This window comes from Protopterus annectens, chromosome 10.part0 (assembly GCF_019279795.1).
Source record: "Protopterus annectens isolate FY-2018-M chromosome 10.part0, PAN1.0, whole genome shotgun sequence".
In the NCBI taxonomy this organism is placed as follows: Eukaryota; Metazoa; Chordata; order Ceratodontiformes; family Protopteridae; genus Protopterus; species Protopterus annectens.
The window spans coordinates 1,344,610,354-1,344,754,532 of NC_056744.1; positions in this window are offsets into that span (position 1 = coordinate 1,344,610,354).

The window sequence follows — 144,179 nt, forward strand, 5'->3', positions numbered from 1 at the left end:
CTTAAAAGTACGCTATGTTGCAAGGATTCTCGCTCTCCTTCAAAATTGGTTTTAGATAGACTTATATGTTCTGTATCCTATTTTGGTACTTATCCATGTCATCACTGCTCCTGTTGTTCTGACTTGGTCAATGGTTTGGAATCTACTAAATATGTACATTTGAAAACACATTATATATATAATTTTTATGTAAAAGCCACCTGCACTACTACCAAAGTGGTGTACATGGCATCATGTGTTGCATGCCCTGCATACTACGTTGGTAAGACTACACGTAGACTTAAGGACAGGATTATTGAACATAAGTCAAAAATCAGGAGGCAGTGTTCTCAGAATGCTCTATTTAAACATATTGAGACTCATGGTGACTTACATACATTTAGATTTAGGGTGATAGATTTGGTTGTTCCCTCGAGTAGATGTGGTGATATTAACAATTATCTTGAGACTAAAGAATACCAATGGATAGTACACCTAGGAGCTGACAGCTCTCCTGGCATTAACAGTACTGTTAGTATTAAACCTATCCTTGTTGGCCTGCAATGCAATTTGAAATGAATACTGTATTATTTCTGTATTATTGATTTTTTTATGTATTTTTTATGTACTATTGCACATACTTGAAAGGGAGATGTATTATATATTTTTTTGGAAAAATATATATTTTTTAAAAAAATATTTTTTAAAAAAAGTTTTTTAAAAGCTATATTTTCTTGAAATGAATTTTCTTGAAATATATTTTTAAATTATGTCATGTGGCTTTGGCTGCAGTCACCTGACTCTCTGGCTTGTATAAAAGCAGTTGCTTATTGTATGTTTGTATTCAGTATTGAGAAAGGGTTATACCCGAAAGCTTTGCGTTTTATAAAGTTTTGTTCTCAGCATTCCTTGTGTGATTTTTTGGATTACTTGCAGTTCGTTTTCTCTCCTAGGCTTATAAATGCCCTTGGGGAGATAGCCTAGTACCTACCTATGATCCTATGAACCTATAAGAAATATCCTTCTTGGATATACTTATAAAGAAGGCTACAGGAAGAACAATCACTACTACTATACACTGTAAGCCATGCTATAGGAATAAATTATTACATAGAGATAGCATGCACCCATCTCATGTTTTCTCTAACATAATCAAGGGTCAGAGTGTAAGAGCATCTAGACTCAATGACACAGAAAGAGGATTTCAGGTTGAAGTTGAGCATTTGCAGGCTAGTTTTGCTAAAAGAGGATATGATAAGGAACTGGTCATTCGGGTATGTGCTGATGTTAGAGCTAATAGGAATGATGAGATGAGACCTTATTTCTCATACAGACAAGTAGAGCAAGAAAAATCTAGGTATATAAACAATAAGCAGAGATATACATTGTATTATACCAATGATGTCAAGTATATTAAGGAAGCTATTTCCAAGCATTGGGGCATCCTGACCACAGATAAAAAACTAAAAAATGTAATAGGAGAAAAATCTACATTTAGATGCAAGAATAAAAATAACATCAAAAGAATGTTATGTGGCCACAAGGAAATGGACCAGATGGTTCATACCCAGATCATGGAATTACTCCCCCTTGTGGCAACTGTAATTATTGCCAATATTTGGATCAGAGTGGTGAATTTGTCCACCCCACTGATGGAAGAAATATTTTTTTCATGTAACAGTGAATTGTAATAGTGTTAATGTTATGTATTTGGCGTACTGCTTAGTATGTATGAATTTCTATATAGGAAAAACAAAGCACCGTTTACATGATCGGATTAGGGAGCATCTTTAGAATGTCAGGATCATGAACACGAATAATGCACTAGCCAAACACATTAAGAACAATGGCAGTGACCATAAGTTTAAGTTCATGGCTATAGCTTAGGTGAGGTAAACTCACAGGAAAGGGGATTTGAGAAATCACACAGAAGTAATAGAAACAAAATGAATAACAGGATTTGGACCGAATGGCCTTGTGCCTATTAAACCAGTTTTAAAAGCTAGACTGTTAGTAAAATGACTGATGAATACATTAGAGGTGAGTTCCTTTGTAGTCTGACCATATTCATATAAGACATAGGTCACACATACTCAGTTCTGGTGTCCCCCCCCCACCCCTTTTATTTTAATATTGTCATCTTGAATCAATCAGGAACTCTATTGTCAGTAACTATATATATATATATATATATATATATATATATATATATATATATATATATATATATATATATATATGTATATCTATATATATATATATATATATATATATATATATACACACACACACACACACACACACACACACACACACACACATATATATATATATATATATATATATATATATACAGACATACACACACACACACACACACACACATATATATATATATATATATATATATATATATATATATATATATATAGGGGTCTACTGCTCTACATCGAAAGAACACTTCTTTGAACTAGAGCATGAGACCCACACTTCAGCGAAAGTTCACTTCAATGAAAGTGCACTTTCACTGAAGTCTAGTTCCCCGGGTGACCCAAAAAAAAACCCCACTAAAACATCTTTTTGCAGGGGGGGCAAGCCCCCCTGCACCCCCACACCCCCCTACTTAAATATACTAACTCCAGATCACACTACAGCAGGGAAAAGGGAATATTCCCATTCCACCCTGTAGTGTGACTGATGAAGTCAATCTTCGAAGTTTCACTACTTCGAACAAGTGGACTCGGTGAAGTAGGTTCGAAGAAGTGAAACTTTGAACATCTGCATGGATCCCAAATACATATATATATATATATATATATATATATATATATATATATATATATATATATATAAACACATAAATATCAGATGCATGACATTTCATTTCAGTTTCAGTGTTCTTGTTCCATTGTTATTTTAAATGAGCATGCAGAAATGAACCTTTTATTATCTTTTAATTTTGCTGAGAAACTATATAAATACATGCATTTTTAACAAAATCTATATTTTATTTTTTTATTTTTGCATGTATATCGTATAATTTTAGTAGAGCAAGCTTGTTTAGAATAGGAATGTAGCTGCTATAGAGCTGGTCTATACACAAGGAAACAATGTTACTTAAAACTTAATGTCATGTAACTAATTGTGTTCTTGATTTTTAAATACAATGTTGCTTTAAGGAGTTTTGCAGCAAGTGTAAGTAGCATGATGTCATCCGTTTTCTTCATGGGATTGGAGGCTTGTTTTTTTAAATAGAAGGCACAATTGTCTGTATTTTTTGTATTTATTACCATTTATAATAAAACTGAATTTTTTTAAATTAACCTGGCTGTGTTTTGGATTATACTCATACTTGGAAGAAAATAACATTAACTAACCCATTAACACTAATTTAACAAACAAAAACAAATACAATTACATGGCAATTAGTCTCAATAACATGTTATTAGATGTAAAAATATCACTGAACATCTTGTGTTTTAAAGTAAAATAGTTGTATTTCATGTATATTAGAACCTACTGTATACTGGCAATGAAAAGAAAGTGAAAAAGATGTATTTAAAAACTATTTTAGTTGTTATACTTTACTTGCATTACTTTTTACTTAAACAGCAGTTATCTAATACACTTGTGTGACATTTGGGGGATGGGAAAACTGTTACAAGTATTCAAATACTTTTAACTCATTTAAAATCTTCTAAAAGCCTAACTTACCTGATTTTTGGCTTCCTGCCAAGATTATGAGCTGGGAGACTTGTTTTCTGGTCCCTTGAGTGGAATACATTCATTTGCCATCATCAAACTTCATCCTCCACCCATGTAAAGTCAGTACCCCTCCTCCTAACATCCTTCACTCCTCCGAAAATATTGCTACCTCATTCAACACACACTTCACACTAACCATACTATCACTAGCTAAACAACACAACCCCCCTCCCCTCCAACCCACACCTTCAACTAGTAATCTCCCCACTGCCTTCTCTTTTTCTCCTGTACCTACCTCCAACATAAAAATATCTTAACTAACCTTAAGCCCACCAAAATAGCAGCAGACAACCTCCCAAGTGAATACCTACAAATCGCAGCTGATGCTCTGGCCTACATAGTATCCATCTTGATTAACCAATCTCTGTCAGAAAGTTACGATCCCACACTATGGAAAGTATCACATATAATTTCTCTCCACAAAGACGGCCCCTCCACAGAACTAACCAGTTACCACCCCATAGCTATTCTCTCTCCACTCTCTAAAATACTAGAGAGAAGCATTCACTCTCAGGTCTCAGACTATCTCCTTTCTAACAACCTCCTTTCCAATACTCAGCATGGTTTCTGACCAAACCATAGCACCACCACTGCCTTACTCTCCTTTACTAACACTATCCTTCAGCATAAAAACAATGACTATCTCTCCTCTGTTACTTTCCTAGACCTATCTAAAGTATTTGACATGGTCCCACACAAACAACTCATCTCTGTCCTCAATAACCTATCCTTCTCTCAATCAGTCACCAACTAGTTTCAGAGTTACCTGTCTGACCGCCAACAATCCATTGTATGGCATAATGACATATCTCCCCAACTACCTGTCTCTATAGGGGTTCCCCAAGGATCCATCCTTGGACCCCTACTCTTCTCTATTTTCACCAATAATCTAGCCTCTGCCACCAAACATGGCACACTCATACAATACGCAGATGACTCAATCATCATCTGCTCAGCCCAGTCCATACCCAAACTGCAAAAGGTCACACAGGAAGCCTTTTCCTCTGTTGAAACTTGGTTATCCGATGCCCAATTAATACTCAACCCAAACAAAACTAAACTACTCATCTTCCAACCCACCAAACATACTCAAAACAACTCTCACTTTAACATCACAGCAAAAGACAACACCACTATACACCCAACAGAACACACCAAATTGCTAGGAGTGGAAATAGACAATAAACTAAAATTTGACATTCACACATCCATGACCATAAACAAAGGCCACAAAATACTAGGAGCGTTATACAGAAATAAGCAACTTCTCACCAAAGCAGCAAAGATTTTAGTAGCAAATTCCCACCTTATCTCCACCCTACTTAATGCCTCTCCAATATATACCAATCTAAGGCAATGTGATCTAAACAAGCTAGAGACCTGCTACAACAAAATCACCAAATTCACCACATGGGCATCCTACCATAGTCACCACTATCTCTCACTTGCTGAACTGGGCTGGCTTGAACTCCCTCACCTCCTTTAATGGTATCAACTCTCACTCATCCACAAACTAGTAAACCATCCACTAAATGTCCCATCCCTCCAGAATCTACTCCAACCCTATCACACCACCAGACCACTAAGATCCAGCAACAAAAATCACTTGCAGATCACTAAAGCCAATAACTCTGCTGGTGAAGCACTATTCTCTTGCACCATAGCCAAATTATGGAACTCCCTCCCACCCACATATACCTCCATACCATCATGCACCCACTTCAAAACTTTACTAAAATCACACCTAAAAACATGCTGGCTATGCTCTTGCAACTCCCACTCTAATATCACCCACCCCATCCAACCACTACCTTTCTTTCCACTCCACTAACTACCTTGATTATAGCAAGCTCGGATGCCCATAAGCCTACTACTTATTATACAGCAGGAACTTCTTATTGTAACAATTATTAATGTCTGTTATGTACTTCGCAGATAAAGATTCTAGTTGTCCACTGATGTACTATGTTCTTCATCTGTAAATATGTTTGTAATTAATTGCTATGTTAATCAAATTGTTAATCACTATGTAAATCCAGTGTAACTACTGTCTGTATATTTTAACTATGGAGCTTTTCTCCCTGGGCCTCTGCTGAAAATGGACCTATGTCCAGTCGGACACTCCCAGTCAACAAATGTAAATAAATAAATAAATCATTAGAAAGCCTTTATTGCAAATGTGTGAATGGTTCAAAACAAAAGTAAATAATCTAGACATGATGTAAGCACTTGGGTCAAAGGTATAGCTGAGCCATCTAAGCATTCAAGGCATTTAAAGTGACAGGCACACCATTTTACCCATAAATTAAAAGCATTGAAGTCATTTTAAATTAATGTGGAAAATACATTGATATATTGAATGTAAATAATTTAATAAAGCCTCTGCATGATTTTGATGGCTTAACTAACTTGATATTAAATGTATATTAAAATAACAGTGGTGCACAAGTTCATGTCACAGTGCCGCAAGTAAAGAAATAATAAATATCTATACTATGATCATTTATTATAATATTTCCCTGATACCAGTAACTTACAGTGGATATAAAAAGTGCACACACCTCTGTTAAAATGCCAAGTTTCTGTGATATAAAAAAATGAGACCAAAATAAATTATTTCAAAACTTTTCTCACCTTTAATGTGACCTATAACATGTACAATTCAATTGAAAAACAAACAAATCTGCTAGGGGAAAAATATAAAAAATAAAAAAGTACAATAAGCTGGTTGCAGAATTGTGCACACCCTTAAACTAATTCTTTGTTGAAGCACCTTTTGATTTAATTACAGCATTCAGTCTTCTTGGGTTGGAGTCTATCAGCATGGCACATCTTGACTTGGCAATATTTGCCCACTCTTCCTTGCAAAAGCACTCAAAACTCTTAAAAGCAAAGCATTGATATACTGGTGCCAAGTGGTGGACTACAGGAAAGTACTGACAATAGATCAAGTTAAAAGGAAATTTAATTTGGCTAGTAGTTTACAGTTACTGATATAGGACTTAAGACAATTTATACTGAACAAACAAGAGACAATGCAAATAACTAACTCACAAAGAGGATTACTTGACTCAAACAAATGCCCTACACTGACCACCTCAAAAAACTCCAGCTTTACTCCATAGCATATCGCCTACTCAGAGGTGATCTCTGCCTAACATATAAAGCTATGTCAAACCCAGAGCTGTTGGACATGCTATACCTAAAGAAATCCCAATCCCTCTGAGCTACACGCTCTAGAGACCTAAACCTTGTCAACACAATGAACAGGACATGCTGGAGGGATAGATTCCTATCCCAGAGACTTCCCATACTCTGGAACAGGCTACCCATCTATGTCCAGCAAAGTTCTTCATTAGCACTCTTCAAGAAAAACTCTTGATAAGTGGATGGGAAATAGGAAATACACCCTGGGGATCACTTCTGTGTCTCTGTTCGACAGTGGCACAGGAAAATAACTTTCTTGGGTGGCGTAAGCCAGGGAACCTTGTTGGCTAGGCTTACGTAGGCCCTTGGGCCAATAGCCTAGTACCTACCTATGAACCTATGAACAACTAGACTGGAAGTATCTAATATTAACAATAACCCAACCTATAACTGGAAAAGGATACTTATCATCTATCTATATAATAAAGAAAAAAATAAAAATCTATCATAAAGAAAACTTACGGAATTACTAGGGAACAATCAATGGTCAGTTACAAGATGATAAAGATAAAAAACGTATTCTTCTCTCCATAAAACAAGCATCTCTTTTACTACACTGGAAACTTTTTACATGGCAGTTTATGCACAGATCCTATTTAACACCACACACATTGGAGCTAATGTTAAAAAAAAAAACAATGGTTGTTGGAGATGCAAATTAAATATAAAATCAGACTGGCTGCATATGTTTTATGAATGCCAATTACTTAAACCATATTGGGACAAAATTAATTACTTTTTACAAGCAGTATTCAATGACAAATTTCAGTTATAAAAATCTTGGATTTTGTTTAATGGGGCTGTGCCTGACTGTGTTCCAAGAACAAAATATACAATTTTATGGACTCTCCTAGCTATTGCAAGAAAAACCATAACAATGAACTGGAAGTCTGAGTCTTTTCCTACCTTCAAGCAATACAGGAAAATGATATTAATAGTATTGCAGTTGGAAATAAGCACCATCAAAGGAAGAACCAAAAGAACGACATCACTATATATTGCATGGCAAAAAGTTACTGAAATATTCGAGAGTAATGACTGTAGCAAATTCTGATCTGAACGTTTACAAATACAGAATGAGAATGATATGCTAACTATAGACACCACAGTAAATAGTTTGTTTCTTTTATTATTTATGTTAGATAGTTTTATTTGGTATTTACCTGTTTAAAGAATATGTACATATTTCAATGTCATAACATGGGTATATTATTGTTTTTATTTGAAAATGAATAAAATATATTAGAAAAAATAAAAGCAACACCTTTTAAAGTTCTATGGCAAATTGAAAGCTACTGCATTAAAGACTATATCAGATTGATTAAGATCATAACAGAACTAAAAATGAAAGTCAGGAAAATCAAAGATAATCATGAAATAAAACTAGCATTGAACACCAAGGATAACTACAGGGCCTTCTGTATTAAATTAGAATATTAAAAATAATGTGTCTATATATATCTTTGAGCACATAATAATCAATACATATACAGCGAACACTATAAACCACAAACAGCCACATCCACAAATTTGTTTCCTCGGGGAAAAAATTCACTTGGCCATAAAATAAAAAACAAACTTTAACCCCCCAACTAAATATACCAACTCCAAGATCACTCTACATTGAAGAAAAGAGCAATTCCCGATAACGGCCAACTGACCTTTTTCCCCAAGGAAAACATTTTCGGACAAGGCCATTCACGGTTTACAGCATTAGCTGTATATGTGTCAATTATTATGTGTTTGAAGAGTAGACTCTTCAATCACATAATATAGACCCAAAATAATACTTAGCAATTGTCAGAACAAACCTAAATGATGTCTCCCATCCTGACTTACTTTTACACAGATTAAGTGCCAACTTTACCACAGAAACAGTCATATAATCAAGGAGCAGACCCTGACTGCATTATCAAAAACTACACCTCATCCATGGGCCCAGACAAGTTATCTGAATGCCCAATAAATTGCACCAGCTATATCCTCACTACACTTCTTTGACTTAATCCTAGCTAAAGAATATGTCCCTGAGGTATGGAAAAAAAACTGTTGCATTGCCCTTTCAGAAAGGGGGCACCACCACAGAACCTGGGAACTACAGATCCAGTATCCCAACTATCTTAATTTGTAAGTCCAAGGAACTTACTACGTTTGCCACCACAAGCTGTATTCAACACTTCATTCAACTGGGCCTGCAACACTTTGGTTTTATCAGTTGTGGGTCATATGTACTTACTTTCATAAATTTCTTAGAAAAGATCAAAGCAGCAGTGCATAGGGGTCATTCAGTACAAATGACATATTTGGATCAGGCCTAGGCCTTTGACACTTTACTCCACACAAGCATTGAAAAACACTTCGGCTAAAAAAAATTATTCTCCAACTCAGTGTCTATGTTCAGTCAAAATGCAATAATGTAAAAGTCTCTTTTCACTTTGATTATATCTCCAAGCTTTGGAATGCCATCCCACCCTAGCTAAAACACATAGACAAACTGAACATCTTTAAAGCAGAACTTAAGCAATACCTAAACAGCATCTGGCTATGTGAATGCTCAACACCATGACAATTTTATTTCATGACACTACTTAAATCAATAGACTCACACTAACTTTATACTTAAAGTATGCCAGATAGACACAAATTTCTTCAGTTCTTATTACCATTCACAATTTTTCCATTTTTTCTTATTATAACTTACAATATTTTCTTGCTCTCCACATTTTAATAATGTTCCATTTATTCTTTTTTTTAGATATTGTATATATGTTAATATATATATATATATATATATATATATATATATATATATATATATATATATATATGTATATATACATATAGACACACACACACACACACACACGTATCTATCTATCTATCTATCTATCTATCTATCTATCTATCTATCTATCTATCTATCTATCTATCAATCTATATATGTATGGGTGCATTTAGAAGCTCAACTCTTCAGAAAGTTGAACCTCATATGGTCAAGACCATACGTTCAACTTTTTGGAAAGTCAAAGCTGTTAAATGGAAATCACGGTACAGAGGGGATCTGGGAATTTACCCTTTTTTCCACTGTAGTGCAAGCTCAGATTTGGTATGTATAATATGCAGGTGGGTTGGGAATGCAGGGGGGCTTGCCTCCCTGCAAAAACATAGATTTTTGTTGTTTTCTGAAATTTAAATTAATGAAAAGTCATTCATATGGTCTTTATACTAGATCCTTATTTACAGACTTGGTCCTTTTTGCATTCAGTATTACAGATTACATAAAGCATTAGGTTTTGATGACTTTTTACAATTCATGATGAAATATCATATTTCAAATGCTGACTATATTACCTTCAACATGTTTTTCTATATTCTCCAAAATCTTGTCACTTCTTTCACCATCCATAGCTGTCTTCTACCTGGAGAACTAGTAAATCACAAAGTAAAACAAAAGAATGCAATTACATAATGAAGCACTAAGATCACCACTCTCCTTCTTCCCCAGGATACAGTCTGTGTCCAATCATTTATGTTCTTCAAGTTGCATCTTGCCCTTCTTCCTCCTAGACAACATAATTTGCTGATATTTTGTTTGACAGTTAGGAGAGAGAGAAAAAATGAGTAGTAAGAGCAAATAAGATTGGAAGAAGATGACTTGTCTGGTGCGCTATGTAAATCTCCAGACTAGCACTCCCTCAACTTAAAGTTAAGCATCCAAAAAAAAAAAAAAGAAACAAAAAAGAGATCAGGTTCTACCAGTTGTAGCAATGTGCTTGTTTGCTGTGTCAAACAGTAACACAGTGTATTTGCTTGGTCTAGCTTTCGCACTCTAGACACTGTCAGTCTTCACAAGCCTTTACCTGGCAATGTCACCTTAACCCTTCATCCTCACTACTTCAGACATTCAAGCCATGCACTTTTCCTCCCCCTTTGGAATTTCAAACTTTTCCCTAGCTTGTCTCCGTTTCCTAGTAAACCTTCTGCTTTAATCTGAACCCAAACTCCACTGTCTTTCTACTCTAGATTGCTCCTAGTCACTCTAATTGGAGCTTCTATCTTATTTAGCTGTCTTCATCTTGGTATCTCTGTAGCATACCAACTCATATAAAGTATCTCAGTACTGCCTCTGCTTTGTTACATCCTTCTGCTCATTGACATTTATAGCTTTCATTACAAAAGCACTTCGCCCTTTAATACCCTTTCACTCAAGCCTTGTACTTGTTTTTCTTACCTGCATCTTTTCATTACTAAACTGTTGAATCTACTAAGATTGTTAATTTTCAACATATTTTTATTTTATTTTATTCAATTAGTTTACCATGGTAGAGTTCTGACCAATTTCACTTTAAGAAACGAACCAAAAAACACAAACTGGTAAATCCACAAAACGAAAAAGGCGAGAAGGCTCCCAAAACGTAACTCCTTTATTCACAAGTAAATGGTAAGCGCTTTCACCAGCTACTAAACACTTTTTCTAGTAAAAAAACTTTATCTACTAAAAATTCATCTATTAAGGGCTTTCTTTTTAAGAAGGCACTTAATAGATACTTAATAGATATTTGTTCTTAAAAAAAAAATAAAAAGAAAGCCCTTAATAGATGAATTTTTAGTAGATAAAGTTTTTTAACTAGAAAAAGTGTTTAGTAGTAAAAGCTATGCAAATGGTTAATGGTAGGAAGGTGTTTTTAAGGGTTATACAGGAAAATTGACATTATTCATTATTGTTATTAGGTTATATTAGGTTATATTAATGATTTTATATACATAATTACTATTTTTTACAGTATTTTGTATTTTTAAGTTTGGATATCTTGGGTGCAGTGCAATATGATATAAGTTGAGTTGCACCTTGTATTCTGCTTATATAATAAGTACCCAATGTTAAAAATTCGGCTTAGTAGTTTGTGCGTTTATATAATGTGTTTTTAAGAAAAGTTTTAATTGAATAAGTTTCATGCTTGTTAATTAATTAGTACATCTATCAAGTACTTAACTGTGTATATATATAACAACTGGGGATTGTTTGAATTTGTTTGAGTTTGGTCTGAAGAAGCTGGCGCATTTTGGCCAGTGAAAGCGCTTACCATTTACTTGTGAATAAAGGAGTTTCGTTTTGGGAGCCTTCTCGCCTTTTTCAATTTCACTTTAAGGCCAGGAATGAAATACAAAAGGCATTATTTAAATGAAACAGAGACATAGTTATACGCAAGTAGTAATACCCAAATTAGATATCCAGACAGTCACAGCATCAACATCAACCCACTTTTTCCCATTTTATACATGGGGTTGGATTGTCACATCAGCAGTGACCATCACCTAGAGAAAATGTTCACAAGATGTCCCAAAAAAGTAGAAGAATTTGTACCCATAAAGAGATACAGAGGACATCAAGTGCATATAAAACAACTTAGAGATAAACAAGTCATCTAATGCTTGAAAATGCTGGGATAGTAATGGGTTTACTGTGCTCCAAGTCAAAGCAGTGATACTGGGAACTAGAGATATTTGAGAAAAAGGAGCTGAGGTGGCAAGGAATATAGGTGTAGGTTATATGACCTGATAGGTTTCAGGTACATTTAGCTTGTATTTTAAAAAAAATATTTTAGCAAACTTCAGGATGAGAATTACAATGTGCGCCTTTAAACTTGGGTGGTAGAGGGATTCCCAAAGTTTGAAGACCAATACTGGGAAAGTGTAGAGTTTAGATTTTGCAATTTGCAGAAGAGAGGCTTGGTGATTAACTTTTTTGATATGGTATGAGGACTCTTGACGTATTGACTTGAAAATTGGAGGGGGTGGGTTAAAGATTTCTCATGAAACAGCCTGCCAACTGGCACCTTTTGTCTAACCTGTAGCCAAATGGCTTTTTCACAATTTATGAAATAATGTTCATTCCTAGATGAGTGATTAATAATTCTACATATTTTATTAGAAAAGGACTGAATTTCTGACAATTTTTTATAGAGGCTGCTGAAGCAAGTGGGAGTCCATCAACAAACTGGCAAATTTACACTGCCAGAAGGAGGTATACCCAATACTTTCTTGATATTATAAATGCTCATTCTGTTTTACAAATAGTTAACTACTGAACTAGGGGCCAAAAATATCACTGACCTAGTCCTCAAAAAAATGAGCACTTCTTGCACATCTCAGTATGTCTCATTCCTCTTTGATGAATCAGACCATCTATTAGTGACTCCTTCCTTTAAAACTGCTCCAATCTCCATGTACATAAGGATGTTTAAAAACAAACCGTCTTCATTTACTCAATGACTTAAATACATTTTTCAGTAGCCGTCCTCCTATGGATCATACTGTTAATGCTGCTGCATATGTCAGTGACTTATAATGCCACTTAAATTGCTATAATGATAAAAGAGACCCTGTCCATACCAAATACAAAAAACAAGTCCATATGGCAGAATACCCGTATAAATAAATTATATAACAACAGAAAGAAATTGTTTATAAGTGGTCTCATTATATTTACTTAAAGAGCATACTTAAGGAAACTGGTACAGATCATAAAGGAACTATTAGGAAGCTCAAGGCTGCATATGAAGTTAAAATAACAACTGAAAACAAATACAACTTCAAATCTTTTTTTTTTTTTAATGATTGTATCAGGAAGTTAAGAACTAATATCCAACAATGTTTGTAGTTAACAAAGAATAACATTGCATGCACTGACCCAATGGAAATAGCTAATATCCTAGCTGACAAGTATTTTGCAAACCTTACTCCACTCATGGTTATAGCTATTCCACAGATTCTGCAACCTCAGCAAATCCCTTTTGGAGCAAGTTCTTTCTGTTCTCTCAAAATCTCTGAACAACTCATCCATGCTCCCTGATAATATATCAGGATAACCGATTATCAGTGCCAGATATGGCCTATCCAAACCCTTACTCAACCCATTTATTCTAAGCCTCTGCACTTTTTACACTCTTGAAACCTGCCAAACAGTCATCGTAATGTCATTATACAATGGTGGCCCAGCACCAAACCCTTTTAACTATAGACTTATAAGTCTCAGTCCTCATATTTAAAGCTTTGAAGTATATTATCTCAGTTTTCATTCATCTGAACTTTGAAAATGTCTTAACCCTGGAACCACATCAATTCAGCTTTGTCAAAGGAATGTCTTCCCTCTAATATACCGTTAAATCCTTTGAAAGAGTAACCAAAGCAGTGGATGGAAATTGTGCAGTACATACAGCTTATCTGGACCTGGTAAAGTCCTTTGACATTATTCCCCATGCAGACATTATTGACAAGCTTTTAAACTGGACTATAAATCCTAATGTTGTGCAGTGGATAGCTAGTGATAGAATCCATGTGTTTAGAGTTTCAGGTGCCACTTGTGAAAGAAAAAAAAAATATCTGTGGTGAACCACAGGGATCAGTGTTGGGACTTCCCCTAGATGACATCTATTTCTCAAAACTTTAGGCTGAAACTCCTGGTCTATGGTTATTTAAGTTTTCAGATGACTATAAAGATGATGTTATTTGATATTGCACTCATTCACAGCTGTTTTTGCATCAGTTAGATCATCTTAACAATCATTACAAGGAACATTATCTCAAATGAAATATATAAAAATGTAGCATAGTTCACATCAGTAAAAATAAATAAATAAAACATTTTCACATATCATATAGGTGACTTACTCCACCAATCAGACACTGTTGTAAGGGATCTTGGCACTCTAGTTAAAAATCATTTATTGCTGGGTCATCATGTTTCTGTAGTAGCTCAGAAATCCTTCAGTATGGCTCATCTAATTTCCAAAGGCTTCTCTACTACATCTTGTATTGGATATCCCAACAAATTAACCATGAAGCTGTAATACTTGGAGACTTAAATATAGACTCTCAACTCATAAATTCCACTCCCTTCACTGAATCAGAGCATCATAGGATCATAAGAAGTTACTAGGCTATTAGCCCTGAGGCTCTTACAAGCCTACCCAAGAATTTAGCCCATGTTCCAACAAGTCAGCACCCTATGGCACTGTCCAGCAGTGACACAGGCGGAATCCCAGGGGTGTATTTTCTGTTCCCCATCCAGTTATCCAGGTTGCACTTAAAAAAGGTTTAATAAGGTACTCTGCTTTACATGTGGAAGGAGTCTATTCCACAAAAAGGGGAATCTCTGGGACACAAATATGTCCCACCAACAAGTCCTATTGATGTCACAGACTAAGTTAAGGTCACACGTGCAGGTTACTTGAGTAGAGCTTGACTTGTGCATATGCAGCAGGCCCATTGGGGTGGGGTCTGAGATTGCTTTGTATGCCAGACAGAGGTCGCCTCTGAGGAGTCTGTAAGAGACTGAGTAGAGGGACAGGGCTTTTAGCCTATCTGTGTAGGGTAGCTGCTTGAGGCCCTGGATTTTCCAGGTGAGGAACCTCTGTGGTATCTCCAACTGCTGCATGTGCTTTGTGAGGTGCATGCCGAAAAGGACATTGTACTTAATAATGGGAATTATAAGGGAAGAATACAGGGATGTTATGGCCACATTGTTCCTGGATGAAATACCCTTACTAATGAAGTGGGCCATTTAGAAAGCTTTTCATATAACGGAGGCAATATGCTGGTCAAAAGTCAGTTTGCTATCAACCTGGGTACCAAAGTCCCTCATGACTGATTGCATGCTTAGTACCTTATTATCAGTGTGATAATTTGTGGTTATGTCACTCTCTCCAAAAGGGATAATGATGCATTTTTGGCATTCAATTTGAGGCCATGTTTCTGGCACCAGTCATTTGTTTGAGTGAGACCCTCTTGGAGGATGTCCACATCACTAAGGGAATTGATGACAGCATCCAGTTTGCAGACATCTGCAAACTTGGTCAACCATAGCCCACTAGATTTGGCCTGCACCTCTGAGAAGTATATCCCAAACAGCAGAGGCCCCGAGACTGATCCCTGGGGTACACTGCTTGTTACAGGTCTACTACTTGAGGTGGCTTCCCCTATTTTGACTAGGTGGGTTCTATCAGTGGGACAGTTTCTTACCCATCTGGTAACATATGGATTGATGCCTAGGTGAGAGAGTTTATCTATTATATCTGAGTCGGGAATAGTATCAAAGGCTTTGGCCAGGTCAAGGTAGGCAGTGTGCACTGTCTTCCCCTTGTCTATGGCTTTGGTGATTTTTTCAAAGAAGTCAACCAAATTTAACAGGCATGACCTCCCCCTGACAAAACCAAACTGTGTGGTCTCAAGTGTCTAGAAGTTGCCAATGTCCTTCTTAATGAGGTCCATGATAATTCCCTCCATGGCCTTGCAGATCAGGCTAGTTAGACTGATGGGTCTATAATTTCCTGGATCAGATAAAGCTCCACCTTTGTGCAAAGGGATGACAGTAGCTGTCCTCGACTTGGCTTGGATGAAGCTGGTATTCATGCTTTGGTTAAATAGGATGCCTAATGGTGCTGCAAGTTCCTGCCTGAGTTTATGTAGGATGCAGCCTGGGATGTTATCAGGTCCCATGTAGGTTGTATTTTTTTTGCCTTTGAGAGGGCAGTGATGACTTGCTTCCTAGAGATAATGGTAGAGGGGCAGGTACAGGGGATGCCCATTTTTACTGATGGGGATGGACAGAGGAGTGAAGTTTTCACCAAACCTGTCTGCCAGCAGGTTGGCTATATCTACAGAGTTTGTGTATGCTGTGGCCTTGACCACCATTTGTGAGCAGATCTGGGTGCTTCCCTTGAGATTGCAGACATATGTGAAGAAGGCCTTATGATTGTCTTTAGTAGATGCGGCCAGTTTAGACTCGAAGTTTGCTTTGAAGGATTTCAGTAGTGGTCTTATTTGCTTGTCCAGGCTAAGGAGAGATTGCTTCTAATTGGGCACCTCCTCCTTCTTGGTCCTGGACAGCAAATTTTTTCCTTTTATTATAGAGTTTATTTATTGCAGATGTCCACCAGACAGGTTTACTCTTCCTTGAGGAGGATGATTTCATCCTGTCTGGTATTCCTAATTCCATGCAGCTATATAAATGGTCATATAGTAGTTTGGTGTAGGTTTGGACATATGTGCCAGTTCCTATGGAGAGGAAGGGTGCTGTGAAGCTGTTTATACCTTCCCTCAGGAGGTTGTAATCAGCTTCGGAGACGTTTTATTGTTTGACCCTATTTAGGTGAGGTCAGGGGAGATGGTGACACCATAAATCTGTATAACTTCAGAAGTTAATAACCATACCTACTAGAAAAAATAAAACTTCAAGGAAACACTCAATATTAGACTAGATTCTTACAAACAAATTAGACAAACTGACAAAAGTAGGCTGCCGCACAGATAGCATAAGCTCAATTCAGTTCAATTCAATTCCATTTATTCACACTCATAGGTAAATTCTTTTTGCAGTCACAAGATTAAGTGCTGGTCTAGACATAACACTAATCATTCACATAAATACAATAATGAAAAAAACAACAGAACAATAAACATAACAACAAACAACAAACATTTAACATTTAACACCATTCAAAAAAAAGAAAAGAAAAATCGATTTCCAATATACATTGCACACATTCTTCAACAATCTACTATTTTTCAACTCAGACAGTATTGCACTCAGTTTAAACCAAAAAGTCAAAGTGCTAAGGTGCTGAAATAAAGTCTGTATTAAGATTTTAAAACATCTCTTAAGATACAATATTCTTATTATTCATACATGTAATTGCTGCTGCTGGAACAAAGCTATTCTTATATCATTTGTTTTACATCTTGGAAATATATATTGCTTTCCTAATGGAAGTAACTGAAATCCACAACATAATTAATGTGACGCATCTTTTACAATTGAATTAGTTATTCTTTCTAACTGTTTTAAATATAAAGATATAGGACACATTTGTTGTTTGCCGGTCAGTTTATTAGACCACTTTACAATCTGATTCAAAGAATTCCTATTTTTCATAGATAAATATCCATACCAAGCTACTAGAGAAAAAGGCAAAATCAATTCAATGAAATTTAGGATAAAACAAAACCATAATACTTTTGTCTGTATGTAACTGTGACAGTTTTCAGAAATAGAACAGTTGTTGATGTCCTTTCTTACATATTATTATGCGATTTTCAACAAAATTGAACCCTGAATCAATAATAATTCCTAAATACTTATAAGATTGCACACATTGTTGCATCAAAGCCATGAACATGTTTCCTAAAATCTATTACCATATTTTTGGTCTTTGAAATAATTATCTGAATATAAGAATCTTCACACACTCTACACAAGTGACCACATAACTACATATGCCATTAGAACTCATCATAACCTAAACATATTATATATAATCAAATACTAAATATAACCAATTTCAGCAAACATATTTTTAATGAAACACTAAAACAATATAACTGGAATGTACTTAGAACAATGCCACCAGATACTGGTGTATTACACTTTAATAACATATTCTTACAGACCTTAAATAATCTAGCACCAGTATGTAATAAAAGAGTAAAGCCCAAACCCACACCATGGAAACAAAAAAAAATCATGATAAAAAGGCATAAATCCTGGAAAATTTTGTTTAAAAATAGAACTCAAAATGCCTTCCAGACATCTTAGACACCTTGCAAAACTCCATATAAAACAGGATAAGCAAACATACTATACCAAACTACAAGATCAATGTAAAAACAACCCAAACATTTTTTGGTCATCACTAAATAAACTATTCCACCCTGACAAGACCACAACTCCCTCTCAAAATTCAAATAATATGACAGACTCTTTCCCCACACAGTTTAATTCCTACTTTATATAATCAATATTATTTCTCTTAGACACTAATACATCTATCCCCCTCTGTCCAATCAAAACCACCCCAAATGTTTAATTTTAGTCCAATACATCCCTCGCTCATAAGGATTCCATAAACTAAAAGCTACTTTCATAGCTGTAGACCAATTACCATGCAGCTGATGCAATATCTAACCTCAAATAACCTTCTCTTGTAAACACAGGATGGCTTTAGGCCCCAGCACAGCACCAATACTGTTCTACATTTTTATTAATATAATATGCTAACATAGAAACAATGGTCTGCTTGTGACCACCATGTTCTTAGACCTGTCAAAGGCATTAGATACTGTCTTGCATCAGCAACTGCTCGCTCAACTCTGTTCAATAGTAATTTCACAATACTAGTAGTGGTATCTTAGTTACCTGTCTGGAAGGCAACAAGCCGTTAAATGGCAACGAACCTACTCATCTTGTCAACCAGTTACTACAAGCATCCTTAGGACTCTATCCTGGGCCCTCTCCTATTTAATATATTTATTAATGACCTTCACACCTCCACTCACCATGCTAGTTTAGTTTAGTAAGCAGATGACTCAACATTAATATGTGCGGTCTCAACAATAAATAAGCTCCAAGTCATTATCCAAAAATCCTTCTCCTCTGTAGAAACCTAGCTCAAAGAATCAAACCTCCTACTCAACCCCAAGAAAACTAAATGAATGCTTTTTACCTCAGAAAGTTGTCAAAATCAAATGCAATCTTTTGCCATAAAGTCAACTAATACTACCGTAATTGAAACTGTAACTCACAGTAAACTTCTGTTATAATAGATGAAAATCTCAAATATGACCAGCATATACTGCACACCATTAAATCTACATATAAGAAACTAGGCTTCCTTTATCCTTACAGATTCTGCAAAAAGAAAAAAAAAAAAAAATGTCTAGCCACTACCTTCTTATTGCCGAATTTCTTATATGGTGCAACTATCCTAACAAACTCAAACAATACTCAGAGAGAAACTTGCCTCGTGCTACAATACAATAGCTAAATTTGCTACCAGTCTCCCTCATAGGACCCACCATTGTCATAGCTTAAAGCAATTAAACTGGGTTGAACAGCACAACTACCTAACATATTCACAACTAACTACAGCACACAAACTCATTCATCATCCAGAAACATGCCCTGCACTACAAAACTTATTACTGCCCTACTGCCCAGCAAGGGAGCTCTGTTCTAGTAAGAAATTCTTATTACTTACAAATAAGTCAAATAATGCTGCAGGAGACTCGCTCTACTCTCAATACATTGCTAAACTCTGGAACAGTATCCTCACATAAATAAAACTCAGATAAAGTCAATAGTTTTAAACCACTGCTAAAACAACATCTTAACCAATCCTGGTCATGCATGTGATCATCAGAAGATCAAGACTTTGTGCTCACCATATGATACTCTCCAAATACTCTCCTTAAATAGAATACACTCAACCTCTCACTGATATGACAAGACATTTTTTACATATAACTGCTGCCTGTATAATCCACAGAGTTGCATGGGATCTTTCTCTTTAGTAACTTCCACCTCTGTAAAATCTTATAATGTATAAATGTAACTACTGTTTATGTATAAATGTAAATAGAAATGTAACTACTATGTATTTAACTGGAGCTTAGTATAATATAATGTAAGCAAATGGAGCTGTCTCCCTGGGCCTCTGCTGACAATAGGTATTACGCAGTCGGACTTTTCCTGTAAACAAAGTCAAATAAATAACTAAAGATGTCTAAATGCTCATTTATTCATATCACATTGAGCCGATTATGGAATATAATTCAGCTCTTGACTTGTATTTGTGTAAACATATTGCTCAATATGAAAAACTTCATAGATTCATAACTAAAAAAGATAGTGGCTTCAAAACTCCTAGCTATCAGTACACACTGTACTCAGTCTGTTATAGACTTCTCCATGGAGATCTGTGTCTAGCTTTTCAAGCCATGAAAGATCTGAATCTCTTTGACCCCCCTCTTCCTTCAGAGAACAGATGGTGTTTCAACTACCTGGATAAAGTAACTAAAACTTCATTACCAGATAAATAAGCCACACTGACATAATAGATTCACATCACAATATATCCTCACCTCTGGAACAAACTTCTGTATGTTAAACAGAGTAGCAACCTTGCCACATTCAAGACAATCCTAGATAATTGGATGGCCAGCCTCAAATTTTTCCCTGGTCTATCTTGCTTTGTCCTTCCTTGCTTGAGGACAAAGGGATCTTTTGAATAGGAGTTTTTGGCTAGGCATGTAATGGCCTACATTATTCTTACCTGTAAACATATGAAGATGGCACAGGCAAGTTTGTTAGTGTATATAGTGAACAGCAGTTGGGCAAGAATGAAGCCTAAGCCTATCAGGTCCTCTGAAATTACTATTAAATTGTAGTCTCCAAACAGCTTTCATGCCTCATAAATGGAGAAAGGTAACAATTATCCCTCTGCACAAAAGTGGGCCATCTACAGACCCTGGAAACCACAGACCCATAAGTGTCATTACCCTTTTATGTTACATCATGGAAAGAATTATCATGGAGATAATCAACAGAGATATAGTAACCCTCCAGACACTGGACCCAACCCAGTTTGGCTTCATCAAGGGCAGATCATGCCTTCTCAACCTGGTGGACTTCTTTGAGAAGGTCATCAGAGAAATGAATGAGTGCAAAATGTTTCACACTGCCTACCTTGACCTGGCCAAGGCATTTGACACAATACCCTACTCAGGCATTGCTGACAAACTCAAGAGGTTAGATACAAACCCATCACCTGGTGGATAACCAACTGGCCCACAGACAAGACCCAGGAAGCTAGAACTGGGGAGTCCACCTCTACAAAGAGGCCACTCACAAGTGGAGTCTCTCAGGGATCAGTCCTTGGACTGCTCCTTTTTGCCATTTACATCTCAGAAGTTAAGGCCAATGTCAGTGGTCTCTGTCTGACCAAATTTGCAGATGATCACAAATTAGGAACTGTCATTGAATCTCACACTGGCACAAATGTTCTCCAGGAGGGGCTGACTCAGACAAACAGCTGGTGTCAGAGCCATGGACTAAAACTAAATGCCAAGAAATGCATAATAGTATCCTTTAGGAAGTCATCCATCCCTGGTAACTATCATATTGGCAACAGACCCCTTACAGCTGACACAGTAGTCAGGGACTTAGGGACACACATAGATAGTAATCTAGTCCTTGACCATCATGTGTCTACAGGGATGGGGAAATCATTCTGTGTTGCACAACCTATAAACAAAGGTATGACATGTACAGTAAGTCCAAGGACATCATTGTTCCACTGTATTTGGCATTCATCAGACCTATCATTGAGTACAATGCCCCTTTGATATGTACCTAAGTAGGCATATCCAACAACTGGAATGTCCACAGAGGTTTCTCACTAAATGAATACAGAGCGTAAGTAAAATATCATATGCAAACTGCCTCAAGGTCCTATCCCTGTATTCTGTCTCCTACAGGTTTTTGAGGGGAGACCTGTGCCTGGCATACAAGGCATTGTCAGATCTCATTCTGATGGACCTCCTGCATATCCACAAAACAAACAGTACCAGAATTATCCATTTTAAATACTTAAACCTAAACCTTGCTTGTGATATAAATAGGACCTGCTGGAGTGATAGGTATGTATCCCACAGATTACCACATCTGTGGAACAGGATCCCCATCCATGTGAAGTAGAGTTCCTGCCTAACCCAATTCAAGTGCAACTTGGACAATTGGATAGGAAACCAGAAATTCATCCCTGATTTGTCATCTATGTCTCTAATGGACACAGGTAACCTGTAAATGGTTCATCTCCCAGGCCCATGCTTACACTTATCAAGGGTAACAAAACTTGTCAGAGATTTGGGATGCATGGCTAGGCTTAAAAAGGCCCTTGTGGTCATTAGCTTAGTAAACAAGCACCTATGAACCTATAAGGAACTCCTTTAAGGAGAGAGGATATTTATGAAGTGATTAATTTTAGCAGTAAAGTGGTGATTCGAGAGGTAGCTATGGACAAGGGAATGACATGATTACTGATGCAAAGTTTAGAGTGCGGGAGAACAAGGTGGAGTGGTTTATCAAATCAAATGATTTTGTCTCACCAATGGCGATAGCTCCTGAACAATATGCCTTTCTCCATTGCCATCAAAATGTCATCTGTGAGAGACTAGAGGGCAGTGGTGGTGTTCCTCCAAGACAGGAAGCCATGCTGTTTATGCAAAACTAGGTGGTATTTGTTGATATGGTCTGCAAGTTGGAGGTAAATTTTTTTTTCAAATATTTTGAAAAAAGTGGATAGGATGAAATGGATCAGAAGTGGATAGGGAATGCTGCATTGTTTTATTTAAGAAGAGACTTAACTATGGCAGTATTCCATATAAAGGGCATAGCGGTATTTGTAAGGCAGAGGTTATATATGTGTTGTAGAGATTTCATGATGAAGTTGCAGCAGTAAAAATGCATCATATGAGGAGACTGTCTGCTCTAACAGGAGAATCAAACTTAATTTGGTCAAGCAGTGGGATGCTGATTTTAAAAGGATGTCTCTGATGTAGGATAGTGGGATATATTCAGGAAGAGAGTTGGTGGGCAAAATATGTGGGTTTGGCAGATAGGTTAGGGTGGTCACTAGTGTTTGAGAAATTCTTCTGTTGAGAGGTACATTGAGGTAGGCTGTGAGTTTTAAGTATTTTCCATCCAGTAAAGCTATTAACGTAATTCCAGAATTTTGCCACAAATTGTAACTGAAATTTAGCTAATGCATTCTATTATACAGTGACCTCTCTGATGTCATGTGCCATTATTTGTTCTTTTTTTCTCACACAGGTTTTTTTAATTATTTCATTCTATCTCTTGGTAGATTTTTATTGTCATACTTAAGTCTTATTGAACTATGATACACCATGTTATATATGAGTATGGAAAATAATGTCTGAACGTTTGATGCAGCAGTTACAGTTTTTATGACATGCACACATTTTCTTTATATTTTTAAGACTAGATTACATGAGAGTGGAACCTTTTCTGCTCAAACTTCTGACATAATAAATATTCAAATAGAAGTGTATTTTGACATTAATTACCTTTGGGTTAATAATTAAGTGTACATGAGTAGATTATGATTCTAACAATTTGTAGTTGTACAAACAGAACATCGTGGTCAGATATTATCAAATAATGTTAGAGATTAAGAAAAAAAATATTTAAAAGTAATGGTAACAGGTCATATGGTAGTTCACAACAATTCTGATATGAGTTGGTTTCTTTTTAACAGAAAAAGAAAGAGAAGTTAAAGTATGGCTAGAAAGAGTATGCAGGACTGTCACAGCAAGAGTGATAGCAGAGAGAGATGAGAAGAGAAGAAATGGCATGTGAAGCATAACAGACCCAGACCAACCACCTAAACAAGAGTTCTAGAGTCAGAGTAGTTCAATGGCTGAATGAAAATGGCAGGGGCACATAAAGGGGTCACTTCACTCAGTATCAAGGACACTGCTTTAGTTTAGTTAATAAAAATATGTCATTATTAAGGATACAACTCTGGTTTTGATTGGGATCCTCCTTTCACATGGAATGATGCCTAGATGAGATGACTGACAATCTGACTTGTTTTTCAAAAGATGGATTGCACCTGTCATTCAATGCTTCTTCATTCTGCTCAAAGCCTTTGCTGCTCCCATCATGCTTACTTCAGGCAGAGTTCACCTAATGTGAACGTGGCAATCTAACTAACGAATCAAATCATAAAATGGACAGCATCAAGGTACCCATCAGTGGCAGGAATCTTAGCAATAGACTAACAGATTTGGAGGCATTTCTAGATTATGAATACATCCACGTTTCTGTAGTCACCAAAGCATGGTACAAGTGTAACGAGAGCATTCCCTCTGTACTAGGGTTACTATGTCTGTCACACCTTAATGCCCAGTTGTAATGGTAGCATTGCCTCAGTGATCATCAGGGATGTTATCCCTTCCAAAGTGATACCCCCTCTGAGTTCACCAGACTTTAGCTCATACTAGTTAAGTCAGAATTTCAATTTAGAGCTTGCTACTGAATCCCATCTATGGTCCCATAGGATCATGAAAACTTTCTACCATTCCTTGAAAATATCCCTGTAAGAGATAGTTCTTTAACCCTCAGTGATATCAACTACCCCCACCATAGGCTGAGGTACTTAAACAACTTACTGTGGGTATGCAGAACATTTCTTCAGATTCAGTTAACATGAATTCCCTGGATAATACTGTACAAAAATGCTACCAAAGATGATAACATCCTGAATGTAGTTCTTACAAACGTGGCTATGGTTGCTTCATGCCTTTGTTTGGATGTGTATTAGTTATGCCAGACTACAATCTGGTTAGCTTTTCTCATCAAACATCTACTCCCCTGTTAAAACTACTCTTTTAAGGGACTTCAAATAAGGAAACCTTTTACAGCTGCAGTAGCTAACCTAGCAGCTAACCTGGCATATTTGACACTTGTTGCAGACTTTAACACCCACCCACCCCATGGAAATTTTTTCTAACACCCCCTCCTTTATGATAATTGCTTTTAATAATAATATTGAAATGAAACAAAATAATGTCAAGCAAGGAGCAAGCCAGGAACAGTGATCATATCCCGAAAAGATTCAGCCATCTTACAAAAAGGCTTGTCCCAAACAAATAACAGGTGCCAGAATCATTGACTAAAGCTAAATGTCAAAAATGCATTATCATCTCCTTTGAAAAGTTGAGTATGACACTGAAAGCACAACCCTAAGAGCTGACCCAGAAGTTCATTATTTCGTAAGTTATGTGGACAGTTGACCACAAATTCTGTGAGGAATAGATCAATATGAAGCAAACCCTTGGGAAATTTTGCAAAACCAGGAACAGTTCTAACTTGGTTATACAAATACAGCACCCAGAGCAGAGGGAGAGATAGGAAGAGTGTGAAGACTGCAGCATATTTCATGCAAATGCACACTAGTCATGTAAAGCCAGTCTATATGCTAAGCAAACAATATGAGATTAACTTGCAGACCAAGCATAGTAGGCAAATACAAGAACATTCCTAAAATGGGGGAAGTTTCAAATGCTTTTCATATGATATTCCAATTTATTTCACACAAATGCACAGTAACCATTAATGCCCAAGTTTAAACTGAGCATAGGTTAGCTCACACAGCTAGCCACCCCTTCCCAAGGAAAAAAAAAAAAAAGCATAAACATTCCAAATTACTTTGCACACGTGCACTGGCCAGCCCTTAATACCAGACTTTAGGTTAAGCAAATCCATCCATGCTCAACCCCTTTTACCCATTTTTGCATGTGGGGTGTAGAGGATAAATTCCCATAGCACAGCTAGCTACCCCCCACTTAAAAGAGTTCAATTTCACACAAATACACATCAGCCAGTCTTTAAAATAATATGAAAATAACACAGTTACAGCCACCCCCCAAAAGAGTATAGATATTCAGATTTATTCACACAAATGCACCTTAGGGGTCTAATTTAAACTGATCAAGTGAAAAGGACAAGTTACATTCATCCTCAGCACAGCTGGCTAACCCTCCACCAAAAATAAGGATACAAATATACCATTTTATTAACACAAATATTCACTTGCCACCCTTAATGGAATAATTTAAGCTGAACAAGTTAAGGGGTAAGTTACTTTTATACATATCCCAGCTGGCTACCCTGCATCCCACCAAAACAAAAAGAGGGCTGAAGAGTACAATAGAAAAAAAAACATAAATATCCAGTTCCAAAATATTTAAAAAAATGCACACACACACACACACACACACACACACACACACACACACACACACACACACATACACACACACACACACACACACACACACACACACACACACACACACACACACACACACACACACACACACACCTAGCCACCATTCCTCCTTCCCCCTCGCCTCACCAGATTCAGTTAAACAAAAACTATATAGTACAAACACTGACAGACATTTGCTAAAAAAAAAAAAACACAGTCAGACAATGAAACAGACAGTATTAACAGTAAACTTCTCTGCCCTTGAAACAACATTGAAACCCATATTCAAAGAAAATTAATCTAACCAGAGGCAGATAAAGTTTACATTATATACATTTTGAGCCTCAAGAGCAGGAGCACACTCAAGCAAATCTGCAGTCTGCGGCTACCACTCCACCTATACAGTATAAGAAGGAATCAATACTGCAAACTAAACAAGGATATACATGTTGAGCCTCAAGAGCAGGAGCACACTCAAGCAAATCTGCAGTCTGCGCCTACCACTCCACCCATACAGTATAAGAAGGAATCATTACTGCAAACTAAGTAAGGATATACATTTTGAGCCTCAAGAGCAGGAGCACACACAAGCAACTCTGCAGTCTGTGGCTACCACCCCACCCATACAGTATAAGAAGGAATCAGTACTGCAAACTAAACAAGTATATACATTTTGAGCCTCAAGAGCAGTAGCACACCCAAGCAAATCTGCAGTCTGTGGCTACCACTCCACCCATACAGTATAAGAAGGAATCAGTACTGCAAACTAAACAAGGATATACATTTTGAGCCTCAAGAGCAGGGTCAGTCCACCTAGGAATTCTACTTGCATGTTTTATGAGAGTGAAGCTATTACATTAACAGTATTTCTTAGTAGTTCTCATCTTGCTAATAAACCTGACTGTTGTAGCCTTGTGTCCTCCCCCCAGCTAGTACAATAATCCTAATTGTCCAATAGACAGTATACATTTAATTCAGATCCCTGTAACTAAATCAACCATCATGCAGCCCTCTCAGTGCTTTCTGCCTTAGTTTGTATCACTTGGAGGCCCACCTGTTTATTTGCATCTCTATACATTCCCCTTCATTGCTAATGTATCTCCCTACTCTAATCTGTGCACATAATGGTTACTAATCAGCAAGTCAATGTGAAGACACACTCCCAACCTTAATAAACTTTGCTGTCTCTTCTCTCCTTCACTTTACAGGTAGTTTGAATTATTACTTACCCCCTCTGAGGCCTTCACTGATTTCCACTGATTGCCTCTCTGGTTTCTTTGCATTCCACTTCTACTCTCTCTCTTCCCCAATAATAAGTCTATATTAGAATCCTGCTGAGCATGGAGCCATCTTTAAATTTCTAGTCTCCCACCAGGACACAAGTGTTCTTCAGCAATTACATTCTGCTTGCTGGTAAGCCGTTAGACCTCAGGAATTTGTTTAAAGTGTTCAGATTTGTAAAGTAATACTTACTTTTTTCTCTTGTCTTGGTGGCCTCTGCCCCGCTCCGTTCTCCCTCACTAACGCTTGGGCTCTCTCCACTCCCCTGCCTTGCCCCCTATTTCCTCACACCCCCACTACCTCTACATTTATAGTAATCACAGCTACACCCACAGCTCACCATCGCATCACCTCCACCAATCACAGCTCCTCAAGTCATATCACATTATACCACACCAACTTGCTCCACACAAAATACTCCCAATCACTCTCATTCCCATTAGGCATTTTTTACATACCCACACTGCTTCCCCATCCAAATATAGTGCAACCCTATAATTCCTATTCAGACCCCCCACCTAGAACCAACTTAAACTTAATAACCATGACTATCACACAACTAAGTCTAGTCTGTCTTTTCATAATTCTTTACAACACCACAAGTTATCACTCTAGCAATATCCCTAAACATAGTAACACAACACTACATTATGCACTCTCATATACAGACACCACACATTATAATAATATCTGCCCACAATTGTTCAAGAAATACATAATGGACCAATTCAGAACTAAACACATATGTTCGCATTTCTACTCCAAAAAACACAATACTTCCTCACACTCCTCACCAAACTCCAACATCTGTATCACCATTTTAACACCAGGCTCACCATAAGTGGGGATATCCACCCCAACCAAGGCCCAAATCCATCCTGTCCAACACAAACTGCTCCAACACAAATGTCAGAACATAACACCCCCACTTTCTTCATCCCTGGGCAAATCAACAACAGCAGCAAAACCAACCATCTTTTAAGGCTAAATATTAATATTAGAAGTATCAAAAATAAAATACCTGAACTCCAGTCCACAATAGCACACTACTCATCAGACATAGTTGCTTTAACAGAAACCTGGCTAAATAAAAACATAGCTAACTCAGAAGTTCTCCCTACTGGATACAATATCATTAGACAAGACAGACCACTTTGTAAAGGGGTGGAACTGCCTTACTGTACAAGTCCAGCTTAACTGTCCATCAGTTACCAAACTCCGACCCCTCCCCCAATAATTGGAACATATTAATCTCACAACTTCAACTTCACCCTAAAAAGATCATCACCACAATTGTGATCTATATTCCAGCTAGTAATACACCTGTTAGCCTTGAAGACTTCTTATCCTGGTGTTCTTCCACATACTCACAAGAAACCCTTATTGTGGGGGACTTCAACCTAGATTGGTTCACCTCATTATCAGAACAACCAAGTAATCTAATAAATCTCCATGGCTACCAGCAGCTAGTCCAAATTCCAACTAGATGTGATAAAAAAATCTAAAAGGGAATTCATTCTTGACTGGGTCCTAACAACCCCACATTGTACCCTCACGCAGGCAGCCTCCCAGACATCTTAAGTGGCTACAACATAATATAATTTATACGTAGTAGAACAAGCATATGCAAAACCACTAACTATATATTCACTAGAAACACAAAAATATTCTCTCCTGAGGTCCTCAACACTTTACTCTGCAACTGTGACTGGACCTCCCCCTAAAAACCCTCCCACTTGACCAGGCTGTAGCATATTTCAACAAAACATTTCTACAACACCTAGACACTGTCGCTCCATTGTGCAAAATCAAGGTTAGAACCTCTACAAACCCCTGGCTCAGTAAAGAAACCAAACAAATCCTCAAGTCCAGAGACACTGCCAGGCTTTTCTATAAAAAAAACAAAGAAACACAAAGCCTAACTAAGTACCAAGAACTGCGCAACAGTGGAAAAAAATGCATTAGGCTGGACAAAAAATCCTACTACACAACATTACAAACTAAATACCAACACAACCCCCCAAAATTTTGGAAAAATGTAAACCAGCTACTAAAATCCACCCAAAAGGCAACCCCCAAACCAACCACCCCTGACACTAAAGTTCCCATCGAAACACAATTCAACTCCCACTTTGTGAACTCAATTCTATACTTAGTATCACAGGACAGTTCCTTCCTCACTATCCCCCCCAACACAAATAACACTAACACAAGCTTTACCCTCAAAACAGTCTCCACCACTTCAATCAAAAGCATGCTCTCCAAACTAAAAACCTCATCAACAGCAGCCAACCTACTCCCCAGCTATTTCTTGAAACTCACAGCAGATGCTATTGCTATCCCAGTCTCCACTCTCATAAACAGATCAATTGTTGAAAACTATGTGCCCAAACTCTGGAAAATATCCTGTTACACCCATACATAAAGCAGGACCTCCACTGAACTTAATAACTACAGACCTATTGCTTTACTCCCCCCCCCAGCCAAAATCCTAAAAAAATGCATCCATACCCAGATGATAAACTATCTCCTAGACAGCAACATCCTGTCACCTACTCAGCATGGTTTCAGACCTGCCCATAGTACCACTACAGCCCTCTTCTGCTTCGCAGACACAGTAAACCGTCTCAAAAATGAAGGCCTACAGGTGTCAACTCTTTTTTGGATATGTCCAAAGCATTTGACACAGTCTCACACCAAATTCTGCTAAACAAACTAAACCAATATCACCTATCAAATTCCACTCTTACCTGGTTCCAAAGCTACTTAACTGACAAGTACCAAGCTGTGAAATGGGAAAATTCTCTCTCTCCTCAGCTGCCCATAACTATAGGAGTCTCACAGGGTTCTATCTTAGGACTACTACTATTCACAGTCTTCACAAATGACCTCCATACCTCCACACAGCATGCATCTATCATTCAGTATGCAGATGACACTACCTTAATCTCTGCTGCACAAAACATTCCCACCCACCTGCAAACAACTCAACTAGCATTCTCTGACATTGAAAACTACCTTACCAAAGCCCAACTTATTCTCAATCCAAAGAAAACTCAGCTTATGATTATAACCAGTTCTAACAAAAACACTGATAACAGTCCATTCACTATCTACTCCACAAATGCTACTCCAATCGCTCCAGTGGCACAGGCTAAGCTATTGGGAATAACCATAGACCCCCACCTAAAATTTGATAGTCATCTCAACTTAACTATTAAAAAAGTACATGCCAAACTGGGATCACTCTACCGTATCAAACCATTTCTTATCAACAACACAAGATCAGCAATTGCTTGCTCCCAACTTCTATCCACCCTACTCTATGCATCTCCCATTCTGACTAATCTCAAAAAAACTGAACTAAGCAAAATGGAGGCCTGCTATAACAGAATTGTCCGCTTTGCTGAAAATTGCTCATACAGAACTCATCACTGTACTACTTTGAGACAGCTCCACTGGCTTGAACTGCCCAACCTCCTAACCTATAATCAGCTCTGCCTCTGTCATTCTATCTATTACCTCACCAATGTGTCCTGCCCTCAAAAACCTAGTACAACATCGCCCAGCCAAAAGGCCTCTTAGATCATCAAGCAAACTACTACTAGAAGTCACCAACAGTTGCAATAGCTTTGGAGATGCGCTATATAGTAGTTCAGCTAAAAAATGGAACTCTGTCCCCACAAGCATTCAAAACACATCATCCAAAGCCTCCTTTAAATACCTCGTCAGGCAACATCTCAAGCAAAGTTGTCAGTGCCATGATTGCTCCCCAGGCTAGTGAAAGCGGATAAGGTATACATACTAAATCTAGAGTACTTGATAATAGTTTTCAATCTTACTCACAAACACTGGCTAATCTACAATGTATGTACTGTACCTGTGTACTATGTATGTATTCTACCTATGTTCGAAATTTCAGCTGTACACCACAAATCTATTAATTACCTTTATTTTTAAATTAATATTTTTTTGTTTGTTCTCTTCACTGTAACTGTTGATGTGCCGCATACCACTGTAAAAACATGTCTTTTGTAATTTGTTTGTATACTGATCATGTCTAAATAACTAAATGTATCTGTAATTTTTCTTTGTGGAGCTTTTCTCCCCGGGCCTCTGCTGAAAAAGGGCTCAGCCAGACACCCCCGGTTAACAAATGTAAAATAATAATAAATAATTTAGGCTGTTTTCAATTCATAAGCCCCACACATTTTTGGGACAGAGCATGCATGCTTGTATTCTTTGATTACCTTCCTGATTGTATTCAATTATATTCATTGTATAATACAGCACCACTTGTTAGAGTGTGTTTTAAATTTTCTTACTGGAAAAATGTTTAGAATGACAATGAAACAAAATGTATTGTCCAATAATGACAAATCTGCTCATTTCAGAATATTTCAACTATAGAAGGCCACTCAAACGTCTGTCACTACAGCTCACCAATATCAGTCAATATGCACAGTCTCTGCAGAAATAAAAGTCATCCGAATAATTCCACAGTGAAGATCTGTAACTAATGAAAAGGTTGCTAGAAAGAAGTTTATATTTCAGCATTTAATTTACAAATTCAATGCCTGCTGTCCTTGAAGAATAAATTTCCTATGTTAGATTAAAAAAATTGTTAAACTGGTAATATTACAACAGGGAATAGCTGCCAAACCGACAACAGGTTCATACTAGTCATCTCATCCAAAGGAGGGCAAACTCAGGACTGCACCACCCCAACCCCATCCCCCGTAAAATAGAAGACAGTATCAGTAATCCATCTATATGCTGTGGGAACAGAACCCACAACCTTTTGCATCAAGTATACTACCAGCTGTGCTATGACTATTTGCTATACAAAGCAGTTACACACTAAAAACAGGCAGACTAAGAGCAGCAGTAAACTACTCTTCCGTTTAAGCTTATAATTCCTTAAAATGCATTGAAACTTACAATTCCTTGTAAAGGTTTCAAAACTCAGTTTGGTATTTGGTGCAGAGGATTCAGGCTCTTGCTTCCTGTAACCAAGGTGCAAGGTTTGAGCCTGAGGAAATTAACAAACCTGCCATCCCTACTAGGGCATTTTACTTACACACACACACACACACACACACACACACACACACACACACACACACACACACACACACACACACACACACACACACACCTGAGAAAGGCTGGCACAGGTTTACTAGCTATGGCCCCTTCTGCCAAGACTATAAGGTAGTTATCATTGCCACCAGAAACTGTTATTAGCTACTTTAAGGCCCTTAACAAAGAGTGTCCAATCCTACTGTGTAATGTTACTATTAATCCAAATGATAGTCTGACCAAGAGCAAGGCTATTATGAATGACCTGCATAGTGGTACTAAATAAATATGCAAGTACTCCCAGAGCATAAATATGTCTCACAAATATCAGCCACAAATATATTTAATGATAAATAATAAAAGAACAAGAAAATACTCAGTAAATCATCACAGTAACTTCAGAGTTCAAACTCACAGGAAATATTTAAAAAATATCACAGGACAGTCTCAAATAAATGCAGAAAACATCTAAACTAATCTTTACTATATCCCTATCTATATCTAAAAGAATTTGCTGTACCCTAGCAAACTTACTTACAGAAAGGCAAGACAGATGTGGTGAGTGGATGTTTCCAGCATTTGCTTCTAGGTCAAAAGACAAAATACAAAATGCTCAGTCACTCTCTCTCAGACAGTTCTTAAATTAATATCATATTACTGCTGGGATACTTGCAGCATGCCATCACTTTTTCTCACCTGACGTCCATTCCCAGGCTCAACAACCATTGGTAGAAACAGCTAGCATTTAGCAGCTCCCTGTGAAAATACATAGCCTTCAGATGATTGCAACTGATGGAAGACAGAAAACAATAAAACACTTACAAAACAATGTAGAAGGCTCCTTAGTTTTAGGCATCCTGTGTCCTTGCTGCATTGAAACCATGTCTTTTATTACATGGTTATAAAACAATTTAATTTCCACTATTTTCCTGAAGTTTTGCAAGGTAACCTTTTATGTTCCAGTTTCTACTGTTAAAACATATACATTTACACAATTCCAAAAGTTTATATACATTTCTGTTCTTTTCCAGCAGGGTACACTGTGGATACATCTCTAAGCTCAGTACTGTACAAACCCTTTTCACACACACATTTCTGTACCAGCAGTTTGATATATACATAACACACAGTTCCAGTACATTTATAATGCCAGCGTATGAATCATGTTGACATTCACAACTGACATATAATTATTTACAAAATTCCAGAAAGCTGGGCTGGCAGTGTAGCCTTCTGTCACACATCTATATAAATCATATTAATATTCACAAATGCCATATAATTATTTACAAAATTCCAGCGAGCTGGACTGGCAACATTTCCTTTTGTGACATATGGTTCCCAACAATATACAGGATTGTCTAATGCATAGTGTCAAGCAGGCTGTTGCTGATCCCTTATTTAAATTGTTCAACCTATGCTTTGGCACAAGATATGTTCCTGTGTCATGTTGCACTGCAGTGGTTTTGCTCCTACCACTGACTCGGGCAACTACAGAATTTTTTGCCTCACTAGTCTTCTCTGTAATGCCATGAGCACATCATCACAGCCCTCAGTAACCAGGACATTAAACATTTGATCATACTTATCCTGCAAGAATTTTGATTTCTTATGGACATTTTGGCATGTATCAGACCACACAGAAAAAAAAGTTAAAAAAAGATACACAGAGGTTCCTAATAAAAATAAAAAAAAGATTGCAGGCCTCAAAATTTTAATTATCAGAAAATACTGGAATCACTGTCTCTGTACTCTGTGTTGTATAGGATCTTGAGGGAAGACCTGTGCCTTGCTTCCCTTGTCCACAGGGACCATATAATCTGAGATCTCACCTTTCTTGATACATCAAATAATGTAGCCAGCACAATAACAACATATCAAAATTTATATCAGGTAATAAACAAAACTGAATGGAGAGAACATGTTTATTAACAATCATGCTCTTATGACACCATGCCAGCCTTTAAACAATCTTGCTCATTATGACACCATGCCAGCCTTTAAACATAGCTTAGATAAATGGATGAGTGCAATAAAAATACCCCAGGGCTTGCAGGCCAAAGAGTGGTTATTGGGAAGGCACACATGACCCCTGGTCAAATATCCTTGTATTTCCTATGATTCCAGTCTTTGCACTGGCAGGTGACTGTCTTCACATGCAAAAGGTTATTTTATAATAGATCTTTTACAGCTACTGCTCTATATAAAATTGTTGTGCTCTGCCTCTTTGAATCAATGAAAGCTGAAGGATACTGATGACTTTTATTGCTTACTGCTTTTACAACATATTAGCACTTCTCTAGATCATGGCATTGGTATAAATAAATGACTTTGTAGAAAAAAACTGCTGAATAAAATTGCTGGCTTAAGGACAGAACCCACAGGGTTAGAGTTGCTGGTGCTAAGTCAGACTCCAAGCCGGTCACAAGTGGTGTCCCACAGGGCTCGGTCCTTGGCCCCCTATTGTTCGGCATCTACTTCTCAGAAGTACAGGCCAACATGGGAGGACTTTGGCTGACAAAGTTTGCAGACGACTGCAAACTGGGCACCATAGTGGAAAGTGCATCGGACACGGATATCCTTCAGAAGGGACTCATGGAAACAGATAGCTGGTGCCAGAGCCATGGCCTGAAGTTAAACGCCAAAAAATGTATAGTCATACCCTTCGGGAAAAACAAGGTAACCCCAAGCTACCATATAGGTGGCAATCCACTAAGCACAGAAGAGGTTATCAGGGACCTGGGGACCCAGGTTGACAGTGGCCTTTCTTTTGACACTCACATTGCTAAAGTGGTTAGAAAGACCTTCTACATTGCCCACCTGATCATGAAGGGATTCACATCCAGATCTAGTGAGGTCATTGTTCCACTGTACTCTTCACTTATCAGACCAATGATCGAGTACAATGCCCCATTCGGGATGTATCTCACCCGACATCTGCAGCAATTGGAGAGACCCCAAAAGTTCCTCACCAAAAGGATAAAGGGACTCCAAAATCTGTCATATGCTGCCAGATTGAAGAAACTCCAGCTCTATTCAGTCGCATACTGTCTGCTCAGAGGTGACATGTGCCTGACATATAAGGCCATGTCCAACCCGGAATTAATGGACATGCTCCACCTCAAAAAATCCAAATCCACCAAAACCACTAGAGCAAGTGACTTAAACCTTAGCACGGACATAAATAGGATGTGCTGGAGGGATAGATTTATCACTCAGAGACTCCCTATGCTGTGGAATAAAATCCCGGTCCATGTGAGACAGAGCACCTCGCTGGCTCTGTTCAAGAGAAATCTTGACCTGTGGATGGGAGATCGTAGGTTTACCCTGGGAATCATCTCTGTGTCACTGCTGGACAGAGGCACAACAAACTAATGGGCACAGCATTTTTTCATATAAGGGGTGGCGTAAGCCACAAAACTTTGGGCTAGGCTTATAAATGCCTTAGGGCAGATAGCCTAGTATAAACCTATGAACCTATGAACCTATGAATGTGGCCAAACCTGCAAGAGTGGTTGATCCATCCTGATACATTAAGGATAGTGTAGTGGTGAAGGGAGAAAAGGAAATGTAAGCGAGTGTTTTCTACCACAAACTTTAATATTCTACTGAGCTGTCAAAGGTACTGTGGAGCAGTTTGTGTAGTGGAGCAACCTATGTAAATGTTTCTCCCTGCTTTAACAGTCAAAATATGTTTGATTCCATGCAGTGTTCCATCTTTAACTGGTCATATTTTATACATGGTCTAGGTGTAAATAATACATAAAATGTTGATTTTCTCACACTAACAGCATAATTTATTTATTTATCCTTTGTTGACTAGGGCAGTCCCACTATGCAAACATCCAAATGCATGCAACCACAGCAACTGGGCAAGGCCAGCACTGAAGAAGACTTGTGCAGAAACTGGCCTGCTAGGTTTTGGGGGGTGGGGGGTTTGCATTATTTATTTAAATAAATAATTTATTCACTGATTTTTATTCTGGCCATTTTTTCATTACTCCCACTATGCTAATGATCACTTTTCATGGTAAACCCATGGTGGTATTTAAACTACTGAGGGAAATTTGGCCAGGGATTCAGGGAACTTTCCCTACTATTATGGCACTCAGTGCATATGGCTAATGAGTGCCAGCATCTGTTGCATTCGTACCATGAATATGGCATGGAGAATGGCATGCAAAGACAGTCACAGAGAATAAAATGCTTTTCGAGTTATCAAAAAAGGAGATTGGATGGAAGATTCTGAGGAAATCTTCCAAAAGGAGCTGTTGGAAGTGTTTGAGAACAAGAGATAAATTATAATTACAACTCTCCAGTCCAGAGGGTTGTGGGTAATATACTGGAGAATTTATTGGAGCAGAGTGAACCAGGAGACAGGAAAGCTTCATGGGGTGAAATAATAGAGAAGTTAAGCAGCAGAAAAGAAGAAGAGGAAGTCATTCACAGAAATAATAGGGACACAAAAAGTATAAAATGAAAATAAGAAAATGGAAAAAGTAGAGAAAAAGAAGTATGTTAAGAGAATTCAATGTAAATAAGAAATCAAGTTGGACAGGGATAAGATAAGCATGAAGGCACAGGAGGTAAAAACATTTATTCTAATAAAGAAACAGACATATTGTGACATTTTCTTTGAGACTGTTGAAATTTTAGAAGTTTTTAAAAAGTATTGAGAGAAAAAAAGACATTTATTCATGGGACAATTATGTAGTTAAGACATTTTTTCAAGAAATGCGAAACAAAAAAAAATCAACAGACAGTTTCAAACAGAGAACAAAAGAGAGACTGTTAAAAATATTTACTTAAGAACTTTTGTAATAAAGTAAAATATATTTCAAAAGATTCTGAGAACAGAGGACTTTGGACAGGTACTTGGGACTATAATATGATTTTTAAAATGGAGAACGGTAAAATTGTACATATTCCAAGTATAATTAAAAGTCTTGGGGACAACAAAAGACATGTTTTTTTTTGTGGGAAAGAGGAACATTTTGTGAATAACTATGATAACAAATACATTGTTTATGTGGACAATTTGGTCATAATGCAAAAAATTGTAATGAAATGTGATATAAATGTAAGCAAACACGACATGTATGGATGGATTGTGAAAAGGAATGGATGTTAGAATGTGAAACTGAACAACAAAATAGAAATGAAAATGCATCATTTCAATTAGAGGAACAACAAATAGAGGAATGATTAAGTAATGAGGCACACAGAGAATAAAGTTTAGATAATATGCAAAAAGGGGAAGGAGAAGGGGAAAGTGGTACAGAGATCAGTGATGAAGAAGATATAAACTGGAAAGTAGTTAAGAAGAAAAATAGAATTGGGAAAAGAGTTAAAGATAGGAGAAGATAATTTCAGGAGTTGGAAATAAAAGCTAAAAAGAAAGGAAGTTGATAATTATAATAATTTCTGGCAGAGTAGAAAGAAGAGCAGCAAATAATCTTAGAATACTATTGGTTAATGTTAATAGTATTACAAATATACTTAGGAGAATTGGAATAATAGAATAGTGTAATAAATTTGATGTGGATATAATAGTACTAGAAGATATTAGGATTTTAAATAAAGAAGAAAGTGTTATAATATGGAGTTTGGGACATGAAAGTTGTTCAGGAATTGTTGTACTATATAGAAAAGGGATACAAATTCTGGATTATACTTTAAATTAGGTAGGTTGATGGTAGTAGATTTTAGATGAGAAAAGAAAGTGTATAGAATAATACCAAAATATGCATATGTGTTATATAAAGAAAGGGAAAAACTATTTTCTGATAAATTATGTTATAAGGAATGTGGACATCATAGTAGCAAGAGATTTTAATTATAACTTAAGAAATAAAAAGTAGAAATATAGAACTAATAAGAAAGTACTGGAAGAGATTATAAAATGGGAGAATTTAAAATTATGGAATTTAAGTAAAAACACATATTGGAGAGGAATATTTCAGACAGAGACAGATCATTTTATGTTTCTCAAAAACTATAAGAGTTATAATAGAACAGGTAGTAGAGACAGCTTTTTGGATCATTTAGTAATATCCATTAGGATAAATGAAAAGAAAGTATAGGGAAGAGTATTAAGAGCATTAATGAAAAAGAGTGGAACAAGTCAGGAAGACATAATAAAATTGTGGTAGGATCATTTAACAGTGAGATTTTCTTATAAGAACTGGATAGAATGGTGAATAACATTGAAACAAAATATAAAAAGATGCATTTACATGGGAGAATGAAAAAAGATGAAAAGATAATAAGGAATTTGGGCAAATTCAAAACGGTGCTCTAAGTCGATTAGGTAGGGATGAAAGGAGTTATTTTAGGAAATACCGCTATTGACATAACTAACAGAGGTGTTTCAACTAAACCTTCTAAAGTAACTGTTACTGACAATGGCAACAATATTCCTGGTAACTGTGTGGATGATGAATTAGATAATGTCACTGACGGTACCAGTTTAGCGGTTAACAACTTAGCGGAGAAAGCATTTTACGATTGTGTCAATAGGACAAAGGTTATTACTGGTGCAGTTAATTCCTTAATGGACTCTTCCACTACCACTTCTTCTTCTTTTTTAGTGAAGAAGAATCCACCAGTAACCAAAAAGACAGTGTTCACCAGGAGTCGGACATTTTTAGCGTCCAACTCCTCAGGGGACGAAATGTGAAACACTTGACTACAATTTCCAACAACAATCAATTTGACATTATTAACTTGACTGATACTGTATTTACTGAAACTGAATTAGATATTTTAAGATTGGGTTTGAATTTTGTACCATCTGTTAAGGCTGATTTCAGCAAAACAGTGGTAGATATTAAGAAATATGTTAGAAAATTGAACTTGTCTTATTTGATGCATAATGTACCAGAAGTGAACAAAGTTTTAAAGAAGCCATCTACTTATAATCCTCAGTTGATGTATACTTTGAAAGTTTTTGAAGAAGTATGTGTGAAAGAGCTTGATACTGTTTTATCACGTAAAAATTATTATAAACATAATTTAAATTTTGAAGAAAGGAAGGCCTTTAAGCAATTACGTGATAAAAATCAACTGTTGAGATTTATGAAGAGTGATAAAGGAGGAAATATTGTAATTATGGAACAGGAACTATATAAACAAAAGATGTTAGAAATTTTAAATAACGAGGATGAATATGAAGTTATTCCTCTTTTTGAAATTAAGAAAAAACACCGTTTGATTCAGTATCACTTATACGAAGCATTAATGTCCAGTGAAATAACTATGGATATTTATAACTTTTGTGTTAATGAACAACCTAAAATAGGGGTTCTGTTCGGTATTCCGAAAGTACACAAAAACCTTTCGGATCCACCATTCAGACCGATAGTTTCTTCACCCCATTCCGTCACTGAAGGGATTTCACTTGTCCTTGATGCTACTCTAGGCCCTTTAGTATATGAACAAGCGTCCTTCATCAAGGACTCCTGGCACTTTTTGGCTAGAGTTAGAGATTACATGGACACTTTGGTTTTTGATCCTAATAGATTTACTATCTTTACTATGGACGTGGTATCATTGTATACTTGTATTCCCCACGAGGATGGGGTGGAGGCAATTAGAATGCTGCTAACTAAAAGTAAGAAATATAGTGTAGGCAGTGTTTCAATTATCTGTAGATTGCTGGATATTGTGTTACAAAATAACTATTTTTTGTTTGATGAAACTTTTTACAAACAAAAAAGAGGAGTAGCTATGGGTTCTCCTGCTGCACCCTCATATGCAAATTTAGTTATGACTTGGTGGGAAAATGAACATCTTGATAGACTGAGGAACATTTTTCATATTTCCTTTTATTACAGATTCATGGACGATTTGGTCTTTATTTTAGAAAGAAACCATGACACAGTCAATTCCTTTATTACAGAAGTTAACTCTACAGTTAGTTTCTTGAAGTTTACTACTGGTGATATAGGGTTATCCGTGACTTTTTTGGACATACAATTATGGTGGGACAAAACTGACCATCGGTTCCACAGTCGTATACATCGCAAAAATACTTTTACAAATAGTTATCTCCATTATCGTAGTGGGCACAGTGGACATACAGTTAGAAATATTCCTAAAGGACAGCTAGTTAGGGCGTGTCGAATGACGTCTAAAGATTATGATCTTGGCTTGGAAATTAACTTTATTAGACACATGTTTGTCAATAGAGGTTATGATAAATTATTATTGGACAGTATTGTAGAAGAAGTTCTAAACAAAAGGACTTCACACTACCAGGCCATCTTGAATGTGGTAGATTCCAATAATGTAATTTTTACAACCAAAGGTGAGAGTAATGCCATGGGAGACGGTGAACTGACGTGTTCACTTGATCTTAGTATTAACAGTTTTGAAATCAAGCGTTTGATTGAGGCAAATTGGAAAATTATACAAGGAAATCCTGACATGGTTAATATTTTAGGGGTCAGACCCAAATTTGTTTTTAGGAACAATTTTAATGTTAAAAAGGCATTGGAAAATAATAACAGGAATTCTGCTGACCCAGTTAAAGTAAAAATTAAGAAAAAGGGTATGTTTATATGTCATCATTGCAACATGTGTAGGTTTATTGCAGAGGGACCCTACATAGCAGTTGACACTTTAAATGAGACACTGGAAGTTCCGGGTTATGTTGATTGTAATACCAAGGGAGTTATTTATATTAGTATTTGTAGCACATGCCCTAGTTTCTATGTAGGAATGACTATTAGAAGTTTGAAAACCTGTATTCGTGAACATATTTACAGTATTAGAAAACATGACGAGACTAATGCTTTATATAAACATTCTACAGAATGCTGTAATTTTAAGAAGTTTTTATTTTCAGTACTTGAAGTATGTAGGACAGATTTAAGAGGCGGTGATTTTAAAAACTACATAGAACAAAGGGAAACTTTGTGGCAAATTAAGTTAAGATCTGATAAATGCCCTGGTTTAAACGACGCTACTAACATTAAATGTTTCTTAAAGGATCGTAGATTATGTATTGATAAAAGTGGTGATATTAAATTATTTGTCTAAATCTTGCAGATTAGATTATTAAGTTTTAATTATTTTATTGTATAATTGGATAATTGTGTACTGTGTTAGTATTTATTGAGCTTCTGTAACCTAAAGTTGTATTCTGATGAAGTCTTTCGACGAAAGCGTTTATTAAACGAGATTACGCTATTTCTGCCTGAGCTGTTCGTTTCTTCCTTGACCTTATTTACTTCGGTCTGAATCTAAGGGACTGATGATGATATTTATGCATCTGTGTGACAAGAAAGATATTTATCCATGGAACAATTATTTGTTTTCTGGCAGTAACTTAAATGTAAAAAAAAAAGAACAGAACTGGAAGACATTGTTAAAATACATGAAGGATTTGTGTGAAAGTTAGAGATGAGTGAAACTTATGGAATGGTGGGTGGAGATTTGAAGATGCTTTGAAATGTAAAAAAAAAGGAAACAGCATAGTAAACCACAGCAAACCACCAAATACTAGGCCTGTCTCCATTTGGATTATTCAAGGCAGGTCATACTTAGTCAATCTGGTAGAGTTTTTGAATAGATCACAAAAGCAATGGATGAAGGCAAAATGGTACAAACCACATACTTCAACCTGGCAAGAGCTTATGTCAAAATTCCCCACTCAAGCATAGTAGAAAAGTTAAATAAACTGGGAAAACCCCCTATGACACTCACTGGATTGCCAACCAGTTCACAGATAGGATGCAGATAATCAAAATAGGGGAAGTTATCTCCACAAGCAAAGAGATCAGTCACCAGTGGAGTCACCCAGAGTTCTGTGCTGGGACCTCTACTGTTTGGCATCTACTTTTCTGAAGTAAAATTTAATACCATAGGGCTCTGGCTGACTACTTTTGCAGATGACTGCAAGCTAGGAGCAGTCTCTGAAGCCCCAAATGACCTAGCCACCCAACTGGAAGGTTTATCTCAAATAAATAACTAGTGCCAGAATCATATTCTGAAAGTAAATGCCAAAAATGCATTATTGTATCTTTTAGGATGTCATCTGTTCCAGATTAACAATACACCCCTAAGAGTTGTTCTACTTGTTTGGGATTTGGTAACTTAAGTGAACAGTGACCTAACTTTTGAGAAATATCTGTGTATTGTTGTAAGAAAGTTAATGTATATTGTACAGCTTATAAACAAAGGGATTGTGTCTCGATCTAAGGATGTCATTGTCCTCATTTACTCTTCCCTCATTAGGCCAGTCATTGAATATAATCCCCCTTTTGGCATTTATCTGCCCAGACACATCCAACAACTGGAATGCCCACAAAGACACCTACTAAAAGGTTACAAGACCTAAGCAACATGTCCTACATGGACCAACTCAAACCCCTGTCAGTATACTCAGCATTCTACAGACTGCTAAGAGATGACCTATGTCTGGCATACAAAGCATCCTCCGAACCATTACTGATGGATTTACCTCCACCAGCAAGTCAAATGGCATCAGAAATGCTCAGTATAAGGGTCTAAACCTTTTCTGCAACAGCAACAGAATAGTTTTGGGAACAGGTATATTTTGCAGATGATACTGCTGCTATGAAACAGACTCCCCATCCACATAAAACAAAGTTCATCCTTGTCCATTTTCAAGTGCAACTTATATCTATGGATGGGAAACAGAAAATTTACCCTGGGCCTGCCTCCTTACTACTAATGGGCAGATGCAACTGTTAAATGCCTTATCCCATACAAAAGTCCCCTCAAATTATCTATGGTATGATCCCAGTTATTCTCTTCAGGGGTACTATATAATTATTGACCCTGGGATAGGTAAAGCCAGTCTATAACCAAATGGAATAAGTTATTTTGAGCACAAAAAGGGAAAATGGCTAGGCTTAAAATGACCCACAAATGTAGCTAGCCTAGTACTTAGCTATGAATTTATGAACCTATAAGCATGTGCCATCATTTTTGTGCCTGGTCATAGATGGCCATTAAGATAAGCTGACTAGCATAAATTGTTTTTCATTGGCAGGGACTTTTCTCATTTAATTAATGATTTTGACATGATAAAATGTAATCACTATGGGGAGAAATGACATATAGCAAGAAGGTGTGTGCCTGCATCCATGTAGTATAAAAAAGGGACACTTTTGGATGGATTGTCAAGAAAACACAATAAGTAATAAAAAAGAAGGGGAAAGGGAAGAAAACATATATGTGAATGGACAACAAGAGGCTGAGGGAGAGGGTGAACAAGGTGAAGAAGAAACTGTAGAAGAAGGACAGATATGGAGGGGAAAAGAAGGCGAGAGTTTGCATGCAGGAAGTAAGGCCACGAAAAGTGATTGCCACTTACAATTTTTTTAAAGCTCTAGCCAGTGAAAAATTTAATTCCGAAGATTGAGGATTACTAGCACATAGACATGGGGAAAAGTATTCACTGGGGAAAAGAGTAAAAATAAGAAAATGAAAACTTAACAATATCTCCCCCAAAATGTAAAAAAAGGAAAAGCAACAGTTTTAGAGTATTTCAGGAAATGTGAACAGAGTTAGTAACACTGTAAGAAGGATAGGGATACTGGAATGGTCTTCAAATGTGATGTGGGTGTTTTTCTGTTAGATGATATAAGATTCCTGACAAGTCAAGTACGACTGCACATTTTGGGGTGGAAATATAATATAGAACTTAGGAAGTGAAAGTTTTTCCATAGGTGTCAAAAACAGTGAAAATACTAGATGTAATACTAGTAACGATGGGAAGGTTAACTTCTGTGGATGTGAACATATTTATACAATTATACCATTATAGGCAAATACAATTAGCAAGAAAAGAGCGAATCTGTGTTATCAAGTATTAGACCATATGATAGTTCACATGGAAATTTTAATTGCAGGGGATTTTAATTGTGATTTAAGAGGAAGACTTAAAAAGAAAGGGCAAGATGAAAAATATTCAGGAAGTAGAGGAAGTGATAAAAAATGTAGTAAATTAGTTACATTGAATAAATGTAAATGGATTTATTGAGGGGCACTTGGATCCAAAATTAATTATTTTGTATAATAGAAGGGCTTGTGGGTAGCATATGGCAATACAGTTTTGAAAGGTTTTCTCAGACCATTTAAAAATAAAGATGGTGATGAGGGAAGAAAGGGAACAAAAAGAATACATGACACAACGAAATTGGAGAGAAGGACATACTGCAGTTCTGGGAGGATCATATAATCATGAAGGGGTTCTATAGAAACTGGTCTGATTAGTGGATTGAGTTTAAAAGGAAGTTTAAAAGTATTTTTTCAGTGGCAGGATGATGCAAGAAAGCGAGATAAAGCTAAATTTGGGAAAATGTATACAAATGAATTAGTGAATTTAGAGGAGAATAATACAAGATAGTATTATGATGTAGAAAAAATAAATATGAAAAAGAAATCAAGAAAAAATATAGCAGTAATGAAAAATCTAAAAGAAGAGGCAAAAGGGAGACGAGCAAATTATGAGTACTGTAGTACAGCATGTGAAAATCATGTATAAGAGTATCAGTATAGAAAATAAAAATGCATGGAAATTAAAGAAATTTCCAAAACAAGTTAAGGAAGAATCTGAAAAAGAAATTACTATTAGTAAATTGGATTAGGTACTTAAGTTAATGCTGATTCAGTAACAGGCCAAAATGGTATAGGCTATGGTATATACAAAAAAATAAAGTACTGGAAAAGAGAGTATTTTATAAATATATTCAAAGAATGTTTGAAGGAAGGTTATTTATGAAGAGTTATATAGTTGGATATTAAAATTTCTATGAAAGAAAGAAGAAAAGAATGAAATAAAAAATGGAGAATCACACTAAATGAAAGAGATTATAATGTTTTATGGGAATGATACTGTGGTTAACAGAATGAAGTATGAGGGAGATTATAGAAGAAAGCATATAGGTAAAAAAAGAAAAGGGATGTCAAGAATTGTTACCGCTTATAAGAGAGATTATGGATGATGTTATAAGTGAAAGGGAGGATGAGGCACTTAATAGTTAGATACTGTGGGATATTACTTTTTGGAATTATATAGAAAAGTCTGGATTATATATTAGAATTAGGAGAGTGTGTATGCCAGCATTTCAGAATAATAGGGTGACAGTGTTATTGAATGGGTGGCTGAGTAAAGAAATATGCATCAGTTATCGTATAAGACAAAGACTTCCCATGAATGGAAAATTGCTTGCATTGGTGATGAATGCCATAGTGAGTGAAGCAGCTTATAAAATGAAAGATGCTGGATATTTGATGCAAAAGGAGGTGGTGATACCGGTTGATTTGACGTACATGGATGATACAGTTGTAGTTAAGATCAAGATATGAATGAGGAAAGTGGTGATTTGTCTGACTGGATGTTTAAAAGAAATGGAAATTAACTTGAATAAAGATAAATTTGGGTGATGTGAAAATGGGGAGGGGATCAATGAATAAAGTGTCATCTTTGCTAAGAATAAAATTTTGATAAATTATGTAGTTATGATGCAATGGAAAAAATAAAAAGAAATGAAAGGAATATGACTTCTGTGGGTGACTTATAGTTTAATGTTCTTGAAAAAGGTTTATCTGATGAATTCAGTATTAATAGGAAAAACTGCATATATGTCAAGTATTTATAAGAGATCCTAGTAAAACACGAAAAAGAAAATGTGCAATTGGTGTTACTTGTTATATGGGGTTCAAGAGTAAACTAATGAAACAATAATACTAGGAGAACTAAAAATAGATTGGCAGCTTATCAATAGCAACACCCCATCTGATACCATAAACTTATATGGCTTTACACCATTAATTACATCACTTACTAGGGTCCACAAAAGTACTGGTAGGCAATCAACCTTAGATTCTTACTAACAGACCCCCAAAAAATTAGGGCAGCCAGTAACCTTCCATATGGCCTAAGTGGCCATTAACCTACTTACACTCTCAGAAGTTGCAATATCCAAGATAAACATATAATTTACAACCAAGTTCATAACTCAAGAAACTTTGACAAATGTGCTTTTATCAGATCCTAAAAACTATGCCCCTACACTCTGCTGTCACATACTTCAGTGAGATATTCCTAAAAATTCTCCCATTATGTACCAAAAGGGTAAAATCTAATTCTGCACCATGGCTAGCAAAGGAAACTAAGACATTAATACTACAGGGAGACAAAGCCTGGAAAGAGTAGTTCAAAAATAGAACTCAAAAAGAATAAGACAAAATACCAAATAAAACATGACAAGCAAACCGATTACAGCATCCTCCAAAATAAACACGAAAACAATCCACAACTCTTCTGGACATCCATAAACAAACTTTTATACCCAAGCCAAACTATGACCCCACCCATCCCTCCATCCAACAGTACTACTGACGCAATTCCCATACAGTTTAATAACTATTTTATACACACTATATTGTCCTTCACAAACATTAATGCTTCTACTGCCCTTTTATTACCAGCAGCCTCTGCTAAATATCCTGAGTTATTTGACTTCATCCCAGTACCTACCTCCACCATTAAAAACTCCTAATTAAGCTAAAACCAACCACCCTAACTCCTGACCAACGCACCTCAGACTACTTAAAATGGCTACAAATGCATAAGCATTCCTGGTCTCTACATAGATCTATATCCAAAAAATATGTTCTGGAAAAAGTCCTTTATTATACCTTTACACAAAGGTGGCACATCTCCATAGTAACTACGGGCTCATTGCAATCCTTTCCCCCTCTCAAAAATACTTGAAAAATGTATGCATGATCAGTTTCAACACCATCTAAATCCAAATAATCCTCTCTCTAAAACACAGTGTAGTTTCATATCCAACCACAGAAGAACCACCACCCTCCTTCACCTCACCAGCACTATAAAGGATCACAGGAACAATGGTAACCTAGTGTCAACTGTATTTCTGGACTTATTCAAAGCCTTTGACACTTTATCACACCAGCATTTACTCACTGAGCTGTCTTCTATAGGCCTCTCTCAATACTCCCTTAAATGGTTCCTTAGTTATCTGTCTGGAAAATAACAAGCAGTCAAATGGCAAGACATCTAATCCTTTCTTCCAAATACCATAAGGTGTCCCTCACGGCTCTGTACTTAGACCCAAACACTTTAAGCATCACACTGCCATAGGCAAAGCAAATATAGTACAATACACAGATGATTTGGTTAATATCCAGACTCCTAAAGATCACTCGCATTTCTTTCTCTTCAATCTTCCAGAGAAAGCACAAACTTCTTATTCTTATCGCTAATGTTTTGCCCTCCTCTACTTGAATCTTTACACACTAACAAGTTTCCTCCTGCACATGAATCAATACACACCTATAGACTCCCTCTTAAACAACATTCCTCATGTTTTTCTTTTTCAGAATGCCCCCCATTCACCACTCTACCCCTTGCATGCATCCATTGTTTATACCTAAGTTGTAAACCTTCTAGATACACCACAATTTGAAATACATAGCCTACACAGAGCTACTCCTGTACCATGCACTGTCAGTCATATGCTTTTACCATTATTCTCCTGCACAATACTAATATCTGCTCTGCTCTCCTACATAATTTTCTAACTTACTTCATTATATCTCTTAAACTTTTGTCAAAAATATACAATACTGAAACCTCCCTTCCTACATAATTTTATAACTTACTTCATTAGATATCTTCAACTCCTTGCAAACCTTTCTTTACTGAAATGTAAGTACATCAAACTTCTTTACGTTTTCCCCTTCTACAGTATCAATCCATTTAAATTATGCAAGAATTTAAAGCTACAAGAACATTATAGACTTATAATTGTTGCTGTGAATACTTTATTGTACGTACCTGCCTTGTAATTATGTTTTGTTTTTATTTTTTTATTTTTTCCTGAGAAATGTAACTGCTATTTTTCTAAGAACTAACTGAAATTCACTTGTTAATATAAATATAACGTGATGGAACTTTTCTCCCTAGGCATCTGCTGAAAATAGGCTCTGTCCAGTTGGACTTCCCAGTCAATAACGACAAACAACCAAATAAATAAATAAATTGTACTTGTATTTATATAGTGGGTATCACACTCAAGTAAATTCAGTCCTGTTTTACTAGTAAAAAGGTACCTTTTCTTAACCCTTGTGATGTATGTTACCTCCTAATGCTCATAGGTTCATAGGTTCATAGGTAGGTACTAGGCTATCTGCCTGAAGGCATTTATAAGCCTAGCCAGAATATTTTGGCTTTCACTGCTCCCTTAGATTAGTTCCCTGTGCCTCTGCCAGCAGAGCCATTGAAGAGATCCCTGAGGTAAACTTTCTGTGCTCAGCTCGGAGATGGGAAGAGCTACGCTGTGCTGAGCTAAATGGAGTTGACTTCTGTGTTTTTTCTCTTAGCAGAGGGACTGGAATCCTTAAATTAAACACAATTCTCACCTGATAATTTCCCCTGCCCCTTCCTTGTTTACTACAGTCCCTCATCACACAGCAGCACCAGGCATCATGGTGAGCCATTGGTCTGATATCTCTACTATTGCTAGCCTTATAGCTTACAGATTCATAAGACAGTGTTCTATTTAATCCAATAGACTCCATCTTTGAGAGGTGCAGATAATTAACCAAGAGGCTTCCATCTCTAAGCTTGTAGTACTCAGTAGGTTTAACACTATCTTACACCAAGCCACACCTCTACGGCATTCACATACAGTGCACTCTAAATGATGCATTGAAAAACTTCCAACCAAAGCCTCCTAGGACGTCTATACTTAGACATCGGTGTAAGCCCTCAAACCCTCCTTGAAAATTCCATGCAGAATCATTGGGTCTAAATCAACATATAGTCTGCTCTGATACTACAGTAAATAGTACAAGGGGTCACAAAGGTAATTTAAAGAAGCCCTTAAGACTAGTGGGCAAACTTTGTACATTTGAAAACAGGCTCGCTATTGAAATGCTGGCATTTGTAACACCAAGTGGCGAAAGATTGAAAAAAAGAAACTCTTAGCTGTTATATTTGTTTTCTTTTGGGGGGGATCAAACATCCTGATGTTCCAATCTCCAGGCTAAGCAAAGAAAGTGTGATGGTATGCACTTCAAGATCCACAATGTCACTAGGGCCCTAAAGTCACTTTACCCAGGTACAGGTATGAGCTTATCTTGGTATAACTGCAGTAAATGACTTGAAACACAAATTGTTGGATCATATGAAGAGGAACATGATGAAGCTCTCAGAATATGCTTCTGACATGGGGGTGAAACTAGCATTCAACAGTATTATACCCTCAACAAGAAAAAAATTACTTTAGTTATCTGCTTAGCTACTAGTGCCGTTCAAAAGGGATCATATATATATATATATATATATATATATATATATATGGGTTCCATACACTAGATCGAATTTTCACTAATTTGAAATAGGGCATGGAATGCTCACTGCAGCGAAAGTGCACTTAATTGAAAGTGCGCTTACGCGAAGTTCAGTACAACAAACGGGTGTTGTACTGAACTTCCGTGCAGTACTCACGGATGTTAGGGTTAGGGCACGGGTCATAGACAGGGGATAGCCCATAGGGCTATCCCCTTACCATGACCCGTGCCCTAACCCTATGGTCCATTACAACTGCAGCACAGTGAAGGACATAGCAATGTCCTCCACTATGGTGCGATAGTTACGAACCTTAGGGTTAGGGCATGGGTTAGGGTAAGAGGATAACTTTACTAACTATCCCCTTACCCTAACCCATGCCCTAACCCTAAGGTCCATGACTATCACACCATAGTGGAGGACATAACTTGTTTTTTTATGTCCTGCACTGTGCTGCGGTGTTTGCGGTGAAGTGCACTAACCCAAACGTTCACTTTCGTTAAAGTGAGCTTTTGCAGAAGTGAGGCTTCCTATTACAAGTTCGAAGTAGTGAACTTTTGTTCTTGTAATAGGAATCCATATATATATATATATATATATATATATATATATATATATTATAAGGGGTCTACTTCACATAATCGAACAATCAAATGTTCGACTTTCATTAGGCTGAGACCATATGATCAAACATTTGAATGTTCGAAAATGTGAAAAAATAAACAAAAAAAAACTGAACAGTGCTAGCAGGGGGGCAAGCACCCCTGCAAACCCCACACTCCCTACTATTTAAATATACCAACTTCGAGATCGCACTACATTGCGGTAAAGGGAAATCTTCCTGTTCTGCACTCTATGGAGATCCCCATTCAGACTGTTGGAACTTTTAAAAGTTTGATCATATGGTCTTGGCCATATGAAATTTGAGCTTTTAAAAGTTCGACCATCTGAAGGGACCCAAATATATAAATATATATATATATATATATATATATATATATATATATATATATATATATAAATATATATATATATATATATATATATATATATATATATATATATATATATTAGTCTGGGTGGAGATGACAGACAAATCTGGCTGTTTTTCTAGAGATGGCCTGCATCTCTCTCTCTCTCTCTCTCTCCCCATGATTTTTGTATATTGGCCAAGGCCTTTGCTCCCCTCAATACTGCCTTTTTTCAGGCAAGGTCAGTCTCCCCAAAACAACCTGAATAGACAAACAGCATCAAAACAATATTAAGGTGACACTCATCAGTACAAGAAGCTTTAACTGCACTCACTATAGGCTTTCCTAATCCTGGAGAATACAGATATATGTGTAATTACTGAAAGACGGTTTCCTATCAGTGGCAGTAGCCCCAACATACAGGAATTTACTGCTGACCACTCATTCAGACCCATTGCCAAATTGAAAGGGAGAGGGATGAATCTATGCTCAAAAGAGACCATATCACCTCTAGGCTCATAAAGCAATACAATGTCCTCAAACTCCTCTACGTCCTTCTCACTGTAACAAAGGTCTGACTGGAGAGATGATAAGTCAGCAAGTAAAGGAGAGTATTATTGCTGAAACAGAATTCATCCTCAAGTCTTGGTGAGTACCTTCTCAAGGTGGACCCTGTTTTTCACAAAATCTCAGCAAGATGACACTGATATGTAGACTGTATTTATATAGCATATATATTGGTCAGAAGTAGGTTAAAAATTAAATAAAGATAACTGGGCGCACAAGATCCAGGGCAAAAAACTTTCCCATCCTGGTAAGGACACTGGTGCCAGGACTGGAAAAGATGACAGTGCAGAATTCTCAAAATACAGAAACACTCCAACAATGGGGCCAGGGCAGGCCCAATGGGAGGATGGTTCCCTTGTTATAGAAGAAAGTAGTAGCCCACAAAAATTATAAAAACTGATAGGCCAAAGAAGAGCCATAAAGATGATATAGTGGACTACTGAGGATAAGAAAGAAATTATGCATTGTTACTATTATGCAAAAAGCCCAGAATTTCCAGACACAAGATATACGAAATGATTAAGAGAAAGATTAGAGGAAAGAAAAATACTTCCACAAGAAAAACTGTCAGAAGCTTAAAATAAAAGTGTGTATTCATTAATACAACAGATTTGTGAAAAACAGTAAATAGATCAAGAAACTTTGATTTGTTTGGGAAAAAAACATCTGATGAAGTGTGAAGGTATAAACAACAAAACCTAGAGATTTTTGTAAAGTATAAAAAAGAAATGTGGACATGAGAAATAAAGAGAGATTTCATATGGTGCAGTATTTATGCAAAGAAGAAAGCCAAATTAATCAATATAACGACAGCCCCAAAGATATTTGAAGAGAAATATGGGTAAAGAGATCTAGATATGGAAAATTTTGCAATAAGAACAATAATATCACAAAGAGGGAATTTAGAAAAGAATATTACTAAAGTAGAAGTTAAAAAAATAAAAGTTGAAAAAATGGAGTGGCTGTGAAGTGAAGGATTTGGTGTAGATGGTCTAGCACAAGGTTACATTGCAGCATGATGGAACGAGTCCCCAAAGTAAGGAGAAGGAGGAAGATCAGGAGACATCTGACGAAGGAATACGGATGTGGCAAAGAAAGAGAGAGTTAATATGATGTCATATTTATGCAAAGGAGAAATCAAAACTAACCAATACAAAAAGAGCAGCACCAAAGGTATTTGAAGGGAAATGCAGGCAAAGAAATCCAGACATGGAAAACTTTACAATACAAAAAATAAGATGACAAAGAGGAAAAGTAGCAAAGGAGATTAGTAATGGAAAAGTTAAAGAAATAGAAACTGAGGTTATGGAGCATCTGCAAAGTGAAGGACTCATTGTAGAAAATCTAATTCAGAAAGCACCACAACAGGGTAAAGCAATGGATAAACAAATTTAGAGGAAACCAGTGGAATGGGAAGCAATTGGTTAAGTGCCATATGAAGATATTGTGGAGCCTTCCACAGGAAACCAGTATAAACATTCACTTGGAGGTGGACAGCAAAGGAAGGAACAGGAAACTGTAGAAACTCTGATGCAGTCAATGTTGAGGAGTGACAGGCCTGTGAGTTCCCATATGACAGAGCAACAGATGACACAGGATGAAACAGAAGAGAATGTGCCACAGGAAGATACTGTAGAACTTTCTATAGAATAACCACAGGAAATGGAAAACAAAAAATGTGCCCTCAGTTTAGTAAAAAAATGAGCTAAGAGAAGAGCTGTTGCTTGATTTAATAGAAATATATAGACATGCTAAGATCAATGAAAGAAATAGACTGCAGAAGGTCAATAAAACCCCAAAAGTAAAAAGTTTGATAAAACAAATGAACACAGTAATTAGAACTGTCCATAGAGAGCCATGCAATATAAATGAAGTAAACAGGATACATTACTGTGCAGCTAAATTAACTGATAAAGTTCTACCACAAGATCACAGGGTAGTGAGGTAAAGGAAAGGGAGAAATCAAATATCACCATGGAAGTATCAAATAGAGAAAACTCTAAAGCAATTAAGACAAGAAGTGTCACCTCTTAGAAGAATATAGAACAGGGAATGGATGAATAAAAATACTAAGAAAAATAGACGTGATAAAAGCAATGTGCAACATTAGAACAGTACAGGATCTATAATGCATAATTGCAAATAAATTAAAAATCTCAGCACAGGTGGACAAACTTAGAAGATACACAGTTAAATATAAAGGAAAAGTACAAAATAAGCAACTTTTTGATGTCCCAAAACAATTTTTATAGAGAATTGGGAAACACAGTAAAAAGAATTGAAAGACTGCCAAAAAAAAAGAAGAAATAGATACATTTTGGAGAAGTATCTATGAAGATCCTGAGGAACATAACAAAGATGCTAAATGGATAGAAACGTAAAAGGAAGAATAAGAAGTTTAAAAGTAGGATATGAAATGGGATGAAGTAACAGGCAGAGAGATTGAAACAAAATTTAGAAAAGCCTCTAACTGGAAAACCCCAGGCCCAGATGCAGTACGTAACTTTTGTTTAAAAGTATTAACATATTTGATGAAGATTTAGCCATGAGTAAGACCTATTTATATGTGTACCCTGAACAGACACCAACCTGGCTAACAACAGGAAAAACAATGCTCCTACTTAAGACAGAACCTGCAAGCTAAGAATTATAGACCAATAACTTTCCTTCCAAAACTGATGCCAACAGAGTTTATAGTCATTTAGAAGAAAACTCAATTATGGCAGTAGAACAAAAGGGCAATAAAAAGATAGTAATATGGAACAAAGGATCATTTATTGTTAAATAAAGTCAGTGGAGAATTGTAAAAAGGGGAAGAATCTAAGTATGGCATGGCTTGACTACAAAAAAGCATTTGATAGTATCCCACATTCATGGATAAAAGAGTGCTTAAAAATGTATAAGATAAACCCTACAGTGATCGACTACATTACAGTTACCATGAAACAGTGGCAAACCACTTTGCAATTAAGCCATGATAAAGGACAAATTATTACACAGGGCTAAAAATTCGAAGGGGGATGTTCCAGGTTGACTATCTGCCACCGCTGCTAGTCTGGCTTGCCCTTAACCCATTAACCTGTCTACTTAACAGCTTAGGCCATGGCTATAATTTGGCTCCTAGAAAACAACAAAGTGTAAAGACTTCTTACCTTCTCTTTGTTGATGAATAAAACTGCATATCTCATCAGGTGAGAACATGAAAGTACAACTAAAATTTGTAGTCGTAATCCTTTGCTTGACAGGACACCTCATGGTGATCTATGTCTGCCTACAGTTAAGTTAACAAGTAGCTTAATGAATGAAGCATGGACTTTCATTTGCTGGATGCATGGAAGATTTTGCATCCTTTAGACATGGATTATATGTAGTCATCCCCTTCCCTTCAACTTGTCATCTGAAAAGATTACTCTTTTGCCAATATCACTATTTTCAACATTGTATTATACATATATGTGTGTGTGTGTGTGTGTGTGTGTGTGTGTGTGTGTGTGTGTGTGTGTGTGTGTGTGTGTGTATGTATATATATATATATATATATATATATATATATATATATATATATGTATATATATGTATAGGAGAATTTGTTACTGCCAGGTTGTCAGATCATTAGTACAGGGCTATAATGCAGAAACTAGCCCACAGGTACCCTCATTTCCACAGTAACTGGACTTACTACTTTTAAACAAAGGTAATTGTTGTGAGAAACTAAGAGAGCTTATGATCACCTTTTGGAAATCAAATTGCCAAACTGTGATTCAGTCTGCATGATCAGTGGGACCACTGTAATCTTACAGTGAGGGTTTTTCCTATATCATAGACAAGGGAAGAAAGGTTTAGATGAGATAGGGAGTTGAAAGCTGTGGAGAAGTTTATCAAGGAAGATTTTTTTTTCTTAAAGGGAATGACAAAGACGAAGCACTATGACAGAATTTCCTTGTACTCAAGAGAAAACTGAATCACTGCTTATATAGTTTTATGTATAGGAGAGACTGTAAAAAGGAATTATAAATATTATCTATTAGGAGAGAGAGGATAATGAGATCATGTAGGATTTCCAAAACATCAGTGACTCTGCAATTTTCCAAAAGTCTGTATTGGTACAAAAGGTTATGCCAATTTCTATTTACTTTTGAAAACCATAAATCATATGTGAACCAATGATTTCTGCTCAGTCCTTTTTAATTTTTAAGGGAAAAAGGCAGCAACACCCACTGTCCCCACTAATTCTTGTTCTACCCATTGAAATCCTTCTTAGTAAATTAGATCTCTATGTGCACAAACAGGGTCTTCAATGAATTCAGCATATTAATATTGTTTTCTGATGGTTTTCTGATGCTAGTGTGATAAGAATCATGAATCATATTTTTGTGTTGCAGAGGTAATGATAATTTGTAACCATTTAGGCATTTTTTTCCTGGGTTAATGTTGAATAACAGGAAGTTGCTGCCATTTCCACTCAATGATCAAGGCAAGATCCAATAGGAGGGAATGGGGGTTAAGGAGTAGATTGCTCTTATGGGCATCACCTTTATGATCCATGGTTGGAAGTTAGCATGAGCCTTTTTCAGTTTTTCAGAACAATGGCTGCAAGATGGCGTTCTTTACATCTTGGAATGCGTGTTACTTTAACGTTGTAGCTCTGAGGCACAGTCAATGGATTTGTCACAATCCTCTAAGAGCTCAGATACAGAGAATTTGTGCAGAATTTATTTGGGAAGACAGAATGCCTAGGTTCCCATGAATTACTCTCAGCATCCAAAACAAAAGGAGTGCTGTCAATGTCATATCTTTGAACTGTATACACTTACCAGTCCATTTACATAATCTGTTCATGCATGTATGAAATCCTTCTACATGTAAAGTGTAACAGAACTACACATTAGGTGCAATAGAGTACACAACTCAAGGGTAGAAGACAGATACAGGATTTGGGACCTTGGCAGCTTACAGAAGCTGGTTTGGAAGAAGTTGCTGGTTTGTGGTCAGATGGGTATTTGGGACAGGATTTCAGCATGCTTTCATTATTTAGTAGGTGCTGTTCCATGTTTTTTTTTTTTTTAGCAGAGGTGGCCTAAGGCGGGATTTGTATAATGGAAAGACTTCTTCTCTCTAGATCAGGTTTGCTGTAAATTATATGATGACTGTAGGTTGCAAGAACCTATACAAGACTCCCCATTGTGTCAATACCTTGACCTTAAACACATTGTCTAGCATAGCCAGCTACATGATACTTTAACAGAATTTAAAATGCGTGATAAACTGCATTTAGATTCTACACATACCAATTTACTTCTATCTCATACAATCTGATACTTAGGGTCTAGGTCATCTGAGATATAAAGCTGCATGCTGCAATTATATTAGGTCAGTATGACTGGGAACAGGCCATCATTATGGCTTTGCTTGGTCTCAATAAAATTCCTCAGTTTAAGTTATCTATATATTAAACTACTCCTCATTAAGAATTGAGCAGTGAAATCCTGTTGAGAAAGAAAACGTTGCATGTTTAACTTTTCACAGGCAGACATTTTTACATACAGTTTATGAGTGCCTTTAAATTTAAGAAATCTTGTGAAAGTCAGAAAAATCAGTAGCCAAAACCCATGTTCAGAGACTGGCTTTTGTTTATTTGACACCAAAGTGCAGGTTCAGCTAATAAATAATGGTAAGAAATTCTGGATGAGATTAATTATTCTGAAGACCATTGCCATTATTTTTAGGTTTTAAAAATAGTATTCACAGGACATCAACAGCTTTCTGCACTGTTATGAAATCAGCATTAGGACTTGTTTGATAAAGTGGATGACATAGATTACTGTCATATTTTCCTTTATTGTTGCAGTTCTGTTTGAATTTATGAATAGGTTGTATGGTTCCATTCTTTGATGCAGTTTATTCTTTGTTTATCTTGCTTTGGTTCTCAATAAATATCTTTTGGTTAGAAGAATTTGTTAGCAGACCACAAAATGGATGGGCAGTAGTGTGAGGGGTGTCATTTTCAGGTCAGTTAGTCCAAATAAATAAAAGTAACTTTGCTTATTTTGAATGTTTAATTAGTTTTCAGTCTGGCATGAGCACAATAAAAATGAGTGTTAAAATAGAAGAAAACCTACAGGAGAAAAACAGGCTCATTTACGAACCGCATGCAATAGTACCACAGTAACCCTCCCCAGTGCACACATATGCTGGCACGTGTTTGAGTACACACTCACACACAAATATGTACCACTGATCCTAGAGATGATTTTCCATTTCTTCAAGTAATTAACCTTCTCTTAGTAAAATAATAAACAGTGCATTTTTTTCTGCATCATATAAGATGCATTGAACCACTGGACTTAAACACTTGTTAGCATTACAGTATTCATAAGTAGTCACCCAAATGTCAGGAATAAAGTAAAGCTGTGTAGGAACATTTCTAAGTGCCCACTCATTTAAAGTTCAAGGACTGAACTGCAATCCTCAGAACAGCCAGTATTTGAGAGAGACAAGAGTGGTATATATATATATATATATATATATATATATATATATATATATATATATATATATATATATATATATATATATATATATATGTAGTTTTGGGTGCAATGCTCTGACAGGGATATGAAGCCCACTGCAAATATGCCATAACATACCTCATAACCTCTTAGAGCACAAATCTGAATAAAGCTATAAATAATAGGGGGACAAAGGCTCCAAAATAGGATAAATTTTTAAGTATTGCTCCTACAAACTTAGAGAGCTGAGAGAATAGCAGATTTTGCATTAGCATGAATTTTCTGTAGGTTATGATGTCTGAAACTCAAATGTGTTTCATTATTTTCTGAATTCAGTCTTTAATGAATTGACAACTGTTTGCCAAAAGACCACAATTTTATGAAAAATGAACCAAAAATATGAAGCAAAAATCTGGACATTCTGTGAAAATCTGCACAGTTGAGATGTATGCTCAAAGTGTAACACTTAGGTTTTAGCTAACTACTCTGTGAGTCAGAAGTGCAGTTTTATTTTTAAATTACCAAGACTCACAGTATGTCTCAGTTCTGAAAGGGAACTAATGTTCTCCATGACATCAGACTTCTGAGGAAGAGAAACTTACAGAACTAAATCTCCAACTGAATTTCATTCCCTGCATTTATTTTTTTCTAACATTTAAGCATTCCTCAACACGATGTGAAATCTGATTCATGTCTGTATGGTTTGAACATTTCCTACTGTGAGTAAACTAAGGAAAATACTTTATATTTGATTGCATTTATTTTACAGAAACAAGCAGCTTTATTATAACATTGTAAAATCCCTAAAAATAATAATTTAGAAAGTGTAAGCTTCTTTTGCAGATGTGATAGAAAGCATCAACTACATAGCTATTTAATTAAATATTTTTCCTGCAGTGGTGATCATCATTCATACCTGTACTAACTTTTTGAATGACTCTTGCAGCAGTGAAAGAACAGGAACTATATCCTAAGTAGTTGCATGTATGGCTAGCTGTATGATGTAAAAACAAGTTCATGAACAGATCACTACCGGGGAAGCTCTGTTATGTTAATGATATCCAAAATGCCTTTCCTTACCTCACAAAAATATATAATTTTTAGTACCTTTGAGAACTCTCTTGAATCTATCCTTAAATTGACCATGTGATGCTGACTGCTGTGCTTCTACAACAGACTGCAATTACCTCAGAGCCTGAATACATTCTATTTTTATTTTGTATTGACACTCTTGGTTGGAGTTGGTTAATTTAATACAATTTGAAAACCAAGAAAATCAAAGCAGTACCTTGGAAAGGGAAAAAAAAAACAGTGATCTCATATTTCAAGGACAATCTTTAATGTAAACAGTTCTAGCACATAAACGCTTTTACAAACATATTGCGCTTTCATCCGTATTACTTAGACTTCATCAGATGTGGACTTTGAACGATCACCTAGTTTTTGTAACCCTCCTAATTAATCAATTAAATTGAAAGAACCAATAAAAAAACTTCATCTAAAGTGCTTAGTCAAAAATAAATACATATGTTACAGATGTGTTGTTAAAAACATTTCAGTAAATCTACACACATGTAAAAAATCTTACATGTCTAAAAACACCATAAAAATTCACTTTAAAACACAAATACATTTAAAACAATAAAAATATTGTGTTTTGAATAAATATCATGGTTGTAGTGTACATGAAATATAGTACAAGTAGTAGGTGATTGTTCAAAGGCAGCATCTGATGAAGTCTAAGTAATAGGTATGAAAACACAATGTGTTTGTAAAAGTGTTTATATGCTGGAAATATTTACACCAGAGATTGGCCTTGAAGAATAAGATTGCTGTTTTTTTCCCTTTCTGATGTATTGTTTCGGTTTTCATGGTTACAGTGACTGTTTGGTATCTTTATTCAGTGTACTTCAGAGGTTTTAATACAATTTGATTAATTTGTATATATTTAAATTTGCCTGTGTCACAAGTGATAATTCAATAAAGGTGTTTAAAAGAAGATTTGATTTATTTTTGATTTATAGTTATGGAAGAGATGTCAGAAGTTGTGAAGTCATCATGCTTTTGCCTGAAACATAACTTGCAATATAAGGTACCTTATTCGTAAGAAAGTCTGTCTACACTCATTCAAGCACCAATTTGTGCCAGTCAGGATTAATTGATTATCTTCAGCTTGCTCAGAACTCTAATCAAGATAATGAGTATATCTTCTCATTCTGGCCATAAATGTACCATGTTCTATAATCTTCTTTGCCTTCCTGTTCCATCAAAGTTCAACATCAACATTCTGAGGTTCACATGCAGAGTACTTCATGATAAGAGACCTACTTACCTAAAGCTATAATTAACTCTGAGGTCACAGTATCTTAGGCATACACACTCTCATGAAACAAAATGGAGTAACTTGTTTTGTTAGAAAAGTCATCAGTAAACAAGTGGTGCCTGCTCTGTGGAGCATAGTGATGAAGTCCCAGCTGTAAACCAAGGACTCCCTAATGGTATAGGGCCTGGAAGAAAGGAGTGAAGAGGGTAGAAGGGAATGACATACACTGTCATCCATTCTGGGTGAGGGAAGGAAGCAACAAGACTTGCTGTTGTATAAAAAATAATGGAAATCAAGTTCCTTAGAAGACCTGGATTATCATTTGTCACATTGAATACTTTAGGAGGGTAGGAGGGCTCCAAGATAGCTACATTATCAGAGAAGTGGGGAGGTTTGCTTCTCAGGTTGGAAGCCTAAAGTGTGTCTGGGACCAACATGAGGAGCTAGCATTATAAACTGTTAGTCTGCAGGATGATGGTCTCTCTCATGTTAACCTGACCCTCCCCCGGTTGGCCAAAGGGGAATTAAATAGATAATTTGCCAGTTGAGAAGTGGAACTTATGGCTAGTGCTTTCATTAAATTTTTTGTCTTTCAGGAGGGAAAAGACCAAAAATATACCAAAGCCCTTGGTGCAAGAACTAAATCCCATAGACCCATCCATCATATATTAATTGGTATGGTGTAGTTGCACCTTGTAAACTGATCTTATATAACCTGTAAAACTGTCTGGGGTACAAAACAAAAAAAGCATGTATACATTTGGAGCTACAAAGTAAATAAGTTAAAGTGTATCTTTAATAACAAATACTGTAATTTCAGGTCTATATTATGTGATCAAAAGACGTGTTCATCGAACATGTTTTCATTAACACATAAACAGCGAATACACCAATCTCTGAATGGCCACTTAAGAAAATTATTTCCCAGGGGGAAAAAATGCTTGGCCATCATCAGGGATATGCCCTTTTCCCCAATGTAGTGTGATCTCTGAGTTGGTATATTTAGTTAGGGGAGTGTGGAGGATCGGGGGTTGTGGGGGGGGGGTGAATCCCCCCACCTTGCAGGGTTTGAAAGTTTTTTTTGTTTTTCTTTGGCCAAGCGATTTTTTTCCCTGGAAAAATGTTGCTGGAGTGGCCATGCAGTGATTAGTGTTTTTGCTAGTTATGCATCGATGAAAATGTGTTAGATGAACACGACTTTTGATCACATAATATAGACTCGTAATTTCTAGTAAGTTTATAGATGAGCTCTGTAAAATACGGAAACATGTTAAAGCTGGCTGAATAGTACAGAAACAATGTGATTCCATATTATGGTATGTCCAAGGAAAGAATGATTGCAGCCTTGTTTGCAGCTGAAATGTAGCCTAATGAATATGGAGACAGGCAGGTAGTGACTGTATGTGCATAGCATGCAATATAGCAACTCCATCCATCCCCTTAATAACTCAGTCCATCCCCCCTAACTTCCCATTCAATCCCTTCATTCTCCAAGGCCATCCCTTCAACCTCAGGTTTGTAAACATTTACTCATGCCATACAACAGTGGAGAAAAGACAAGACTCTACTGTTGCTGAAATTTATTTTAGTGGGTTGACTTCATAATTCCTCATTGAAAGAGTGTTGGCAATGATGAAGCACTCCCCATATAATTCACAAGTGTATATTCACACAACTACTCTTACTCTCTTGCGAGGTTTGCCTCCTAAAACAAATTTTGGTTATACAGCTCTGTCTCCACACATCTAGCAAGACATTGACATTACTACAGTACATGTATAAAAGCATGCATAGTAGAAGCAAATCTGAAAGACTACACAGAAATGGAGAGGAGATACATTTGCCTGAATCAGGGTTTTTGGTGAACTTACATAATATTCCAGAAACCATTTGAGGCATGAAAAAAGGGAGCTTAGCATTACTTATGGATCGGAAAGCAAATAACACAATTTGCAGATGCAGGCAGGTGATGTACTAAGAAAAGCATGAACATTTATCAAGAGCATGAACATTTATCAAAATGCTCATAAATGCAATCATAATGCTGAATAAATCATGCCAGATTTTCAGAATGACGAAAACATAAGGATTTTGGGTTGACATAAGGATTAAGGTGTCTATCTCATGAACACAATGTACAGAGTTTGCCTCTCGCCTCTGAGGGTGATTGACTATGCTTAAAATGGCCCACAAGAGCCTAGTACTTATATATGAACCTATGAACATTGAAACTGCAAACCATGAATGTAGACCCAAGTTATGACAGTGATGCAGATAACTGAAATTGCTGACAGGAAGTTATAAATACCCAAACAATGCAGACACAAAAATAAAGGAGAAAAACACACAAAGATTACAACTATCAACAAGACACGATGGACTTCCTTAGCTAAAAAGCTGGCAAGTTAATTTCTCCAAATCTTTTGGGTTTCTAATACCCAGTAGCTTCTGTGATGTACATGAAGACTAGCCATAAGAGCTAAAGAGAGAAGAATGACTATAGATGTTGTTTAGAATATCCAGGACAAGTGCATACCTACAAGCAATGGGAAAGGATGCTGCCTACTGACAAGCAATGGGAAAGCATGTTGCCTACCTACAAGCAATGGGAAAGCATGCTGCCTACCTACAAGCAATGGGAAAGGATGTTGCCTACCTACAAGCAATAGGAAAGCATGTTGCCTACCTACAAGCAATGGGAAAGCATGCTGCCTACCTACAAACAATGGGAAAGGATGCTGCCTACTTACAAACGATGGGAAAGGATGCTGCCTACCTACAAGCAATAGGAAATCATGCTGCCTACCTACAAGCAATGTGAAAGCATGCTGCATACTTACAAGCAATGGGAAACCATGCTGCCTACCTACAAGCAATGGGAAAGGATGCTGCCTACCTACAAGCAATGGGAAAGCATGCTGCCTACCTACAAGTAATGGGAAAGCATGCTGCCTACCTACAAGAAATGGGAAGCATGCGGCCTATCTACAAGCAATGGGAAAGCATGCTGCCTATGAGCAAGGAGCCAACTTGGGTAATGCAAACTGATGGAATATGAAGTGCAACATATGGGAGGTGCATGGTAAACTTACTACAAAATATATTGGAACATGTTGTATGCATAGTTTTTTTTTCTCAATTCCTCCTGGTTGATCATTAAGCTTTCCTTTCTAGCTATTCCTGTGGATCTTTCATTCCTTGGTGATGACAGCTGAACATACCAGTAGGAATATCTTCATCTGTGAAAAGAAAAGCAATTTTAAGTCTTTTGCACTACTGCACATTATCATTGTTATCCAATGGGCTGGAATGTAACAAGCATTTGCAATTGCCATATCTGCTTCAATACATGACTTGTTGACAAGCACCTCCACATAATTGATGATGTGCACTGGAGAATCGTCCTTGTGAAGTTTGCCCTGAGTACATTCCCAAATCATCACTCTGATAGCAGGTGAGCAGGGTAAGACCAAGGTGAGCAGGGTAAGCCCCATCACTCTGATGGTAGGTGAGCAGGGTAAGCCCCATCACTCTGAGGGCAGGTGAGCATGGTAATTCCCATCACTCTGATGGTAAGTGAGCAGGGTAAGCTCCATCACTCTGATGGTAGGTGAGCCGGGTAAGCCCCATCACTCTGATGGTAGGTGAACAGGGTATTCCCCTATCACTCTGACAGCAGGTGAGCAGAGCAAGCCCCATCAATCTGATGGCAGGTGAGAAGGGTAAGCCGCTAATTTACTCTGATGGCAGGTGAGCAGGGTAAGCCCATCACTGTGATGGCAGATGAGCAGGGTAAGCCCCATCACTCTGATGGCAGGTGGGAAGGGTAAGCCCCATCACTCTGATGGCAGGTGAGCAGGGTAAGCCCCATCACTCTGAGGGCAGTTGAGCAGGGTAAGCCCATCACTGTGATGGCAGATGAGCAGGGTAGGCCCCATCACTCTGATGGCAGGTGAGTAGGGGAAGCCCCATCACTCTGAGGGCAGGTAAGAAGGGTAAGCCCCATCACTCTGATGGCAGGTGAGCAGGGTAAGCCCCATCACTCTGATGGCCGGGGGGAAGGGTAAGCCCCATCACTCTGATGGCAGGTGAGTAGGGTAAGCCCCATCACTCTGAGTGCAGGTGAGCAGGGTAAGCCTCATCACTCTGATCGCAGGTGAGCAGGGTAAGCCCCATCACTCTGAGTGCAGGTGAGCAGGGTAAGCCTCATCACTCTGAGGGCAGGTGAGCAGGGTAAGCCCCATCACTCTGAGGGCAGGTGAGCAGGGTAAGCCCCATCACTCTGAGGGCAGATGAGCAGGGTAGGCCACATCACTCTGATGGCAGGTGGGAAGGGTAAGCCCCATCACTCTGATGGGAGGGGAGTAGGGTAAGCCCCATCACTCTGAGTGCAGGTGAGCAGGGTAAGCCTCATCACTCTGATGGCAGGTGAGCAGGGCAAGTCCCATCACTCTGTGGGCAGGTGAGCAGGGTAAGCCCCATCACTCTGAGGGCAGTTGAGCAGGGTAAGCCCATCACTGTGATGGCAGATGAGCAGGATAGGCCACATCACTCTGATGGCAGGTGAGTAGGCTAAGCCCCATCACCCTGAGGGCAGGTGAGAAGGGTAAGCCCCTGATGGCAGGTGAGTAGGGTAAGCCCCATCACTCTGATGGTAAGTGAGCAGGATAAGCCCCATCACTCTGAGTGCAGGTGAGCAGGCTAAGTCTCATCACTCTGGTGGTAGGTGAGCAGGGTAAGCCCCATCACTCTGATGGCAGGTGTGCAGGGTAAGCCCCATCACTCTGATGGCAGGTAGGAAGGGTAAGCCCCATCACTCTGATGGCTGGTGAGTAGGGTAAGCCCCATCACTCCAATAGTAAGTGAGCAGGATAAACCCCATCACTCTGAGGGCAGGTAAGCAGGGTAAATCCCATCACTCTGATGGTAGGTGAGCAGGGTAAGCTCCATCACTCTGATGGTAGGTTGGCAGGGTAAGTCCCATCACTCTGATGATAGATGAGCAGGGTATGTCCCCATCACTCTGACAGCAGGTGAGCAGGGTAAGTCCCATCAATCTGATGGCAGGTGAGAAGGGTAAGCCGCTCCTTTACTCTTATGGCAGGTGAGCAGGGTAAGCCCCATCACTCTGATGGCAGGTGAGCAGGGTAAGCCTCATCACTCTGAGGGCAGGTGAGCAGGGTAAGCCCCATCACTCTGAGGGCAGGTGAGCAGGGTAAGCCCCACCACTCTTAGGGCAGGTGAGCAGGGTAAGCCCATCATTGTGATGGCAGATGAGCAGGGTAAGCCGCTCCTTTACTCTTATGGTAGGTGAGCAGGGTAAGCCCCATCACTCTGATGGCAGGTGAGCAGGGTAAGCCTCATCACTCTTAGGGCAGGTGAGCAGGGTAAGCCCATCATTGTGATGGCAGATGAGCAGGGTAAGCCCCATCACTCTGATGGCAGGTGGGAAGGGTAAGCCCCATCACTCTGATGGCAGGGGAGTAGGGTAAGCCCCATCACTCTGAGGGCAGGTGAGCAGGGTAAGCCCCATCACTCTTAGGGAAGGTGAGCAGGGTAAGCCCATCATTGTGATAGCAGATGAGCAGGGTAAGCCCCATCACTCTGATGGCAGGTGGGAAGGGTAAGCCCCATCACTCTGATCGCAGGTGAGTAGGGTAAGCCCCATCACTCTGAGGGCAGGTGAGAAGGGCAAGCCCCATCACTCTCATGGCAGTTGAGTAGGGTAAGCCCCATCACTATGATGGCAGGTGAGTAGGGTAAGCCCATCACTCTGATGGCAGGTAAGTAGGGTAAGCAAAATCCTTCTTCTTCTTCTTCTTCTTCTTCCCCACTCTATTTTCAACAGGTGCTTCAGCCACAAATCAAGCTCAGGTTTATTGCATCATAGTCAGGACTATATCTCTCTGTATCAAGTTAGATGATATTGTGCATGTCATGGAAAACTGGGAGATGTGATTTTTCTCTCATATAGTTTCAGTCAAGTAGTACTGACTGAACTGCAGAATGAAAAACATGTTTCACTTTAAAAAAATGGTAGGTATTCTAAAACAAAACAAAATGCATGCATTTAGCTCATTGATATCTACTTGAAAATAAACTTAGCAATGATTTTCAGATCTAGGACAGTCTGAGATGGATTATTTCTAAAAAAACTTCCTGAAGTTGGTGAAGTGATTCCATTGTAAATGCATCTTGATCACACATTGCCCTCAGAAGAGTAATGATCTGAAGTGACCACTGCATATTTTGAGATATGAGCACAGAGTTACCAAATTAAGTAACATCTAACTATCAGTAAGAAAACTATGCAAAAAAAACAAGCATACACAATAATTAGTAACCGGAAGAAAACAGGAAATGACCATGTTCTGATCACTGCATATGTGAAGCTTATTCCAAAGATAATATTGCAACTTAGTTAAACTATTATAAAATAATATACTATTGCAAACATTGTTCTTTATGTTTCTGTTTTATTTTTTTTCTCAGCTCACTTTCCATTATTAGGATCTTCCCAACCCTTTGCATATGTGTCATTTGCACTTTGACCTCCTAATGATGTCACTGCTTGCTAAACATGAAGTCATAACAGTACCACACAAAGTGAAAACATTTTCTACTATAATATATGAGATTAGCAGTGATAACAACAACAGCAGTTCCCAAAAAATACTAAATTATTCAATAACATTAATCTCAGAATTCCCCCACTGAAGTTGTGCATCATTGAAATATGCATATACCATTTGAAATACTTTTAAAGTTGTTTATGATTCATTTATTATACAGGTACCCTTAGAATGCAATGCAAGGATCACTGCCATTTACAAATCTAAGCAGTTTATAACTCCTGTGACAGTCATATTTTACTCTGGACATGAATAACGTCCAAATGTTTCCGCTCTAAGAGCCTTGGATATGTATGATCAAAACTGTTGTGCATTTGATAAAGAAAACATTCATCAACCTTAATCATATCTGTATACCTCTGTTATAACATTATAGACAGCAAGGAAGTAATAAATGTATTTGTTCTTGAATTATTAATAATATTATCATCTGTTAAGCAGGCAGTTTCTTTTTCCAAAAGCATTAAGTCGCTATATTAGGTTGCATGCTGACATATTGTACTTCCTGCTAATGTTAAGAACTTTATTAGTGACAGCATATGGTAAAATGATATTGTGAACATAATAACACACTCCTCCAATTTCCACAGGAAAGAATGACACTTACTGCTGCCCAGGCTGTAGCATAACAGATGCAATTGACTTTTTTCAGATATACATATATATATATATATATATATATATATATATATATATATATATATATATATATATAAGCCTGAGACAACTTTTGCACTGATATCGCAAAAGACCACACCAAGCAATGCATTTTTGGGCAGGAAAGTAATGCTAGGAGACATGTATTTATGATAAACAGAAGAAGCAATATTAATTTGTTTTATATTATTTATTCTTGGAAGAGAACAACAGCATAATATAAACAAAGCACTTATATGAAAATAAATAAATAAATCATTAGACAAAAAAAAAAATGTTATCTTGATGTAGGATACTAACTAAATCAAACTCCTAATAAACATTACGAAATTTAAGCACTCAATGAGTAAGTACTAAAAATTGTATTGTTATTATTATTATTATTATTATTATTATTATTATTATTATTATTATTATTATTAGTTCAGGAGGTGAAGTATGGTGGCGAGAGGACCAGGAGTGGGTGGTGGGTAGACTAAGTTAGAGAAAGTGTCAGGAGAGAAAAGGAAGATGAGGAGCAGTTATTAAGTATGCCTAAAGAGGCCTAAGTAGTGATGTACTGCATGCGAGTTGGTATGGAGAGAGAAGAAATTATCTGGCACAAAATAAATATGCAATCAATTACACACAAACACACATGCGCACACATGCACACACGCACGCGTACGCACATGCGCGTGCACACACACACACACACACACACACACACACACACACACACACACACACACACACACACACTCACACTCACACACACACACACACACACACACACACACACACACACACACACACACACACACACACACACACACTCACAAATGCAATTAGACCAAATAACTTTGATGGAAAAATGCCAATACACATGCTCTGAGTAACATTCTTGGAACATGCTAAACTTTAAACTAAAAATCATATAAAATCATTGTTTTTTGCAAGAGGGCAAGCCCACCCTGCACCCCCACACCCCCTCAATAATTAGAGCTACTAGTTGTAACACTAGGTAAAGACATTTCCCCAAACCCAGGAACTGTGCATGCTCACACACCTGTCATCTGACTCCAATGTTTATTATAAGCGGTTGACTAAACAGCTGTTATGCAAACACATACTTGGGGTTCTGCAGGAATCCCTATATATATATATATATATATATATATATATATATATATATACATATATATATATATATATATATATATATATATATATATATATATATATATATATATATATATTTATATACATATATATATATATATATATATAGTGAAATAGCAAAGTGATTTTTTAACTGACCAGTAACGTTTGTGAATTACTGTTGCAAATGGAAATTGGTTGACAATTAAGTGTCAGCTAAACTGTATAAAAGAAGTCAGAAAAAAAGGAAGAGTCTGGAAGTATTAAAAGAGATAATACTTCAGAAAGGAACTAGAGGCCTAGACAAGGGCATGTTTCAAAGAATTCTTGCCAGAGTAAAAGATCTGGAACTCATCTGCTTGGATTAGACTAGAATCACAGACTTTGTGAGTTTAGTTGTCCTCATTATCTGATATTTTTATAAGATGCTTTAATTTACTTTCTGATATACTGCACAGATGTTAACTTGTTATAACGAATAACTCGATTTTTGTTTCTGTTACACAAATAAAATAGTTTTATATAAAGACATATGAGTCATTAATTTTCCCACACTGGTAGATGGTTGTTGAAAAAGCTCGAGTCTATTTTTTCTTTTTGAAGCTGCAACTTAACCCATCACTGCTAAGTAATCAAAATGTTCATATAAAAAGTTTTCTGAGAGCTGTAGTACTAAGAATCGACAAATTCTTGCCAAAGTGACACCAGGAACCAGAAAGCTCAAAAAATTGCTTATAAATCAATTTAAAACATTTTATAAAACTACACACATAAAACTGAGTTAAGCGCTTTAATTCCCGTAGGAACTTTTTCAGAACTAACATTTCACAAAATACAAGTCATTAAATATATTAAAGCATCCAACACACCCACCACATAAACCAGTAAAACTATTTGAAATTCAATTGCTTCAATTTTAGGCAAGAACTAATTGAAACTGCCACACTGAGCCCAGGATATCGAGTGGCATTCAATTTTATTGGCCCCTTTAGTTCACACAGGTCAAGACATTCCTCAACAATTCTGCCTTCCATATCTTTATCTATTTTTGTAATAATTCAAAAAACAAAAATATGATCTACATTATTACTCAAATGTCTATACAAAGCATTGGTGTTTTTCTGTTTTTTAATGTCCCATAAGCGTTCTTCCCTACATAGAAGGCAGGACATGGTTTATATACGCACACAGGACATACATATTTTGTTTTTTTTAATTATTACAAAAATAGACAAAGACATGCAAGGCAGAATTGTTGAGGAACCTCCTGACCTGTGTGAACTAAAGTAGCAAATAAAAGTGAATGCATTCAATATCCTGGGCTCAACAAGGCAGTTTCAATTAGTTCTTGCCTAAAATTGAAGCAATTGAATTTCAGGTAGTTTTATTGGTTTATTTGGTGGGTGTGTTGGATGCTTTAACATATTTAATGACTTGTATTTTGTGAAATGTTAGTTCTGAAGAAGTTCCTATGGGAATGAAAGTGCTTAACTCAGTTTTATGTGTGTATTTTAATAAAATGTTTTAAACGGATTGATAAGCAATTTTTTGAGCTTTCTGGTTCCTGGTGTCACTTTGGCAAGAATTTGTTGATTCTTGGTTAGTTGGTTTTTGCTACAGTGTGTAATACTAAGAAGCTTGTGTTAAATGTTACACTAATGTACACTGCAGTTTGATGAAATTAAGCACCCTTGTTTCCATCTGTCTTTCAGGGTCTACCCACCTTGGAATCATGTGGTGTGCAGTATTTGGAAGTTTGTGCTGTGTTCCAAAGAGAATGTATGTACTTTTAGACTTTGTGCTGTGTCCTTGGGGGTGCACTTGCTTTAGAAGTCTATGACGTTATAGAGTGAAACCACCTAATTCTCTATCGAGCAATGCAGGAGTATCATCTAATAACTCCTCCACACAATCACTGTCACTGCCAAGGGAAAAGAAGTTTTTGAAGAATATTTGCTGTGTATGAAGTTGTAGATGTAATATGATTTGAGTAAATGTGTTTTAGATTACATTTTAAGAGGTTTTGTGATTAGATGAAAAGTTTACATATTTAAATACACACACACACACACACACACACACACACACACACACACACACACACACACACACACACGAAGAAAGAGTTTGTAAGACAATATAGCGGTTCTTGTCAGAATGATGTCTCAAAATAGTATAAAATTATATAAATATTGTGATCATGTAATTAGAAATGCTGCCTTCAGAATTATGTAAATATTGTGTGTTAAGGTAGTAAAAAGAAATGTTACTTTAGATAACCACGTAGCATTGTGTTTTAGAATAATTCTGCATGTCTTAATTATTACAATCAATAGTATGATTGAGTGATGAATAAGAAGGCCCAACCATTTCAGAATAATGCTGACCTGTTATAGTAGGGGATTATTTGCCAACAACATAAGTTCTGTTTGATGAGCTGTAGGAAGAACAATCACTGTGGCTTTTCCCTGCAGAAATCTAGATCTCTACCTACAAAGGAATACAGACAGAACAGGGCCACATGGAAGTATTTACATTCTGCAGGCATTATTTCCTGCCCAGGAGGGATCTTCTGGACTTTTAGAGATTGAATTCCTTAGTTTTGGTATATTAATAGGGTATTTTTTGTATATTTTGGTTTGGTTGCCATTTCAGAAAGTTATTTCATTCAGTACACTTGTTTGAGAAGTGTCTACAGCATTGACTTTTGTTTGAATTTACAATACAAAATGATGGTTATTCTATACATTTTTAAGATGTTGGTGAATTAATATACTATAATGGTGGGTGTAGCAAGCATTTTTAGCTCTACTATTCATGCCTAATTTCCTTTTGCTGCCTGCACAAAGTCATAGACATTCCTGTTCTGTTGCTAATTGGCCCATCCTTCACTGTAAGCCTTTTTGCAGTTGAGTGTGCCTATATCACAGCTGCCTAACTGCCTACATGAACACAGCTGAGCAACTCTTGAAAGCCATATTCACTGCCACTGAGAACATGGTATCCATTGCTAGAGCTATTTCAATATGAAAAAGTTCCACAAGAACTGACAAGGAATGAAGACCTGGAGGCATATCTGGTAGTCATTGAATGAGAGGGGTAGCCAAGTTTTTTTTCAGTTTGTACTCTAAAGTCTAATAAATACTACCCCCTCATGCAATCATCCATGTCCCACCCCCCACACACAGTTAAATTCCCATTTTTTTGTAACAGACTAAATTTAGTACAGTACTGTATAAGTGGGAAGGCCTTTGCAGTCTTCAGAAAATGAGCACTCAGTCATTGCACTGTGCATTTAGAAATCTAAGAGGACAGAAAATCTCTAAGTTATGATGAAAGTAACATGGACAAGGAACAAGTAGCACCAGAAAGTATAACAAAAGAAAGTAAACGATATAAGGCTCAACAATGGGGGAGGGGGGGTTAAAGGAAAGGAAAGCAGAAAGCTCTACTGAAATTAATCATGTGAAATAGAGGTGATTGTTGGAACAATTACATGTTCATCATAATTTGTTAAACAAATTGTTAAGGAGAGGAGAACTTAAGCCAGTGGATAAAATCAGCACAAAATCGTGGTCCACATGTGAGATGATTCACAAAATCTACAAAAAAGGTGGGATATACTAGCATATATAGGTTCTGTAACAGTGGTCAGGGATCAGAGTATTTATGTAGAAAGTAGCCTTACCATGATGTGCCCACAGTGGTGAGGAAATCCTTTTATGTTATGCAACTTATAAGTAAAGGTGTGGCATCTAGGTACAAAGTGTTCATTATCACACTGAACTCTGCCCTTATTCAACTAATCATAGAGTACAATGGCCCCTTTGATATGTACCTGACCAGGCATGTGCAGCAACTAGAGTGACCTCAGAGGTTCCTTACAAAAAAATACAAGGAGTAACAAACCTGCCTTAGGCAGAGCACCTTAAAGCCATTTCCCTCTATTCAGGCTCCTGAGGTGATCTATGTCTGGCTTAGAAGGCATCCACAAACCCCACACTTATGAATCTTCTGCATATTCGTAAGTCAAACAGTAGCATAAATAAAAGGTCTAGTGACCTGAATTTTGTCTATGACTTAAATAAAACATGCTGGGCAGGCATATATATGTCCCAGAGACTGCTCCTTCTCTGGCACAGGTCTCCCACTCATGTGAAATTGAGTTTGCCTTTTACTCAGTTTAAGCATAACCTACACCGTTGGATGTGGAAAAGGAAATGTACACTGGGTCTCGTACACGTGTCCCTTATGAACAAATGTAGCTAATAAATGCCTGGCCCTCAATGCCCTATTTGAATTCAGGATGTCATTATTCTTTTGGGAAACCTTGGCTGGGCATAGAAAGGTCCCCCGGGTTGTTAGCCTAGTCACAATCTATGAATCTATGAATCAGCATATAGATGAAATGGGTGGCAATCAGGTTGCCACTATCTTTATTAAAGTACTACTTTCTCAGCAGAACATTCACACTGATCACAAGACATGCCCTGGTTTTATGGCTGAATAGAGAGGAAAGTGGAACACAAAGATATATACATGAGCAACTTCTTGTAGCCTCATAATACAGGCCATGGACCGCACACCCTAATGCAGATGGCCTTTTCAAGGTTCACAGCCCATCTATTGTGCTTGTTATTTCAAGTTTGTAGGGAGGGACTTTGTTGCATAGTATGCTGATTCTGACTAGAATGTTTCTCAGAATTATGTAAAGGGTGTGAATAAATAAATATAACTGTTGCTTTAAAATTGATATAAACAATGTTTAAAAAGGGTGTACATGGAACTGTTGTTTTAAATAGTCAAGTACAATTACATATTAAGCAGAGAAGATTCTTGCGAGGCTTAGTTAACAGAAGCAATAATGTAATTAAGTAATGTCTGTAGCCTTACCAATTCAGAGTGAATCTGGCCTCTCATGGTAGAGGGATTGTGAGTCTAGAATATTGGCAGTTGTAGTGTGTGTGATGCCCCAACACTGGCCAGTAATCAAAGGAGCCTCATGCCTCACCCTGGGACGTACACACTGGGAGGATGACAAGTACACACAAGCATACACACAGTAAACTGCAATTTCCTTAAAGAGCACACAGAGATCACAGTCAATCTGGAGCTGGATTCTCTTTGTTTTTCCAGATCCCCAGTGGCAAAGCTATAGGGTTGAGATCTCAGCTGAGTGGCCAAACCAGTAGCCTCTCTGTCCAAATAGTGCTTTGTGTCCCTGCACGAGTAGCTGACATCCACACTCTTTGAAATTAGTTTTTACACACACACACACACACACACACACACACACACACACACACACACACACACACACACACACCTGAGAAAGGCTGGCAGAGGTTTACTGACTATGCCCCATTCTGCCCAGACTATAAGGTAGTTTTTACTGCCACCAGCCAACTCTTATCAGCTATTTTAAGGCCCTTAGCAAAGGGTGTCCAATCTTACTGTGTAATGTTACTGTTAATCCAAATGGTACTCTGTCCAAGAGCAAAGCTGTTTTGGAGTGGCCTGTATAGTGTCATCAAACAGATATGCAAGTACTGTAATAGCTTAAATATCTCTAAACAGACCAGCCACAATTAAAAGGTGTAAATATATTTAATAATAAATAATAAAAGAACAAGACAATATTTGGTAAGTAATCAGTAACATCAGAGTTCAAAATCAAATAAATAAAGAAAACATCTAAGCTACAAATTTACTATATTTCTATCTGAATCTAAAAGAATTACTATGCCCTAAAAACAAACTTACAGAACAACACATGGGCAGAAGTGATGATTGTATGTTTCTAGGTCCAAGATGAGGTACAAAATGCACAGTCTCTCTCTCAGAGAGTTTTTAAATTTATATCAAACATTACTGCTGGGTTAGCTTGGATAGCATCACTTTTTGTCACCTGACTTCAGTTCCCAACTAACAGAATTTTAGTATCTCTCTGTGAAAATTCATAGCCTTCAGATGTTTGCAACAGCTAGGAGACATAAAAAACAATAAAACACTTACAAAACAATGAAAAAGGCACCATAGTTCTAGACTAGACATCCTGTCTCCTTACTGTATTGAAACTAACTTTTATGATGCAATAATAAAACAATTTAATTGCAACAATTTTCTCAGAATTTTTTCAAGTTAACCTCCTGTGTTCCAGTTTCTATTAAACATATACATCTAAACAGTCACAATAGTGCAGGTACATTCCTGTTCTGTTCCAATAGGGCATGCTGTGGTTACATTTTAGCTCGGTGCTTTACACACTTCTGTATAACTATTACAAAAATATTCACAAATGACATAGAATTATTTACAAAATTCCCGATAGCTGGGTTGGCAGTGTGACATTTCTTCCTCCCCCAAAAAAAACTCAAGCTAGTTTTTCAAGTGACCCTTGAGAAACTCTGCTTGAGAGGTTTGACTATCCCATTCCCTGTCTTGTGAGCCCATCTGCATTGGCATTGCTAACCCCACTGCAGTACTGCACTGTCATATTGTATGGCTGCAACCCTAGGTCCACCTTAGTAACTTGACATTCTGCTGACTGGCTTGATGAAGCCATGTTAAGGGAATGTGGTCTGTAACTACAGTGAATTTCCTTCCATACAGATAAGGCTGAACTTTCTGCAATGCCCGCACTATGGCTAGACATTCCTTTCTATAGCTGCATAGCATCTCTCCCTGTGTTGAAGCCTGTGGCCGTGATATAACACTGGGTGCTCTTTTCTCTCTGAGGAAACCTGGATGAGTACAGCCCCACCCCATTGTTTGAAGCAACCACCTGTACAACAAATTATTTGCTGTAATTTGGACGGGCTAACACAAGGAGTCCTCCCAAAGCTCCTTTAAGCTTCTGGAATGCCTGCTCACATGCTGGAGTCCACACTACCTAATCTCACTTGTTTTCTTTGTCAGGTCTGTGAGGGAAGCAGCTATAGTACTATAATTGAGGACAAACTTTCTAGTACTCTGCTGTCCCTAAGAATGCCCTCACCTGCTTTTTGGTAATAGGGGCAGGCCATGCCTGAATGGCTTCCAGTTTGGCAGGTTCTGGCCTGATCTTACCACTCACCTCTCTATGTCCCAGGTAGGAGACCTCTGCCATACCCAGCTGACATTTGCTGGGCTTAATGATCAACCCTGCCATCTGTAGTCTGCCCAGAACCTCCCTGACGTATTGAAGGTGCTCTTGCCATGAATGTCTGTAGATGGCAATATCATCCAGGTAAGCAAGGGCAAAATCTCCTGCTCCTGCTAGGATAAGATCTACAAGCCTCTGGAAAGTCTTTGGGGCATTTTTCCATCCTAAAAGGCATGTTCGTGAACTGATAAAAGCCAAAAGTAGTCTCAAAGGCTGACCTGTCTTTCTAGCACTGGGAGTCAAAGGCACCTGCTAGTAATCCTTGGTAAGATCAATAGTGATAAGATACATTGCCCGACCCAGCTGCTCTAGGGCTTCATCTGTCCTAGGCATGGGTAAGCATATGATGCTGTGTGACTATTTAATTTCCTGTAGCCCACACAGAGCTAGTTTCTGCCATCCTTCTTTGGTACCAGCACCACTGGGGAGGCCCAGGGACTGCTTGACTCCTGGATTACGCCTAATTCCAACATTACCTGTATCTCTTCCCTCAAAGTATGTTTGACTCATGCAGGCACCCTGTAAGGGGCCTGCTTAATAGGCCTTTGGGATCCTGTATCCACATGGTGCTGCACCAGGTGGGTGCACCCTGGTTTCCCAGTGAACATTTCCCCAAACTCCTGTAACACTGCTTGGATTTCTCCAACCTGGGTAGGGGATAGCTGCTGGGACATTGCTACCCCTTCCACTGAGTTGTCAGTCTGAGCCTCACTGAGGAGATCAGTCACCATATCCCCTCAGACTCCTCCTGTCATCCACTGCAAATCTTCTTCTTCTTCTTTTGGCTTTTCCCGGTTAGGGGTCACCACAGCGGATCACCTTTCTGCTCATGATTGGCAGTGGAGTTTTTACAGTGTCGAGTTGCCAGCCCAATGCTAAACCTTCCACAGAAGGCACACACATGCACACACTCACACATAGGTCCAATTTAGAATGTCCGATCCACCTACAGCATGTCTTTGGGATGTGGGAGGAAACCGGAGCACCCGGAGGAAACCCACGTGACCACAGGGAGGACATGCAGACTCCACACAGAAGGCACCCCAGCCAAGGATTGAACCAGAGAACCTCTTGTTGTGAGGTGGCAACGTTAACTGCTGCACCACCATGGCCGCCCTGCCATCCACAGCAAATACTCAGCACAAAGCCCTCCCTATCATGGTAAGGTTTTACCATGTTAACATGGTGCAATTTATGCCCTTGTCTCATACCTAGTAGTTCTACCATATAGTTAACATCACTGACCTCCCTTACCATCAAGCTGCCTGCAGAGTGTTGTGTCTGACAGGAATGAGAACCATTACCTGCTGCCCCACTGCATATTCTCTGGCTTAAGCCTTCCTTTCATAACAAAGCTTGTTCTGCTGTTGGGCTTCGGCCAGGTTCTCCTGGGCCAAGTCAAAAAATCAAGGCCAGCACTAAATGTGGTTAATATAACTTCTTTTAATGAAGTATAGATGACAAAAAGGGCAGGTGAAAAACCCTGTAACCCCCACAAAAATTCAACCAGACCAGTTTTGGCTGAAATAGCCTTCCTCAGTGTTAGATATAAACTTGTCACATCCACATAATTTATACAAATCAGTTAATTAAACAAAGTTGGTTATTGGCTAATTATAAATGGTCATTTAATCCAGGCTGAAAGAGCCCACTTAATTTAATAATCCACTTCCTTTCCTTAGCATTAAGGATAGTATGCCACCCAGATTTATTTATCTTGTCACCAAATATTTTGTCAATGACAGTGAATATGTAAGAAGCATTTCCATGTTTAAGTTTATGCTTGAATAGTGCATTTGATTGTCTCTTGTTCCTAATATCACTCAGATATTCCTCAATCCATAAATGTAGGAGTCTGGATGTTTGGCCAATATAAAAAGCATATACATGTTGCCAAATATATAACCCATTCCAACCAACAATTGGCCAAAAACTTAATGTCATAGACCAAAGCAGTATTTTTATTGCTGAACTGTTTGGTTTTGTTCACTCTGATACAGTGTGTGCAATGCTCACAAGGTATGCAACCAGACAATATCTCACCTGTAATTGTACATTGCTGTCATGTCATGGAACTGCTCGATGATACTTGCAATGACTAAAATAAGAACCAAGTGTTCTCCCTCTCTGAAATGAAAAGAGGCATCTATTACCTAAGATCTTAGATAATCTATGATCTGATATCAAGATGTACCAATGCCTTATTAATAATATCCCAAAAGGCCCCTGTATTCCATCCATATGTAGTAACTAACCTCAAATTCAGTGTTTAGTCTATTTAATGTTCCTTATATGTCAATAAGTCCTTCCTATCCTGGCTAGATGTCCAGTTGCTGGCAGTAATAATGTTACCATATTTGTAACCTCAATTTTGAAATCTGTGTATCAGATCATCCCTGTATTGTTTATATTTCTCCAAACTGGAGCAAACACGTTTGACCCGAAGGATCTGCAATTTGGGGATATTCCTGATGACATGTAGATGAAAGCTGGATGCATGAAGTAAGAAATTATATTGTGGATATTTCTGAAAATTTTCACTAGCAAGAGTATTATCCTCATTCCTTTTAACCAGGACATCCGGAAATGTGATCTGGTTTAAATGATAGTGTACTGTAAAGTGAAGTCCCCATTTGTTCCCATTTAGATATTCAACAAATTCGTGGAGATAGCTACTATCAGCCCTCCACACTAGCCAGCAGTCATCCAAATAGTGCCTTCAAATGTCAATTTCCTCCATAGGCAAAATGTGCCCTGGGTCATAAATAAGATGATCTTCCACATAAGCCATAAAACGGTCAGCATAAATGGGGGCAAAATATGCCCCCATTGCTGTACCAATAACACTGGTCCTGAAATAAAGGACATTTGTAGTTAAAACATGCTCTGCTAAGCAAATCAGAATTGTGTTAAATCTAGGCCGATAGAGTTCACTTTTCTCTAACCAATATTGTAATGCACAAAGGCCAGCACACTGTGGGATGTTAGTATAAAGAGCAGTAACATCAATTGTACATACGAGCCAACCCAGAAATAATCCCCAAAAATTGGGTTGTGCCCTGTATGCATGCTCTAATAAATTTCACTAATGGCTGTAAATACTTGGTTAGGAACTGTGAAAGTTGTTCGGTGAGGGACCCTCTGCCTGATACAATTGGTCTTCCTGGTGGATTGTGTGAATCCTTATGTATTTTAGGCAGAAGATATAAATACTGAGATTTGGGGTCCTGTACCATTAAATGGTATAGGTCAGAATCTGTAATAATACCCTCATCCCTGGCTTGTTTAAGGAAGGTGTGTATTTCTGTCTTGAATCTGAGGGTTGGATCTGGGGACATAAGCATGTAATACCGACCATCCCTAAGTTGTCTCTGGGCTTCATTGTAATACATCTCCCAGTCCATGACCACCGCAGTACCTCCCTTATCTGCAGGTAAGATCACTAGATTCTTATTATTTTGTAAATTGGACACTACCTGTAGTTTGATCTTTGAAAGATTGTGAGGTAATGAACGATGTTCATGAGCATTAAAATGTAAATCTTTGAGAACACTGGACTGGACTGGAAGGAGGCCACCTGTTGATGCATAGGTGGAGTAAAGGTAGATTTGTAAAATTTAATGGAATTAGTGTTAGTACCAGAAGTTTCATCATCAAAAAACAATCTTAAATTGAGTAGATGACAAATGCTACTACATCCTTTGCCAAGGAATCTTCCGTTTCAACAAATCCCAGTACAAAAGTTAGGCCTTTATTTAATACTTGTATTTCCACCTCAGACAGATGTTTGGAAGAGATGTTCAAAACATTACAGATGTTATTTATGTTTGTACCATTAGTTTGAGCAGACCTTTACCCCCTCTATGCTTTCTGCCTCCCCTGTGTTTCCTAGCCCTAAAGGGGCATCCAAATTCCATCTATTTGGGATTGGTGAGTCTAAAGTATGGTTGCTGTCCACCTCCATGGCTGAGGTGAAATCATCACCAGATGTACTACTGTTCCCCCTTTAGATTTTTTGAGGATTGATTTGGGTCTCTTTCTTTTCTGATTATAGGGTTTAACTTCTGTCTGACCAAATTTGGCCTGCTTGTGTGATCCAAATGGTTTCCCTCTATCATAGTCCCCCATATCCCTATTGAATTTTTTGATTTTTTTCTCCTTTAGTTGTTTCTCTAAATTTAGAAGTTCTGTACTAAGTTGATTCAAACATGTTGGATAACAAGATAAATCCTCACAACTCTTCATTTCCTCATATAACAAACCTACTTCCATAATATGATCAGCTTTATGTTCATAGAAGGCTGTCAATGTTTCTACAAAACCCATTGATGCCTTCTGTTGGACCTGGGCCTATTCATCTCATCCATATTGTTCACTAAAGGTTGTATTCTAACCCGCAATCCCCTAGGGGTGATCCCTTTTAGCTGATAAGCTTTAAAATGTTTCAAGTGCCAGCTGTTGGTGTGTAATGTTTTCATGCATTTGGTAAGCTTCTGAAAAGCCTGGCTACTGTTAGTCACTGAGTCATTGACATTTACTTCCATACTGGAATTATCCAAGGGCCCTAATCCAAATAGCCCTAGATCAATATGGGTTTATTGTTATATATATGTGTATATATAAATGTGTGTTTTAGTTATTGTCAAGTTTTTAAATGTATGGTTTTTTTTTTTTGCATGGTTTGGTTCACCTAGTGGTTTTACTAAGCTTTATATAGCACTTTATATTTTCATAAGTTTTAGTTTGAAACAACATGTATGGTTTTCAATGAAACAAGAATTAAATACAGGTAACTAATTATTAATGGGGGATAAATGGGGCAAACTTAATGGTGGGTTAAGATTCTGGTGAAATTTTTGATGAAAAAGAAATCCTGTCAATAGATGTGTTTTTTTTTTTTTTTGCAATTTTTTTTATTTTATCTACAATAAAAAGCAGTTCCAGACCGTTTATTGCTAGCAGTGTTTGGTTTATACTGTACATTTGGTTTTGTGGTTAGCTTTTGAGCTTCTGCACCATGGACTCCTTGGATGAAATACTCACTTTATTCTCATTGGTGCACCGTGATGAATTGGACAGAGTGCACACAGAGCTGGCCGTTATGAAAGGTGAGCTCATGCAAATCATTGAACTACTCTCTCAGCGAGAAATAGCTGAGGGAAGAGGGACTACCAAAAGGAAACATCACTTGTCTCCCCTGAGTGAGGGTAATACCTAAGGAAGTAAGAATGAACACTACAATGGCGACGAGAATCGAGGGAATAATAGGAATGGTCATTCAGGAAGTTTTACTGCAGGAAACCAAAAGGAAAGCTCCCAGGGTATTCAAGCTGCTTCCGTTATAGGCAATAATGAACATGAAGACATAAGGAAAGCAGGGGCGAGATCCAAGAACACAGGTACTGTCAAAAAACCTTTTATACAAACAAACAAGGACACTGTGACTGGTTATGAAAGTGAAAATGCAGGAGGCCAACACCAGCCAGGAGGGACAGCTGTATTTTATGGAAGGGGCAATGATAATTTAGGTTTTGATAATCTACTAGACAAACTGTTTAACTTTGTTGTATGTAACAGTTGGCAAACCCGAGAAGGGCTTGATGCAGAAAAAGAAAGAGACAAGGTGAATGGTGGAACATTACAGGACAAAATATTTGTTTTTAAAGATAAAATGGATCATATCAAAAAGATACAGTTGGGATGGGTGGAGCCTAGATGGCAATCTGAAAAAAGCACTTTTTTAGAGCTTAAAACTACTTTAAATAACAGGAAAATTATTATTTTTTTTTAGAAAAAATAGTTAAAATGTGTACTTCAATATTTTTACTATCATCATACTAACTTTGGAATATATTCTTCAAAAAGTTCCTGTCAGAAATATCTGGAGTTTAAAACTGATCTGGGAAGATGAGTGGTTCAAAGAATTCACATGCAGAATCTACTCTGAGGAAAGAAATTCAGTTGATGTCTTAAACTCTACAAGAACTATCTTTCAAAATGGACAGTTTCAAAGACAACTTAGAAAATTTGAGAGAAAGTTGTCATAGTCAAACTGAAACCTTTAAAGAACTACTCCAGCAGCATCAAACCAAAATATTAAACATCGAAGAGTCCTTATCTGATAAAGATGGGAGGCTTAAAGAGGAGGAAACCCAGGGTGAATTTCTTCAGCAACAGAATAAATGGCTTATTAACAACTTAGATGATATGGAAAATAGAGAAAGGAGGACTAATGTAAGAATCTTTGGTTTACCAGAAAAGTCTGAAGGTGATGATATCATCTCTTTTCTTAATTCATGGCTACCTGACATCCTTGATTTGAAAGAAGGATTCTCATATGACATAGAAAGAGCTCATAGAGCCATTGGGAAACCCATCATTTCATCATCAACATCCACACCCAGGTCAGTCATGGTTAAATTTCTTTCTTATCTAGACAAAGAGCTTGTTCTTAAATGAGCTTGGAGAAAGTCCCCACTGAAGTACAAGCAAAATCTAATCAGATTTGACAATGACTTTTCCTCCAGAGTTTTAGAAATGAGAAAGAAAGTCTGGCCACTGATAAAGTTACTCAAGCAAAACAAAACAAAAGCACAACTAGCATACCCTGCAAAAATAAGGATTTTTGCTTCAAATGAAATAAGGACATTTAATGACATTGAGGAAGCAATAACTTTAATTAAAAACAACAATATAATCACAGTTCCATAGGAAATGGACTGGTCTTTAACTACACCTCTGAAAAGATCCCCTGAGAAAAATAATTGGATTGATGTAAAGGAAAAAAAAAGCAAAGAACTGACTCAAAAAGTATTCCTTCTACTGCGTCTCTCAAAGAATCAACCAAAACTAAAAATTCATGCTAAAGATAACAAAATAGGTATTGTCTATTCATTCTTTCAAGCATTTTACAAATCACCTCTTAATAATATTAATATTTCACTTACATACTTCAGATTTAATGGTTAACTTATATGCAGCAGCTTAATAACAACAGTTTAATTAATTCAAATATATTACATATAATTGTGACAGAAAGGTTTAAAAAATGATGTGTGGGGAAGGAAATAGTCAATATACAATGTACTTTGCAGTATAATATTGACTATACATAAATTAATTTGAATCCAGTAAGTAAAGATCGCTAAGTAATATGCAAGTTTTAAATGTGTTTTTGACTCATTTGAGTAATTTGTATTGAAACATGACTTAGTTTTATTTCAGACAATGCATAGACTCTGAAAAGTTATTGTAACTAGTGCTGTCATGAGTTCCAGTTAGACGTCTTTTTTTTCAAAAAAAAAAAAAGAAAGAGAAGCCCTTCCAATACACGAGACATGCAGGAAAATCTTCACTGTTCATTTCACGAGTTTGTATGCTGTACACACTAACTTGAATGCAGAATGCTCGTTTCTGACTTTAAATGTTAAATCATAACATCTACAAATTAAACTGCTTCATTTATGCCATTTACAGTTTCCTAGTTAGTCTAAGCACATAGGAACATAATTTAAATACATCACAATGTTTTTGTTTTTAAATATTAACCTTCCATTTTGTAAATATGTTGAGAAATCCTTGGAATATAACGTGCTGTGTAGACTAGACTGTCTTTCTGTTTACATGCTGAATAACATTATAATCAGTGAAGGAACTCTGTTAAAGTCCTGCTTTATCTCGCTACAAGAGTTGGTGCGGTCACAAGTATACAACGTTAATGTACTAGCATAACGGCACTTCCTTATTCAAACATAGAAAGCAAAGTTGAAATACTCAACATCTGACCCATTTTTAGATACTTAAAAGTTTCTCATGAATGTGCATATCTTAGTTAATAAATAAATAAGAATAAGACTTAAGATGCCTGTATGTTATCATACTTAATAAAGTATTAAGGAAAGATGTGTTAAGAATTGAAAAACAACAACATGACTAGATAAGAAAAAGAATGTGTAAGGTTTTAGCTGATACTTGGTCTATATAAAGGCATATATTATGAGAAACTTCATACCTGTAAAATTAAACTATAATTTGATATGGTAGATGTAGAGAGCAAAACAATGAACAGTCTGTAACATGTTATTTATTTCAAACATTCTAAGCTTCAGGACTGTACTCTTAATGGAATTTCTCTTACTGAGAATGGACTAGGTTGTAAAGTAATCATTACCAGGAACCTGACAGAATGAATACCTTAGCTACCTTTTAAGAATTGTAATCATTTAATGTACACCTATTGTCAATGCTCAGTTATTGTGATGCAGCCTTAAATTGTATTGTTTTTTTTTTTTTTTTCTAATTAATATGGTATGACTGTGAACTAATAATCTATGACTTTGCCTATTTTAAACAGGATTTTTTCGGCATATCATATGCAATAAATTATTTAAGGTTTTGCATCAATTTAATAACAAACGAGCTCTCTATTGCAGTTCAGAGTAATGTAATAAACATGATGTAGAGCTTTTTTACTTGCAACCTCTTTGTACAGCATTGTTCTGAGCAGCATTTATATATATGCATTGAAGTTTATATATACGCAGAATCTTGTACTTAAACAAACTTATCAGAGTGAAGGTAGATTATAGAAATTGGTATGATTCATTGGATTTATAGTTGATACTATTGTGAACAAATCTCACAACACTGACCCCAGTATAGTTTATAAGGCAATTATTGAATGAATTGGTCATTATTCAGAAATTCACCGATCTCAATAAAAATAATAATAGACAACAATCTAAAATTTGATTTATTTATCCAATCCAACATCGTAAAAACCCACAAAAAACTTGGACTACTGTATAGGCATAATAAATCCCCATCAACAAAACAATCCTTAGCCCTCTCCTATCTACTTCTCTCTCTAACCTATGGTGCTCCCTTACTAACTAATCTGCAGTCTTCCCTGAAACTAAAATTAGAGACTTGCTACAACAAGATCGCCAAATTTGCTTCTAACTGTCATCATTCAACCTACCACGTATAGCCTTAAGAAATCTCCAGTGGCTTGAATTCCCATATTACCTACTACACCTTCAACTAACTACCTCTCATAGACTGATTTGCAGACCACAAGACTGCCCTGCACTCAGCTCCTTATTTTCCCCTTACTCCCCCGCTAGGTCATTATGCTCAGAAAATCAAAACCTACTACAAGTTCACAAACCCAAACTAACCTGCAGGTAAACTCTTATACTTGGACTATTGCCAGATTTTGGAACAATCTCCCCTCCTCCATCTGTTCTGAACATTTCATTAAATTCAAAACTGCCCTACACAAGCACCTTCTCTCCAACTGGAACTGCAACTACTCCACCTTGTCTAATGCTATCACTTAACTCTCTTTTCCCTAGACTCAGACCCAGTACTGCTTTTCTTAACTATTTAACCACCTAAACCACATTTAAATTGTCCATGACACCCTATCAACCATTACTAATTATTTTATATTTCACTCTAAGCATAACAACTGCTAACTATTTATTTATTTATTTTACATTTGTTGATTGGGAGTGTCTGGCTGAGCTATTGCCCTTTTTCAGCAGATGCCCAGGGTGAAAAGCTCCAAAGATATACAATGCAAAAAAATAGCAATACCGATACATTTCAATATAACCTTGTAGCTTGTGTCTACTTGTATTTTCTCTGCTTTCTTATTTTCCCTTTAGACTTAATATCTGATATAGGATCTATAGCTGCTCCACAATCAAACTGATGGATCTTGTTCAATTTAACTTGATTTTCCTGATAGTTTTATTATTGCTTGAATTTGCTTATTTTTGCATTGTCTGAATTTGCTTACTTTTGTCTCTTTGTATCACCTCATTGCCATTTTTTGTAAATATTGTAACTACCTTTTATTGTAACTACCTTGTTGTTTTTGCGCATTGGAGCTTTTCTCCCCAGTTCTCCACTGAAAATGGGCTCTGTTTAGCCCAGTGTACTTTCCTGGTAAACAAATGTCAATAAATAATAAATAAATAAATAGCATAGGTTAGATTCAGACCTGCTGAATCTAGACTGTTTGGTATCACTGTTCTCCTAAACCAGTTATCTTACATTAGGAGGGCCTCCCTGCACCCTTGTGGCAGAAGTGTGTAGCTCAGGACCCATCTGAGTTGGGGATTGCCGATGAAAGGCTCAGTTTAGGGCTTTTCCCTTAGTAGTTGTGTTTAAAACTGTTTAAAATTCACCAATATATAAGCCTTGCATTGGGTCATTTCTGTACACTGCACACTGCACAAAATAGTTTAGCAGTACCTTTATAAATGCAAATGCCTGCAAATGTCATTATACCCTAGAGACCTTCTGGTGATCAAAGGACAACTCAGCTGCCCTCTCACCAGCGTTCTCACACTTATCATCCACAACCTACTATACACCCACTACCTTTGCTACTCCAAGTCAAATTAGCCCACTAGTTAAGCCAAAGTTCTAAGTTCAGCAAGCCCACTTCCTTCCCAAATGCCACATTCAGAAAAATCCTGCCACAATTGATGGACAGTTTTCCATAATTTCTCCTGACAGCTTGATTGATATGGGCATCTTGAGGCAATGTAGCAATTGCTTTTTGTATGCTGACAACCATTTACTCCTAAAACAAATTAACACCCTATGTGAGATATGTAAATACATTGTGGAATTGGAGTCAATTCTTTCATGTGAAAACAAACTAGACATCAAACAGCACATGTTTCACCTCTCATGAAAACCTCATCTCTCACACAAAATAAGATCATTATACATGAAACTATATATGTGGAGGCAGTTGCTAAAAGCCTACCAAAAGAACATAGACCTCCCAAAAGCATAGCCCCAACACTCACCACTAAGCAACAAGAAACTACTACACATATTAACACACACCCATGTCTCAGCAAGTAAGCCCCTAAGGCAAAACACCTCAAATGTCTTGGTCATAGGTAACTCCATAGTGAGACACACAGATATCCCCTTCACCAGGCTGGACAAGATGAAGGTCACAGTCAACTGCCTATCAGGTGCCAGGATCTGACAAATTACACATGCACCCAAGTCACTCAACTACAAGTACCATTATGATTCTATCATTGTCCATGCTGGAGAAAATGACTTGAGAAGCACTCCTCTGGACGATATAAAGACACGATGGAACTCTCTGATTATGTGTCCCAGACAGGTACATCCCTAGCTCTAAGTAGTATCCTTCCCTCACCCAGGATAATGCCACAATATCAACAAAAAATTATTGATTTCAACAATTGTCTTAGCTTCTGATGTCTTTCATGGGGATCTCTTTTGTTAGCCTGGGAGGATATGACAGACCTCTGACATACTCTGCTAGAGATGGTCTGCACCTACCCCCCCCTAGGCTTTTGGATACCGGCAAATGCCCTTAACTCCCCCATAGTTTCTTTTTTAGGCAATGTCAAAACAGCAAATTTTCCAGTGTAACAAAATCTAATCAAGACAGACTTAGAGTCATGCTGCTTAATGCTAGGAGTTTAAACATGAAACTGCAGCCCCTGGAAGCACTCCTCACCTTGTAGGATGCTGATGTCTATGTAGTTACCGACACATGCTTCAAGGCCATTGGAACACTCCAGCCATGCAAAGCTACAATGCGTTGCACTTGTTCAGACCTCAAAACAAGCATTAGGGATCCAAAGATGAAGGTGTATCCAACTTCATTTAAACCAAATACACTTCAAGACTCTCTCAAACTACTGGTTGTCTAATAAATAATAAACTACTGGGAAAATACCATACTACACCATTACCAGCTATAGATGTCCCACCATGAATAAGGATAAGCACACCCCCTACCTCGATTTACTGGAATCCCTCTCCATACAGCCCAACACCATAGTCATGGGAAATTTCAACTATCCTTCCATAGGCTGGGGGACATACATGTGCAAAAACATGGTTGCCCAGAGATTCCTGGACTTAATTAACACAAATGCTCTGGAACAGATAGTCTGCACTTATGCTAAGGCTGTAATGTTCTGGAAATAGTACTAACCAACATGGGGGGGGGGGGTTCTGTACTTCCCCATGCATGAATCCCTCCCTGGTTAGGTCAGACTGAAAATCAGTTTCATTTGAAGTAGCTACTGAAACTGAAGCCTTCACAGGAACAAAAATTCAAAAAAACCTTGCTAAAGTTAAGTACAGACTACTAAGTGATAGTATAAAAAGGTTCAAACAAACCACAAATGCAGACATCAGTGATCACTGCAGAACTATATGCAAATGCCCTGTACAAACACTTAAGCGACTGTATAAACTCTACTCTACCTGGCTGGATCAAAACCAGGTCTTCCCATAAAAACAAGCCACCATGGTGGACTTCAAGTATAAATGAATTATTTAACAAGAAAAAGAAACTGTTGTCCAAAAGCAAGCGGGATATCACTCTGCAGAGGAAGAATTCCCTCCTAAACCTAAACAAGAAAATTAGAAATCTTGTAAAGTCTTCTAAAGCAAATTATCAAACTAAAATTGCATACCTAGCCAAGGCTAATCATAAGGCATTCTTTAACTAAGTCTGAAGTCTGAATGGGAATGCCCAGCTATGTGTCGAACTGGTTGTAGATGGGATCACTCATACTACACTGTTAGATATTGAAAACCTGCTTGCTGGCAGATTCTGTGCAAACTTCACTCCCCTATCCCCACCTAACATATACCAAAGCCTACTTGACACCAGTCCTCTGTCTAGTATCTCTAGAGAACAGGTCATCTCTGTGCTCGCCAAGGGCAAAAACATGGCCTCAGTGGGACCAGACAATATCCCAAGTTGTTTACTAAACAATCTAAAAGAAGACCTAGTGGACCTACTTGGTGTTCTCTTTAATCATAGGTTAACAACTGGCTATGTTTCTGCAGAATGGAGAACAGCAACAGTAATTCTCTATTCACTGTAGTAAGGTGATTCTACATTACACAACTTAAAAGCAGGGATATGGCATTTAGGTCCAAAGATGTCATTGTTCCATTGTATAAGCAAAAGTAACAATGCTAAGGTTAACCAAGTCTGAAAACAACCATACACAAAAACAACAAAAAAAAAAACAACTGTGGACTAAGGAAACACCCAAATAAAAACACTTTTATTACAAATAAACAAAATGCAGAGCTTTCAGGTACAAAAAACCCTTCCTCAGTGCTTCAATACTAAACTAATCAAACCTTCTTCTTATAAAACCTTATGCAATAATGTGACCTAGCCCACACATCATTTAAAATGACAGTGCTACAATAATATTTAAAGACATTCATATCAATATTTAAAATATAAATAAAAACATATATGAATAAAAATATATTGTATAAACATAAATAAATATAACAATCAACGTAATCACATCTGCTTCTTTAAAATAGGTTTAGTACTAACATGAGCATTTTAGACCTGGTTCTACATTGGCCTGTAGATGTAAGATCCAATTATACCCACATATTTCTAACTTACTATTTATGTTTCCACCTCTCTAATTTCTATAAATAATTTGAACAGCTCTAGAACTAAATTCATGATCAACTCCTCTATCCATAATGTGTTTTGTCAGAGCATTAGTGGGAATTTTCCTAAGTATTTTAGAGTAATGCCCAGTAATACAGTCTTTCAATCTCAGACTACAGTTACCAACATAAAAGGAGGTACATTTTTTGTAAGTGGGAAGGTAAACAACATTAACTATATTGCAAGTTGCCGAACAAAAGAAATTATATTTTTTATTGTTGACCAGGCATATGCAACAAATGGAATGTCTGACAAAAAGAATACATGGTGCAGTCACCATGTTCTATGCGGAATGCCTCAAAGCCTTATTGTTGTACTTAGTCTCCTACAGGCTCTTGAGAGGTGAACTATGCCTGGCATTCACATCATCCTCTGATCAAGCCTTAATGGACCTGTTGTACATCTGAAAAAAAAAAAGAAAAACAGATCTCATTAGAAATGCCTGATCCAGAGACCTAAATGTGACCTGGAACATAAATAAGATATGTTGGAAGGACATCTATAGATCTCAGAGACTACCCCTTCTCTGGAACATGGTTTCCATCCATTTGAAGCAAAGTTATTCTAATGCAACTTGAATCAGTGGATGGGAATCATACATTTAATCTTGTCTGCCACCTACTTATAAAACAAGAAGCAGTCATAGCCACACTATACCCCTATAAAATGAGTGGTATCAGAACCTGACAAGTACATTCAAGAAGCATAGCAAGGCTTAAAAAGGCCCTTTAGGGTTGCAAGCCTAGGAATAATCTATGAACCTGTGAACCTATTTGTTAAATTAAATAGTAATAACTCTGCAATGGTACATGCTAACAGTGTGCATACATACTGGCAAGTATATATTAAATATACTCAAATTTATGTTAAGAAACATCGGTATATATACTTCACCTGGAGAGCCTCTCCATCTTCCTCCTCCAATACTGTCTGTTGTCCAAGATAGTCTCTTGTGCTGCAAAACAAAATATAAGAAGAAATGTTTCATTACATGTACTGTATATAAGGCAGAATACAATTTAATGAGCTGCCAGCTTGTAAAAGTGCTTACAAAGCATTGAAGGTGCCCTTGCTCTGACATCTTCCTCCTTCCAGCATAGAAGCTCAAGATGGTACCTCAACAGGTCATTGTAGTGGTACTGGGACTGCTCAAAAGAGTGGGGTATACTACTTGCATCAGACATTTCCCAGGGAAGAGACTGTATTTGAGCATCTGCTTTATCCTGGGACCCTCATAAGAGTACCCACTCAGGCGGTCCTGTTGGTCTCTATCAAACAAATGAAAAAATATTTCACTTTCTTTGTTTTCACCACTAAATGCCTTAAGATTGCCAAGGCTCCAAATGCTCTATGTTTTCTTTAAAACAGTCTGTTGTGGGCTATTGAATCATAATAACATTTATAGACAGGGTTGTATCTAAATGTTTAGGTGAAAAGTGAAATATTCAAACCATGACTAGAAAGAATGCAGTATATGTTAGGGGGCGCAGCATTGTTTTTCATCTGGTCATATGACTGCCTAGTTTTTTTTTTTTCTTGGTGCTAAACAAGAAGAATAACTGTGGTATACAAGATTCATAACAGGGAGCACACAAGAAGCTCTGAAAGTGCCGCCTTAGAGATAAAAAGTATTTTGAAATAAAATCCTTCCAATCACTTGAAAATTATGTTTTAAAAACAGTAGTATAATATTTCAGTCATTTTGTGGTTAAGGTGATAATTTCTTTCTTGATAATTAACAGGAATAGATTTTGGAATATATTTTCAATGGAGTTGAATATTTTGACAAACCAGTTAAATAAAAAAAATAGATTTAGCCAATGATGTCATACAGTAACAGATGCACTCTGTTTTGACCTTTTTTAAATAAAATAAATTAGTGACACTACAATAAAAACAAATACAAAACAAAAATATTAGTGTTCACAGCAGCTGACGATAGGATTCTATACAGTTCAAAGCAAACGAACTTTAACACACTAAATAACATTAAAAAACACTTTATTATACATTAAGCACTTTCTTCCAATATAAATCTGGACTTCATCAGAATCTAAAATGCTTCCACAAGGGAAGACCCTTAAATAGAACCCACACCCATAAACAATTAGTCAATTTAAAAACATCATCCACTTAAAACTCCTTCCATTTAAAGGGCTACCATCAAAATACAGGACCTATACATATATCATGAACTAAAAGGCAGTGTACTAAACAGTGAAAACTACAATAAAAGGCAAAGTTGTAAAAACAATGATTAAAATATTAAAACGTATTAAAAATGTACAAGGCCTATTAATATTAAATGTGTGTCATAATACACATTGAAGATATGTTCACAAATAAAAAAAATATAAAAATGGGCAATATAATCATCCCCCCAAAATAAAATGTGTGACATCATTTCTACCTTTAAAAATCATCTCCCTAAGACCTAAGTTCAGATATTTGTTTGAGGGGAATGTTATCATTTCTACCTGGAAAATAAGTGGCATTAAGCAACAACTGCCATCTAACTTCTTTTTCTTCGAAAAGAAGTTTACGTCACCGCCCCTTGGGTTATAACTAATCTTGTCAAGGATGCCAAATTTAAAAGTAAAATAATTTGAACGTGATGACAAATGTTTGAAAAGCGCATTATTACTATATTGTTTCTTCATTTGATACAAATGTTCATATATCCTATTCTTAAGGGCTCTGTCTGTTTTGCCCACATAGAAGATAGGACATCTCAAACATTTAGCTAAATAAATAATCTGTTTCATTAAACAGTTAAAACTTTTAAACTTAATTTTAGTCTTCATAATATTGTCAAGAATCAATGGTCCACAGTCAAGTGTAGGAGGGCATTGGTTACAAGAACCACATTTGCTAGTACTTTCTCGATTCCTCTTGCTTGAACTTTGACTAGGTATTACAAGTTCAAAATTATTCTTTAAATTAGCACCTGTCTTATACACAAAGGTGGGTTTGTCCCCCAAAAAGTTAAAAATATCCGTATTACATCTTAAAATTTTCTATTTCTTTGTAAGGATGTTTTTAATTTCATGGGGGGTTATATTCAAGCACTAGAGCCCTATAAAAATCATTACCTACATTTTTTTTCTACAGATTGTTCCAAACCTATAACAAGCAGAGGTTTATACCTAATGCCCCATTGAGACAATACATATTATGTCAGATCCTTTACCAACTTTAAAGGGTATCCTCTTTCCAAAAACAAACCCCCTACTAATTCCATTTCCTTAACTACATCCTCAAAAGTGGATGTCATCCTCGCTGCCCTTATACACTGCCCCTTAAGTATACTTTTTTTCTGACTAAGGGGATGGCAGCTTGAATATTGCAAATAGGAGTTACTGAATCTTGGTTTTGGATATATATATATATATATATATATATATATATATATATATATATATATATTGGCTAGGCTTACATAGGCCCTTGGCCGATAGCCTAGTACCTACCTATGAACATATATATATATATATATATATATATATATATATATATATATATAAAATATTATTTTATATATATATTAAATTTAAACCCATCATCAGAATGTGAAATACATGTATCCAAATAGGGAATACCATGTTCACTAAACTGATGTGTAAATTTCAAATTTTTTTTTTTGTCTGATTTAAACACAAAACAAATACCTCTATTTCTGAGGCTGATCCCTTCCACAAAACAAAAATATCATCCAAAAAGAGGACATATAACTTAATGTTCTCAAAAAAAAACTTACTATTAAAAACACGACTTTCTTCCCATTCTAACAATATTAGGTTTGCAAATATAGGGGAACAATAGTTATGAATTCACATATTAATCTAATTTAGAAACCTTAATCATAATCTTACTAAAAAGGTCCAATCCTTCTTCCTTAGGTATTGATGAAAATAAATCTATAATTAAAAAAATTAAATCCTTTTCCCATAAATCATACCTTAAATGTGCTAAAAAGTCCCATGAATCCTGTGTTTTAACCACCTGTCAATAACAACACCGTAAGGGTATGTCTTAGATTTATTACCAGAGACAATGGGACAAAAGGGAGGCTTTACAATATCCTTGTGGATCTTTGGTATGCCAAATATTGTCAAAATAATAGGATTTTTTACCTTTAGGAAATGATATGTATCTAAAGTACATTGATGAAAATAAATCTATAATTAAAAAAATTAAATCCTTTTCCCATAAATCATACCTTAAATGTGCTAAAAAGTCCCATGAATCCTGTGTTTTAACCACCTGTCAATAACAACACCGTAAGGGTATGTCTTAGATTTATTACCAGAGACAATGGGACAAAAGGGAGGCTTTACAATATCCTTGTGGATCTTTGGTATGCCAAATATTGTCAAAATAATAGGATTTTTTACCTTTAGGAAATGATATGTATCTAAAGTAATTCTTTAATCAAGTAGATATTCTTGTAAATATGAATCCATTCTCCTATGTGCAATATTAATTTCATTCAAAGAAATGACTTCTTAAGTCTGTCACTAAAAATATCATACATTATTTTAAAATATTCCAATGTATCAAAAATACTACACCCCCTCCCTTATCAGGTTTCATATAAGAAAAAGAACTGTAGCTGTTATTAATCTGTGGTTTGCTTTCACTGTTTTTAATTGTTCTATATGTTGTTCTCCTCAATGGCTGACAACAACTAAGCCTCCCTCTACTGGTCTTGAGCTCATTTTTCCCTCACTGTTGTTATCCCTAGCATGAGGGCGAGAGCCATACATCTCAATCTGTTAGCACAAGAATTCTAGACAGAGCCAAAAATAATTAGGGTGCAAAGGACCAAAATAAGAAGCAGATTTTAAATATTGGTGCTATAATCTTAGGAGGTTTCTGGAATATCAGTTTTTGCAACAGCACACATGTTCTAAAGGATATGAAATCTAAAATTCAAATGTCAGTCAGTATCTAGTGACTTCAATCCCCAGTGGTTTCCCAGAAAAAAAAGTTTTGAGGAAGAAGACAAAAACATGAGGCAAAATTCTGGAAATTCTGTGAAATTATGGATATCTATGAGATATTTATTTATTTGCATTTGTCTACCGGTGAAGTCCGCTGGGCCAGGTGAGCCCATTTTCAGTGGTGGCCAATGGAGAAAAGCCCTAACAAGGATTGAACAGCTAGCATAAAATGAATAACGTGAAAACTAACAAAGCAATGCAATATTTTACATGTAATGAGATCATTAGTTTTAGTTAAACACAACTGAGTATTTACAATGTAGTATTTACAAACAATAACATAACAGATTATTTACATCATAGTATTTACAAACAAAGAAGAGTGTGCAGTGTAATCTAATCTATTAGATATTAGATATATTGAGAATTGACCAGATGAGCAACCATATAAGTTGCCTTGTAGATTTTTTTGTGGTTTTGCTGGCTCCCTGCCAAAAGCTACTTTTGTAGTGAGGCTCTACTTTTACGTCAATAAGATGACTGGATTTTAACAAGTCCAATATTACATATGACACTGAGTTTCTCCCTGATACACTAAGTGATCACTACCCTACCTATTTGGTTTGAAAACATTATCAAAATTTCTCCAACAGTTTGTTTCACTACATTCACAACAAAAAACATTTCTCTCCATCACTACTTAACTCTCGACTCCTACAGTATGATTGGACACCTTTGAAACATCTTCCACTTGATAGTGCAGTTCAATACTTCTTTCCTTCAAATACTCAATGAACTAGCCCCCATAAAAAATATGCACCAACAACAGGCTCCCCTGGCTATCAAATGACGCACTTTTTTCACTAAAACAATGAGATAGATCCTGGTCTCACTATCAAAACTAGTAAAACTAAAAGAAACCTAATTACCTACCAGCAACTTAGAAATCAAACCAAAAAACTAATTAAACAGGACAAAAAACCTACTTCCAAGCAAATCAGCTAAAATACCAGCACAATCCCAAAAGATTCTGGCAAACAATTAATCTCTTTCTCAATCTGGAAAACCCACTACCCCAGCCCCAACACTGACCAACCAAAATGAGTCCATAGCCTCTCAGTTTAACTCCCACTTTATTAATTCAGTCACCTTCCTACTCAGCAATTCCCCAGTACACCGTCTACCATACCTATGACTTCTGACAAAAATACTACCCTCCCCCAAATCAAACCAATTCAAACCAACTATACAGCCGAGTGACGTCTCCAGGTGTTTCTGCATTTACTGCCTACTGCGCCTCTAGGTGTCAAATATTGCCTGTTCATATTTGCATTAATAATTCCAAAACCATGCTACATACAAGGTATCAGAATATTTTATCTTGAAGCATACATGATGGCAAACACAACTGTATTGCTATATGGCCTCTGTCAATGACTGTTTGTTAGAACTCTAAGGTAATAACTTCATTTTTAAAGGCTGAAGCCACACCCACTGGGAGTTAAAGGTACACACTCCACTGCACACTAGCCACTATTACCCGATGACTTTCTGCAACTAGCTGCTTCTTCCATAGCTTACCCTATATCTGTTCTAATCAACTGCTCTATCTCTGAACAATATGTACCATCCCTCTGGAAAATATCTCACATTATACCCTTACATAAAGGTGGCCACTCAACTGACATATCTAACTACCTACCCATAGTCATTCTGTCCCCACTTGCCAAAATCTTAGAAAAATGTATACATAAACAGATATGAGACCTTTTCCTGACCAATAATCTACTAGCAGAAACACAAAAAGGTTTCAGGCCCAAGCATAGTACCAGTACAGCTCTCATCAGCTTTACTGACACTATATACCAGCTTAAAAACAAAAAACAACTAGTATCTGCTACCATCCTAGACATGTCAAAAGCATTTGACACTGTATCACATCAAATACTTCTAAACAAACTAGCCAACTAGCAGTCCAGCTCTGAAACCCTAAAATGGTTTCATAGCTACCTGACTGACAGAAAACAAGCCACTCTAAGGGAAAATAAACTCTCCTCTCAGCTCCCTGTAAGTCTCAGGGTCCCTCAAGGCTCAATCCTCAGTCCACTCCTGTTCACTCTCTTTACTAGTGATCTTCATAATGCAGCTAACCCAGCCTCAATTGTACAATATGCTGATGATGCTTCCCTGATCTGTTCTGACCCCCCACTATTAAAGAACTTCAAGTAAAAACTGAAAAAGCCCTCCACAGTATAGAAAATGATCTAACACTCCATCAACTTATACTTAACCCCAAAAAACCAAGCTTATGGTCTTTCACCAAAACCCAACATCCACCCCCCCATCTATATTTCCTCTTCCAATGGCACTATAATAGAGCCAGTAGAACATACAAAACTTCTTGGTGTTACAATTGATAGCAGACTAAGGTTTGATAAACACCTTGCTCTAATCATTAAAAAAGTGCATGCCAAATTCAGTTCACTCTACAGAGCAAAACCATTTCTCACTGACCAAGCCAGACTCGCAACTGTTCAAACCCATCTATTATCTTCCCTTCTATATTGCTCTCAAATATTTACCAACCTTCGCAAATCTGTCCTAAATAGCCTCGAATCCTGCTATAACAAAATTGCCAAATTCGCTACAAAACAATATCAAAGATCTCACCACTGTTCTGCATTAATGCAGCTAAAATGGCTAGAGCTCCCTCATCTCCTTATCCTGACTCAGTTAGTAACCGCCCACACAGTCATATACAAACCTGATAACTGCCCAGCCCTATCACATCTAATCCAACTGTATAGTAACCTAATATCCCTTAGATCCACTGACAAAATATTGTTAAACGTTAGTAAAGCCCAGAACACCTATGGCATCTCCCTATTCTCCCATACGATAGCCAAGCACTGGAACTCTCTTCCCCAGCATATTGTCACCATCAATAACACACTAGCATTTAAACAAACCCTAAAAGAATACTTCTCTAAACATAGGCTCTGCTCCTGTACAAGCCCTCTACCTGCAAATGTCTATATCCTCCTTCTCCCTTCCTTTCTCAGTATCTCCTGGCTTTTTTAAATCATTTCTTCCAAAAGAATGGTTGAAAAGGATGATGTATGGAAAACTGATATTGTTTTGAAATGTCTGACAATTGATTATAATTTTCTAAATATCTTTAATATGTCTAACATGGTTACTCCTGATTTTAACACTACAGTAAGAACTTGTTTTTTGTATTCCTTATGTCCTATAATTAACTTGTATATGTCATTTGTAAATGCTATTTGTAAACTACCTTGGAGCTTTTCTCCCTGGGTCCCCCCTGAAAACGGGCTTCTTGCCCAGCCGGATACTACCCGACTACTACTAACAAACAAAATAAATAAATTAATAAATAAAATAAGTACTTGTATTTGCATATATTTCCATGACTTCCATTCACAAATGCATGATAGCATTCATGAGCTATGAGGGTTACTATCACTTGACTTGAGATCACCAAGCCCTTCTCATTGCCATGGCCATTTTGGTACAATGCAAGCTTCTACATGCATGGTACCAATCAGCCAAGAAAAAAATAGCACTTCCATCCCCATCATGAGTGACCAGCATCAGATGTTCACTCCTGTCCTCATCCACTTGGCTATACCAGTGCCTGAGCTGACAATCAAACTCAGGTCAGGGCTTTATCACTCTGTGTCACACAGCCAGACTTGATCCTCTGATAACGTGTGGCATTTTTTTTTGCAGTACACTTCTGAAACATTGCTTGCGTTTCAGCAATGGATGTATGAGAACTTTGGTAATTTATTATAGTGCTTACTCTCCGATGTTGGATGAACTAATGAGAGTTACTCATTGAGTCGACTTTGTTTTTGGAGTTTTTCCTTCTGAAATGGTTGTACAATGATATGAACTGCAGCTATATTTAAATTGTGTCATATGATTGAAAACTCACTTGACTGAATTACAGAACACTGAAGACAAATATTTGAAAACTAAGTTGTCTGAATCCCAATTTATCAATTGACGATGTAAAAAATATGTCCCCCAGCACATCTCCTTACTTATATATACTAACTCCACAGTTGCACAACTGTGGACAAAAAGAAAAAAAATATCACATAAGAGGAATCATTGCTGGTGCACAAACACAAACATCAACAGATGTAGGGGTGCAACAGGATGGTGGCCACTGCCACACAGTCTTCAGGACTCATTTCCTAGTATCTCCTATGATGAGAAATGACACAAGTACACACTGTCTATATACTTCTGCTCTTTTCTGTCAAATGAGAGCCAGTCACATGAGTTGTCAGTGAAATGAGTTTTCAGTCAATTGCAATTGACCATTTGTGATTCAGTCAAATGATAGAAACACCTATATTCACATATTCCAAGCTTTACGTATTGTAGTACTAACCTTATCAGGGTAGTGAAACTACTTGATTTCAGCCACTGAGTCATTGTTTAGTGTGGAATCTGATAATTTAGTTGTTTGGACTAAGTTTAACTCCAAACCTGGTTTCATGCAGCACTTTCTCCTTGTAAATAAAGCTTTAATGCAACAGCCTGAATAATATTACATATTTGCATGTTTGTGTTATCATCACTAATTCTTCTACTCCATATTTATACATAGGTTTAAACAGTTGAATAAAAATGGTTCAGGCAATGTTTGAGGCATCCTTTTTTTAATCAGGATGGATTTCTGACTATATACCTATATAAGTGCATTTTGAAGACATTTAAAATGATTGTCTTTATTCTCCAAATAATAATTAAATAAGGATACATTGTGTGGTTGACAATCCTTATATAACTCACAGGCAAGACAAGACACTTCATTATTAGACAGAATCTGTATTCCACATGAAGCTTTCCTGACATAAAAGATGTCTTAGCTAGAATGGCATGCTTCTGTTAATTTCATAATAAGTTAACAACTTTGGCCTATAATTGGATTATGATTTGTTCCTGTCTTTCAGAAGAAAATGAGACAATTTTCATAAAACAGAGACTACCCATTAGAGCCTTTCATATTAAATTATACTGAGATAATCTGCAGTTTGGTTTTATATTGTCTGGTTTCTGTTAAGAGGATAAATAAGTAGGTTTTAAATTGTGGAAGGAGAAAGGCTTTACTTTTGAAAGTTTGTTTGTCTTTGGTTTCCCATTTAGTCTTGTGAAATGTAGCATTGTAAGGTGTCAGTGAAATGAGATTCAGTCTAATGAAGTTTTCAATGTTGTGAACTTTAGGTGATTTGGTCTCAGTGAAATGGGATCTTGGTGAAGTGAATTAAACCCATCTACTGTGCCCTGTTTTGACCAGAGTTTGGTACTAAGTGTAGTTCCAGTGGACATAAAATGAAACAGACATAAGCAGCTGGTAGGAGTCCAGGAGAAAGTCTCTGGAAGGGTGCAACTGATGGAGAGGAAAGGCTATGAACAAAGATAAGAGGTGATATATATTTTCTTATTCATAAAAGACGAGGTAGTGGGATATGATATGATATCAAGGAGTTGACTCGAACAGGAAGTTCAGACAACAGACGTGAAGACACAGATTAGAGACAGATTATAGACAGTAGAACCAGCAACCACTTTGATACACGAAAGATTTTGTTCACATAAAGGCCTGTATATCCAAGGAAAGGACAAATAGAATTAGAGGTGGAGCACTGGGAACTAAGTTTTAACTCCAAAGCTTCACTAACACTTCTAACATTTCCACCTACAGCCTTTCATTATTGTTTTCATCTAGGCTTATCAAATATCTCTGTGCAGGATCATGAGGCCTCCCACAAAACCTTATAATGCAATTGAGTTGTCTTACAGTTTTAGGGTCATATAGACCCATGAAGTAATCATACCCAAGACAGCTGAAGTCTAAATCCACCTGTATCCCTTAACTGGCTGATGGTTTTTGCACTTAGGTAACATCATACAATTTTATTAGATATTCATATTATTTACATGTCGTGGAAGTTGATAAGGATCAGTTGGATTCATTGGCATACATTTTGCATATACTGTACTCGATTACATTGTTCATTGCATCCGTTCTGTCCCACCCTAACAGTGTCTTGATACTTTGAATTCTTCTCTTACCCTGCATTCTTTTTGAATATTAGGAAACTTACCTTCTGCTACCTTTACTTTGTCTGACTGTTTTTCTAATTGTTGTACTCCAAATTACCAGGAAAATGAGACTGTCATCCTCGTTGCAGCTTCTCTTACTGCAACCATAACTAACAAGCACTCAGACTACTAAACTGGAATGAACTACCCCTCATCCTACACTGATCTCAGATTCTAGTAGTCCACAATTTAATATACAACCCAGATAATGCCTAGCCCTTAAATTAATGATCCAACACTATAATCCAAGCAGAAAAATACACTCTCAAGACAAATTTCTGTTTGCCATAAATAAAACTCTAAATACAGCAGGAGATGCATTCTATTCTACCTACATCTCCAAAATGTGGTACCCCATCATTTTGTACTCTATCCCTTCCCCCACAAGCAAATTGAACAATTATAAACTAGCATATCTCAAACAGCACCTAAGACAATATTGTATCTGCTTTTATTTATTCCCAGGATAAAATGTGCACATTCTCTCAAACAAAATGATTTTAAACAACATTAAAAGCTACAATGTAAATGCACATATTGGTATTTTTTTTTTCTATTTTTTTATGCACGTCTTTTTTCAGTGAATTTTATATGCAAAGACTCGCAATGTCATGTTTTGCTCATGTAGGTAGCCTGCATAGTCCTATTATGTATTACTACTGTTGTTTGAAATATAAAGCTTGTATAGTATATTGTTATTATTTGTCACATAGAGCTTTTCTCCCAAGCCCTCCCCATAGTGCCTTTTTTAGGCAAGGCTCAAAGGACAAACCCACCTCCATAGATAACACAGGGAAAAAGAAACTAAGGGTAATGCTACTCAACGCCAGAAGTCTAAACCTCAAGATGCACGCACTCGAAGCTCTCCTCAGTATGGAGAATATCGACATCTGTGCAGTAACAGAAACCTGGTTCAAGGCTCCCGAGAGCACCCCAGCACTACCAGGTTATACCCCATACCACGCTTTGTGGCCCCTAAACTCAGTCCGAACCACAAAAGGAGGGGGAGTATCCATATTCATCAAAGATACTCACACCTCCAGGTTGGTGGCACTACATGAAGCAGCAGAGACCATCCATGTGCAACTAACAGTGGGCAAAACTGCCTTTCAGTTTATAGCCTGCTACAGACCACCCTCCCAAACTCAGGAACCTCACTCGGCCTTCCTGAAAACACTGGAGAATATGAAGATCTTTCCAATCACCACTATACTAGGTGATTTCAACTTCCCAAACATAGACTGAGAGCATTACTCAAGCCCCAATGCCCTAGCCCAAAGGTTCCTTGAATTTATAAACTCAAATGCTATGGAACAACTAGTCACCACTCCCACAAGAGGGGAAAACATACTGGACCTGATAGTCACCAACATGGTGACTCAATGCTCCACACCAGAAGTATACCCTCATTGGTAAGATCAGACCATAAATTAATCTCACTGGACATCCACATCCCGACCCCACCCCCAGCCCAGAAAACCACAGTGAAAAACTTCTCAAAAGCTAATTTCACACTTCTCAAAACTGAGGTGACATCCTTCAAAGCCCCTGGGCCAGCGGAAACTACGGCCCAAACTGCAGAAACCTTTATAAACACATTCTATGGACACCCTCAGGAATGCATGGATCATGCAATCCCAAATAACACTAAGAATCAATCATTCAAAGGCAGGCATCCAATCTGGTGGACTCCAGCCATAAATAAGCTTTACAACAAAAGGAGGAAGCTACTACATGATAGAGAAAAATCCCTAAAAGGGGAGGCATCTCTGATCAGTACTAGCAAAAAACTACGGTCCCTCATAAAATCATCCAAGGCCAGCTACGAGAGAAAAATTGCACAGGACACCAAAGATAATCACAAGACCTTCTTTAGTTATGTTAGAAACCTGGGTGGCAACTCCCACATATGTTCAGAGTTAATCCAAAATGACAAAAAATACACTGAACCCACAGATATAGCCAACATCCTGGTGAACAGGTTCAGTGCAAACTCCCCCCCTTCCCCCCCAAAAGAGCAAATATCTATCCCAGCAGAGAGTCGCCTCCCTGACATCTCAAATGCTCAGGTAAGAGCTGCCCTCTCCAAGACAAAAAACACAGCATCAATGGGACCGGACGGTATCCCAGGCTGCGTCCTACATGAGCTCCAAGAAGAGCTAAAACCTCATATAAAGTTACTGTTCACCCTTAGCCTTAGTACAGGATATGTACCCAAGGAATGGCGTACAGCAATAGTGGTCCCACTCCACAAAGGCAGTGCCTCAACAGACCCTGGAAACTATCTCCCCATAAGTTTGACTAGCCTGGTCTGCAAAGCTATGGAGCAGATCATCATGGAGCTCATAAACAAAGACATTGGGGACCATCCTACCCAGTTTGGCTTTGTTAATGGCAGATCCTGCCTCCTGAACCTGGTTGACTTCTTTGAAACAGTGACCAAGGCCATAGATGAAGGGAAGGTAGTACATACAGCCTACCTGGACCTTGCAATAGCCTTTGACACAATACCCCACTCAGGCATCATAAATAAGCTCTCCAGCTTAAACATCAACCCCTATGTCATAAGATGGGTTGCAAACTGGCTCAAGGATAGAACCCACATGGTCACAATTGTGGGAGCCATGTCAGACTCTAAACCAGTTACTAGTGGCATCCCACAAGGCTCAGTCCTGGGACCTCTCTTGTTCGGTATATATTTCTCTAGGTACAGGCTAACACGTGAGGACTATGGCTGACCAAGTTAGCAGAAAACTTCAAACTTGGTGCCATAATCGACTCACCAACTGACACAGACATCCTCCAAAAGGGCCTCACAGAGATAGAGAACTGGTGCCAGAACCATGGCCTAAAGCTAAATGCCAAAAAGTGCATAGTCATCCCCTTTGGGAAAAAAACAAAGTGCCCACAAATTACCACATAGGTGGTAATCCATTAAACATGGAAGAAGTAATTAAGTATTTGGGGACCCAAGTGGATAGCAATCTTTCCTTTGACAATCATGTCACTAAAGTGGTTAGAAAGACCTTCTATATAGCCCACCTTATCACGAAAGGGTTCACATCTAGATCAAGAGAGGTCACTGTGCCCCTCTACTCATCACTCATCAGGCCCATAATAGAATATAATGCCCCATTTGGGATGTACCTTACCCGACACCTGCAGCAACTGGAAAGACCCCAAAAGTACCTCACCAAGAGGATCAAGGGACTCAAACAAATGACCTATGCTGCCCGGTTAAAGAAACTCCAGCTATACTCAGTTACATACCACGTACTCAAGGGTGACCTGTGCCTGACGTATAAAGCCATGTCAAACCCAGATTTAATGGACATGCTCCACCTCAGAAAATCCAAATCCCTTTGAGCTATGCTCTTGAGGGACTTAAACCTCAGCACAGAAATTAATAGAACATGCTGGAGGGACAGATTTATAACCCAGAGGCTCCCATCACTCTGGAATAGAATCCCAGTCCATGTCAGACAGTGCCCCTCGCTGCTTCTCTTCAAGCATAAATAAGCTTTACAACAAAAGGAGGAAGCTACTACATGATAGAGAAAAATCCCTAAAAGGGAAGGCATCTCTGATCAGTACTAGCAAAAAACTACGGTCCCTCATAAAATCATCCAAGGCCAGCTTCGAGAGAAAAATTGCACAGGACACCAAAGATAATCAAAAGACCTTCTGCGTCACTGCTAGACAGAGGCACAGTAAACTAACCTTAAAAGGGTATAGTAAACTCATTTAAAAAGGTGGCGAAAGCCAAACACACTCTGGCTAGGCTTGTAAATGCCCTAGGGCAGATAGCCTAGTATCAACCTATGAACCTATGAAAAGGTGTTCTCATGTCCAGTCTAACAACCCTATTTAACAAATACAAAATAAATTAATAAAGTAAAGCAAAAAGTGTAAAACATCACTAAGTAAAATAGATCTCAACTGTTCGTGATGCAAAATGCTGCACTCAGAGAACTATAGTTCAATGAAAAAAATCACAAGCTGTATCTATTTGTGATTCAAACCTAAGAGTACTATGTATGTCATAAAAAAGTGCCAGCATAACTGCAAAAGTGTTTCCTAATTGGCAGCAGGAAGTTCAAGAAGTGGATAGGTTCTGGCAAGTTTAGGCTCCAAGAAAAAAAAAACAGAAGTAGCGTCACAGCATAACAGAAAGAAGACAGAAATCCAAAGAGCAAATCCATGCTGTATCCACAACGAGCATACCTCTCAACTGTACAGATTTTTGCAGAATGTCCAGATTCATGGATTGTTTTTCATAAAATTATGTTTTTCTGGCAAATTAGTGGCAAATCATTAAAGACTGAAGCTGGAAAATAATGACAGACATTTGAGTTGCAGACTTCATACCCTTCCAAAAATTCATGCTAATGCAAAACCTGTTATTCTATCAACTTTTTTTAAGTTTTTAAGAGCAATATTTAAAAACTGTCCACATTTTTGGGGTTTTGATCCATTTTTATTCATGGCTTTACCCAGATTTCTTGCTCTAAGAGTTTGAGAGGTATGCTCACCAGAGAGCTTACTTTGTTAAATCTTTGAGCACTTTTGTCTTAAAAAATAAGACTTTTTCAGAAAATACCAACGCTATAAGAGACGCTCCATTTTAAATATGCAATAATCGTGTGATGAAAGTCATGTGCTAAAAACTTGTGATAAAAATATCATGTGGTAAAAAGGTCATATGACATCTATAAACAGAAAGTTATATACAATCTCTGACTTTTTTCCTTGAATGTCTGCTGTAAAGAGACTTTTTCAAATTCATAATAACACAATAGACGTTGCTACTTTCTCAAACAAAAAAAAAACCTGGTAAAGGCCAGTTCATTCATCTCTCTAGATTAATATAAGATTATAACAATGTTTGTAATGAGCTGATCAACTTAAGTGATATATTTAGGGAGAGGGGCTACCCTGATGGTCTCCTTGCTGACACCATGAGATATGTGCATGAAGAGAAAGCAAGGAGATTTGAACCCAGTCTCAAAAGTAGTGATGAAGTTGGAGGTATGAACTTCTCACAATCTACAAATGTTGAGAGATTTATTAATTTAACTTATAGGAACAATATGCACAACATAAAAATAATAATAATCCACACTGATGAGCATACCTCTCAACTGTACATATTTTTGCAGAATGTCCATATTTATGCCTCATATTTTTGGTCCATTTCTTATAAGATTATGGTTTTCTGACAAATTATTGGCAAATCATTGAGGGTTGAAGTCAGAAAATAATGACAGATATTTCAATTTCAGACTTCATATCCTTCAGAAAAATCATGCTAATTCAAAACCTGTTGTTCAATCAACTTTTTAAGTTTGTAAAAGCAATATTTAAAAAATTACCGTATTTTTGGACCTTTGCTCCCCAATATTTATGGCTTTGTCCAGATTTCTTGCTCTAAGAGGTTAAGAGGTATGCTAACAGGAGAACTATTGATCATGACACTAGAGAGATATCAGATGCTGACCCTGTATTTATTTACAAGAGTGGGAGTAACATCAAAAATGTACTGGAATTTAAGATCAAGAATATTTTACAAACTGGCATAGAGATAGATGGAACGAGGAAATGTGGTCACTGCAATGTAGTTTTAATATCAATGGGTGCAGTGACATATTGAAGCATCACAAGTTAACATTTGGACATGACAGGAGAAATTGTGACACGAGCAGTTTTATATTGTGATGCATTATACACTAGCAAAACTGAATGCAGTGTAAGGGAAAGAATGCATGAGCATGTTTACAACATCAGAAAGAGTTCAGCTAATAATGCATTAAGTAAGCATTCTGGTTGCTGCAAGGTGTTTTCCAAGTTTACTTTCATAGTGCTGAAAAAAATGAACATGACCGGGCAGGGGAAGTTGGGAAATTTTTCTGGAATATAGTGAGCTGTATATACAGCTCAGACTTAATACCAGCCATCCCCCAAGTTTAAATTAATCTATCAGTATTGTTAGTATTCTTAAAATGAAGGCAGCAAGAATATAAATGCTTATATTGATGATGCACTATTTACTTCTTTTACAAAATGTCAATCATTGTATACAACTTTGCCTTTTTAGCTACACCTTTTTATCACATGATTTTCATCACATGATCATAACATATTTAAAATGGAGTGACTCTTAGAGCTTTGTTATTTTTCTGAAGAGTTTAGTTTCCTTTCTATTTCAGTGTTGTAACCTAATATATGTAATAACCGCATCGTACTTATCAATGAAGCAGTAGAATCACTTGAAATACTTGATCAAAACAAAAAAGTTAAGAAAGAAATCATGCTAAATGGTTTGACTCCAGCTGCATCAATTATGCTAGTTCACCCTAAGTCAGCAATGAAACTGAAAGAGGATTTCACAGAAATATGTTGTAGTAAAACTGTAACGTATTACCATGGAGAGTAAACAAGCGGACGCGCATTCGTATATTCTTTGTGTCACTGATTCACTCCACACATCTTATAGGAAAAGCCTTGATATTCTGCTTCAGTCATAAAAGTAGCAGAAAAATGTATTTTATCTATTTTAGAACTTCTAAAAGGAAAACAAATAAATAAATATCAGACTTCAGAGTAATTCATGTTATGATGTAAAGAAAAAGACTTCTGGTTCTCAGGGTTCTGAAGGTGGGTTCAAATAAGTATACATATTGACTAATGCTTGTCAGTGAATGTTATCAATTCAAAATAAACTATTGCTGAGTTGCATGTGTAGTTTTGCTTGAGTATGGTAATAACCTGACAACTGCAGAGTTGTAAATTACTGCAGATAAAATAGGCAACCTTTCAGAAAATAAATGTCATGTAAAATATAGAAATGAAAGCAGGCAGCTCTGGGGTAATACATGTTTGAAGCCAGAGTTACCTAAATTAAAATAGTTAGCAAAATGAAGGATGGGCATCAGGTGTAACGCCAGTCAAGTATCAGGCAGGAGCTAGACTGATTAAAGCAACACAATGCTCTGGGCCAAGGAAACTGTCTCTTTGGACATAGGTTGGCATTATCATGCAGATTAATTTGATTTTATATTTACACAGCCTTTGTAATGGACTCAAAACTATTCAGCTGGGAAGAGGCCCTTCTACTTTTACGTTTGCACTTGTCAGGGATCCTGAACAGGTGTAGGGATACTGATAAGCCCCAAGCTGGGGTTTAGATGATGGTAGTTAGAGGTTTGTTGGTTGATATGATAGTAACAATGATGCTACTGTGAGTTGCAATAAGGACAACTGTTGTTGGGGCATATGCTGGTAACAGCTGTTTAGAGTATTTGAGCTTTCTAGACATTGGTAGTGTGCATGATTTGGTATCACCTATTGATTATGTAGTTCAGCTGAATGACTGCAGTGCTCATGTGGAGTGTAGTGGAGGTACCCAGAAGGAAATAACTGAGAGACATTGCTTGTCTGAATTCTTTTCTGACTTCTGTGCTAGTCATGCACTGTCCATGAGATGCAATATGTTCAAGCACAAAGATTCATGTACGTGTACTTCGTACCTCAACACCTGTCACCAAAGTTCAGTGATTAGCTTAGCACTCATGTCATAATGTTAAAGAAAGAAAACATCCATGCATTACCTCCTAGGATGGTGGGGTCTCTACATTTGACTGATACATACTGAGAAACCAGGATTAATCAGTTGTGGTGCTCACAGAGCTGATGGCACAACTGGAGACAAGAATTTGGCAAGGCGCAGAGAATAGAGAATCTGCATGCACCCAAAGAGGTTGTGGGATATAATGTCACAGAAGAGGTGGGACATTGGTGAGGAATTTCTTAGCAAGGGTGGGAAAAATCACCTCAGCTGTGGGCACTGTTAAGTGATTGAAAGAACACCTTGATAAACTCTTTAATCTGGTGAAGGTGTTCTCCTTTGAGAAGTAAGTGACAGAGGCAGCTAGAGGGATTTGATCTAGTTTATTATATGCATTTAATGCAGTCATTAAATAATTACACCATAGCAAGGCACTGGGAGGGGATGAAATCCACAAAAAATGAAAAGATGACAGACTTTTTTTGGATTGTTTCCTTTACTGTTTGGCAAGAAAAGCAGGAAATGTATCTCTGGCAATTGAAAATTGGGTATTAGTCTATTTTCCCTTTATAGGGGAATCATTTCTCTTTATCTTCCTGGAAAGTTTATGTCAAGGTGCTGAAAATATTTTATTCGATAGCTTATCCTTTGATTCTGGAAGACCAGTGAAGATTCTGTTGTGGTCGCGAAACGTTGGATCACCTCTAGCTCCTGCACACTATTTGAGTGGTCATAAAAGGCTAGCAGTGCTACCTGCATGTGCTATGTTGATCCGGACAAGGCATGTTATTCTTTGTCCCAGAATGTCTTGTGGAAGTAGATCTAACAATATGAGGACCAAGAGCTGCTGCTCTATATATCGGTGAATGTAGAGTTGAGTCTGCATTTTCAACATTAATGAAAATGAGATATGATAAGCAGGATATTACAGATCGATAAATGTAAATAAGTTCATCAGTTTCCTCTGCTGCCTCTGTATTATTTTTAAGTTGTTAATGAGTTATTAGGTGATACACTTCATATATGAATGAAGAATAGCAATTTAAAATTCATTGCCTTATGACACCTAATGTGAATATGATTTGCCTTCTTGTTTCCTTTTTTCCTTTACTAGTGCTCTTCCTCATCCAAAGTAAGAATTTTTTACCTCAGCAATGATGGTAGCCAGTACCATTAAAATCATTTTTAAATTTCAGTACTGGTGTAAGGGAACCAACAGATGACCTTAGCTTACTTTGCAATTTGTAACATCTAAGGGAAGCTTTCAGCAAAGGACACTTTGAGTGCTACAGAAGTATGCATGCAGACCTTAGATGAATAAATTAAGCTCCTAACATTTTAGACTATGAAGTTTAAAGCACTGGTATGTTCTAGAGTGATGACCGTTAGCAAATCTAGCCTTTTTATTGTATCCAGGCTACAATTTGCTGCGATATAGAACAAGCAAGATTTTGAAGAAATCTGCAATGTGCAGAAGAGTAAAAATTAGGTACATTATGACAGCAAAGTTTGAAAATACTACACTGAATACCGCAGTCCTGCAAGTGTTACCATCTGCTGTAGCATTTCCATGAATATCAAATTTAGTAAATCATTTAAGGTTAGCCTTGTAAGCTTAGTTGAAGTAACCATTTAGCAAAAGTGATTTTCCTGCAGAATTAGGTAGATTTAATCCATGGTAAGTGGCAATGGGTGAATCAATATTTTCTCGCATGGAGTAAGAGATGGCAAACCTCATAGACCTTAATTTTGTTAAGATGCAGGACAATTAACTTATCCATATTTGGAGTGTAACATACGTTCTTTATAAATCATATTTAACTGACAAAGCTGTATCAGCAGCAGGCAGCATTAAAGACATTTTGGCATACTGCACAACTGTGGCATTGCAAGTTTGCTACAGTATGCTTCCAGAAGAAATAAAGAAGAAGGCAGAGCAAAAAACAATCCTTATGATTCATAAAGAGACTGTATTACCCCTTCAGACAGCCTTAGTCCAAACATGTAGATAGCTGGCAAACCATCTACAAGCACATAAGTAGAACTGGTGGATAGCAAGAAAATCACCCAAGAGAACTATGGTTGATGAAATCCAATGTCTTACAGAGATAAAAAGAGTGACCCTTCAGCCTTGCCATGGTTAATGCAACATGAGATGTATACACTGATATACACAAAAAGGCCTTTCCAATTATGTGATTTGAAGTTAGGACTATTATACAGTAACAGCTAAAGAAAATGAGTATGAACACACTTCTAAACATCTTCAAAATGGAAGGATGAAGAGCCATAAGATGTCAGCTGCTTAGGGCAGAAGTATCACCTGCCTGTACTGGAATGAGAAGAAACACTTTCTTTTCTGTAGTCTCTGGTCTTCTTTGATAGAGCACTACAAATTAAATAAAATTGAGTTGGTTAAGCTATGTCTTTAGTTGAATTTTTCATAAATTCTGGGTGAGGATATTTTCAGCATATGCTGGTCCACATTTCAATGTATGTAAGTCTCCCTATGCTATGTGAATTGGGACATTGTGGAAGTAATGAAAACAGCGACACAAGGAAGAAATGCTTGTTGAAAACTGAAATATGACGGAGTCTAAATTCTAGTTAAAGTCCTGAAAGTAAAAGACAAAATGAGTATCAGTTTGATCAAGAGTAGACTGACAAAAATTATATAGGGAATAGGTATGTCAAAGTGGCCATTCACAGGTCATGTCACTGTTGGGGGATCCAAGGGCCAGATGAGAACTAATTACATCCCAGAATTAATTCAGTTCCAGATTGCTGACATTATTTTTGCTAATTCATAAATAAGCTGCCCTCCTAATTATCATGGTACAGCATTTGTTTTATTTATTTATTTTATTTTACATTTGTTGACCGGGCTAATCTAATTGGATATGTGTCCATTTTCAGTAGAGGCCCAGGGAGATAAGCTCAGAGGAAACAAACAAAATCACATATACAAAAATTAATGTATACAATGAACATTGCAGGTGCAGTACAGAGAATAATCAAAGAGGTCATTCATTCATAACATAGTGCAAAATATACAGATACAATTAGTACATTACAAAATGTAGTTGCAATACATCATAAAGAAAAAGATGGCAGCAGAATTATACAATATATTAGTATACAAGTAGTCATAAAGAAAAAGTAGGAGCTGAAATTGTACAATATATTAGTAAAAGTAGTCTCCTTAATGAGATTCTGAAGATGTAAGTAATAGTATAGAAGGACAAGTAAGTTGTTATTAAGAAAAGGAACTTGATTACTGAGAAGAGGAGGGTAGGTTGAACCAAGTAAGAAGAGCTAGTTGATCAGTCAGGTTTAGTACAGGGGCACAGCCAGTGTGTTCTGAGGAAAAGTTTCAGTTTGGTTTTAAAGAGTGATATAAAGGGAAAAGAGGAAAGTTCATTAGGAAGAAGGTTCCAGGATTTTCCAACAGTAATAGAGAAGAGAGAGTCCCCAGCCCTGTTGTTTGATTTACAAATACTTACACGAAGTTTATGTGATGATCGTAAAGTCTTTAGATTGTTGTAAGGGGTAATGAGGGTAGATAGTATAGGGGTATTGGTTATTTGGTAAAGGGTTTTATGGGCAATGGTCACTTGGTGGAATTTAAGCTGATTTTGTAATTTAAGCCATCCTAGCTGCTTTAGATTAAAACAGTGGTGGGTTATGAAAGGGTTACCTGTAGCAAATCTTGCTATGCTATTGTAGGAGTTTCCATTTTATTAAGGCTGTTTTTAGAGAGATTAGTATATATGGGTGAGGCACAGATGAGAGTAGAAATTAGATGGGTGTGAGCAATAGTTATTCTAGCTGCAGGAGAGAGGAAGGGTTTGATCCTGTAGAGAGAGCCTAGTTTTCTATTAACAGATTTTAGAGTATTGTTAATATGGGTTGTTGAAGTTAAGGTTGTTATCTATTGTGATACCTAGTAGTTTGGTAGTTGGATCTGGGGATATGAGAGTACCATTATTGGATGTTACTGTGAAGTCTATTGGGGGGGGGACTTACTAGTAGGAGTAACAAGGAGGAGCCTAGTTTTCTATTAACAGATTTTAGAGTATTGTTAATATGGGTTGTTGAAGTTAAGGTTGTTATCTATTGTGATACCTAGTAGTTTGGTAGTTGGATTTGGGGATATGAGAGTACCATTATTGGATGTTACTGTGAAGTCTATTGGGGGGGGGACTTACAAGTAGGAGTAACAAGGAGGAGTTTAGTTTTTCAGGGGTTCAGAAAGAGACAGTGTTGTGTAAACCATTGTTCAACTGTGTTAAACACATTTTGGGTAAAGGAGTGAAGTTCAGATAAAGATGTGGCTGAGCATATAAGTGTGGAATCAGCTGCATATTGTATGCAGGTAGCTTGTAGGATTGCTAGGTGAAGGTTGTTGATAAATATAGAAAACAGGAGAGGTCCTAATATGGACCCTTGATGAACACCAGTGTTAACGGGCAGAAGGGTAGATAGAATGTTATGTCAAAGTACAGCCTGTTGTCTGTTATCTAAGTCGGACTAGAACCATTTTATAGCTAGTGCATCTAGTGACAGGGATTTGAGGATATTTATAAGTATCTGGTGCTTTGCCATATCGAATGCCTTAGACAGATCTATAAACAGTGCAGAGGAAAGCATATTGAGGTTACGGTTTTTGTCAATGCAGTCAGTAAAGGAAAGAAGGGCAGTATTAGTGCTGTGTGAAGGTCTGAAACCATGTTGAGAGTTTGAAAGTAAGTTATTTTGGATTAGGTGGTCTAGCAATTATCTATGGATGCATTTTTCCAAGATCTTTGCTAAGGGAGAAAGTAGGGCTATGGGATGGTAATTGGAGAGTTCAGTAGAATTCCCACCCTTGTGAAGGGGGATAATATGGGATACTTTCCAGATTTTAGGGATGTGTCCTTCACTGATGGTACTATTGATGAGAATGGAAATGGGATAGGCGATGGATTTGGCTACCTTTTGTAGATATTCAGCGGGTAGTTGGTCTGCTGAAGGAGTGCATGGTTTCAGTTTTTGGATAAGGGTAAGAATATATGTTGTTGGGACTGGTTGGAAGAGAAATGGAGGGGATGGGTTAGAGTTAGGGTTGGATATAGTTACGTTCTGAGTAGATAACTGACAGGCAAGAGTTTGAATGGCCTCAGTGAAAAAGGTATCAAAGGCATTAGCAGTCTGCTTGGGATTCTCCTGGTCTGTGCCTTGTGGGTTTGGTGTGATGGATTGACTTGGGTGTAATAATTGATTAATACTCACCCAGAACTTTTGTGGTTTATTATGGTGAGTCTGCTGGAATTTTAGGTAGTAGTTTCTTTTGTCAGACAGTATAGCTTTTTTAGTTTCATTTCTCAGCTGTCTGAAGTTTTGTTGGTCTACTGGGTTTTTAGTTAAATGAGATTTATTCCAGTATTTATTTCTGAGATGGATTTTTTGCCTGGTTTCTTTTGAAAGCCATGGGGCAGATTTATTTCTCATTCTATTAGAGCAGGTTGGTGCATGGTGGTCTAGTATGGCTAGGAAGTTAGAATTAAAGTAATTAACAGCTTCCTGCAGTGTGAGGTATTTTAAATGAGACCAGTTACATGCTCTTAGTTCTCTCTGGAAGAGATCAGGGCTGAAGTTTTTCTTGGTTCTAATTGTCCTAGATATGGTTAGATTAGGCAGATGGATTTAAGCCTGATGATGTAGATTAGTGAGTGGTCACTTACATCATCAGGGAGGGTTCCAGCTTCATATGTCTGGGGATGATTATTTATGAGAATCCAATCTAAGGTACTTTCTTTCTTATTAGGCCTGTTTATCCTGGTAGGGGAGGTAATGGTTTGAGAAAAAAACAAAAAGGTTAATATGGCTGGTAGGGTGGCTACTGCTACAACACTTCCAATCAATGTTAAAATCATCTAGGATTATGGTTTCCTGGGGTAAATTTGGGGATAACCAACAAAGGATATTTTCTATGGTGGCAATGTTATTACCAAGAGGACGATAGATACAGATAATATAGATGGATTTAAATGTGTTAAGTTGAAGCTTGGTAATAAGAATTTCAGCGTTAGAGTCTTGAGGTGATTTATAGTCGTAGGTAGCAATCTGTAACCCAGATTTAAATAGGATAGCTACACCACCACCCTTTTTGGTTGCACGGTCAAGTTGCAAATTATTATAACTGTGTGGGATGACTTAATTGTCTTTAGTTACATGTTTTAACCAAGTTTCTGTTAAACAAAGAATGTCAAAGGAGTAGACTTCCAAGAGAGCATGGAGTTGTCCAACTTTGTTATTAATGCTACGTATGTTGAGGTGAGCTAATAAGAGTGAGTTGGGTGGTTTGGTAAGGGAATGGATAGTAGAGGGGTTGGGGTTGAGGAGTTGAGTGGTAGTAGCAGTTGTTGGGCCTTGGTATGGGTGAATGTCTCCATCTTTTAAAGAGAAGAGTGGTGTTTGAAGTCTAGGATTTGGGAATTTACTATATAGAGGTAGAGATTTTCTGGGATTGGGGGAGTCATATCTAATGTGGGCTATCCTATGGTATTTTTCTAGTAGATAGCTGTGTGTAGATGTTATGTTAACATGGTTAGTGAAAATAGGTAGAGAAGGAGAGGTAGATAGCTTATTGAGGTAGAGAAGGTGTGGATATAATGGGTGTTCATAGGAGGTTAGCAGGTAAGCTAAAGTTAGAGGTGGTAGAAGTGTAAGTATGAGTAACCTCTGTAAGAGGGCTGGGGTGGGTGGCTTATACATCTGGAAGGGTAAGTTGTTAGGTTGCTGTTATAGACATGGAGGTATACTAAGTGTGGAAAGGAATAGGTGGAGGGTGTGGTGGGAGAGATAGGGAGTGGTAAGTGAAAGGAGGGAATTGGAGTTAAGTGGCCAATGGTGAAGAGTTTGTAACTGGTGGAAGAGGGAAGGGGTGTGGTTAGATGGTATAAGAGTAGGACCCCTAGGGTGGGTGGGATTTGGGGGTAGGGTAGGGGAGCGGAATGAGCACGCAGGGCGAATGGAGCGGGTAGTGACAAGTGAAGGAGAAGCTAGAGAAGAAATTATCAGCAATGCTAGTAACTGAAGGAATGTTAGGCAAGTCAGGAGTGGGAAAGATCAGAGATAAAACAGAAGTCTATGAGAAAAAAAACAGGTGGGTGTAGATAGTTGAAGTAAAGGGTAAATGAGAAAATAACAGCAGATCTAGGACTTAAGAGATGTAGTGTAATTACAGAAGAAATACAAAGGGATAAGCAGGAGATAAAGGATGGGATAAGGATCTAATATTGCGGGTAAGTATGTAAGGAAGCTAGCTGGTTTAGAACTAGGGAAGGAGTGATAGCTAGTAAAGGGGGTTATTATAAAGTAGAAGAGGTTTGTTGAATACAGGGTAGATAGGAAGGGGGTTAAAGGCTGCTGGTTTTTCAGGCACGTAGCATACTTTAGAACCTCTGAAGCAATAGTAGACGGTAGTCAGCTTTACAAGCAGGACTTAGACAACTACATACTTTCTTGCTTCCTTGAGAGAGGGTGCAGGGAAAATAAGGCTGTTAGATGAGACTGCAGGTATTTTGATAGAGTCATTTGTCACCAGGTAGGTAGGTTCTTAGAGACTATATCAGGAACAGCACAATGGGGAGCAGGGTACTTTAGGGAGAAAGAGAGACAAACGTGGAGGAGAGAAAAAAAGAGTTTGCACATAGCAGGAAGTTATGACAATTAAACAAACAAAAAAAGCTTTACATGAAGACACAATTAATAAAGTAGCTTATATTCATGCCCTTATTTTTGAAAGAAGCTATTGGAATCACTTTTAAGCTAGTAGTACTGTGACATTATAAAGTAGTCTAAACTATCATTTAGAGGAACTCTGAATCAGGTTTACTGAAACTGGGAGCAAGCCAAAACAAAAACATAAGCTTCTAATATCCAAATATAAACTATACCAGCAAAAATAAAAAATAACTGGAAAGCTACCTTAGAGAGAAATTACTGTACTACTCTATGCAGGGACAGTGAATTTACAGTGTGGAATACAACACTGAAAAATAGAAAAATAATACTACCACTTACTAGAGATGCTACACCTGGAGGGCTTTCAGCTGCAATTAGAGCAAATATGGCATCCAGGGTTTTTAAAACCTTTGGTGTGTTGTATCTGAGCAATCTCTTGGGGGTGGGGGAAGGGAGCGAAACCTTCAATTGGAATTTAAAGTAGCAGGGGAGAATCCAAGGGACTTTGCTAAACCTAGCTAATTATCAAGGACAGCCAAGGAAATAAGGTAAACATACAGGCACCCTTGTTCAAGGACTGGAAGGTTTCTCCAAGAAAACCTATGTGTAGGAATACACCACAGGTGGAAGTTGTATGCTGCTTACTAGTCTGCAATGGCAGATTTATTCTCTTTTATATTTGTATTCCCCTTTGCTCATTGTTTGCTGCACACAATGTAGCTAAAGATAAAAGCAGCTGGAGACTTTGCACCTCTGTTTGGTGTTTAGTGAAGAACAAGTATTGAGGAGGAGGGACTGAAGGCTATGACTATTGAGAGGGGATAAATACCTTCACATATAACAAATTATCAACAGTGAAATGGAATGAAAGGGGTGGGGGTGGGCTAAGAGGAAGAAGGTTTGCAGCTATTGCCACTGGGGTATGCACTCTAGCTGACTGTAACAGATTTTAACAAGGCATAACAGTAGTTACAAAAGCTGGCACCTACACTACACAAGCAGCAACAACAAGGTTCCTGGAGTTAAACCAGGGGCTGCAGTCTATTTTTGGATGATTGCTGGTTAGAGTTTTCTTTGCTTTTAGCTGGAGTGAGAGGATTCCTTGCTCACACAAGTGGAGGAGGGACCCAAAGCGATCAGGTCCTCAGTGGCTATTACACAAGTGGCAACAACAAGGTTCCTGGAGTTAAACCAGGGACAGCAGTCTATTTTTGGATGATTGCTGGTTAGAGTTTTCTTTGCTTTTAGCTGGAGTGAGAGGATTCCTTGCTCACACAAGTGGGGGGGGGGGTGGCACAAAGCGATCAGGTCCTCAGTGGCTTAGAGATGATACACCTGGTGGGCTTTCATCTGCAATTGTTCCTGGTTTCTTGTAATGTACTACAGGAAATCAACTGTATTAAGTTAATATATTGACAGACTGGTATTGTCTTTATCTGAGGAATAATCCAGGCTAACTAGCCAAACGAATTTTGTATATGATCAATACTATAAAATTAAAATATTGCACAGGCTTTCTGAAGAAATGTTTCTGGAACAGGGCAGATTTAATAACTCCATGGGCATTAATGCAAGATTCTAAATCAAGTATTATATTTTTTTTGTAGCTATGCGAATGATAGAGTTTTTAGGGCCTCATTATGGGTACTATCCATAGACATTAAGCACAACAGAGAATGGATTGTGTGCCATGGAATGGTAGCTTAAAGTCCAGTTTTCCATATAGCTAAAGCAGTGTGGCAAAACCCAGACTGCAGACTTGCTCCATTTTGTACCAATAGTACTCAGTCACCTGTACCATATGCAAATGAGCCCAAAGCCTGAGCTATACCCTGACTGTATGCAATTCACAAAGCACTAGAGTATCAGCTGGTCCTAATTAATTAACCTAAGGGATAGAATGGTAGACTGCACAATGGACTCACCTTCCCTGAAAATATGCTGCTTACCATAGAGTGCCAATTAAAGGGTCCCCTGTGGGTCAGACAAATCTTCCACCATTACAATGCTGCTGTCAAGCTTCCACTAACGGAAGTTAGTGCAGCACTAGCACCCCACCAATACCAAACCATAATATCTCAATGACCCCTTGTCTGCCCTTTTGCCTAATGACTGTGTTTCTTTGAGGATAGTTGACCAAATCTTAGTGGTATAAGGGAATGTGTGTCACTGTTTTAGCAAGCAGCTGCATTCAGGCTACACACTGGTTCTAATTGCCTCTAAGCACAGAATTACATAGCACTCTAATGTGCACCATTCAAGAAAATAGGATTGTGACTGTGCACCTCATGGAGAACCACCATTTATGTTTATGATCCCCAGTTATCCCTGATGACATACAGAACATAGCATACATTAATGCTTATATGCATCTGCACACCAGTTTTATAAATCCCAGGTGCAGCAATAAACAGTAAATGTAGGCAAATAGTATCTAAACAATTTGGGTATCACAAACCTTGGAAATGTTTGCAGGAGCACACAATGCAGTCAAGTATGCAATCATAGCAAAAGATGCATAAATTCTACTAGTACAAATTATCAGTTATGTAAAAATCAAAGATCTGGTTGGATGGATGACTTGTATTCATTGTCTAGGCACTGCCAATCAATGTATTGTCATTTATTGTGATGAGCTGTGTTCTAACACCAAAACTTAATCACTGAAATGCATCTTCAGCAGCAGAGACATGAGAAACAGAAAGAATAAACAAAGCAGATGGAGAAAGTCATAACTAAATTGACCTTAAGAGTAACAAGGATGAAGTTTCAATGTTTACTGTATGCAAACTGTATTTCAGACAAGAAACAGGACAGGTTAGAACAATATAATGTAGCAGTGCTGCTTGCACCTTTCTGAATTGTTGCAGCTTTTAAAGTACTATTGCCAAAAAGATTAGTTTCAGGCTTTGTAGATCATAAATAAGTAAAATCTCAGGCAGAGCTAGAATGTCTTGTTGGTAAAAGGAAATCTAACTAGGATGTAGGTGTACCTTATTGTTAATACTCTGGGTAATTATATGTACTCATTTTAAACCACTTCAGCTAAACCCGTAGCTATCAACAGAGGAAGGAATAGAATTATTTAGATAAAGATTTGGATTTAGATGGCTGTCACTAGATGGTAACTAACTGGCTTTATATATGTCATGCCTATATGCATTTACATTAGATGATAAACTGAGCCTCCATCTGCCTGAATTGCTATAAGATTAGATAGATGTTAAAGATCCAACATCTCATCCATTTTCAGCAATATGTAATGATTTTATCACATTTTTCCTCAGTTTCTATTGTTCCATGACTTATTGTAAAATACCTTACCATATCATCTTATGCACATCATCTATATGCTCTATGCTACCAGCTTGTGCATTCTAATGATATCTATTACATACAAACTATACATTATTTACATGATGTACATGATTTTTCTAACTTAAAATTGTTTTAAATATTTTTTCGTCCTGCCATGATGTCCAAAAACTTTTTGATTATTTTGTCTTTTAACAAACTGCAGTCTATTATTTATTCATCCTCACAACATTGATGAAAAAGTATACTCTCTTCTGTCAATATCTAATTCATTTATGACCCTACTATTATTCTTTCATCTTAAAACACAGTTCATCCTCAAAACTATCCTTTATTACATCCACTAATCACTAACAACTCCCTCACAGATAATGCAGACAAACCTAAGATCATCGCTAGACCATGGAGATCCTCAACTGTAGTTAATTCTTTTCACTCTAGACTCTGTATACTGTCCTGATCATCCTATTCCTCTTCCATTGCTGGCCTATAGTCATGCAACTCACTTCACCCTGATATCACTAATACTGGCACTTTTACAACCTTCAAAAAGTAATTGAAAATCCACCTGTTTAAATCAGATACAAGGATATGCTTCAATTATGTAAAAGTAAACAGCTGTGTAACTCCTTTACAGCTATTAGTAATATAGGTTTATAGGTAAGTTTTAGGCTAGCTGTCTTTGTGGTTCATTCTAAGCCTAGCCAGATTCCCTCAGTGAGACTCAAACTCTGTACCTCCTGTCTGTGAAATAAACACATTAACCATTATCACAATCCCCAACCGTAAATAAATTGTAAATAATAGGCTAGCAGTTTGCAGATTCTTCCAAACCTAATCAATAACATAAGATCAGAATCAAACCCTTTATCTTCTTTCTGTGAAATAAAGACATTAAGTATTATACCAACCCCACTCTCTGAGATGCTAACATCATACTTATTTTTCTCAACTATCAGGAATCATTAATATCTAAATATGACATAGTTATCTTACAGATTTTCCTTCACCATGTGCTATTTTTATTTACACCGCAATATTACTCAGATTGAAATTGGCTAGTTTTATTATGACTTCTTGTCTATTTTATGACCTTATCATTGAACTTGACTTTCTATGCTAATTTTAATCAAAAAGAGATAGGATTACTTTCTTTGCTTCTTTGTTTCAAATCACCAGCAGGGAGTCAAACAGTGATAGTAGATTTTATAGGCCTTGGGTCTTAAAAGAGAACAAGGCCAGAGATAAACTCTGTATTTAAGGATCACTCAAGAAACAAACTAACCAATGAAAAAATACAGCATAGGTAATTTGACAATCTGCCACTTAAAACAAAAACACCAGGTCAAACAGATTTCTCAAAACAGAAAGCAAGTTTTATATATTTATTTATATTCGTTTTCCAGGGTAGAGCATTGATCTCCATACAGTCTGCCCATGAGCAGTGTCTGATTAAGTGACTTACTCAGAGTCACACATGTAGGCAATGGAGACTGAGGGAATCAAACCTTGTACCTGTGCACCCCAAGAAAAAGCTTATCAACAGCTTATTAATTCTGTAAGCCAACTGCCAGACAATGGAATGTAATGGAAAAATAGAGCAGGTAACACAGAAAGCAGCAATATAAGTTAAAACAACTACACATCAAACACAAAAAGAGAGAATGTTATTTGCTGTGTTCTTTTTTCAGATCACCAGCAGTGAGTCAAACAGTGCTTGTAGTTTTTGTAGGCCTGAGTCTTATTAGAAAAGACAAGGCGACATATACACTCTGTGTATCACTCAAGAAATAAACTAACCAATGAAAATTGGCTGAATTTCTGGTGTCATTCTAAGAGATTCAATATTTGTCAGCATGGAGACAAGGTTACCAGACCAAGGATGGCTTGCACCTGTCCCTTCTAGTCTTTCAAATACTGGCTAAAACTTTATAGATTCATAGGCAAATGCTAGGCTAAGTGCCCTTGATGTCTATTTTTAGCCTACCCAGCACTACAGGAGGCAGTGCTGGGGTAAACATTCTGTTTTACATCCATAGATCCAAGCTGAGCTTGAACGTGGACAGGGATGAACTTTGTTTTATTTTTTTATCCTCCCCCACTGAGCCTTTTTAGGCAATTCCAGATTGATAAACCAACCAACATATCAAAATCAACTCAACTGATACTCAGGGTGTCACTGCTCAATGCCAGAAGCCTAAACTAAAAAAATACACTCCCTGCAAGCCCTTCTCAGCTTGGAGAATATAGACAGTTACTGAGATATGGTTTAAAGTTACACAGAGTACACTTGCAGTGAAAGGTTTCAGTGTTTTCCACACTTTTAGAACAGTACATCCCTGTTTTATTTATTTATATTTGTTTAACTGGGATAGTGCACTGATCTCAATGGACCATTTGCGGGCACCAGGTGAATAGGATCACACTGGAAATAAATAAAACATATTTAGATATAAGGACATGCTATAAAACATATACATATGTAGAGATGCAAAATATGCTACAACATTTAGTTTAAGAAGCAGTTTACAAGACAAAACACTGATGAAAAATATAACGATGATAAGCAGAGCTTTTTGGATAAGATGTAGCCATAATTACTGAAATGGCTTATGCTACAGGGATAGTGGCTGTTCTCTTAATTACTGCCATAGACTGCACCTCTCTGGCCAGGTTATATGCCCAGCCAATATGAAAAGAATGGATGGGAAGAACAACCTCCAAACCTCTATACATTTAGCTGCTCAAATCCTTGAGTAATCATCTTGTCATGGAGAGTCTTGAAAACCAAATCCCCAATAGAAAACTTGCCACACAATATGCTTAAGTGACAGTCCACAGCACTGGGCAATAAAATTGAAAGGCTGTTGTGTCCAATATCACCTGGTAATCACTTCACCTCTGGTCAGTTTTGGACTTACATAACCAGATAACAATTGAATTCTTTAAATATGCATATCACCTCTCACTAGTTACAAAAGGAGCTCACTGATGAAAAATGTGTCCCTCCCTCCCAATAAAGCCAGCATGAAAGAGTACTGTGACGACCGTGCCCTGGCTCAGAAATCAAGAAGCCTCAATCCTCATCATTAACACCAGGGAGGGCATCTTATATAAGAGGAAAGGATAACAAATACACTCAGTAAACCACAATTTCTCTTAAGTGCACACAGAGATCACAGTCAGTATGGGGCTGGTTGCTCCCTTGCTTCCCAGGTCCCCCATAAGACTCCCCACTGGAACAACTATAGGGTCCAGATCTCAGCCTAGCTGGCACGCTAACCTCCAGTACCATCTATGTCTCACCAGTGCTTCGTGTCCCTGCCCAGGTAGCTGACACACCACACAAACTTTGAGATAAGTATTTATACAACTTCACAGACACTCCTGGAAAAGGCTGACACAGATTCTCCAGCTGTGCCCCTTTACCCAGACTATATGGTAGTAATTTCTTCCACCACCAGCTAATATTTATAAGCTACCCAAAGGCCCTTAAAAGGGTGTCCAATTATTACTGTGCAATATTATTATCCAGTTGTTAATGTGACTATTCAGTCTAAGGCTTATTCCAGTGGCTTATTACAATAAACTCTATAAATATGCAATGTACTCTAGAGCTTACTTATCTCTACATAAACCAGTCACAGGTAAAGGTTTTTAAAAATATTTAATAAAAAATAATTAAAAACACAAGACAGTACTACTACACCACAGTAATATCTAAGAGTTCAGAGATCACACAGAAACTTAAAACAATACAGTAGGAAAGTTCTGATATAACAGAAAAACACTTGTCTAACTTTCTTCTAAGTTCCTAGTTATTACTACAAGAAAACATACTTCTAAGACACTGCTTACATAAGACAACAGGCAGAGTGCTAATAAGTGGGATATCAAGATCAAAATGCTCACTGAACAATAGTTTTTAAACTCACTAACAAACATCTTTGCTAGGCCCTCCCAAATTACATCATTTTGACACTTAGTCTGGAGTTCCCCGGCCAACAACCTGCATTATTTAGCAATCTAACACCTGCTCAGAAAACTACAACAATAAAAAACACTTCACATGTACACTCTAGCAATTATTCCTTAAAGGGACAGTATCTCATAGCTAAAATGGCATTTCTGCCTCAGCCCAAAGCTAAAAACATTGCCACCCACTTAGCTAATCACCTCTCTGTTTATGACATCAGTAAAGATATTCTAAAAATCCCACCCACGACTTTAAGGGTTTTTTTTAAAGGTGTTAAAACCTGTATTCCAGTCTTGTTTTACTTCCCTCTGGGATGAGACACTCAGTGGATGTGTTCCCTGTGACAGTGCTCCGTAATTGTTTCTGCCTTGTTTTTGAACAAAGATAAAAATAATGAATGGGGGTTAAAACTCCAAAAACAGGGACACATTTTAAATATTGCTTATAGAAACATAGAAAGTTGCTAAAATAAAAAGGTCTGGTGTTGCCATGCATTTTCTGAAGGATGTGTAGTCTGTTTAGTAAATTTAGTCCTTACTGATTAGCCACAAAAAAAATTAAGAAAATCACAAATTCTTTGAAGAACAGAATCAAAATGCGTGACAAAAATCTGGACAATTGAGATGCATGTATCGTTAACTTGTAAGAGCCAATCTCAGTCCTTACCCGGGGAGACTAGATGCTTCCAATCTCCATTTTTTTAATTATTTTTTCCCTACATTTATAAGTGTTGTTCCAGCCAGTGTCAGTAGTGCAGCTATGGTGGGTGGAGAGGGAAAAACACAATTATGTGATCACAATCTTTCTTTAATGCAATAAAGGCTTTTAAAAGACGGTGTTTCATTTGCGGTTAATCCTAAGCTCCATGTGTGGTCTAAACTGAAGCATCTGCTTGTTACATTGTAGCAAGCAGTTTGCTACAGTTTAAAGCAAAAAAAAAGAAGGGATATTTAATAAATAGCAGCAGCATCCATCTCCTGATGCGATTCATTTCATTGAAATCCAGTGTTAGGTAAGTGTACAGTTCTGCCAGGCAAAGATGCATACAATAGTTGGTGATAATCTCAGTTGAAGCACTAATAATGACACATTTTAAACATTGCTCTTAGAAACCAATAAAGTTGCCAAAATAAAAAGTCTGAAGTTACCATGCATTTTTCCGAAAGATATGTAGTCTGAAACTCAAATGCTTGTCACTATTTAGTAAATTTGATCCTTACTAGTTTGCCACAAAAAATTCAGAAAACCACAAATTTTATGGGGAACAGAGTCAAAATGTGAGAATAAAATCTGGACAGTTGAGTGGCATGGTGCGTCAACTTGCAAGAGCCGATTTCAGTAGTAGATGCTCCCGGTCTCCAGAGATGTTTTTTTTCCCCCCATAAATGTTTCCCCTGCCTGTGTCACTAATGTAGCTAGTGTGGGTGGTGAGGGGAAAAACACAATCACCTGAAAACGATCTTTCTTTAATGCAATACCGGCTTTTAAAACCCGGTATTACATTTGCAGTTAAATGGTTTGCGTTAAACGGTACAAAAGCACTGCACAGGCAAGCCAAGCAGGTGAACATTACATTATAAGCTTAATAGACAGATATGCATCAGATCTGCTGTGATATGTTAGTGTTCACATGGAAGTTTATTTTGTCAGCTTTACAGGTAGATTATTATCAGGGGATTTGCAGGGTTCCAGCACTTTAAAAGGACATGCAGATGTGTAGTACATTCTAGGTTTTATAGTTGGATGTGTATCTGGGGTTCTGTAAGTATAACAGCATTGCACGCAGGGGTACATACATATTCATTAGGCTCTAGGCATACTAAGTAGAGTGCACTAAAAATGCAGATGGATATTAAGCCATGCAGGGCAATAATACTAACTGTACTGTATGCATTATCAACAGACATACAGGTTGGTGCTGCAGGGTAAAAGCACATAAATGTACAGTATACACTATGTATTACCAGCAGGTGTGAACGTTGGTCCTGCAGAGTAAAAACATAAATGTACTGTATACACTATATAGTACTAGCAGTCATACATGTTGATGTTCCATGGCAAAAGCACTGGTTGACAGATTTATACTAGGCAAGCAGTTTGCTCAGAGTTGTCCAAAACTGCAGCTTATCCAAATACATCCCTTGAATTAATATTTAATCAATAACTAATGACGTTGGTGTGGTATATTAAGATGCACCCACAGTTGGTGTGGTTTAATCATGAGGGAAAGCCCGAATGATTAAATAAAGCCAACCGTGGGTAAATCTAAATATACCACACCACAGTCGGTTATTGCTATTATACAATGATATTATTTACGAAAAATACTTACATTTCTTAAATAATATCTTTGTATAACGACTCCATGCTGTCCTTCCATGGCTGGTATATATCTTGTTGCCTTTTTTGATGCGCATGCTTATAGGTCTTGCATTCCCACAGATAACCAGTACATTAGTGTTTTGGAAAGGAAGCAAGAGAGAAAAGAAGGTCTCCGTTGCTCCATTTTTCTTTTCTTTTTTTTTTTAAATAAAAAAATATATAAAAAAAAACATCTCACGCAGTTTAAGGGTAGATGAAAGACAGAATGGAAAAATACAAGGAAAATCAGGTATGCATCTTTAGTTTTGAATAAGTTACCTGATTTTTGTAGTATTTTCTCCATTCTGTCTCTCTGCTATGTCCGGAGTCTGGATTTTGTTTTTTATTTATTTAATTTTTGTAATTAAAAAGTTAAAAGTGTATACCAATGGAAAAAAGTCAGAGCGACCTGACCTTTCTTCATTGGTATATGCCTAGATTTACAATGGGTACACTGATTGGGCTGACCAATCAGCATGCTTGCTTTGGAATATTAATGGCCAGTCATTGTATAATTATAATTATGTAATATAATATTGTTCACCCACTTCATGTAGAAGGGTAGCTCACTGATTGTGAAGTATGTTGTTAGGGCATGCAGATGCATATTATAGAATAGGGTTTACAGATGGAAACATCTGTTGGGGCATTGTAAAGCTATAAAGCCTCATATCCAAGCATTGGCTGGTGTATGTATGATGCTAATAAGTTATGTAGCTTGCAGTCATTTTTCATACTAATATGGTGTTTCATGTGTCTTACAAAGGTAAATAAATGTATACTGAGTGTACTTATTATTTATTTATGTTATATTTATTTTATATGTATTACTAGATGAAACTTGTAGAACAGCACATGCCATTGTAATACTGATTTTATATAGGCCAATGATGTTCTTTAGAGTCATTACAGGTACAACATAATATATTTACTAATTGTTGACTAGCAGGTAGGCTGGTCTAGTTGAACCTTTTCAGCCATGACTTACTCTCAAAGAGCAGTTGAAGAAAAAATACATTTACAGACATGAAAAGCAGCACAGGAGAATATTAAGCTATATTCATGTAGAAAGCTAACGAAACAAGATACAAATGTCATCAATAAACATAACGAAAAAAGTATGCAGTGCTAAGAATTAATGCTTATACATCATATTATATATATTATATATATATATTATATATATTATATAACTATTTACATTATGTTAGACAGTGAAGATATCATTATTGCAGAGTGGTATAGGCAATGTGGTTGGAGACAGTTTAAAAAGGATCACAATGTCTAAAGAAACTGCATATGCATTAATTGTTAGTGCTGATTTTATAACTGTTTATGTATACATCTTCACAACAGACATTAAACTTTATTAATTGTACTTAAGCTGTTTGGGTGGCCATGGTGGTGCAGCAGTTAGCATTGTCGCCTCACAGCAAGAGGTTCTCTGGTTTGATCCTCGGCTGGGGAGCCTTCTGTACAGAGTCTGCATGTCCTCACTGTGGTCACATGGGTTTCCTCCAGGTGCTCTGGTTTCCTCCCACATCCCAAAGACATGCTGTAGGTGGATTGGACACTCTAAATTGGCCCTAGGTATGAGTGCGTGCCTTCTGTGGAAGGTTGGGCACCAGGCTAGCAACTCAACACCGTAAAACTCTACTGCAAATCATGAGCAGACAGGTGATCTGCTGTGGAGACCCCTAACCGGGAAAAAGACAAAAGAAGAATTGTACTTAAGCTGTTTAGTAACATGGCTGATAATTTTGCTGAATACTTTTGTAAGAGGGTGAATACATTTTTCTATGATGGCAAGGTAAATGGTTTCAGTAATAAAGGAAAATGCTCAGATTACACTGTACATGTTTTCTTACATATGTGTTCTAATTAGTTATATGTGCATGTTATCGGCATTTGGAAGAATCTAACAATTCCTCACCACTGTTGATCTGGATGCTGATATGCTGTGTAGAATGTTCTATTTCAGTTATGAACCAGTGTTAACTCCATGTGTCCACCACTAAAGATGACAGTGTATGATTATCATCAGTATTCTGTACCCTTATGCATACATGTACCATTATACATATCTGTGAGACATTTTTTTTGTAAAACATGTCTTTAACATGTACATGGAACTGCATATAGGGTACTGACCAGCAACTGTATTTTGAGTAATTTCAGAATACATACTTCAAGCTGACATGCAGGTATACTTCAAACTTCACATACGACAGATCAAGAAACGAGGACTGCAAACCAGCTTCCTGATTCTAACTTATTGAGAGCATTGTTAACCTAAACGACCTAGTAGTCAAAAACAACATTTTAAAAAAGGATAAGCCCTCCTCCACAAAACCCATTGTGAAGAATTCCATGTCGGCACAACATTGGAGAAATTTCCAAAACAGAGCACAGTAGTCTTGTACAACCATTAATGCTGCACTAATAAGATGACAACCAATCATTGTTAACTTCAAGAAAACATGACTGGGCATGTAGAGTGCAATCAAATCATAATGGATTAATGGCAAGTAAGCCCCAAATTTACTCAGCAACATATACTGATGTACAGTTAAAAGGACATAACTCACACTCACTCAAAATCATAGCTATGGTGGTGTGAAGTGGGCAGCCATACAGGGTGCACAGTGCTAGGGGGAATAATCAGCAGCACTATAATGTTCTTTGTGTTTCAGTGTTGCAGTCATCACACTTGGGTTATCCTGCCAGGGGTAGCCCTCAGTCAGCCCGAATACCAGAGGCTTAGTATTTCTGCGTTGGTTAACTGATGTACAGTTAAAAGGACATAACTCACTCTCACTCAAAAGCATAGCTATGGTGGTGTGAAGTGAGCAGCCATACCTGGTGCACAGTGCTAGGGGGCATAATCAGCAGCAGTAGTTCTCACAGGACTGAACTGCTGAAACACTAAAGCACTTAATGGGTGGCATAGTAACTGTAGAAAACTTCTTGCTACAATGTACATTTGTATATTTACCAAGTAGTTTGCTGCATTTTAAAGCAGAAAAGGTATTATTTATTGTTTTTTTTTTAGCTCATCAGTTTAAGAGCTGATGAGTGCAGTTTGAGGGCAACATACTTATTTCCTCGGTAGAATTGCCATAGATAGAGGAAAGCATGTTTTGTATATATGTTTTCTTTTTGCTCCTCAGCTTTCAGTTGAGGGTTGCCAGATTGGAGAAAGGCATCAGGTGATGAATATAGCAATAACCCACGCCTGGGGGGTAATGCTAAATTACTCACGGTTGGCGTGGTTTGGTCCCGGTGGGCAAAGCCAACCGTGGGTAAATTAGCATTACCCACACCCAGAAGTGGTTATTATATCTATGACATTATTTAAGAAAAGAAACGGTTACTTTTCTTAAATAATGGCATAGTATAATGCCTGTTTACTGCCCTTCCGCAGATGTCTGGCATCCGTTCTGATGTACTGGCGCGCCCTGTACATCAGAGTTGTGGAAAAAAACGGAGAAAGCAAGATCTCTGTTGCTTTTTACGCTATGTTAAATGAGTTTAACATAAATAAGCAACGGACATCTCCGCTGCTTATTTTAACTGTCTCGCTATGTTAAACTCATTTAACATAGCGAGACACTAAAAAGCAACGGAGATCTTGCTATGTTAAATGGGTTTAACATAGCGAGACAGTTAAAATAAGCAACGAACATCTCCGCTGCTTATTTTAAGTGTCTCGCTATGTTAAACCCATTTAACATAGCGAGAGTTTAAAACGAGTTATACTAATGGAAAAAGTCCGGCAACCGGACCTTTTCCATTAGTATAACTTCGAAACGGGCACGCTGGCCAATCAGCGTGCACGTTTTGGGGGGATCATGGTATAATAAGCAATTTACCACTGTACACTCATGCATTTATTTATTTGAATCTGTTTACTTGATAGTGCTTTCATCTCAATGGAGTAATTTCAGTACCACCTGAGAAGTACAAAAATGTTGACTGAAATTAATTTTTTACATCTGTTCCCAGTGTGCTACAAGCCTATAAATAGGGCACTTACAATTGTATATGTAGCTTTATTATGATTGTCTGCAGATATCTATCTCCACTGAAAATGCAGTTTCTTAAAGTTTGTCAAATTAACTAAAACTAAATATATAAAAATTATTTAAATACTTCTCAGTTTGTAGTAAGAGAAGCCTAAGTCACTTGGTTTGCATGTTAAATTGATACATTCATCCTTGGATTTCTGTTAATTGTTTTTGATCTTGGACATACTGGATTAAACAATGGGTGCCAGCAGAGGTGAAAATGGTCATATCCAACTTGATGAGGTGCTAAGTGCATTGGTTTTTGGCTTGGTATTGACTTTCATTTAATTGAATGAGGTTTAAATGCTGACCTGTTTAAATTGTCTTATGCATTCCAATGTATTTGTCTGAATGTGTTACCAAGTGTAATCCTTGCATACATTAATTACAAAGTAGTAGTCAGATATTGTCTAGGTGCATCATGTGGACAGACAAGGGTTGGCTTAATTGTTTGGGGGTGGGTATGCTGTTTTTGCAAATACTATTTTGCTTTCTACAGAATTCCACTCCATTGTGGAACTCACAGTCTAAGGGAAGGTTGGACAAGAGGTTAGTGCAGCCTTTTTTTAATTACTACCTTTTTTAAGAATTTCACTTTTTGTGGTTGGTGACAGTGCAATTATAAATACCTGTCATGATTTGCTGTAGGTAACTTAAATTTTAGAGTAGGTTTTATAGATAATGGGTACATTTTGCTGTTTAAGATGTTCTGTAGAGTCTGTGCAAGCCATCTGGAGAAGCAGTTAACTTTGTAGGAGATGGCTGCTCGAAGAATTAATGGGACTTGTTTAGACTACACACTTGGACATTACAGGTATGTGAACATTTTTATGTTTGGGAGATTCTGATTAAACTGTGTGTTATTGATAGCATCTCTTGTGTTTGGTTTCATTACTGGAGAAATGTAAGTAGGCAGTATGTATTTTATATACTTCTTATTCCCACGTCACATGGTTTTTATAGTGTAAAGCTTTGTATTATAGGCTTAATTTTTTTACAGGTTGCTAGTTTTCCTGCACTTTGAGTGTACAGTAATTGCAGTTTGTGTTAACAGAGGAGTGTTATTTACATTGCTAACTGACTATTTTTTTCACTAATTGCTTGGGAGTCTTGGTTTCTAGGAGTAGGCTTACCACCTGTCCCTCTTTAAGAGGGACAGTCCCACTTTGGGCAGTTGTGTCCTGTGAAAAAAAAAACTAAAAAATGCCAAATGTCCTGAGATTTTAACATAAAAATATATTTCTTAAGTTTTCTTTAATGGCTACATATTGCAATTATTGTGTATCTGGAACATATGGAATAGTATAGGCAACTCAAATGCTACAAAAGTAAGCTTTTATTTCGACAAAAAGTGAAGCTCTCTCCTTTGCATTGGCCATGAGTATGTTTTGTCCTGCAAAATCCCACATTTCTACAACAAATGTCCCAATTTGGGCATTTGAAAAGGTGGCAACCCTATCTAGGAAGCTTACCATTTTTCAGCTTTGCTCTGCACAATTTTAGCTCAACTCAGAAGATGTGGTCATTGTTGAAGGTGTTATTGTAGCTTATTAGTTAACTGTTTTTTTTATACAATATTGTGATTTCCTTTTGTGGGTAGTGACAATAAGTTGTAATCTCCAAGTGTAGTACCTCGCAGGATGCACAATAGCAAATCTCGCCCCAAACACGCCTCCAGTCGCATGGACCCCGCACCCGCATGAATATGCATTTGGCTCCTGCCGTAGCAGTCAGAAAAGCTATTCAATGCACACAAAATAAAGCATATAATATTCACAGAATTTAGTAATCACAAAGATGAGACATCAAAAATAATGGTATGCATATGCAACACACAAACCATACCGTTTAAGTCATAAAACCATAGTACAATTGTCATCCCTTGTGGTAAAAACTCTGCGCAGTAGTAAAGTCAGTTTTATCTTCACAAGGTGCAGTCAAAAACAGACTTTTTATTCAGAATTTCAAAGCATATAATATATAATATTCACAGAATTTAGTAATCACAAAGATGAATCAAATCATACCAATGCACACAAAGATTTCTTTGAATCGTACCATTTATTTTACTCATGAAAACCATTGCAAATAGCAACTCAGACATTAAAAATAACGGTATGCACATGCAACAGGCAAACAGTCAAATGTGTGACAGGGACTGCTTTATTATTTTTGTGGCTGTTATGTTTGATTCTAGCGTGTTATTATCTTACAATCAAACGTGTGATGGGGACTTTTACTGTTTTGGACTTTGTGCTGTTTGTGTTAGGTATTTACTTAATGTTGTGTCTTAGTCAGAGTATACAGAATGTGGAAATTAGCATGCCTGTCACTCCAGTGCAGAAATTAGCATGCCTGTCACTCAAACTCGATTTCCCCTGCCAATCAGTTAAGCCACGCCCAGGCCACGCCCAAAGCTGTGCAGAACTAACTGCGAGGTACTACTACACTTGGAGATTACCAATAAGTTTAGAGTTAGTTTGGTTAAGGGGCTGTGAAACTGGCATTGTCGCTTCACCTCCTGGTGCTGTATGTGGCAGTGCTTATGGTCATGTTTTGTTGCTCAGATACTGGGTAGGTTTTCTTGCTGGCTCAATTGAAACAACAGATTGCTTCACACAAGGACATGGCTCCAGTGAGACATTCTGGTACATGCTTACAAGCCTACTAAAGGCCGCTACTGATTAGTTGTATGTTCTTATGTATGAAATCACGTAAATTCTCTTTCATTATTTATGTCAAATCTTGAATTTGGAGTATATGTTGTAGGAAGAAACAAGTATGAATGATGTATTCAGTGTATTGTTGTGCCATGTTTTGGGCATAACTAGTAGACTTATAAGGTTATACTAGACTAATGACCACCTAAGTCTTTACAAGTCCAAAATCATGTATAACTTTTAAATATTACCCTAATTCATGTAAGTAGGACAACAACTAGATTTTGAACATGGATTTCCTAAAGACTAAGAGGTATGAAACTCTAATGTCTGACATTACAGACTGACTGTAATCTTCAGTGATTTACCAGAAATTCAAAACATTTCATAAGGAGAAGGGTAACAATATGAGACTAAATCAGGGATAGTTGAGCAGTATGAAGTAGTTAATGATCAGTAATATTTCTTTTATATTTTTTCAGTCTGATTATTTTTCTTGTGGTGTGGGTGGCCAGTTATTTTTCACAGATTTCCTTATCTGGGTATAATTTTTTCTTGGTTTTCAGTTGGGTGGTAGATGCAATCACAAGTTGTATATCATATTGTATTGTAGTATATTAGTGGGGTGTAGGCAGGGGAGCCATTTGTAAGGACAGAGTCAAACATATTTCTTTACTGACATCTGACTACCAGGAAAGTCATGGTTACCGTAATGTAGTCAATCAGTGTAAGGTGTATTGTATGCATTTTTAAGCAGTCTTTTATCCATGAATGTGGGATACTATCAAATGCTTTTTTTTATTGTCAATCCATGCCATACATAAATTATTCTCCTTCTTATAGTTCTCCAGTATGGCTTTAGCAACAGTTGATCCTTTGTTCCATATGACTATCTTTTATTGCCCTTTTGTTCTACTGCCATAATTGAGTTTTCTTCTAAATGACTATAAATCCTGTCAGCATCAGCTTCTGTGTATAGTTTATGCATCATTGGAAGCCAATTTATTGGTCTATAGGGTAGCTTGCAGGTTCACTCTTAAGTAGCAACATAGTTTTGCCTGTTGTTAGCCAGGTTGGTGTCTGTTTGGGGTGCGCATATAAAGAGGTTCATAGGTGTGTACTAGGCTAATGGCCCTGCAGCATTTACAAGCCTAGCCCATAGAAGTGCACTGGCATCATGCTGCCTGACATTAGTTCCCAGTGCCTCTATCAGGTAGAGCCACTGGAGTTCTTACTCATGGCTACATCATTGTGCAAAGATGTTAATACTTTTAACCAAAAGTTAGGTATTGCATCTGGGCCTGGAGTTTTCCAGTTAGAGGCTTTTCCTAACTTTGTTTCAGTCTCTGGCTGTTACTTTATTCCATTTCATATCCTGCACCTTTAAACTTCTTATTCTTTCTTTTACTTCTTCTGTCCATTTGGCATCTTTGATATGTTCCACAGGATCTCCATAGCTACCTCTCCAAAATGCTATGTTCCACAGGATCTTCATAGATCATCATCATCTTTCGGCTGTTCTCATTAGGGGTCGCCACAGCAGATCACCTGTTTCCATTTCTTCCTGTCCTCTGCATCTTGCTCTGTCACACCAACCAGCTGCATGTCCTCTCTCACCACATCCATAAACCTTATCTTAGGCCTTCCTCTTTTCCTGTTACCTGGTAGCTTCATCCTTAGCATATTTTTCCCAATATACTCAGCATCCCTCCTCAGCACATGTCTAAACCAACATAATCGTGCCTCTCTGGCTTTGTCTCCAAACCTTCCAACCTGGGCTGACCCTCTAATATACTTATTCCTAATCCTGTCCACCCTCATCGCACCCAGTGCAAATGTTAACATCTTTAATTCTGCCACATCCGGCTCAAACTCCTGCCTTTTTGTCAATGCCACTGTCTCCAACCCATATAACATAGCTGGTCTCACTACCCTCTTGTAGACCTTCCCTTTCACTCTTACAAGTACTCGTCTGTCACAAATCACTCCTGACACTCTTCTCCACCCACTCCATCCTGCCTGTACTCTCTTCTTCCCCTCTCTTCCACACTCATCGTTACTCTGAACTATTGACCCCAAGTATTTAAACTCATCCACCTTCACCACCTCTACTCCTTGCATCCTCACCATTCCTCTATCCTCCCTCTCATTCACACACATATATTCTGTCTTAGTCCTGCTGACCTTCATTCCTCTTCTCTCTAGAACATATCTCCATCTCTCCAGGGTCTCCTCCACCTGTTCCCTACTCTCACTACAGATCACAATATCATCTGCAAACATCATAGTCCATGGGGACTCCCGTCTGATCTTGTCTATCAACCTGTCCATCACCATTGCAAATAAGAAAGGGCTCAGAGCTGATCCTTGATGTAACCCCACCTCCACCTTAAATGCATCCTTCACTCCCACCGCAGACCTCACCGCTGTCACACTACCCTCGTACATATCCTGTACCACTCTTACATACTTCTCTGACACTCCTGACTTCCTCATACAATAGCACAACTCCTCTCTAGGCACCCTGTCATATGCTTTATCTAAGTCTACAAAAACACAATGCAACTCCTTCCAACATTCTCTGTACTTCTCCATCAACACTCTCAGAGCAAAGATCGCATATGTAGTGCTCCTTCCTGGCATGAAACCATACTGCTGATCACTAATCATCATGCCCCTTCTTAACCTTGCTTCCACTACTCTTTCCCATAACTTCATGCTGTGACTGATCAATTTAATCCCTCTGTAGATACTACAGCTCTGCACATCACCCTTATTCTTAAAAATCGGTACCAAAACACTTTTTCCTCCATTCCTCAGGCATCCTCTCACTTTCCAAGATTTCATTAAACAATCTGGTTAAAAACTTCACAGCCATTTCACCTAAACACCTCCATGCTTCCACAGGTATGTCATCTGGGCCAACAGCCTTTCCATTCTTCATTCTCTTCATAGCTATCCTTACTTCCTCCTTGCTAATCCATTGTACTTCATGATTCACTATCCCTACATCATCCAACCTTCTCTCCCTCTCATTCTCTTCATTCATCAACCCCTCAAAGTACTCTTTCCATCTCCTCAACACACTCTCCTCGCTTGTGAGTATGTTTCCCTCATTATCCTTTATCACCTTTACCTACTGCACATCTTTCCTAGCTCAGTCCCTCTGTCTAGCCAATCAGTACAGGTCCTTTTCTCCCTCCTTAGTGTCCAACCTTTCATACAACTCTTCATATGCCTTATCCTTAGCCTTCACCACCTCTCTTTGCCATGCACCTCATCTCCTTATACTCCTGTCTACTTTCTTCATCTCTCTGACAATCCCACTTCTTCTTTGCCAACCTCTTTCTCTGTATACTTTCTTGTACTTCCTCATTCCACCACCATGTATCCTTGTCGTCCTTCCTCTGTCCAGATGTGATACCAAGCACCTTTCTAGCCATCTCCCTTACTAGCTCTGCTGTAGTTACCCAGCTATTTGGTAACTCTTCACTGCCACCCAGTGCCTGCCTTAACTCATCCCTGAACTCCACCTCACAATTACCCTTTTTCAATTTCCACCACTTGATCCTTGGTGCTGCCCTTACACTCCTCCTCCTCTTCTTGATAACCAGTGTCATCCTACAAACCACTATCCTATGCTGCCTAACTACACTTTCTCCAGTCACCCCTTTACAGTCTCCAATCTCCTTCAAACCGGCCCTCCTACATAAGATATAATCCACCTGTGTGCATCTTCCTCCACTCTTGTATGTCACCCTATGCTCCTCCCTCTTGTTAAAATACATATTCACCACAGCCATGTCCATCCTTTTCGCAAAATCCACTACCATCTGACCTTCTGCATTCCTTTGATTAACACCATACCTACCCATCACTTCCTCATCCCCTCTGTTCCCTTCATCAACATGCCCATTGAAATCTGCTCCAATCACCACTCTCTCACTCTTGGGTACAGTCATCACCACTTCATCCAATTCACTCCAAAATTTTTCTTTCTCATGCATTGCACACCCAACTTGTGGAGCATACGCACTAACAACATTCATCATTACACCATCAATTTCCAGCTTCATAAACATAACTCTATCCAACACTCTTTTCACCTCCAAAACACTCTCAACATACTGTTCCTTCAGTATAACTCCTACACCATTTCTCCTCCCATCCACACCATGATAAAACAATTTGAACCCACCTCCGATACACCTAGCCTTACTCCCCTTCCATCTGGTCTCTTGCACACACAATATACCAACCTTCCTTCTGTCCATCATATCAGCTAGTTCTCTCCCTATACCAGTCATACTGCCAACATTCAAAGTTCCGACCCTCACTACCACAGTCCTAGCCTTTCTCCTCTCTTCCTGCCTTCGGCCATGCCTTCTGCCTCTTCTCCTCCTTCGGCCCACAGTAGCCCAATTTCCTCCAGCACTCTGTAGGCTAACAGTACTGGTGGCGGTCATTGTTAACCCGGACCTTGACCGATCCGGTATAAAAATTTTTCTTGGTATCTGCATGAAATGTTTTGGCGAAGTTTTACACCGGATGCCCTTCCTGATGCAACCCTCCCCATTTATCCGGGCTTGGGACCAGCACAAAGAAATGCACTGGCTTGTGCATCCCCAGTGGCTGGGTTAGGATCTTCATAGATACCCCTCCAAAATGTATCTACTACATTTTTCTTGATGGTCTTTCAATTTCTTTTACCTTATTTCCCAATTCTTTGCAAAACCTTTTTGGCTCATCGATAAATTGCTTATTTTGTACTTTTTCCCTTATATGTATCTGTGTATCTTCTAAGTTTTTCTGCCTGTGCTGAAATTTTTAGTTTATTTGCAGTAGTGCATTATAGATCCTGGTCTGCTCTAATACTGTTCACTGCTTTAATCACATCTATATCTCTTAGTATTTGTTGATCTATTCCCTCTTCTATAGTCTTCTAAGAGGTGACACTTCTTGCCTTAACTGCTTTATAGTTTTCTCTGTTTGATACTTCCATGATGGTATTCAATTTCTCCCCTTCCTTTCCCTCACTACCCTGTGATCTTGTGGTAAAACCTTATCAGTTATTAATTTAGCAGTACAGTAATATATCCTGTTTACTTCTATTATATTACATGGATCTCTATGGACTGTCCTAATTACTGCATTCATTTGTTTTATCAGACTTATAACTTTTTGGGTTTTATTGACCTTCTGTAGTCTATTTCTCTCTTTGATCTTAATATATATACCCATGTCTATTAAATCAAGAAACTCTTCTCTAAGCTCATTTTCTTCCAAACTGAGGGCACATCCCTTGTTTTCCATTTCCTGTGGGTATTCTATAGAAAGTTCTATAGCATCTTCCTGTGGCAGTTTTGTCTTCAATGTCATCCTGTGCCATCTGTCATATGGGAACTCAGTGGCCTATCACTCCTAAACATTGACTGCATCAGAGTTTCTACACTTTCCTTTTGTTTTCCTTGCTGTCTAGCTTCAAGTGAACGTGTATCCTGGTTTCCTGTGGAAGGCTTCAAAATATCTTGATCTGGCACCTGACTAATTGCTTCCTGTTCCACTGGCTTCCCCTTAATTTGTATATTCAGTGCTCTAGCCTGTTGTGCTGCTTTTTGCATTCAATTTTCTACACTGAATCCTTCACTGTGCAGGTTCTCCATAACATCAGTGTCTATTTCTTTAACTTCTCCATTACTGATCTTTTTTTCTACCTTTCCTCTTTGTCTTTATATTTTTTATATTGTAAAATTTCCATGTATTTATTCCTTTGCCTATATTTCTCTTCAAATATCTTTGGTGCTGCTCCCTTTTTTTTCCCAACTTATATTTTATTTCATTTTCAGATTTAAATGTTAACAACAATGACAAAAAAAAGTATACAATGAAAGAAAATGAAAAACATTATACAGACATTTAACATAAATCGCCTATATCATCCTGTCATGACAGAAGAGAAAAGAACTGGTTATCTACTGTATAGTAAATGACATTAGCCAACACAATAAGACATTTATCTAAATAAACTGAGGTAATATAGACATAATATTAGGAAACAAAAGGTGACCAGTAGATAATATAAGAAGTAAATTAAACCTTTGAACTCAGCTATTTACAAGTGTACAAATAGTGCCACTAATAATTGAGATATGAACTTTTACTAATCATATGTTATTTTACAATTAATTATGCTGCTTAGAGATTTTATTTCAAAGTTATTAGAGATAGGATCTTCCATACCAAATAATGCGGATAATTACATAGTTATAACATAGATATTTATTATTCTAATATGTGGACTAAGATATTATTCCATATTTTTAGGAATTGTATTCATTTCTTTTTATCATTAAAATCATGAGTTTGTGTGAGATTATGAAAGTGTGGGCCATATTCGTAAATTCTCCCCAGTTTAATTTAGATCTGTCTATCCAGTTTTGAGTAATATATAATTTGACTAGTTCAAATATGGGGATCAGAATTCTTAAATCTGATGTGGGTACGTGAAGTGAGTTAACATGTAGAATCTCAAATTCCCAGGATAATGTAGATTTCCCATAACCCATTTTGTCGAGTTTAATTCTTAATGAGTCCCAGAGGTTATGTACAAATTTCAGTACCAGAGGATATGTAATAAGTCTGCTATTTTTGATGGACAGAAGGGGCAGAAAGGTGAGTTATTCGGGAAAAACTTATTTAGTCATTCTGGCATGTAATAGGCATTATTGTTGACCATTAACTGGGTGTAAGTCAATTTCATGTAGAGAGAGTATTTGTTTGTATTAAACCATGCTTGTGAGAGCTGAGCATTAGTTATGTCTGGATTCTTGTCTTTCCAGTATTGAGCAGATGTAAAGGTGGACTGGTGTTTTATAGAGGTGCTTAACTTGTATGTAGCGGAGAGCATTTTTTTTGGAAGTTTTAAGAACTTGACTAAGGCCTGTGCATTTGTTATTACATTTTCTATTTCTTGTGGGATGTTTCTGAAGATAGATATCTTTTCCACCAATTGTCTTAGTATTATTGTGTATTTGTTATTAAGGTTGAGATGATGTTTGATATATTTTAATGACCTGTTTTTAAGTCTATATAGATCCCAGACTGTAAGATCTTTGATTTGTGGAAATTGATTTAGGTTGTTCATTTCATTTCCTATTTTTAAATTTGGGTTCAAGTGTATTGGCTGTAATAGGGTTAAAGCACTTTTTAGTTGTATGTCTGACAGAAGCGATTGAAAGATTTTGATTTTGTGTTTAATGAAGGCATTAAGTTTTATATCTTTTATGTTAGATCCATCTATAAATGGTATGGATTTAGGATTTATATTAGTCTTTAAAACATGAGCGCACCATACATTAACCCATTTTGGAAAGGATTCTGCATATTTTGGGATGTGGTCGGCTATTAAAATGAGTCTATTTGTGCATATTAGATCATAGTAGAGTTTAAAGTCTGGTAACCTCAGACCTCCTTTGTCTTTTTGTAGTTTTGTTATAGCTATCCTTGCTTTTTTTGGAAACCACATGAACTTAGTATTTTATTGATTTTTTTTAAAGAAGTTGGTAGGAATAATAGAGTTGGTAGCATTAAATTGGTATAATATTTTTGGTAAAATATTCATTTTAATTACTGCCACTTTTGATAGAACACAAATATACACATACATATATATACATACAAACACACGTACATAAATCTTAACTCTGTCTGATATATGGTATGTATTCTACAGTAATGGTCATGTTTTCTTTTGCTTAATTGGCCTTACATATACTGGTGTGGGAAAATACACAACCTGCTGATTACATTCATTAGCAGTCAGACATTCAGAGCCTGATAGCATTTGTTCCTACTTGTTACACTACAATCAACATTCTTCTGTCAGATGTTTACTTCTATCAATATTAAAATGCTTTTTAACACTTTACAGAAGCAACAGTGACTCAAAGCTATAAGTTTTTCCTTTTTGATATCCTAATCGGAGAGAGAGAGAGAAAAAAAAAAAGCTGTGTTAGTTTGTTGGCAGCTACAATAAATCACCCCACCCTCTTTTATTTTTGATTTCCATCCTGTTTCCCTTTATTTTCTTCAGAAATTAAGCAGAAAATAGTCCATTTTATTTTCTCCCAGTGTAGAGCTCCTTGGATGCAAGTGGCAAGAAGTCAGCTTGAGAGGTGTGTTACAGTTAAATCTTTTCCCTGTTTAGCCATAGATTTGAAATAGGACCAATAAGTTCAACTTGCTGTTTACATGGACATCTCGGTTAGATGTTACAATCCTTTCTTTGGAATGTTGCAACGATGGTTATGGCTTGATTTAGGCCTTCAAGTTGCTTCCAGCCTGTTTGAGATGGGTACCACAACTTCAGTGAGCTTTTTAGGAAATGGGTGAAGTGAAAATAACTCAAGGTTAGTTATGGCTCCTTTAGAATAGCAGAGAGTATATCAGAAATGTAAAAGTTATTATTCTTTTTTTCCTTTTTTTTCTCTTTCACCCTTCTCTCCCTTGCTACTTCTTTTCCCTCTCCCTCCTCCCACTCATTTTAGAAGTTAAAGGCTTGGAAGTTCACCAAAAGCTTTAGAAAAGGCACTTTTAGCCTCTGTTGGTGTATTAGCAGTATATTTTTGCTCTTTATAAGTGAAAGATAGTACACTGGGATACCTCATCTGGAATTTTATTTTTTGTGATGAGATAAAAGCAAAAGGGTGTAAGTGCTTGTCTTGCTTGCTTTATCTGCATAGGGAAATCTTGGGCAAAAGTGAGTTTGTTTCCTTTCCAGTTCAGGAAGCCTTTTTGTTTTGCTGCTTTTAATATTTCCTGCACATGGGCGGGGTGGTGTGCATAATGCTGTCTGTCAGCCAGCAGCAGGTCTTCTTCTTTTCTTTCTCGGCTGGGGTGCCTTCTGTGTGGAGTTTGCATGTGTTCTCCTGCGGGTTGTGGGTTTCCCCTCTCTGGTCACACTTTTCCCCCACATGCTAAATACTTCGCCTGGAGCCTTTCTCCCCAGGCTCCTCGGCTCCTGAAGATCTGTGGAACCTAGTCGGGGTCAGCAGTTGTTAAAATTAATAAAATTAAAAATGCTGATAGTTTAGTATTTTGGCATATATTTGTCTAGGATTAGCAGGGTTTTGTGACGTTCGAAGAGCTCTGTGAGATCTTTCAATTACAACGCTTTTACTTGTAGAATTATTGTCTAGTAGGGATGAAAATATTTCCATTAAGGTTTTTGGTAGTTGCATTTGGTTTATTGATTCTGGAACTCCTCTTATGAGAATATTATTTCTTCTACTCCTTGCTTCTAGGTCAATAAGTTTTTGTTGCAGGTCTTTTAAGGCAGTTTCTTTGTTATTTAGTTGTTTTTGTATTTCTTCAATTCTCATTTCATTAGCTGCTGTTTTTTGCTTCAGCCTAATCTAGCCTCTTTACTATTTTTTCAGTTGAGATGCCAAGGTTGAATAGTTGATCTGAGAAACTTTGAATGGCACTTTGTATGGGTAGAAGTGCTGATTTTAGGTCATCAAGTGTAAAAGCCCCTTCAGGCTTGTTTGTAGGATTAGGTTTGGATGGTTCTTGTGGCTTCGGTGTTCTCTGTCTTTTAGAGGCAATCTTTTTTTCTGGGGAAGATAACTGTGATAGTTTGTTTTTTGTGGTTTGTAGATCCATGTGGTCTTGATCATTAGACATTTTTTTTCCTTTGTAGTATAGAAAAGTTTTTTGTCCTTTATATTCTTGTATTTGTTCTTTCCTTATTCCTTCTATTTCTTTCTGAATGTGTTAGGCCTCAAGCTGCCATGCGGTGCTGAAGTGTAAGCTTTCAGAGAATAAAAAGCTATATTTTCAGTAGAGAGGCCTTTTAAAACTCCAGGAGTGTAGCAGAGAGCTTGGTTAATATGTTTTAGTTTTTAGTTATTTATAAATCCAGTCTGATGGCATTTGATTAAGATGAGGTAAATAGCTGACTGAGGAGCTACAAGGAGAGGGTGTTTACATGATATCCACCATCTTGGAATCTGGTGCTGCTCCTTTTGTATTGGCTAGTTTTGCTTTCTCCTTTGCATACATATTACACCATATTAAATCTAGTTTTCTTTCCAATGTCCTTATTTCTTCTCCAGATGTTTCCTAATCTTCCTGTTTCTACTTACTTTGGGGATTCACTCCATCATGCTATGAAGTAACCTGTATTAGACCTTCTGCAACAAATCCTTCACTTCATAGGCACCCCATAACTTCAAGTTCGATTTTTTTTTACCTTCTACTTTACCAGTCATCTTTTCTACATTCCATCTTTATAATACTATTTTTTCATTGTAAAATGTTCCATATTTGGATGACTTTGCCTGTATTTCTCTTCAAATATCTTTGGGGCTGCCTTCTTTATATTGATTAATTTGGCTTTCTCCTTAGCATAAATATTGCACCATATCAAATCTCTCTTTCTTTCCCATGTCCATATTTCTTTTAAGGGTTCATAGTTGTTTACTAGGCCAATGACCACAAGGGCCTTTTTAAGCCTAGCCATGCATCCCAAATCTCTGACAAGTTCTGATACCCTTGATAAGTGCAAGCATGGGCCTGGGAGATATTTTTCAAATATTTCTAGGTTTTGTTTAAAATTTTGCACTTCCTCAGATGCTTCTTTTTCCAAACAGATCAACATTTCTTGATCTATATACTATTTTTCACAAATCTGTTGTATTAATGAACACACATTTTTATTTGAAGCTTCTGACAATTTTTCTTGCGGTAGTATTTTTCTTTCCTCTAATTTCTCTCTTAATCATGTTGTATATCTTGTGTCTGGAAATTATGGGCTTTTTGCATAATAGTAACAATACATAATTTCTTTCTTATCCTCAATAGTCCGCTCTGTCATCTCTATGGCTCTTCTTTGAGCCTATCAGTTTTTGTAATTTTGTGGACTGCTACTTCCTTCTATAACAGGTGGGACCATCCCCCCACTGGGCCTGACCTGGCCTGGCCCCATTTTAGCAGTGTTTCTGTATTTTAGTATTCTACACTGTCATTTTTTTCCAGTCCTGGCACGAGCATTGGGCACTTTCTTATCCTGGGTCTTGTTCACCCAGCTCTCTCTTTTAATTTTTGACCTATTTCTATCCCTGATCTATGATATATAAATACAGTCTATATATCAGTGTCGCCTTGCTGAGATTTTTTGAAAACAGGGTCCACCTCATGATGGTACTCACCGAGACGTAAGGATGAATTCTATTTCAGCACTACTACTCCCTTTTGCTTGCTGACTTTTTATATCTCCATTCGGACCCCTTTGTGATTTGTGGGATGACCATTGAGACCATGTCAGTTAAGGTAGCCCTGTCACTGCACTACAGACACATCACTTGGTAGCAGGGATGATGTGCCATTGTGTGACCTTGTAGTATTTTTGAAGATTTTTTCCCATAGTTCTAGGTTCTTTTCACCTCAGTACCTGCAGACTGGCAAGCTGTTCCCATGATTTGCCCTGAACAAGTTTGTCAAGGAATACTAAGACGTTCCCAGTGCGAGGACAAGATGGGCCATCATTCAGGCAACCATGTTCATATCTTTTGCACATACAAGCATCATAGCAATGATGACATTTCTATTTTAGACTCTCACCCCACCACTGGTAATTACCATGAGTAGGTTTGCCACAGTGGGGCA